Source organism: Amia ocellicauda, chromosome 1 (assembly GCF_036373705.1).
Source record: "Amia ocellicauda isolate fAmiCal2 chromosome 1, fAmiCal2.hap1, whole genome shotgun sequence".
Lineage (NCBI taxonomy): Eukaryota > Metazoa > Chordata > Actinopteri > Amiiformes > Amiidae > Amia > Amia ocellicauda.
Genome location: NC_089850.1, coordinates 12,180,859 through 12,303,255, shown reverse-complemented (window position 1 = coordinate 12,303,255; position 122,397 = coordinate 12,180,859). Strand labels below are relative to the sequence as shown.

The following is a 122,397-nucleotide window of genomic DNA, read 5'->3' as shown; positions in this document are numbered from 1 at the left end:
CCAACCTGCTATTTGTAACATAAAGATGTCGTCTAAAACCTCATCATGGTCGAATAACTATATAAAAAACACGGTTTCTATATAAAACTGTTCTGGATGAGAATTAGCCGCAAATGAAGCTATTCCTCCACTTCACGAGCTTAAATTCATTATTTGCGCAGCTGTATGAAGTTCTGAAGTTGTCTTCTATTATTTAAAATGAATCTCAAATATAACTGATATCGTTAATATACAAAATAATGGTTAACTTTATGGACACGTTTTGCGCAGCTGTTTAGTAATTTCTGAAAAATCATTCTGGACAATTCATGTACTACTTTATAATGACATATTCTGCCAATAAATTAATTAATAATAATAATAATAATAATAATTATTATTATTATTATTATTATTATTATTATTATTATTATTATATAAAATGTATCATGTATTAACGTTTTGTGTATTTAAAATTATCAATTAAAAAGGGTTACATAAATCGGGCTTTAAAAAATCACATTGTGACCAACTAAAAAAACTTGCAGAAAATGTTTATCATGTTTAAATCACACACACGAGCTTTCTTTAAAAAATATAATTTTGCATATTGTCTCATTGTTTCTCTCATTTTGTAACATTTTAGATATTAAGCTATTACATATGAATAGAACTATTTCATATAAATGATGATGGTGATTATTATTCGATTAATTCTTGTTTAGAGGAACCGTTTGATTGAATAAATCAGTATGTTAGACAGCATACATTGAATCAGAAGGAATTTGCCTCAAGCATCCCTTAGATGTAAGTCAACCATTTCAACATTAGTCAGGACCAAATCAAAACTTTGACCCATAACGTCATTTATTTTATTGCTGGTAAATAGTCAGAAGTTTGTGAAACAGATTGTTAAGTGGGTTTGGTACTTTGTTCTCAACATGTTACATAACTATGTCGATGCACTACTTCTCAAACAGTCATATATATTTTGTATAAATTACCAACTTAAGGCCCTGAAAAATCAAGACCCGGCAATCGCAGAATACAAGTCAGGTTATGAAAAGCTGCTACCCAGTGCCATGTTTAACACGAGCTGTCATCAGGTGTGTCCAGGTTTTATTTTGGGTCGGGGTCAAATTAGTCAAGAACTTAATATTACATTAAAGTCATGGATGAACATAGGATAGTGTTTAACAATTAGATGAGTTTGACGATGATGATGATGATGATGATGATGATGATGATGATGATGATGATAATAATAATAATAATGTACACACATGCACAGTGTATATATGTTGTCTATACATTCTGAAAGATTAAACTCTGAGGACATAAGTGACTACAGATCTGTAACGATTTTGGTATCAATTATATATTGCATTGACACGTAGTTGTTGGTTTTAGTACGAAATTGTTTTGTTTTGTGTTTTATTGCTATTGGTGTTTTTTTTTTTTTTTACATAAATGTGGGTTATATCGTAATCAATTGTTGCTAGTTGTTTAAACCAATCAAGCATTATTATAATAATGGTTAATTGGTTTCTTAAAAATACCATGTAACACTGTATTTGCTGTAAATCGTGTTTTTTTCCCCATACTGGTTTCCTGTGTTCACTCTTGATAAAATGGTTCATCCACAACTTCCTTTAAAATCTCAGCCTGTTATAATAAGAAACATAATCCAAATAGTATGTTCAAAAAAGAAAAGAAAAGAAGACAAATATACAATGCAATTCTCAAAATGTATTCAAGCAGCAGTGCAGGTATAGGCGCTCAGGTAAACCAAAGTAATGAATTTGATACAGAGATGAAGTCATATTAAAATTGGGTGTGAACTTTCAGCCTTTACAGCGTTAAAGGCCGAAATGGCAGGCGATGGTTTTTGTATGTTTTTGTTGTATTAATTGTGTGTGTGTGTGTGTGTGTGTGTGTCATATAGATTTAACTTTTTTTACTTCGACTTGAAAAGACACGCTCGACGTTTAAAATTAACATAGCGTATAAATTGGGATTTCATATTTGATAGCTGCCTTATTCATTACACGCAATTGCAGATTTTTGTAAACAATGTTAAACACTCGAATTGTTTATGGGAACTGGCATGGATATTATTATTATTATTATTATTATTATTATTATTATTATTATAATCATCATAATAATACATGGTGAAGCTAGAAAATGTAGCAAAAACACACACACAGAACCCGATTACTACCCAAATAAGTCCACATTCGACATCAATGTATTTACAGCAAAGCAAGTGAAAAGAGAAGAGAAGCAGACGATGTTCAGAAAAAAACTTCCAAATAACACTTTAATATAGATTCTGTCTTTGTTGTCAACTACAAGAATACACATGTACAAGCCATAAATAAGGAAATACACAAACGATAAATTATTCGTTTGAAGCTCTTCAATCTCCCAGATTGCATTTAAAATCCCATTCTCGCAATATCTTGCTGCCTTACTTTACATCATTTTTGGTCCGTATTAAAAGCTACTGTGGGAGTATGAAAACAACAAACCGATTTTTTCACATAATGAACACCCCTTTACAAAAAAAAAAAAAAAAAAAAAATACTAAACAAACTTGACACCTAGTGGGAAACATCAAAAAATATCTTGGAATGCATGTTCACAAACTATTATTTTACAAATGTACAAATGGCTGGAAAAGGTCCATCGGGTTGCAGAAACTTTAGGTAGAGTTCATGATAGGTCTAGAATACACACCTTGGTAGTAAGACGTGTCACTGGAGATTGGCGAGGACTCTAAGCCCGCTTTGCTGCTCATGGAGCCCATGGATAAAGCTCCTGCCATGGGAGACCCATATCCCGAATAGTGCATCACCTGCTCATAAGTCTTTAGGTCCATTTTGTGGTGCTGCTGCTCCGAAGACATGAGGTTATTGATAGAGAAAGGGTGGTTGAAAGAGTAGTGGTGCTCCGGCTTCAGGTGCGCGTCGTGTGCCAGGACAGAGTGATGCTGCGACATTAGATGCTGTGCCTGAGAGGTTGGGGAGGTCGGGTGTGCGGGGCTCAAAGCCTGGCCGGACTTCATCTCTGACCTCTTCTGCTCGTTTGAGGAGGATGTGTGGGAATGCGGGGACTCGTTGCCGTTGCAGCTTTCCGAGCTACTGTTAGATCCACCCTCAGAGGTCTTCCTGCCGGACTCCTTGCCCATCTTCTTGTCGCACTTGAAGCGCTTTTGCCGGCGCAGGTAGCAGCCGTTCTCGAACATGTTGCCCGAGTCCGGGTGCAGGGTCCAGAAGGAGCCCTTGCCCGGCTTATCCGGCGATCTGGGCACTTTGAGAAAGCAGTCGTTGAAGGACAGGGAGTGGCGGATCGAGTTCTGCCAGCGCTGTTGGTTCTGCCGGTAAAAGGGGAACAGGTCCATGATCCACTGGTAGATCTCGCTGAGGGTCAGCATCTTGTTGGGCGACTGCTGGATAGCCATGGTGATCAGGGAGATGTAGGAGTAAGGGGGCTTGGCGTGCGTGTAGCTCCGTCGGTACGTCTTCGGGTCTCTGGATCTGTTGATGTTGGACTGTCCGTACATGGGGCTCATTGCATTCATGTTGGTGTACGAGGATAAGGCGTTCATGGAGGGCGGCTGGGCGGTCATGGGGCTCATGCTCGGGCTCAGCGCCGCGCTCATGCCGGCCATCCCGGCGCCCATGCCGTTCATGGCCCCTGCACCCGGGGACATCCCGGTCATGGAGGGGCTCATGCCAGTGTTCACATAGGACATGTTCATAGAGCTCGCTGTCATGTTGGCTGTGGTGCTCATGCCTGACATGCTCATGTATGTGTTCATGGTGTTCATCCCAAGTCCCGCGTTCATGTTGCCAACAGAGGTGTAACACTAAAAGAAAAAAAGAAAAGAAAAGGTAAAGTTTCACGTGTAGCACTTTGAGGTTCCATTTATTTCAATGTGTTAAAATGATCATTTATGCATTTATGATTTTCTACATTATTGTTTACCCGGAAATATATTGTATTGCATGTTGCAATGTTACAGATTATATTTTAGATTACTAAAGCTGTTTCTCAAAATGCGAAGTATTCGAGTCATAAATACATGTAAAACAAAAACAAACACAATTGCAAAACTTCAATGTAATGATTTAATGATTATACCAAATCAAGAATACACTAAGTATCCAAGAGCGAAATTAAATTAATCTGGCTATAATGCCTATACGGGTAAGTAAATGAAAAGGCATGGAAATACAGAGTAACAGTAAAATTAAATGAATTGCATTTTAGGCGACCTCTGACGGAACCAAACCAGTATTTATTCAGTATTTCAGGAGCCTATTTAACACACATCATCGATACATTTCTGTTTCACCATAAAGTAAGCAATCCTTTGAAAATTAAATTATCCGTGACTTAAGTGCAAGCAAATGAAGTCCAAATCCGAGAAAAAGTTTCCGTTTGCATGCATGCCAACCCCAACTTTGTTAGGATAGAGCAGCTCAGAGATCGGGGAGGATTTGGAGGCGCCTCAAGTCAATATTTGATCACAAAGTTAATATTATCTCAGGGCTAATATTGAGTTGTATAAAATGGGAACGGCTTTAGACGAAAAATATATATATATATATAAGCTACCCACCTCGGGCTCTGCGTAATAGGTGCTCCAGTCTGCATGCTCGTGTCCTTCCATTTTAACTGCGCCCAACATCGTGGAGGCAGCGCACACGGTTGGTCAGCAGCTTCTCTGGAGAAGATGGAAAAAAGTGCCCTAAAACCAGATTGCGGACCACGGGTTGCCCAGGACGTTGGTCTGCTTGCTAGGCAGGGACTGATGCATGTGTGGATTTCAGACAGTAGTGTCTCCAAAGCTGCTGATGATGCCAGGAGTTGCAATGACGTTGGCGCCTGGTTGGAAAGGCTGTGATATAGCTCTGTGCGCCAGGCGCGCCTCCAATCCCTTCTTCTTCGCTGCCCTATTTGAATAATCAGCTCACACCTAGGCGTGAGGCTCCCCGTCTTGGCCCCCCATTGTACACCTGCGCTCACTAAAAAAGAACAAACCCATTTGAAAAGATTCATTATAACCTAATCTGATGGTTTTCCAGTAGAAAAAGGGAGAGGGAATTTAAACTGTTGTTATAAGAATGCTTTTTATCATGCACTTTCTTTTCATTCCTTTTTCTTTCTCTCCCCCCCTCCCCTCCCTCCAGCAGACGCAATAGGGAATGCACAACGCTGCTTTTCCGGGATTCTTCATATCTATTGCTAGGAGTGTGGGCTAAATTCAGTTTTTATGTGGCCACTTTTTATATTAGCTTCCTCTTTGAATAAGATTAGGAGTCATTCACTTCTAAATTTCTTTAATTGGGTGTTTGGCTTGATTGAAAAATGGTGGTAGTCGAAACAAAGTAGCTAAATATGTGTAATAAAGAAAATATGGTTTCATACAAACCTATGCTTTCAGTTACAATTTTGTTAAGACTACTACTTATATTGTTAATACTCATAACAATAATACTATAACAAACAATTAACTAATCATACTTTCATATTAATTCAACACAGAAAATAATTAATATTTTACACAGTAAAGCCTACATACATCTTTGTGTTGTCTGCCTGTTTTTCTTGTGCTATTGTAATCAATAAAGGAACGCTTTCGCTGAATGTGTATTTGTATGTTCATGTAGTGTATTAATTTGGTTCATTTAGGCCTTGGGGCAACTAGAAAGCTGCAGTCGACAAAAGTGTGTCCCAAGGTCTGTTTTGGGTCTCTGACTAATATCAACAGCATTTCGCAATAAAGCAAACATTTCAAAATGTATGCAACACAAGTGACCCTGTTAAATCAAGAGATCAATGGTAGAGCATTTTTAATAAAAGTGACCGTCACAAAACAAGGAAATGAATAAAGAACAACACACAGCGTTTAATAACGCAGGATTTCCAATATAATGTTAAAGCTATTAGAAAACAAGTGAATGGCTTTATTATGTGTTTTAGTTTCACTTTAATGGCAAACTGTTAAGTGGAAAATGTGCATTTTGTTTGCTTTCCTATGTTGTGCATGTCGGTGCAGCGCGGTGTCACAGCGCGACAGCATTTTATTGATTCTGGAGGAGCCGCGTGCTGTTTGATATATTAAACAAAGTAAAGTTTATTTAATGTGTTTGATCATCAGAGATTTAACGGATCTCTTCAGCGATGGCTGATAAAACAAGCCTCTGAAAACACTGCCATTCTTCCAAGTGAAATTAATCGTACTATTTCACTGCTAATATATTTACCTATTACAGAGACAGCAATTCTGCATGAGAAGCGCTGTTTAAGCAATGGCAGCCTACTGAAACATGCCTGGAGAAATACCATCGCATGTGTGCGCAGTCACATATATAGCCTCCTCTTAACATTACGATTTCATGGAAACATATGTAGCTATCTATAACATTTAAGTATCTCAACTATATGAGATGCAACCATACAATATATCACCGAATCGTCCGCCAATTCAATCATGTATAATAATAATAATAATAATAATAATAATAATAATAATAATAATAATAATAAATACGAAGAACAAGTGCAATGACTCATATGATGTTTGCATTCAATGGGATAGCATCCTAGTATTCTTTTTTTTATACAGTAAATGGTTTCCAGTCTATACATTTGTCAGAAGTCCAGTATGATACAGCTTATAGTTAATAATAATGAGCGTTCAAAGTCAGTACTTTATTCTTCTAAGGCTACTACTGTTACTATATATTATCACTACATTAACTCTTATATATATATAAGAGTCTGGTATAAACAAATACCAAATAAAAATCGCAAATGTACACAATTGAGGTATGTTTTCTTTATCAGAGGGGACTATATACACACACATTTTCTCTCCCTCTCTCTCTCTCTCTCTCTCTCTCTCTCTCTCTCACACACACACACACACACACACATATATATATATATATATATATATATATATATATATATATATATATATATATATATATATATATGCCATCGTGTACTGGTTGTAATTTGGTTGTAAGTTTTGGATTTGCCCTAGGCCTAAGTTTGAGAGCGCCCTCTTTTGGATATAATCAGAAGGAGCCTTAATAGACTATTCAGTAAAAAGTACTCAGTTTGGCAATACATACACAAATTCACTCGTTTTTCTGTTTTAATATAATTAATTAAATTAAGGATCATCGTGTATAATTCAGCAGCAGGTCGACTGTGTTAGCCTTGGAAAACTGTGACATAAGAGTTCACTTTTAAAGAGGCCTTGAACACTCAATAAAAATGCATTTTTATGTGTGATACAATGTCCTGAGTGGAAATGGAAATACGGATAAATACTGAGTAAAGGGAGGTTATTTTACAGTATTGGAACGGCTTAATAGTATTTTATTTCTGCAGTGATACATTCACAAACAAACACAATATATAGCCTGTATAGGTCAGTAAAATCAGTCAACAACTAGTCAAATAGGTGACATTAAAGCAGTGGCAAACACAGGACTGGCAGAATTCATAGGCTATTAAACTAATGAAGTGTACCAATAAGGGGTTTAGGAGAAACAAACTTTGTTAGAGCAAAATGGTGTTTTTCTTTCTTTTGACAGGCAAGGTTGCATTCTGTCACTTTTTTCTACAGTTATTTGATTACAAAAATAGAAATGTATTGAAGGCACAAATAACATTGAATAATTATTTCTGAAAAGGTTTATTCATAAACATTCACTTAAGTGCAAGGCTTGATTTTTACCTCATACTATAGGAATATGTCTGATATATTGTTTATTTTTTACAAAGTGTTTGACAGCAATGTGGATACAGTGGTTTTTTAAATGCTGTAAAAAACATTACTGATATAGATACATATAATAACATATTGATTGCTTACTAACTGTTAATAACAGTACTTTTATTTATTGCTTTGCTTTCAATGTATTGATATCTAATATGGATTTATTTAAGTAGTAAACACAGTTACTGTGTTTTCACTATGTTTTCTACATTCAAAAAGGATTTTTATTATAATTTTGATGATGATGATGATTATTATTATTATTATTATTATTATTATTATTATATTAATTTGTGAAGAGTGTCATAGTCGTAGAATATAACTTATATTCTACCAAGAGGAACATTCTCATTACATATCAATTGTTGAATGCATAACAAAACCAAATTAATTAATTGAAATAGGCCTATGAGGTAATTTCCAGTAACCAATCTTATTCTTACTTATTTTGTAAAAAAAAAAATCTGAGGTTACAGCCTGTATCTTTCTACTGATTTACAGTGGATTTACAGTCTGATTTACAGTGGACATGTATGGGGTGCAGTTGACAGCACCCATTTCAAAACCTCCAGGTTTGTGATACAAAGAGAACAGATACAGCCTGGATGGTTTGCTGATCTTCTATATCTGCTGCTAATTGCAAGTAAAAAACAGCAATCAGCTACATTAAAAAGCAAAATAAGAAAACCTAAACTAGCACCACAGTGCATGGTACTGCTAATATATATATATATATATATATGTGTGTGTGTGTGTGTGTGTGTGTGTGTGTGTGTATATATGTATATATATGTATATATCTGTGTGTGTTTGTATTTTTCCAGAATGGGAATGGAACAATGAGAGACTAAATAACATATTTGCTAAAGGGAACTGAATTGTTTCCCCAGGTTCTTATGGCCACAAAAAGGAGAGGGTTACAACTGTGTCTATTTACCGCTAAACATGTCTGCATTTCCATAATTCTGTAAGCCTGCTTTAGTTCTTCAAGGGTTGGATACCTCAGTATGACTGAAGTCAACTTGAATGCAGCAAAGTATCAAGACATACTCCTCCCTGAAACTATACCTTGTAGTCAAAGGTCCATTGGTTCTGATCTATTTTTCCGAACAATAGAAATTGCCAAGTGACAGGCAAGTCACCCACAGTTTTTTTTAAAGAGGATGCTTTTGTGTTTGACCATATGGAATATTGTATGTTTTTCCATTACACTTTTGACAAGACCATTATATTGCCAGCTTCTATTTTGTTTGTATTTTTAAGTCAGTTGTATGAAACAAGAAACATTGTAAGCTTAAGCAAAATGATATTGCAAATTATATTCTTGTTATTTCAGTATGATGTGAACCCTAAAAGGATGAACAAATACATTGTACTATGTACTATACCTATCAAACGGTTCTTTATAAGACCACTCAGTGTGCCCAGTGTCCTGAACAGATCGTCCTTTCTATCGGGTATGTTTAACTCTAGGTCATTCACCTACCCTCAGGTTTCAGAGATTTGTTTTCCAAGAGTTTTAAACCAGCTCTATATATTGATTTTGAGTAAATATCCCAAAGCTATATTCCATGTTTATGTTCTATGTTCATTAATTATGATCTCTGCTTTTAAACCATTTTTATTCATGACATCATATTATGTAGAATGTAATTTTTTGATTCCCTGATGTTGAATTGTGTGCTTCACAATGCCGATACTTATTAGGGTGTTCAATTTACCATACCTACTGCCCTGCACAATGGACAGCATGCCAGAATGTTTTATTAGTACAACCTGACACGCCATTATCAAATAAACTGTGCAATTTAAGCACATATCAGATTATAATTGGATGGTGACCAGACTAATTGTAATGCTACTAAGATACAGAAAATATCCTCAAAATGTGGAGATGTGAATAATTCAATTATAATATATGGTCAACAAAGGTTTATGAAATCATGTAAAAATTTGAAGAGTTTACTGACCAATTTTGATTGGCTTGCAAAGTGATTTCCAGCATTTCATGACAGAGATAAGGAATAAATCAAGATATTTTTCCGAGTTTTAACTCATTGATCTTAGATTTGCGGCGCTATTGCAAATCTGCTTTGACAAGGGTAAGAAAGACTTTCTTAACATACTTAATAATATTGAGAAGTCTTTGTATGGTTCTTGAAAAATCTTTACTCTTCACTGCCTTTATTGAATGTACTTATTTGGGTTGGGTATTTACAGTTTGGTATCATTCAAAAGCTCATTTGTTGTGAATGTGCTGGATTGAAAGGAAATTTTGACAAATTCTAACAATCTCTACACTGTCAATGCTAAATTGTCAGTTAAGTAATACTTAAAATACAGAACTATTAACTGGATTTTAACTGAATTAGCACATCCATAACTTAGATTGATTTTGATTCCATAAGACTTTTTAACATGCATGTGGTTTCATACTAATTATCCCCCAATAAAGTAACTGCAAGTTTAAAATCCGTACAATCTGAACTGTATATAACTTCCCGAATTTAAGAAGATCTCTCAATGACCTTTTGCACTCCTCTACCTTGAGTACATACGGTATGTTGTCAACAAATAAAAGTGCATGCCTTCTACCACTGAGGTGACATTCTCTGTGACCTCAGGCATTGAAGGCTCATTGTTGACTTCTGACACCTCTGAGTCCACCAGATTCTTCTCACAAACCAAACCATAATTTACCAAGAGAATGGAAATCATGAGTCATTATCAATCATTATGCAAGGAATGCATATCAAATGGCATTGATAGCTTATGCCCCAATAGCTACCCTAGTACAAACTATTCCAGTTAGTTTTTTTCCTTTTGATAGTCCTTTACCGGCCAGGGCTAATGTATTTATTCTGTAGGTTCCTCCTCTAACCAATCTCAGTTATTTTTCTTCAACTTGGATTTAAAATTGCCATTATGCCGAATTATTCACACCAAAACCACCTTCTGAAATCCTTCTTTAAGGCTGAAAATGAACATCCAAGGGACAGCTTAAAGATTGGAACAAGATTTGATGCAGAACATTTTATAAATTGTCCACAGAGTTTAAGATTAATTTGCTGCTCTCCTGTATAAAGACATAGGCCTATTATGGTTGGTACCAATATCAAGCAAGTACCAAGTATCAAGTACCACAAAGGCACAGCTGTAAATGCAATGATCCATACTATATAACATAATATATATCTTAACAGCTTTTATCTAGGATCTCTCCTGGAAAATGAATGTCCTCCAAACTGTTTTATTTACCTTCTCTACAATGCCACAGTAGAGAATACCTTCCCTTGTGTTATGATAAAATATCATCAATACCTTTTTTACACAGTTGTCTTTTCTTACTAAAACCTGCATGCTTCAAACAGTTATATAAGTTATATAATGCAAAACAAGTAAAAACAATCACTTCATATAGTCTCCAGATGAATGTCTAGTGTGAGCCAGGTATGCTTTTAACAATTATTCGATTTTCTTGGAAAGGATGTACAACCACTTGACTAGGGTAATATAAAGCACATGCCATCTATGGGAAGAAATTGCATGTTATGTTTTATATTTTGAAGGGAAGCTAAAGCACATTTATTCTGCCACATCAAACCTGTGTAGAATAGTATAGCATACTAATGTCACTCACACTCTGGGTCATTGTTTTGTCCTACTTTTACATTTGAAAGAGTGAACTTATAAGTTCCCAAGGCTTTTTGGTTTATGGTGAAGGTAGTGTGGAGGTGAAGACGTAATCAGATTACATAAATATAAGTGTGACAGTGTAATTATTCTTAATGGGTAGGCGGATCTGATCGACACAAACTGATTGTAAATGAGACCAGCATTGCAGTGTTACGTCCCAGGTTATTCACAGCTGTAAGTGGCTTCTTCATAGGGATTTCTGTTTTCCTTTCCTTTTCCTTTATTACAAAGTGTAACAGAAGAAAACCAAAACAATTCAGAATAACAAAATGCAGTAGGACCAAAGAATTCCTTCTAACGTGCCAAGTTTATTTACCGCAATGTGCCACAATTACATTGATTTTCTTTGAGATTTTTACACAGTGGTTTAGAAAATCTTCAAGAATCACATTTCTTTCTTTTTTTCCTTCAAAAGAGACGCCAGGGCAATAGGTTAAGCTCGTAATTCGTCAAAGTAATATTAATAGTAAGACCCTCCTTTCTTCTGAAATCTATGGAAAATGTTTGCTGCCAACTGCCTGTGGTGACAGTAAACATTCCTTAGCTGGGCTGAAGTTTGGACTTGCCATTATCTACCACAGCTGTGACAACTCCTGTTGGGTGCAGGTTTGCGGCCTGCGACAGTGTGTTTACCTGGAAATGAATCTGAAAAGTGCTGTGACTGGGAAGGCACACAATACAGTTAAATAAAACTATGCAGCCATTGCAAAGCAAAACAAGAGTACCGTTATTACACTGGAACACCGGCCTGGGCACAAACACTGCTTAAATGGTTAAGAATTTCAACAAATACGTATCTTTGATATTTAAAGATTTTGCTGGCGTGAAAGGCCATGTCTTCCATGTTTTATGTGCTCTAAACAAACATGACTGTATCCAAGGGCTCAAGGTTTGTACCGCAATACCTTATGTCCTTCTCATGCAAAAACGCTTTTAGCTAATTAACTTAAAATATGACAAAAGAAGGTAAAATGACTACAAAGGACTGTGGAAAGGGCAAACAGCATTTTAATGCAAAAATAAGACGCAAATTTACCCAGAAGCTGAACTCAAACCATTTAAATGAATGGGATTCGGGACTATTCAACTGAAAAACTGAAAAATGTTTTTTCACACCCCAGTACAAGACCCTCTGTTGTAGCCTATATTGTGTCAGATTAAAAAAATATATATATGCTTTTTTAAACAGTCTTATAGTTGGGAGTAATTACACATTAAACCACATCACGTTTTTTGCAATTACTATGGCAGGGACTGTTTAACACTATGCATTGCCAAATTTAATAATAATGGTGTTGCTCCAGCCTTATGGACGTTTACTATTGGATTACTGCTTTTAAAATTAGCTGGGAGCGTTCATTAGGATTCCACTTTGTTCTGTATAAAACAGCTCCTCACTGTATCCTACAGACTTCCTCAGTAAATCTCTCCAGTCTTTAGTAATACTATAGGACTGTGAAGAATTAGCTAACTCCAGCTGACAAGATTTCTGGGTGTTCTTTTGTGTGTGTGTGTGCTTTTTGGTATATATAACTTTTAAATGTCTGGAAGTGCACCATGACATTGCTGTCTTTCTTTGTTATCTGAATTGAAATTCTCATCTCAATATGATTATTTCACCACTGAGTACTTAGGTGACACTATGCACCGTGTCAGTGTGTCTTTATTGTGGTACAGATGCCTCTTGCAGATGGCATGAATCTGTCATCGAGAACAGACATTTAAATGCAGACTCTTTCAAAATCTGTGTATTATTCACCATTCCAAGTATGAAGTATTTTATACATATATATATATATATATATATATATATATATATATATATATATATATATATGTATATCAAATTAAATGCAAAGCTGTTTTTAGGTACACCCTCTGTGAAATAACTACAACTTCAACCATCTCGTAGTAAACTAATATTGTAACCACTATCTACCCTGCTAACATAAATATTGATGAGATGACGGGGCGATGGTTTCTTGTCATTTATAATCTGGTTTATAATTAGAGTTTTGTTTAAACACTGTACATAATTAATACAACTGATACATTGTCAACAGGCTGAAGGGTTATTTAGCACAATATAAATAAATCAATGAATATTTAAGTTTAAGTTAATAAAACAACCCTTTCTCCAACATAACTGTTAGAAAAATAACAAATTGCTTTCTTGATTCAATTAACTTGAGGCTTTGTTGATGGTTGTTGCTGGTGTTGGTTTTAAGTTGTGTTTTTTTTAGACCTCAAATTCTTCCTTTAATTGTTAATCATGTGAACCAACCCTGTAGATTAGACTGTATCATATTTTAACTGGGTGGTTTATTTTTCACTAGTTGTAGAACGTTTTCAAAGCCATGATATACAATTGTTCGCCTTGTGATTTACTTAAAATACAATTACCTACCAGTTTAAATTCAGGGAAATGGAGCTTAACTCATAATTTGGAAATATCGGAAACAAATTTTATAAAATAGTCACTTGTCAAATGATATTCACAGCAGATAGTGTAATTCATGTTACCGAATTACTTTTTAAATATTTATATGATTCCAAAGTTCTCAAACATTTTGAGGAAACCATTTAAAGCTACTAAGTTAATACCATTTTAGCTCTTTCACGTGTATATCAGTATATGTGCAGACAAGTGTGCTCATATGAAACAACAGCAGTATGATGTGTTCACTCAAGGCAGAATTTAGATCCTCGTTTATTTTGATTATTAGCATTAACCCCTATTATCGGGTTAATTGCCTGATGAAAAGTATTAAACACAAGCCAGTAGAAACTCCCCAGACCAGCTTCACCACAATTATTTTGTATTATTTTTTTTAATTATCTAAACTTGGCCTCAATTTCTGCCAGCATGGGGAAATGGATGTCTAAATTCTACATCTGTCAAGGGCTCAGTGCCATTTCCTTTTCTATTAGGATGAGATCTTCAGCAATCTTATTTGTATTCAACTCTGATAGGAAATTTCACGTTTGAACCGCCTGTGGGATTATCCCTGACACTGCAACTGGTGTCCACAGTGAACTTCAGCTGCAGGGCCAATGCTTTCATTTTGTCAGCTGACAGACCTTGATATCTTCTCACATTGTTTTGAAGGAGAAATTGTGTTTTGTTGAGATGCGAACAAGCCCAAAGAAAGAGAGAAGTCAGAGAGGGGACTTTCATAACTCTTGAGCATCCATTTCCTTCCTGTGTCATCCTGAAGTCAATCCATATGCAGATTTCCAATTTGTAGTGTTTACTGAAAAGCAGTGTGGGGCCCAGGCCAAATTAGTGAGCTCAACATTAGCTACACATCACGTGGGGATCAGTGACAAAGCTCCCTGCCAGCACGACAACATAAGTGTCCAATCTGTGTTTACTTATCCAAGATCACCCTCTGCAGAGTCTTGGGGAGCCTATAAATTTTGCCCTTACAGACCCTGACAGCTAACAGGCTAACTGCTATGTAGCCGAATGACACGGCCACTCAACAGATTAACACCTCATCAGCACCCTGGGGTTTCAGACAAACATAGCCTTCCCTCACATAAAACACAATGGGCTGCTGGTGATAAACAGGCACTCTGCAGGGGAGCCCCAGAAACTTCCTGGCTTATTCTCCAATGCAGCTGCCTGGTCTTCCTCAGGCCACCCTAACCCCAATTGGCAAGATGTGTGTATTTCAGGTGAGCAAATATTGCCACTTGTTTTAGAGTTCAATGACTTCTTTCTAGGGAGTTGTGTATTCCACAATTTGCAGGAAGTGCATGTGGCCCGCTCAGTAATCCAACCGGGCATTGTGATTTCGCGAAGGCACAGCTGGAATCTAGCCAATTACACAGAAGTATTTTCCTTTAATTTGTAAACTTGAAAGCTAGTGTCAGCTTTCTTTCTTCTTTTTCTTTAGTAAAACCCATTGTCAGGTCTTCACACTTAAACTGAGGCTAAAACAGGTTTAGTTGAAAAGGAGAGCTCTATTAGATGTTTTGTTTTATTAGAGACTTTGTCAAATTACATATAGTATCCTAAAAAGCATATATTTATGAAATAAATCCTAAGATATATGTTGAACCAAGAGCTAATTTGAAGGTTTAACTGAAAAGGACAATATGCACAATTTAAAACCTTATTAACAAAGAAATCCTCACACAGAAAAACATCACCTGAATAATACAGACACTCAAGCCAAAGATCAGTGATTTAAATCAATGTGATTGTATTTTATCCCAGGGTGAATGCACAAACCTCAAAACAGATGTCATAAGTTGTTTACAGCAGCATAGCTGTCAATAATGCAAATGGCAAAGAAGCGTAGCTCAATTCTCTCCATAATCTTGACAGACTTCTTTATTTACCTTATGAGTTAAAAATAAATAAAACACTAGTCAAGTTTTTAATAAGTAATTTCCTGTTTACAGACTCTATCATGGATTAGTAAACAGGCTAAGGATGTCAAGGCAGATGTTGTCAATCACTTGTCAGTTGGGTTCACTATTGTGCTCAAAGAAACATGGACTTTTCTACACAATTATTCACAATAGGTTTCTAATGCGAAGATGACCACTACAAGACAAAATAAATAATGTGTGCAATAAACATTACTTGTTCTGGCCGATTCAAGTTTTCAGAGCAAAATTTTCAAGCATTTGTGTCATGGGAGACATTTTGAAATGTTCAGGCATAATAATATCAGACAAACATTTTATTTTTTCATCTAAATACAGTGTTAATTCTACTAAAGACCCATAACTCTCTGGTCATAGTCTGAAGTGTGAGATGCCACAATTTGTACAATTTGATGAAGAGCACTTAATTATGACATATGCATGATTCTGATTTTACATTCTCCTTGTAACTTTGACCTCAGCTTTGCTCTGGATCAGTTTGCCACAGTGCCAGTCCTCAAAGAGTGCAGTCTTGTAGGTATTATGAATCACCAGCAGATTTAGGCTTGGGAAAGCAATCCACATTGATTCAATTAACTTTACCTAATAAAGAGTGAAAACTAAGCGGTTCATCAGATCTTGGGAATGGGAACGCGGGAACACTGTTCTGGATAACCATCCAACTGACACATCTTTCTAATCTGCATGCTAAGGAGACCACCTGTGTGCCATGCAACGGTTTGACTGAACCAGTGCCACTGCTCTATAGAAACACAACACACATCCAAAGCCCTGTGGATGTTCCCATGTGAAAAGGACCCTGCCCAACAATGCAAACTGACTCACGTTTCAGGCTTCTCCGACTGAATCTTGTTTACCTCGGGAGTTTCTGAGACAGCTTTTTACCTAAGACACCTTTCATTTGGAAAGTGCAAAGTCAGTCATTCGTCACAATGGGACCACCTCTGGAGGTGCAACAAAAATGCCTTTCAGTCCCCTTAGCTGGACTGCAAACACAGGCGGGAGTTGGTTCTGCACACGATCACCGTCGCTCACTGTGTGAAAACGGAAAAAGGGATTTAATTGTTTATTTTTTCATTATAAAATATTATTAATAAGAGTTTATGATAATAGGCACTACATATATGCTATTATTATATAATATAAACAAATGATTATTTAGGAAAAATAAAACAAACCATTTTTTTGACAAGCCAACTGACTGGCATACTGCAGGAGATGTGGGCTTTATAGATATCCAAAAACAATTTTCATGCAGACGAACAAATGTTTTCATACACTTCTCTGAGGAGTGGTACTTTATATATGATGTGTGTCTAGTTATATTAACTTTGGATGCTTAATATCACTAATGCATGCCTGAATTGTGGGTAGGTCACATATAAAATGGGACTATGAATAACATGCCATCTGACATGATACTATTAAACACAGAACATTTATATGTGTGCCTTCGTGTCCAAGCCATCATGTCCAGATGGGTAAGCTGGGTGTTCCCACTTGTGTTGTGAAAATGTGCCTGGAGTAATTAAACCGGTAAGTACAAATGGAGCATAATTAGTCACAACACAACTCAGGATTTGTGAAGTGTATGTGTAAGTGCGTTGAGCGATTATTTTGTTTATAGCGACACCTGGTGTTTAATCTCGCCACTACTGTGCAGTTTATGTCCTTCGGTAGTAAGTAAAATAAACGCAATTGAGAAAAACAATTCTCCTGAGAATTTGACACTGAGAGTAAACTGCAGTTTCAGGTGCTTTGTGCTTCAATTTGATTCTTAAATTTGACAGCTTCATATTAATGTATTTTCATTTTCAAAGTTCACGGCTACATTTATTAATATGGTGTCAATGCAACGTGAACAATATTTTTTAAATTTTCAAAACGGTAAGTAAAAATGTTGAGTGGGTTTGGCGATGAAATTATTAATTAAGTTGATTTACCCATTGCATTTTTTGTGCACCTTAACCGTTCGCGTTTCGAGCCTGCCGTCCTAAATGGACTTCCTAGCGATCCGTAGTCTGAAAGAGAAACACAAGGAAAGGACAAAGAGGAAAGGTGGGTTTTAAGACCTCTAATAATCAAAACTGTGTGTGTGTTTTTAACTCAGATATTCAGAGGAAGATGCTTTAATCGAATATTAAGGTGTCTCTGTTTAGTGGACAGTTGGATGGAGTTTAGTGGAATGACACTCAACGTTTGCCTTATTGTACAACACGCATGGAGACAAGCAGCATCTGCCAACTGCACGGCACTTTATAAACAGTTAGCTATAGATTCTGTGTTTGCATATTTGTATCTATTGTTTATTTACAGGAGATTTATTAGCATTATTTCTCATTTCAGAAAGGCGCCCAAAACGATGGAACCCTTTGCTCGAAAAATCTTTAAGGGGGTTTTACTGTTTGAAGTCGCCGGTGTGGTCGGGGCTTACGCGCTCTTCCAAAAGATGAACAGCAGTCAAGGCAGGGGAACATGTCTGCTGTGATTCATTGCTATTATTCCTCAAGGAGACTGTGGTCTGGCAATCACAGCTCATTGCCAATGAAATGTATATTCTCACTAGGCAGTAACATTTCACTCACCAGGCTGCTACTTTAGGTTTTGTTCGGATTTTATTTCTTTCAATCCCAGTTGCAATAGTTTACTATGGCGAAAAAGGATTTGTGTGCCGAGTGTACAGTCACCTCGTTTGTGGTTGTCTTCATGAACTGGACATGATTAATCTTTAAGTGATTGCAAATTAAACGCACTGTAGACTTGATTTAAGCTGTGCAGGTAAAACAGTGTGATTTTCTTATTCTGCAGATTTCAGAAATACAATGAACAAGAGGTTTCCATCCATTTTGGAAGGTGAGATTGAAAACCTGTATTTTTTACTTTACTTGTATGTATCCTCGATATGACCTTATAAAGCTGTATTTGCATAGGATCAATCTGTCACATTTGGAGTGACTAACAAAAGCAAATGTATAATTTATATATTATATACAGTGCCTTGCAAAAGTATTCAGACCCCTGACCAATTCTCTCGTATTACTGAATTACAAATGGTTTATTGAAATTGAATCTGTTTGATATTTTATTTTAAAACAACTCAATTGGTGGCATTGGTTTTATTTGTAAGACAAATTGAAATATGTAACTTGCATAAGTATTCACCCCTATGCTGTGGAAGCTCCCAGTTTACATAGATGAAAGAAATTGCCCTAAGGAGGACACGATTACCTTTTCCATTGGCCTCCACCTGTGAACCATTAAAGTTGCTGACACATTTTCTGGGTAACAACCCCACTGTTGAAGGATCATTGTTCAGGCTGTGAATCTGAAGGGAAATTAAGACCAAAGAGCATTCTGCAGAAGTGAGAGATAAAGTAATACATATGCATAGATTGGGAAAAAGGTATGCAATAATATCCCAGTGAGCACAACTGGATCAATAATCAGGAAGTGGAAGCTGCATCTCGCCACCCGGGCACTGCCGAGAAAAAGACCGTCCCTCAGCACTCAAACAAGGAGACTTATGAGAGAAGCCACAGAAGCCAACAATCACTTTGAAGGAGCTACCGAGTTTGGTGGCTGGGAGTGGAGTAATGGCACACCAGTCAACCTTATCAAGAGCTCTGCATAACACTGGCCTGTATGGGGGTTGGCAAGAAAGAAGGCGTTAATCAAAAAGTACCATCTTTCAGCAGTTTGCCAGAGCATGAGAGTGACCCAGCTGTGGTGTGGGAAAAGGTTTTGTGGTCAGATTCGACCAAGATAAGAGCTTTTTGGGCAAAACTCAAAGGGCTACGTGTGGTATAAACCTAACACTGCCCATGCCTCAAAACACACATCCCTACAGTGAAGTATGGTGGTGCAGTATCATGCTGTGGGGATGCTTCTCATCAGCAGGGCCTGGGCATCTTGTTCAAATTAAAAGAAGAATGGATGGAGTGAAATACAGGGAGCTTTGGAGGAAATTCACCTTTCAGTAGGACAATGATCCCAAGCACAAGGCCAAAGCAACAGTGGAGTGTCTCAAGAATAAAAAGGGAATGTTCTACAGTGGCCGTCTAAGTTCTGATCTCAGTCCCATTGAGAATCTGTGGTACTACTTGAACATTGCGGTACACAAGCATTGTCCAACCAACCTGAACAACTTGGTGCAAATCTGCCAAGAAGAATGGGTCGAAATGACCCCGACACTGTGTGCAAAGCTGGTACATGCCTACCCCAAAAGACTGCCATGTCTACCAAATATTAATATGTGGGGTTTGAATTCTTATGCAAGATTTTTTTTCTTATAAATATTTCCCAACATAAAACCAGTCTCACCTTACAATAATTGATTTTGAGTTTCAGTGTTTTAAAATATCAATTACATTTCAATGTACCATTTGTAATTCAGTAACATGAGAGAATTGGTCAGGGGTCTGAATACTTTTGCAAGGCATTGTATAATCTGCACGCCTCCCAGGATCGCAGAAAACTTGACAGATTGTAAACTGATATTGTTGGATCATTTCTGCAGAAAATAGGACCATTTGGAATATCATGCTAATCTTTCCGTTTGTGAAACATAAGGGCCTTTAAAAAAAACGTATTAATTTTTAATACTCTTTCTAAACTAACACAAACAGGCTACATTTAAATAGTTTGGAAACTTTCAATTACATTTCTTAATATAATATTTAGTCATAGCACTGATTACATTTTACCATCAGGGATTTGATTTTAGCACAAAACTGCAGCTGCTGTGGAATCGTACATTGCTTCTCTTAAGGTGTATTACATCATACAAAGCTGAATTAATTCATAATGGGAATAAGGAAAGATGCTACCATAGAATTTAAACACACCAATGAACAAAATTAGACAAACTTAATACTGTCAAGACCACTCTATTGTTTTAACTTGGACAACTGCCACAGTTTGTTTGAATGCACTTAGTAAATCCCTGCTGGTAGGTAAACTGCTTTTACATTATATAGCAGCATAATGTGAAACCACATAACAGTTGCAGTGGAACTGTAGCTTAGACAATACATTGTTTTAAAACAATTCTCAATTAAAGGTATGACCTGAAAGTAAATCTCTACTTCTGCAACACTCCACTAAACTGGGAATCAAACCCAGAATTTACTTGGTTCGAGGACGTTAAAGATAAAAATCGAAAGGTTTCGTTGCTTGTGACAGTTCACTTGTATTGTTAATCCTTGCAGTTTATTACAAATCCAATGAATGGTCAGGGATTTATGGAATTCGAGAAAAGGACAGAGAGGCCTGGTCAAGTAAAGATGTGTAGAGGTGAGTATGACATACAAAATAAAAAGTAAAAACAGCAGCATTGTCCATGAAATTCACTGTTGACAGGAAATAAGTTATCTCTTGATTTTCTTTTTGCCTCCTTTTGGTTTGCCCAGCCGTTTCTTATTCTTGAAAATCGCCTTCTTCTTCCTGAGAGTTTTGACGTCTCGGCCTCGGATCCATTCGTCTCGGGCCGCCTCCCACTTGAGCTGCTTGATTCCTGGAGAGGGGGAATGAACGGACCACGGTGAGCTCCACAGTCACTGTAGCGCAGAAGACTGAACTGGCCTCTGGCTGATATCGCCCAGGGGTAGCATGGTGTTAATATCGACTGAAGGATTTTACAAACTTTAAACTGGAAGCCTTTTTAAGATTATAAATGAGCAGCTCTCTAGATCACAGTTTTCTTTAATGTTTTCAGACTAAGATGTTAGTTATACCTGTTCCCCCCATGATATAAACAGTTTGTAAAGTTAATATACAATAAATATTCCTATTGACATCTCTTGGGTATATTCATTACTTAAAACAATCTAGTTGCAGAGTAGGATTTCTTGCAGACATTGAAGCAGTTCTATAGTAGACATGCTCTCTCTCTACACAAACACTTATCACAACTCACCTGCTTTATCTTTGTTTGCCATTGCATTGATGCCAATATTGTCAAACTTCGATCCTGCATTTTCATCCAGCAGATATCCAAACTGTTAAACAGAACAAACAATTCATCCAGTGAAGAGGTTATGCTAAATTATACTGCAGTTCTACTGTACATCTCGTCATAGAGTAGCCCTTTGTTTTCACCACTGAATAGGTCTGGACTGTGAATATGTTGAAACTGCCAGACATTGTGACCGCTTTTACAACACATCCCTCAGTAAAGCTATAGATGGGAAATGGGGTTATCTAGAGTATGGATCTGAAAATAAAATCAATATCTTTAACAAAAAAGCTGGGTAAACATTACATTCCCCTAATGAATTGTGTGGACTTCCAATGCAACTCAGCTGTCCTTGATAATCCACTAAGGAACTGCCAATGTGTGGATGACAAGGCCTGCCTAAACCTTTAGATCAATAACTTTTTGTATTATTATTTTGATACAATACTTGCATAAACTAGTTTTATATTACATATTGAATTGCAAAACCATTTTCTTACCTCTTCTGCTGCAGCAAACATCTTTCCATCCTTTAACCCTTTCTTCTTTTTGGGTCCCAATTTTGACCCTAAAGGATGTGGATTCATTTGAAATTAAAAGTGACTCCTAACTTCATTCACTGAGCACAGTTCCATGCTGAAATGATAACTCCTGAATAACTATTTGAAGTGGGGTACATAATAAACTAAGAATGAATGTTCTGGTGAGAGTCCACGTCTTACCTAAAGACCCCGAGAAGTCAAGCTCTTCCGATTGCTTCCTCTTGCCTTTCTTGGGAACGGCACGAATCTGTGGAGATTCCGCAAATTCGTCTCCCGAATCTTAAAGAAAGAGAAGGGGGAAAAAATAAAAATAAAATACCAGAAGGTTAAAAGCAGCATTTAAAGGGTGAAGGTTTATGGAGTCCAAGGTGGATTTAAAACTAGCAATGGTGTTTGGGGTTTTTCATTTGTTATTTTCAAAATGCATTTAAACCACATCATTCACTATTTACAAGCAAAATAATAATGGAGAAAACAAGGAGACAGTAAACCTACCCTCAAGAATATTAATCTCATCATTTTCTTGGACTGAAAGACAGAAATCAATGTTAAATGCCAGTAACATTTTGCAGTATATAGTGCTTCCAACCAAGTTTTAAATGAATTAATGAGCATAAATGCCATGAGTTTAATTTAAAAAAGTAAGCTAATTTCCAAAGACTTAGGTCTTATAATACAAATGTATAACTAAAACTCACAGAAAACAATATACAAGTAAATGAAGGATTTTCAAAATCATGGTGGCATCAGTGGAAAGCACCAGAGAATAAATCCTTTGTTCATCAATGTGAGAAGAGGAAAAACTTGCAAGTGCTGACAGGCCAGACTGAAATGCAGTTCTTTCGGCCGCTAAACACAAGCTTGGCGATCGTCAGGTTGATTTTCCACACCTGCACTGTCGTCATCGTTGTCTTCTCCCAAGTCCATGAACGCTCCACCTTCTTCCTCCAGCTCATCCCCAAAGTCTTCCTCGTCCATACTGCCCAGAGACACCTCCTCGTCATCCAAATCGCCCTCCTCCATGTCCGAGTCGGAGTCCGAGTCCTCTGCGCCCTTCTTCCCCTTAGTCTTGCTCTTCACATTGCTGACAGTGAAGACAGCATTAACAGAGATGTCCTTATCATCTTCCTACATGCGTCTACCTTGAATCTTACAGAAACAACTAGCCAGTGACAGAAACCAAGCTCGGCCACTACTGTGGCATCTGCAGGCACTTCATGAATGCTAGCTGACATCTCCATAGTGAGAGACTCTGTGGTTATAACTTGCATTTTGCTTTCCGTAACTAGACAATTTGTGACACACTACAGGCATGTTAATTCAATGCATGGTAATGTTTGCACTTCTATAAAGCTTTTTCACAGCCCCACTTCCTGCTCTCTAAAAACAAATTTTCATTGCTCAACAGCTATGTTTTTTAGTTTTCCCACTAATGCCCAGAAAATCCTTTTATAATTTTTTCACTCAATTTCCTATATCTTTGTTTTGGGAACGGTGAGCTGAGCTTTACACACCAGTGCAGCCCAGACTTTTTTTTGTTTGTAATAAATGCATCAGTCCAAAAAGAAGGAAAGAACAATCAGGAGTTGTCCAAATCTGGATACTCCATGTTCCATTCAGAATTGAATACCAACAGTCTTGATGTAAAAGATACAAATATAAAGCTTACCCAGCAAAATCCAGACACTCTTCCTCAGATTTCGAGAAGAAGTTATCTCCTTCAAATGCATCTATGGTACACAAACACACATCAATTATCCCCGTGCAAAAATGCCAAACAACCACCTCATACCCCAAAGGTAAAGATTAGGTCTGGCTTGCCTACGTTAGATGGATTGAGTCAACTTTTTATTTATACTTTAAAAAACACATTATATATATATATATATATATATATACACACATATATATATATACACATATATATATATATACATATATACATATACACATATATATACACATATACATATATATATACACATATATATACATACATATATATATATATACACATATATATACATATATACACATATACATATATACATATATATATATATATATATATATACATATATACATATATATATACATATATATATATATATATATATGACATGAGCATGTAGAGGTTGGGTTGGGGTCCAATTCAGGTCAAATTTAATGGCCGGCGTCTCACAAATTACAGGTCACTCAGGGCCAGGATTAACAGTGTAATCATTTCTCCCCAAAATACATCAAAATCAGAAGAGGATGAACATTTTGGCATTTGCTTTCATATGTGATTAAGTCATTGTTCCACACTGCCACACTCACCAAGGGCATTCTCAAACTCCTCGTCATCCACGTCCTCAACGCTTTCGTCATCTCCGCCCCCACGGGTCCTGCGCTGTTTCTCCGACTCCCGTTTCTTGAAAAACCTGTGTGGTGAAGGACAGCGTGTGAACCCCGGCCCCAAGACACAAGCGTCTGGCCATCTGGGTTTTATAGAGACGTTGTACTCACCGATGGAAAAACACTTCATCCACTGGAATCTGACTCTCGTCTTTTTCAAGAAACTCCCGACAGTTCACTAGGAGACGATGATTGATTAAATTAAATAAATAAATACAAATAATCTAACCCCTAAAGACTGTCCAAATAACTGCAAGAAATTGAAATAACTCACCAGGCAAACTGCGGACATTATCCATGGACAGTTTCTGTTTGGGCTGCATGACCACACTGTCCGTGTTCTCTGGAAGCAAAACAAACATTATAGCCTCTATTTCCCAATACAATTACACATACAGAAGTGAAAAATGGTTTCACGTTATATTTATGAAGGATGATCAACAATCTTTCCTCAAACACTTTCCACCCTGAGGAAAAGGCAACTCAAATACTATATTGGCAGACCCAGCAAAGACAGCCTACTTAGGATTTAGGGACGTAAGGATTTGTGATGAATATTAAAGTCAGAAGAATTTTAGATTGCATGAAACATGTAATAAAATCATAAGACACTTGCTGCCTGTGCGGTACACATCGAAGTATTGTCTGATGCCCGATTAAACAATGACGGTGTATTCAGTGGAAGTACAGCCTACATAGACTAGGATCCCTTTACTAAAAGAATAACCCAGCCCACTGAGATCACCTTTTCCCTTGTGCTGCTTTGGGTTTCTGAAGACAAAGCGATCCAAGAACCGGATGAGGGTGAAGTCCTGGAGTGGATCGCCAGTGTACTGGATAAAATCACCCTACAGAAATAAACACAAATGAGACTGTTACAAGACAAGGCACAGATTTGCCCAAAAGATGAGTTCTCAATTTATATTATTTTTTCACATTTCCAGCTTGGATAAAATTAATCTGGATTTAAAAGCACAAAATAGCTGCATTTCTTTTTTTACTTTCGGTATTTTGGGCTTTTCAAAGGTAAAGGGTACAAGAGGTTACGAGTTGTATCTCACCTGCAGGATGGTTCTGGCAAAAAAGGCCACAGAAGGGTGGAAATGCGATGCAAGCTGGGAAACAGAAGCACAATACTTTGGTATAATGACATCACAATCTCTGATAAATGTGATTCTACTGCAGACAGATTTTAAATACAATTGCTATCCAAAATATTTACACCCTTCAATTGAAACAATGTTATCCGGTGACTTTTTTGTAGTTTAAGAAGTATTGTTTCAAGACAGAAAACAGGAGACACTTCTTCACACAGAGAGGCGTCACAATCTGAACAAACTCCCCAGCGATGTGGCTGAAGCCAACAATTTGTGAACATTTAAAAATAGACTGGATAGGATCCTTGGATCACTTAGTTATTAATGGACACCAAACGAGCACGATGGGTCGAATGGCCTCCTCTCGATTGTAAACTTTCTTATGTTCTTTTAACTGTACCTATCAATGAAATCATATTAGACTTGGTGGATCACTGATTAATTGAAATTGAAACTATTCCAGTTCATTAAACCGAGTGAAGGACTATTGAGTGTCATTAAAACATTTTTATGTAACAATCCCTCCCATTATTCTTACCATTGAAAGTTCCCAAAGACTGGTGTTGTCAGCCCGACAGAATGCAGGATTTCTGTGCATGGGATCATAGCTTCCCATGTTCTTTCCACCTGTTTAAGAAGAATATTCATCTTTAGTCCTGCATTATTTTTCTTCTCGTGCCGGGGACGTCACTACTATCAGTATTTCTTACAGTACGTGACTAAAGGCCTAAAGCAGTACATTAGGCGAGTGTGAAGGAACATGGGTAGAGCATATTTCTACTTGAACAATATTCTCATATTTATTTATTGGGATAGGAAGAGAAATGGACCCAATTCACCTTCCAGGTTCTGCTGGTGGACCCAAGATGCAGCTGGCTTGGACTGTGCAGCCTTCTCTGCTTTCTTGGTCTGTTTCTGGCCTTGCTCTTCCTCCTTGGATAGTTTCTGGCCTTGATCTTCCTCATCTGCATCCACAAACCTTTCCTCTTCGTCATCGTCGTCTAGGTCTGCAAAAGTCTCTTCTTCACCTTCCTGCACACCAAAGACAAACCACAAGGTGAACGTGCTGACATCCTTCACGTATGTATTTATTGTGAAAGACCTCCTGTGTGGCATCTCTGCAGTGTCTAGTATCTTGATCCAACAGATACCTCCGTTTGCTTAATTCCACTTTTTAATATGTTTAACAAATAATCTGTTTACATTGACTATTTTCTCTCCCAGAATTAGTAGAATTAAAGAGCTTCATATGGAGCTTGAAATATCTAACTACGCAAGAACTATTCTGAGGGTCAAATTAAATAGTAACTTTAATTAAAGGTTGAAAGAGGTTAGACACCCCAGTTGGGATAAAAAAACAACAGCACACACACGGGGGTACTACAGGGAGAGGAGTGTTAACCCCTTGGGATTGAACAGAGAGAGTGACGGTTCCAGGACATTACCCCATTCTCCTGCAGCAGGACTCGAAGGCCTGGTTTGGCCTTCATGACCTCCGACACGAGGAACAGGGCTCCGCAGATGAAGGTGGGGTTCTGCTCACTACTGGCCTGCAGCAGCCTCTTCACAAAGGCCTTGACCCTCCGGAGCACGATGTCTGCCTTCAGGGACTTGTACAGCAGGTTCAGGAACATGGACTGCTTCGAGCATTGCGACAGGCCAGGATCCAGGAGCTTCCTGTAAAACACACACACACCAGCACGCTAGATCATCTTCAAACCCACAGCAGCTGACAAAGGAAGAATTTAAATAGTTTAACAAGTTTTCCCTTTCCAAAATTAAATTGAAGGTACAAACCGAATTTAAGAACAATTCACTGAAAGAATCAGTCAGACCATCCTTAAAAAAAAAAACGAATCCCTACAAGGATACTTTTAAACGTGAGGGTGATATGGTCTGCCGGCAGGTTGTTGTAGACACAGAAGGTGGCTCAACAGTTCTTTAAAGGTATCCAAGAGTTATCTGCCAGGGAGTTGGAGTTTATATAAAGCAAAATCTTACTTATAGAGCGCAACATAGTAGCGGTCAGAGACAGTCTGCTGGGAATCCATCACTTGAAACAGAAGCATCAAGGCCTGGACTGCCGTGTTAAACTTCACCAGATGCACCACTTTGAAGAGAGTGTCCATCTGCTCCTTTATCTTCTCGTCGCCCGCATTGGCGTAGGGGTAGGCCCGGTTGACGCCGGACAGCAGGGCACTGAGCATCTTACTCTCAACGTCCTTCTTCTTGACACAGGCCCGGAAGAAGGAGAAGTAGATGGTGATGAGCTTGCTGGCCAGGTCGCTCTCATCGTGGCTCAGCAAGACCTGGTTGAGGAAGCAGACGGAGTAATACTGTGCCTTGGGGCTGATGTTGGGCCTGAACATGAGCCTCTCCACCTCGCTGCACACAACCGTCTTCATGTTGGGGTGCTGGTGGAGCAGCGTCTCCAAGAGGTAGGAGGCCTTGGCTGCCATTTTGTACTGGGGATCACCCAGTTTGTTGACCACCTGCATGAGCAAGGCCTTCTCCTGCTCAGGCCTGCAACACAGGAGCTCGTGTGCCGTGGTCAAGGCCCGGGATTTGGTAGTCACCACTGTGTCGTGGGCCAGAGCTTCCAGGGCCACCACGAACTCAGCCACCTGGTGCCTGAGGTTGTGCTCAAAGTACCAGAGGATCAGGCGGCGGTCCCTGGCATCACGGTTGCCACTGGAGAGCTCCTCGATCCTGTCAAAGGGGTGCTGGGAAAACGTCTTCAGCTTGCGGTTCTCCGGGAGCAGGTCAGAGATCAGGAGCTCCCGGAAAGTGTCCAAAGCCATCAAGCTCTGTCTCCGACTGCCCTTCTTCTTGATGTGGCCCACCAGGGTCTCCAAGAACGGCAGAGTGTGCACGGGCGCGTCCTGGATCAGCAGGGTCATGGCCGCCATCCGATCGGCCAGTGTGCCTGTGGACACCACGGTCTTCATCCAGGCAGAGTTGGCTCCTTTCTGGATGTTCTTCTTGCTCCTGTACAAGTCAGTCTCCGCTTCGTACAGCTTCTGAGCCAGAGCTCGGTACTTGGAGACCAGCGTGTCATCCTGCAGTTGGGAAGTGTGTTCCTTAGTGTACTCCAGGTCAAACCACTTGCCGCCCGGCTTGATCAGCAGCAGCTCCCGCGGCTGGAACTCAAACACGTTGGCCTTCTGCTTGGCCTTCTTCCCTGTGCCCTCAGCGCTGGGGGCGTCTTTAAACTGGTTTGTTTTTTTCTTACCATCACTCCCCTGCTCCTTTAATTTCTTATCTGCTTTTGCTTCCTTTGATTTTACACTGGGTTCCTTCTTCTCGGGCGGCGTGGGCTCGTCCTTCTCTATGAGGAAGTGCTCTGCGTAGGAGCGGATCCCAAGTTTGTTGATAAAGGCCTGCAGCTCTCCTTCCTTCAGGTCATCAATAGCACCTTTCTTGCCACCATCTATGAGCTCTGCAGATTCCTCCACAGCTGCAAGCATAACATAGTCCGCCTATGGAGAGAAGAAAGAAAAATAAAATGTATTTGTTTAAATAAAAATCAGTAAAATGTATAAAACAGAATGGAGAGGGTTTACAAATTAACTTCATTAGCACCATGCTTCTAAGCAATATCCTTATTATTCACAAAATATAACTGGAGGTTGCTTCAATGAATCTTCACATCTATTGCTTTAATCACATTCTAGTGGGGATGTCATGATTGGCATGACTTTTGATTGACAATATTGTATTTATGCGTCAATTTTCCTGCTTTGGACCTTGATGTTTAGCTGTGCTCCTCTATTTAATTGATACTGAATACGTCATGACAGTACCTCTACTGCCTTACAAACATGTAAACTACGTTGCTATCCAACATAAAAATAAACTAAACAAATCACAACAGACAATCAGATTGGAAAGTTAAATTACAGTATAATTGTACTTTATTTTGCAAACTTCTAAGGAATTCAATACAAGTCTGCTATAATGCAAATTATCATTTATTTATATAGTATGGTGATTTGCATCAAGATGTGAGGGATACATAGCTCATAGCCTTTGGAAACAGTGCTAGTAATCGCGGCATAAAACATCCTTAGGCTATAGCAATTAGTGGACAAATTCACCAGAGAAAGTTAATTCCATTTCATACGAATTCAAAGCGACACAGTGTAGTCCACTGTTTATTCTTATTGCGTGCACCTTAACACTGAAGCGAAGCAAATCAAATTAAACATCATAAACGTTACGCAGAGAATAAATTAAACCGTAATAACAGCAATACAGCCGGGCACTACACTGAAATACAGCGCCACGCAGATGCAGAGCCGGACAGCCTCACCCGAGTCCCTCCCAAGCGCAAAACATCATCCAGAGAAAACTCATCGTCTGCGGATGAAGGTTCGTCTTGTGCCTCCGGTTCTCCATCAGCCTTGTCTCCTTCATTTTGATTTTCTTCCTCCAGATCGACTTTAAACTTGTCCAACTTATGCTGCCGTTTGCGAGCCATGCTGCTTCCAGCATGGGGACCTGCGGCGCAACACGTCAGGACACGGAAGAGAGATACAACAATACAAGTAATTATGTGACACAGAAAAAGAAACCCCAAACGATTATAATATTATACAACTAATACAATCATACATAAATATACTGTATCAGATAAGTAAAATGGTATATAAAACCGAATTATGATTTTGGTTAATTTCGTTTTGATTACAATAATAATATTAACTTAGCAGCAAGGACCTGGAGGTCATCAGTCAAAGTTGAAAGGTGAAAGTACGTAGAGTTCATAGATTGTAACCCGCAATAATCCTTACTACTGTTGAGTCAGCTACCCAGGAGAAGAGTAGATGACATGTCACAGTGTCTTACAATCTACAAAAGCCTAAATACAAATATGGTGCCAGCATCGCACAGGCCTCACTTTGCCGGAAACGGACGAGAGAGTCCGAGAACGACCGAAGCCATGTTTTTAATGTGTGTTTGTCACACAAACCAGGGCTGTTAGTACACAGACTGTGTTTAGCAGTATACGATATTATAACATGTTGTGAATAATAATGTAGCATTTGTTTTGATTATACATTTTTTCCCTCCACGTCATGCTGCGGAAAACCATGAAAGTATTCATTCAGTCGCTGAAGTTACGCAGGACTTGCAAATATCTCAGTGCAACTACGAGTTTAGGTAAGAGCAGATAAGTCGATTGGCAATTCATGTCGTAACTTCTACTGTATAGCATACTTTTGAGCATGTTATTCATTGTCTGAGCATTGTTTGCAGTGTGCGTGTTTAATTGATTACAAATGTTGGTAGCTCTTGGTTATAGTTAGTTGGTTAGTGTTGGACGTACTGTGGTGCAGCTGAAGTCGAGGTTAGTCCAGATCCCCCTTTATTTGATAGAATAGGGGGCGTACACGTACAAATGGCATCACACATTTCCACAGGACCCTACAGACGTTGTCTATTACAACAGTGCACAGTTCCCGTCCTCTAGTGTTATGATGAATCCTGCATCCCCTAGCAATCACATTGATTTCGCACTTGCGCAGACCGCTCTAGATTGAGCAGGTATACCGGCATATTTGGCACCCTATGTCTTCTCAAGGGTGGGATGCCAAGTATTTCAATCTAGAGCGGTCTGCAGCTTGTAACTACATTTCAGTTTAGAGCTGGGATACACAGGTGATCTGACTATCTTACCCTAGTAATCAATTCGATTGCACAGCCGAGATCAACCTCTTTCTAAAGACTGGAATTGCTTACACGTTGTATATTGTAAAGAACTGCACTGATATTAGTTTTGTTGTACTGAACAAAAAATAAACAGATGTTACAGTTCATGTAAGGAAATCAGTCAATTGAAATTCATTAATTAGTGTCTAATTTGTGGATTTCACATGAATACAGATGTAAATCTCTTAAGAAACAAACAAAAGTAGGGGTGTGGATCAGAAAATCAGCCAATATCTGGTATGACCACCATTTTCCTCATGCAGTTTGACACATCTCCATAGCATTGATCAGGATCCAGAGCATCCCAAACATGCTCAATGGGTGACATGTCTGCCAAATTCTCTAAAGCGACATTGGAGGCGGCTTATGGTAGAGAAATAAACATTCAAGTCTCTGGCAACAGCTCTGGTGGCCATTCCTGCAGCCAGCATGGCAATCACACGCTCCCTCAAAACTGGAGACATCGTGGCATTGTGTTGTGTGACAATACTTCACATTTTAGAGTGGCCTTTTATTGTCCCCAGCACAGGGGGAACCTGTGTAATGATAGTGCTGTTTAATCAGCCTCTTGAAATGCCACACCTGTCAGGTGGATGGATTGTCGTGGAGAGAAAAAGCTTTTTGTGGGTATGAAAACTTTCTCTGACCTTTTTCGTCAGCCCATGAAACACGAGACCAACACCTTACATTGTGCCTTTATATTTTTGTTCAGTGTATGTTTTGCTTCCAGCAGGAACATGGAACTTCCCACAGACAAGACTTCACTCAACCCCAGCGCAGCAGAGACCCCCGACGGGCATTTCAATGCTGAAGCACCTGACATCCAAAATCAAATCAACTGGTCCTATTTCAGTGGCAGAGTACATGAGAGAGGTTCTGACCAATCCAGTTTTGGTACGGAAGAGCCAAATGTACCCTTAGTTATTACAAAAAGTATTTTAATTTATTGTTATTAATAGTAATATGTTATATTTACAAATTGATACCATCTTTCGTACAAAGAGCCAACAATTTTGGAAACCATTTTTAGTGGTGTTACCTAAAAAACTTTGGTCTAGGTGATTTGTACTTCTTTTAAAATACCTCATGATAAAATATGATACTCTGGACAATGATTTTTTTCTGTGGGTCCTCTTAAATGTAACATATTTGTAATAGATTGTATGTTGAGCATTTTTGTGGTGATGTAGTTATATATTTTGGGTGGTTTATTTATTTGTTATTGTATTTTTTGTAGTTATTTTCAGACTGTTTTCTCTTCTTTCCCAGGGTTATTATGTCCATAATGACATGCTAGGGGCGGAAGGAGACTTTATAACATCACCTGAAATCAGTCAGATATTTGGAGAGGTAGGATACAAAGCCTGTGTCCCCAAACAAACCTCCAGTCCAGTGCATTAAAAGCTGCACAAAGATTGAAATGTTTCCAGGATATTCAGAAAGCAGTTTTATTCCTGCTCACTTCATGTGCTCACCTATACAGTCCTTTTCTTTATAAAAGTGTCTTGCTTTCCCACTAATGGTACTCTGTTGATGCCAGCGAGATTGACAGTTTTGTTTTGTGTCCTGCAGTTGCTGGGAATATGGTGTGTGAGTGAGTGGATGGCTGCAGGAAAACCAAAAAACCTCCAGGTGGTAGAACTTGGTCCTGGAAGAGGTTCTCTGGCCAGCGATATCCTACGAGTGAGTGTGGTGGGCAGGGCGCTCTCGTGTGATTGTATTTTGGTTTTCTAAATCTGGTTAAGTCATTATTGTTATTCCACATTTACAGGAGACTATAACCATGTGGATTGACCTCTCCCAAATGGAGATAGTGGTAGCAGTGGAGGAGACAGATGTATTTGCTCGTAAACTGAATTGAAACTGAAGAGATACGAGCTTTTGTTTTTGGTTACAGATTGTAGATCAATTCAGTTCTGGTTTCCATGCCACCTGAGCTCTTAATTAGTTAATTGAAGTAATTATTCACTTAACTGAACCACTTTAACCCATTTTCTAGGTCTAATACAGGGCATGATTTAAAGTGCCCTAGAAAACCTGGTGAATTGTGGCCCCAGGGACTGGATTTGAAGAACACTAAACCTAAATACATTGCAGTTCCTCATTACACCAGTAGAGGGTGGTGTTTCCTTTATTTTGTGTGTAGCACAACGAGCTGTTTCTTAACGTTTTCAACAACACATTTGTTTTTTTAAGTACAAACCAGTAGTCTTCCGTATGTATGGTGATATTCAGGTCACTTCTTAATTCTTAGTTCTGATGGTATCTCTGTAGATACTCCCAACATAATAAGGTTTGATACAGTTTAGTGCGATTGTGGTTCAAAGACAAAAAAGTAAAAAAAAAAAAAAAAAAAACTTCCAGTGGACTCTCCAGTCACAGCGATCCTCCCTGACATTTTGTTTTGTTCTGAATTGATGTAATGCAAGATGAGTCTTCGCCAATGAATTAGTAATTTCTCAAGCAAGCCCCTTGAATAGAAATTGGGTTTTTACGTCTCATTGAAAGGTCAGAGCAGTGGTTAGGTAACTTGTTCAAGATAACCCACTGTGAGTCAGTGCTAAAGCCCGGAGAACATTCATTCTCTTTACCCACCGGACTGTCAAACCCAGGGGTTCCCAAAGTGCGGTCTGGGGTCCAAATGCGGACCCCCTTAAGACAGCCTTCAACCATCCCTTTTCTGAAGCTTTTTTATATTTTTACAAATTACACATGTAATTGGGGGGAAAATAATACAACAAAGTTAATAAATGTTCCCTGGCAGAAATGTATAGGAAATCAAATCGGTGGTTCATTTTCTACTGCGGCCCCCCCCATCCCATGCAACCTCAGGAAATTGGCCCTCCATCACCAGACATTAGGAACCCCTGATCTAACCTATAAACATGCTGGGGGAGAGAGAGAGAGAGAGAGAGAAAGTGAAAGTGAATGAATCCCAACCTGTTTATCATTTTTGTCATTTTGGGTACATTTCCTATTTCCTGTGCGTCAGGTGTTCAGTCAGCTGAGCTCAGTGCTGGCTGGCTCTTCTGTGACTGTCCACCTGGTCGAGGTGAGCCCCCGTCTCAGCGAGGTCCAGGCCCAGACCCTGACCGGAGACCAGCACCAGACCGCCGGCACCGAGAACGAGCCGGTGTACCGCAGAGGGACCACCAGCACGGGGCTGCCCGTCTTCTGGTACCGGGGCCTAGAGGATGTTCCCAAAGGTGCGGTCGTGCTGCGCCGCGCTTTACTCCTCACTTTACAAGAGTGTGACTCCAGGACGATTTCACAGAAGTGTACTAACTCTTTTGATACGCTTGTTGAGATGTGCCCTTTCTCCCCGAAACAGGCTTCAGCCTCTTCCTTGCTCACGAGTTCTTTGACGCCCTGCCCATCCACAAATTTCAGGTACTGGGGTTCTTGTGCTTTTCTGGGGGCTTTTGGGGCTTTTTTCTTTCAGACTCTGTTGAGTGTGGCTGGACAGAGCTGACGGATGATAATCCTTTGTCAAAGAATGAACACATGGATTTAATCGTATTCATGACTAACATTTAGTACAATTAGGGGTGTGATCTGTAGGTGTGATTTCTGGTCAATGAAATTACCGAATGGTGTTTTTGTGTTGACAGAGAACAGAGCAGGGGTGGCGAGAAATCATGGTGGATATCGATCCTCAGGTGGATGAGAAACTGCGGTTCGTTTTAGCCCCGACTCCCACCCTGGCCTCCTCCACGCTCCTGCAGGTAACACTGTGCATGTGTGTGCGAAAGACACGCGTTCTTATTCTGTGTTGCACAAAAGATGACATAAGGAATTATTTGATTTAGGATGGATATCAAGAAGTATTGGCTTCAAAAAAGATACCATTGATCAATTAATAGTTTAATAAGCAATATTTGACAAACAAAATTGAATAATAAACAGCGCTGGATCAAATGAAGTGTGCCAATGCTGTTGTCTACATAGTCCTGATAGCAATTTTTTTTTCCACCCATCTGTTTTTCATTACGCACATTTATACAGTATATACACGACAGACCGGTTTGATCTGTTCTTGTTTTTGAGATGCTTAGAAGAAACTTTTAATGGACTGCCAAGCCTTACATCATGGGGAACATTTGAGAACGGTTATAAATCTTGGCGAGAGACCACAACCTAAGCCAGTCGCTCTTGAGTTTCATCTGATCTTTTGTGTAGTTGGTACTGTAGCTTTTAAAAAGGGCACTTTATTATTTAAAAGGTCTGTAAAATCGTATTTGAAGACCTGCCAGCAGCTTTGGCTGTGGGGATTGCTCTACACACAGATAGCAATTTTATACCTATAAAATCATTTTCTCAGACACTGGGCACAGATGCGTCGTGATCAGCGAGTGCCACAGCCAGCGTGCCATAGAGTGCCCGACTGTGGAGAGGTGGCACTTGGCTGCGATGACGTGTGGGTGCATCTATAAATGTAATGAATAGCCTGAGGGTTACCAGTCTGTCATAGTTATGATTTTACAGTTTAAATGTGGGAGCTTTGCAAAGTTCTCCTGATATAAGTGATGTGAAAGAAAGAATAAACTGAAAAAGTTATATCTGATGGTACCAGCTCTGAAATCTCTGCCCACCTGACTCTGATCAGTCCAGACCTGCAGGCGAGAATCTTACAGAAAGAACGAATAACAATATATAAGTATTAGCTTAGCAAATGCCCATTTCAAAAGAAGATATGGGTTATGTTATCATACACTTATTTTCCTTCATATTCCTTATAAGATTGCATAGTAAGTTTCTCTTCCTCCACATGAGGAGATAAAACTAACAAGTGGAGGACAAGTCAATATTTTGCTTAATAGAATTCACACAATTGAGAGAGAGAAACTGGTGCAATCAGTGCTGCTGCCGTCCGCATACACGAGACTTGTAACATGGCCGGAGGCAGGACTTCAGTCCCGGTTGTGGAGAACCCCCATCTCTACTGGTTTTCTGTGCCAGCCGAGCTCCCACTTAATTAAATCCTTACCTCATCTATCTCCCATCATTTAACATCTGATATTAATTAGGTCAAATTAAGCAATTATAGTATACATTTGCAATGAAGTAATTCCGAGCACGCTTGGAACAAAAGCCTGTCATCACAGGGGTGTATCAGGACCGGGGTTTTCAACCACCGCTGCGGTTAAATCAGAAATAAGATTAAGGCTGGGCTGTAATTCTCTTGCTGGAACTTAACTCTGTCTGGAACTTGGCAGGACAGCTGGGCTTCTTTGCCCGTATTGGTTGCCTATTTGAAGCTGTACTAAAAGTCATACCTGTGATTGTGATGAACAGATGACTGCAGGCTACTGGTGAAGTAAAAGTTGGCTCTGAAGATTGTGCGTCTGGGTGTGGGCTGTTTATTGAACCATAAGGACAACCACGTTCATATGCATTGCTCTCCCCCTGTCAGGTGGATGAACAGAGGGCGCATGTGGAAGTCTGTCCCGAGGCGGGCGTTCTTATTCAGAGGCTGACCGATCGGATTGCACGGGACGGAGGTGCGTCCCTGATAGCTGACTATGGCCATGATGGGACCAAGACGGACACCTTCAGAGTGAGTCAGCATGCTCAGGGGCCGGGGCTCCAGCCACTACGCATGCATCTTCAATTTCAGTTCACATGGACGGGCAGTCTGAGGGAAACTGCCGAGTAAGTCTTAATGGTGTTTCTAAATGGCGTGGCGACCACAATCAGCCGATTTGCTACCCAGACTTAGATGAGGAAGGCATCTAAATTGGGCGCTTAAACCATCAAGATAGGAAAATAACTAACAACTTGGTAAAATAAGTAATCTGTAACAGATATCTGTTTCAGTCATTTTTTAAATGGTGAGTATGACATTATAGAAGGAGTAGGCAGTCGGTCTGGCATTTGTAGGTGTTTTTAAATGATAAAAGTCAGGTGACTAAGTGTTTTGTCACTCGTTTAGCGGTTCAGGTTTTTGCTGAAATGTTACATTACTACTCACCGTTTCACAAATTGTTATGAAGTGACTGATTAAAAACATACGGCCGACCCTGCTTTCACATTAGTATTATTTTTTCTATAGCCCAGTTTCTGCCATATCCAAAGGGTGACCCGCACTGCATTTACATATCTGCCGATGTGGTAATTGTGGTATTGGTAGGGTTTCCGTGGTCACAATCTCCATGAGGTCCTGGCGGCTCCAGGCACTGCAGATCTGACGGCTGACGTGGATTTCGGTTACCTGAGGAGGATAGCGGGAGAGCAGGTGGCTTCTTTTGGTCCCGTCACACAGCAGCAGTTTTTGAAGAACATGGGCATCGATGTGAGGCTGCAGGTGGGTATTCTTATGAGAGACTGAAAGCACCGCGGTGAGGGGCTGTACCTTTGAGATCCCATCTGTGTCGTGTGAAGGCGTTGGAAACGGTACCGTGGGGTGACTGTCGCGCCGCACCGTGCCGTTCCTTCAGACTCGGTCGTCTCTTTCCCAGGTGCTCCTGAGGAACTGTGCTGACGCCCCAACAAGGGAGCAGCTGCTGCGTGGATACGATGTGGTGATGAACCCGGAGAAAATGGGAGAAAGGTTCAAGTTTTTTGCCTTAGTCCCTCACAGTAGACTAGCTGTGCCGTCACAGGGCACCATAGCCAAGAAGAAAGGCCCGGCGCCCCCACCTGTAGCCGGCTTCAGCCAGCTGGCACTCTGAACAGCACGACTGGACTCCCAGTTCAACACCAGACCAGGGAGATGCGCCGCTCTCTCCACCGGACTGTGGCACAGGACAAGTGCTTCAAAACCGGCTTCTGAGTGAACTTAATCTAAATAAAAAGTACATCATATTTATCATTTTGAATCTCTGGTTTTCAGAAAAGAAATCCTCAGCAGGGATTGTGGGTTTCTGTGAATCTGTAATGGATTCAACAGATTTGGCCTGAAAATAGTTCTCCTGCCACGTGGTACCTTCACATCTTGAAATGATTTTAGACGAATGCATAGAAAACACCTTTTGTCCATTCTAAACCATTCAAGAAGTAATTTAAACATGAATTACAATTCCCTAATGATATATTTATAAAAACATCAAAGGAAACTAAAATACAAAAAGCCACATCAAAGGTCTACAATTTTTTGCATTATTATTCTCTCCTAGTTGCTCCAATAAAGCTATTTCATCTCAGCCCAAAGCTGATGGGCTTACAAAGACCCTGGAACATGGAATATCCTTCTGGAAAAAGTGTCTGTAATGTTTTATCTTCACTAAGTTACTTATAATATATTAATAGCTTTAGGCTGAAAATTAACTAAATATGATGGTATAATTTAAGGCATATGTTTCCAGAACTACCAACTTTGTTTAATGTCCAATTCTCCCAGATTGCAGACTGTTCATTCCGGGTTAATTATTCTGCTGTTGGTAAATATAAATGTTAGGTTATTCCATACAGCTGCTGAATAAGTTGGCAACAAACCAATGTGTTTGACACGTGATGACTATAATACAGGATTTAGGACTCCCAGAATCCCAAGAGATGTGGTGCCCGCTACTTTTTCATGAATTTGTCCTGGGGCAAGATCGAAACGTGGCTGTGGTTCACAAGAAAACTTTCAGACAGTCACACCAGCAATTATATCAGCAGCGTTGGCAGTCGGCCAAAGCAACTGTGCCAACTTTCCTACTTCACTTTTTTTTGTAAACCTGCTCGTAAATGCTTACCTTGCTTTTTCTCCATCTGTGCACCCATTTGCTTTTGTATTTAATCGGGCTTTAGCTGTATTAGTGCTTGAGCGTTCCCCATTGCACACGGGGCAGATCTGAAATGCAGAACCGAAACTCTGCGGGGGGGGTGGGGGGGATTAATATCGCGCAGAAGGAACTCGTCGGGTTCAGCCAGCCACGCTTGAATTATTGAAGAAGGGAAAGAAACCAAACAAAAGAAAACACCAGCAGCGGGAACCTGACTTCCTCACTTGCTGCAGAGGCTTCTAGTTTACACAAGGGTCACGACATGAACTGTGTGCGCTGATTCAGTGTGAGGTGTCCTGCTGCCGTGCAACGCAAGTGTCTGTCGGGGCGAATGTAGTCTGCGCTTTGATGCAAAAGGTGTGAGCAACATGGCTATGATGTTCAGTCATCGGACGTTCCAAACACACCGCTGTCTTTGCGTACAGAAGACCAGCGCAGACAGGTATCAGAGTGGGAGTTTTAAAATGAACGTCCTATTTTACAGAAGGGGGGGGTATCTACTCAGACCAGCTCTATTGCAAGCTGTCTTTTACTTGAAGCACGTGTGGCGTTTCTCACCCGGACTCACTGTATTATACAGAACAAAACGTCTCCAAATCCTCCACCTCTCTTGTCAACAGTATAGAACCACAATGGAATCCTAAGGGAATGTTAAAATGCTGAGTTTTATTCATCTGTAATTACTAAAATATACAAAACACTTTGAAGACACCTGCCAAGCCAGTGGCAACACAAGATTAAATGATTCTCAGGATAAAAAGTCACCGTGTCTCATTACCTTTTTTCCAGAAAAGCCAGGCTGAAGTTGTGCATAATTTCAGAGACCCTACACACAGAACTGAGCTACATGTCCATTCAGCAGCTTCGCCGAGCAGCCCTTTACATTGCAAAAATAACTTAAGTGAAAAAAGCACTTTGTGTGACACTGAACAGAAAATATAACTTTTTTTCTTTCACATGCACTGAAAGAGGCCTGCGACATCATTTGGTTTTAACCGGTTTGTTTTGTATGAAATGAGAATTTAAGCTCTGCCTTTGTACTGCTAACACCACTGATTATAAGCCCCTGTATACATTGTCCCACATTGCACAGGACATTAAAATGAATTGGTTAGTTTTAATTATCCACACCTCATTTATCCCCTGCCGGAGAGAAGTGCACCAACTGGCAACAGGACTGGTATGTTTGTGCTAAAATGAAGTTGTGCTGCCGGTGATGTGTAATTTTTGAGCAAACTATTTTATTCCAAAATGAAAACTTATTATTTAGAAGAGGGCGTGTGACTTTCAGAACTTAGCTCTGTTCAAAGTAGAACGATTACAGTCATTGATCAGAATAAGTCTAGGAGGATGTCTATGTTCTAATAACAGACACCTGTGACTCATAGCATAGCAAGATCAGGCTCAATGGACGGGTGATCTCCTTATCTACAGCTGCAATTCAGGAAACAATGTTATTAGATATTGATTCTAAAGCAAAACACACAACCTGCCCGAACCGTTCATGAAAAATTTAGCCTTTTGGTTTTCTCTGGGCTGAATCAGTCTTTAACACATTCTGGATAGCATTATTTAAAAAGCATAGTTAAAGGAACAATGTTAATGGACTTCAGCATTAGTTAACGGGGGTGAATGCTTTAGATCAGGGAGAGCCACACTCCTGCACGTTTTCCTGCTCTCTCTCAATCACAAATCACTGGATACCTTGAACACATTACAACTGTCTCAATTAAGCCGTTAACAATCTAGGACCCCTGCTTTATATAAATAGTAAGAAACAGTGTTTTAATTAAAAGTGGGAAAGTATTGTTTTCCTCCCCCTGGCATTGTTAAAAGTGGATCAAGGCGTTGGCATAACTGACAGGCCTGTACTTTGCTATTTATATGCCCATGCTTAAAGGTAAAACAAACCAAAAACACAAGTAAACATTTAGGCCATAAAGTCAACTAATCAGCCAAATGTTATATCTTTAATGAAGTATAGAAAGAAAAAAATTCAAAGGCCACATATCAGTTTCCTAAAATTGCACTTCTGAAGGAAAGGGAAAGTGAGAGCTGGCTGCACATTTGAACATTGAGAACAGAGCGACATACAACAGACTAGTGGGCTGAGAGGCACAGACTGAGTCACTGCACTGCGGGGTACTTTCCAGTATTCCAGTGCACAAACGTGCCATACCTTTGCCGTACTTAAGTGACAGTATTGGATACAGAAATTAAACCAGAACACGAGATATAAAACTGCAAAGCACGTTTCCACAGAGCACACAGTTTTGTAATACGTTTTGTCGTAAGCGAAGAGCAAGTCTGTGTGCTTTTGTTCGGCAAAAAAAATAAAATGCTGCATTTCATCGCCTACTGCATCGTCCTTAATTTCATCTTGATTGAATATCATACATTGTAGCATCTTGGTGTAGATCTGTCCTCCTCCGTTTAAGACCTTGTGTTTTACAGTCGGTTAATGTGGTCTTTATGCCGTAGCTTATTTGAAAAATGATCCCAACGGCACTGCTGAGATGTGCGTCGTCCTCATCAATACCAGCGTCACAGCAGCTCTTGTTTTTCAGGAGCAGGAATGTCAGTGGTACAGTATAATCAGAGACATGAGGTTAAACAACAGGAATGTAAGGAAAGAGGAATGAACACAAGTCTTTAAAAAGTTCAGTCACTAGTGATGCAATAATAATAATAATAATAATAATAATAATAATAATAATAAAAAATAATAAAAAATAAACAATTTCTCAACCTCTAAATAACAATTTTCATGATGGGTCCAACAATGCAGCTTTTGCAACTCCCAGAATGAATGGCTTAAACATGCCATAGACATTTCTCATAACATCGGGAAATCTAATTCCCTCCATTGAATATGAATAATTTTCATGAGACATGCAATACTCAGTTATCTTCTCCCGCTTGCAGTCAGAAAGCAGTGCCTATTGTGCTATTTGCAGTCAACATATTTCAAGCAATGTTAAGAATGAACTTCCATAATAAATAAAGCATGGCGTGAAGCCTCGACACTAAAAGACCAGCGATCCCTTTTGTGTTGTTTGCTGTTGATTCTGATGCCTTTGGTGGGACTGAGTACAGGGGGACTGTAATGACTTCGTATTGATGTAGCAGCTGTTCAGAATAGATTTCATTTTCCTTAAGGGTCAATCAATGACAAGAACAAAACGTTGACCTCTAGTGCAAAAATGTTCTAACCCCAAATCAATGCACAACATATTCAAGACGAGCATAATGTGATGAGTTCCAGTTTAATACCTTCAAATGAAACCATCTGAAGTTTTTTCTCTAAAATAGCACTCTTAACTTGAGCTTAACTCTTGGAATCTGGTTATGAAGATTCTTTTAGAGATCTTTTCAGATTCTATAAAAAAAAAAAGGAAAGTAGGAATAACCTAGCGCTCTTTCTCTTCCGTTTGGTCCACGCTGCAGCCCTTTTCTGGTTTGTGTTTGCATGGGAGGTTTATTCTGAGAGTCCTTTTCTAATGTAAAACCAAGATCAACAGACCTGCAATTTTATGGCTTATAAGAAGGCAAGGTTAAAAAAAAAATAAAAAAAAAAAGCTATAAAAAGAGATTCTCATCATAAATCAGGAATATTTCAAACTATAAAAACCTGAAGTCCACGTCACCTCTAGGCTTCACATACACCTCGGTTAAACACCACAAAACGCACCTTCAAGGCACAGTCTGCCATTTCACACAGCGGACCTCTACAGTCCACACCCCCACACATCTCCCATGTTCCGTCTCCCCGGACTGCTCCACCAGAGTCCGACGACGAGCCGTGCCAGATCATCTCGGGTCTCGTGAACAGTTCCCAGGTCTCTTAACTGGCAGGCAGTCTGCCTCTACAAGTCCTCCATCCAGGCCATGGCGCCGCTACGGATCCTCCTCCATGTCGTCCAGGTTGGGCGCCATGATGAAATGTTTTGGATAAGCCAGGTTGTGCGCGTCGGCGTACTCCTCCCAGCGCGCGTCGTCACTCTCGTGGGTGATGTAGCGCTCCCCGATCCGCGTCTCGAACTCCCTGAGGTCCAGCCACGTCTGGTAGTCCTGGGAGAGTCCGAGAGCTTTATTAGCAGTCGTTACAGAAATGCATGGTGTAATTTAAACAATAGTGAAGTGAACGGAGCTGTCTCTCGCTCCAACAATACACAGTTTCCACAGATCTGATTTCTTGTGGATTTTGTCAGATTCCCCACTGCTGGGTGTGACCGGAGCCATTTTGTATAGGGGCCTACTATGGTGACATCACTTCCTGTGTCAGGGGAGCAGTCTTCTGCTGTAGTGGGCTGGTTGCTTGTATTGGGGCTGTTGGGTGGGTGCTCAAAATAAGTACAGATCAAACCCACCATCTAAGTACATAAGCCAAGTTGGAAAGGGCTAATTCCCTAATTGGATTTGACTGGTAGAGCTTGGAAGACGCATCTGAAATACAGTGCCAATGGCATGGCATCAAAGTTTCAGATTTATACTTTGTAACCTTCCAGTTACATGAAGAGATCAATCATAAAACATACCTAGAATTCAAAGACTTAAGTAACTACTAGCGATATATTCCAGAAACCACTTTGGCGAGAGTGTTCTGGTACAGTATTACTGAATTTTAATATCAAATCAGTCAATCAGCAAATTAAGCTGATCTCATTCCTCAGGAAGAATCCGAAGAATCCTCCTGGAGATTCTGATCACATAATCCAATTTCCCTTATTTATTTCATGAAGGTTGTTTTCTAATTACTTTTTCCTTAACAGTCAGATTAAAATGACCTTTACATCATTAACTGAGTGCTTATACATCGGCCAAGGCTGTATTGGTTGTAATCAGCTTTGCAGTTGCAGTACAATCACTAGAGCTCTTTTACCTGGAGCCACGGGTGGCTGAGAGACTTGTCCACACTGTACCGCTTTCTCATTTTCACTTGAAGGAGATTGTTGATTAGATCAGTGGCTGTGGAAGAGAATGAATTACCATCCTTATTGAATAAAACACAGAGCTGAATTCAAATTGTTGGAAATAGAAAAGACAGACAAACACAGACAAGTGCATGTCTCATTACAGAGCAATTGTCTTTTCTCTTGCATGAATCTTGCAACAAATTAGACCAGGGGTTCCCAACTCTGGTTCTGGAGTAACACCTACCCTGCTGGTTTTTGTTCCAACTGAGCTCTCAATTTCTTAATTGAACCTTAATTTAAGTAATTGAGAGCCCAATTGTAACAATTACATATTGTGGAATGTGTGTGTTTTTTAAAGAACATACCATTTACTGTGCTATGTTCCTAAATGCAACCTAAATGATTTATTAACCATGTAGCTGGTCAATGATCTGATGTCAGTTATTTGAATTCACAGCTCTTTAGATGTTCAAAACAGAAAGAGGTTTTGTGACAGTTTGTTGTTTTCTTGTCCTGCTCTTAGTGTCAGAGCAAAGCTGATTTAATCAAGCTGGGACAGTGCAGGACACTCACAACTAACACAACACAGCAGCTGTCTGAAGACTAAAGTAGTCCAGTGGTCTGACTGCAAACAAGACAAGAGGGACAAAAAAAACTTGTGTGGGTTTGTTAAGATTTTAATCATCAATGAATCTAGAACGGAGTGATTCACCCAAACCACACTCCATAAGAAGGTCAAGCACCAAAACCACACAACACCAGCAAAACAAGTGTGGCCACCATCGTGAAAAACACAGTTGTGTCACCAGACACGTAGGTGGGTGAAAGTGTAACTCAACAGAAGCCTGAGTTTGGGGCTCAGGACAAGTGTGGCCGATTTGCTGCAAGTTAACAACATCATGAAACATCATGTACATCAGATAAACACACCGCTAGCATAAAACAAACAATTCACATGCTCTACAAGGCTAGAGATATGGGCTGCAAATAACATCTTATGCTTCACAGAGACAACACAACCACTTATGAAAATGTTTTTCTTACGTTTTCACATTTTCATAAACCCATAACTTGACACACATAAGTGTAGGAGTAAAAAAAAGAGGCAGAGTACCTTTACCTTCGCCAGATATCTCTCTCCAGGGGTTGGGCGGATACATGAAGGCTGCGTTCTGAATCTGGTCATTGATGTCTTCGTCCTCGTTGAAGGGGAACGTGCCGCTGAGGCTCACGTAGATGATGACTCCCACGGACCACATGTCTAAGGAGCGGTTGTACCCTTTACTCCTCAGGACCTCAGGGGCCAGGTAGGCCGGGGTCCCCACCACAGAGCGCCGGAACGATTTCTCCCCAATGATGCGGGCGAAGCCGAAGTCACACAGCTTCACCTGGAGGAATGGAACACACGGCTCATTCTCTCGTACCTCGTTCCCACTCATTTCATTGCCATACTGTGTCACACGGCCCTCAAATGGCAATGCTTGGCGTGAGTAATGAAAGCGTGCCAGGCTATAAGTGCAATTCTGCGTAATGACAATATGGTAATAACTGTAAACGCAGAAGTGTAAGATGGCATTTTTAAATTCAATGTTGTTTATTTTAGTGATTGTGGTCAACTTTATTATACATAAAACAATTACAGAAGAAATAAATTTAAAAAATTTGTCTGCTACAGAAGATTTACATCACTCAGAAGGCGAAAGAAATAGAAAGGTAGCCTTATTTTTATCTTTGGCTAGATACTTTCAGATGGATTTTTACATTTCGTAATCCTCCCACAGAGCTTGTTTAAGTTTTTTTTTGTCTAAAGGACTGGTAAATATGTTAGCATCAAATAGCTGCGTACAGAAAATCCAATTACCTTTTATAACGAGGGCAAACATTTAAGTGACAATGCCTGAGTAGGATCATTCACAAGGTCCATAAACAAATGTATATATGTAAAAAAAAGAATAATAAAAGTGAAACATTTTACGATTATTGCTCCTTAAAGCTGAATGATTTGTGAGGATTTTACCTTGGAGACAATGGCGTAGATTTAGGTAGGCACGGTGGGGACATGTCCCTATCAATATTAAGGGAGCGTGTGTTTTTAAATCACTGAGACCCAAAAGGGTATGAGGATTTGTGAGGAAAAGGTAATTCTCCAGGTTTAAAAACTAAAACATAAAACAGTCACTCTTAGATGGTGTATATTCTGCCTATTTAAAACACAAGAATGAATATAATCAGTTTAATATTTACTTTGTTAGTTAACACATGCGTGCTTGATATTTTTTGTATGGTGTGTTAAAAGCGAACACGAACAGTGTATCATGTGTATTAGATTGAATGGACAGTGTGACTATTCAGGAGGCTGATTAAACGCACTATATTATATAGGCTAGGCCTTTTTTGTTTATAAGTGAATTTAAAAAGTGGGAGTTGGGGCAGATATTAAAATACATTTCAGTGGGAGGTACATCCTTGGTGGCTCGCTATTGTTTCACAGCTAAATCATGATGTGTGAGTGTGTGTGTGCGAGCATATTTTGAAATATGGAGAGAATTCACTGTCAAAATTCCAGAGCGCAAAAGCACAATACTCACTGCACGCTCGAGACACACTTGCAATTATTTTTGAGAGAGATACTCTTTTCTCATTGACATCAAAAAACAAAGTGTAGATCGGGCATCCTACATCATCGGTAATATTGATTGTCATTCTCATCAAACATGCCCCCCAGCAGGGCGACAGTTTGCATACATACTTATGGGAATGGGAAAGTTAATTCTCCTGACTAGTGTTAATGAAAGTGCTTTTTTAGGCAAACTGCACAATCTAGGTTCTTCCATAGAGGAGGGGTGACACAACCATAGATTGAGAGACATTCAAAGACAAACATTGCACTTTTTACCTTGTTGCTCTATGAATTGAATGATTTGTTATTGTTACTGTGCTACTTATATCCTTCAAGGTAATATTCTGCTACTTCAGTAACTTAACTTTACTCTTAAGTTGTATCTGTTCTCTGGTTGTCAGATTATGAAACTTTTCAGATGCTTTCGGCAGCCCTTGGACGTTTTACCCATAAAAACTAGAACGTTTCTAATTATTGTTGTTTTAATTGAACTTTTCCAACAATATAAAGCTCTTCAAAGTTGAAGTTGGAGTCTGTCCTTATGACAGAAATACAATGATCTACAGTCAGAGTTTAGAATCAAAATGATCTATGAAGTGGGGTGTTCCATATAATATTTATTTTATGTATGTTAAGTAGTGATTTTTTAATTTTCTTGGATTACAAGTAGTATATTCAGAGCATAACATGCTTAGAAATGCTTAAATCCCCCTCTGAAATGTCACAAGAAACAAGCATTTAAAGGATGTTTAAAAAAAAAAAAAACTTCCCGGGGGGGAGGCTGCCCCCACACCCCCCTTACCAACCATGACTCCACCCAACAAAAATATTGTGTCCCCACCACTGTTCAAACCACACCTACAGTGAGGGAAAAAAGTATTTGATCCCCTGCTGATTTTGTACGTTTGCCCACTGACAAAGAAATGATCAGTCTATAATTTTAATGGTAGGTGTATTTTAACAGTGAGAGACAGAATAATACAAAAATCCAGAAAAATGCATTTCAAAAAAGTTATAAATTGATTTGCATGTTAATGAGGGAAATAAGTATTTGATCCCCTATCAATCAGCAAGATTTCTGGCTCCCAGGTGTAACCTGGCTCCCTCTCTTAAAGGGAGTGCTCCTAATCTCAGCTCGTTACCTGTATAAAAGACACCTGTCCACAGAAGCAATCAATCAATCAGATTCCAAACTCTCCACCATGGCCAAGACCAAAGAGCTGTCCAAGGATGTCAGGGACAAGATTGTAGACCTACACAAGGCTGGAATGGGCTACAAGACCATCGCCAAGCAGCTTGGTGAGGAGGTGAGGAATCAGCCCAGAACTACACGGGAGGATCTTGTTAATGATCTCAAGGCAGCTGGGACCATAGTCGCAAAGAAAACAATTGGTAACACACTACGCCGTGAAGGACTGAAATCCTGCAGCGCCCACAAGGTCCCCCTGCTCAAGAAAGCACATGTACAGGCCCGTCTGAAGTTTGCCAACATCTGAATGGTTCAGAGGAGAACTGGGTGAAAGTGTTGTGGTCAGATGAGACCAAAATCGATCTCTTTGGCATCAACTCGCCGTGTTTGGAGGAGGAGGAATGACCCCAAGAACACCATCCCCACCGTCAAACATGGAGGTGGAAACATTATGCTTTGGGGGTGTTTTTCTGCTAAGGGGACAGGACAACTGCACCGCATCAAAGGGACGATGGACGGGACCATGTACCGTCAAATCTTGGGTGAGAACCTCCTTCCCTCAGCCAGGGCATTGAAAATGGGTCGTGGATGGGTATTCCAGCATGACAATGACCCAAAACACACAGCCAAGGCAACAAAGGAGTGGCTCAAGAAGAAGCACATTAAGGTCCTGGAGTGGCCTAGCCAGTCTCCAGACCTTAATCCCATAGAAAATCTGTGGAGGGAGCTGAAGGTTCGAGTTGCCAAACGTCAGCCTCGAAACCTTAATGACTTGGAGAGGATCTGCAAAGAGTAGTGGGACAAAATCCCTCCTGAGATGTGTGCAAACCTGGTGGCCAACTACAAGAAACGTCTGACCTCTGTGATTGCCAACAAGGGTTTTGCCACCAAGTACTAAGTCGAAGGGGTCAAATACTTATTTCCCTCATTAACATGCAAATCAATGTATAACTTTTTTGAAATGCGTTTTTCTGGATTTTTTTGTTGTTATTCTGTCTCTCACTGTTAAAATACACCTACCATTAAAATTATAGACTGATCATTTCTTTGTCAGTGGGCAAACGTACAAAATCAGCAAAAATCATACTTTTTTCCCCTCACTGTATGCCCTTGCTTGGAGATAACTATAGACCAAATTACCCTACTGACTTAAAAAATAATCACAAAACCTTGACTTGATCGCTTCTCTTTTTACCTGAGGAAATGGCTCTGCTGATGCTAGGAGAACGTTCTCAGGCTTCAGGTCACAGTGTACTATGTTCTTGAAATGCAAATGTCTTAAAGCCACCAGAATCTGTAAAATATCAGAATAAAGCAAATGTCAGACACTACAAAGGGTAAACGGTGTGGATTGTGTAACGATACTTTTACACATATTTATTTCATGCTTGAGATGTTGCAATTTGTTACTATTTTGGATCCAGTTGTATTCTTTTACATCTGCTTCCTGTTTTGCATAATTTGGAGAATTTAGGTTGAATGCCAGTCAGGGATATTCAATAAGGTGTCAGCATTTTCTAAAGATTATAATCTCAAAAATGGGTGACTGTCCCTTTGGGTGTTGTTCTTTTACTCTTAGTTTTGCTGTAATAGTTTAGATTCACACAGTCTAGGAGTCTCTCACAGACCTTGTTATTCCGCGACTCTAAATATTGTTCTAACCTGACAAAACCAGCTGGTAAATGTTAACGTAATGGCCCATTTACAGGTCTTGCTCTATAAAATATTATGTACAACGCGGCACCAAAATATCTAACCTCGCCCCCATGAAGGAAACTCACCTGCGTAACAAGAAACTTAGTGATGCGTTCCGGCAGCCGGCTCTTCTCGCTGGACAGAATCATCTCCAGCATGTCGCCATGCAGCTTCTCCATGACAACAAAAACCCTCTCGGGAGTTTCAAACATGCACTCCAAGTTCACTATCCCGGGATGGTGCAGGTTCTGCCAAGGACAGAGGACAGCACTGTTCAGTATTCAATCGGCATTAAAAGTAGACTTTCCTGTAGAGTAGACTGCTACCGTGCTTACAAAATTTCCCTTTTTACATTTGACATGACAGGGAATTCATGCCTGGAGGTTGGTGGCCATTTCACCCTAGACTGACACATATCATTATTCCATCACTCTGTCTTGTTTATTGAGTCTAAGGACAAAACGGCAAGAAAACTGACAAGAAAACAACAATTTTTTATTCTAAACAACTTTTTTTAATGTAGATATTATTTCACCAGAGGAATGCTACTCCAAAATGGTGACATTTACAACAGTTAGCCAGTGAGCTCGAGGAATAATCTTATTTCCCTTACCTGTAAAATGGCAACTTCGTTTCTCAGCTGACTCTCTTGCTTGGTGGGAAACCTCATTTTGTCAATGACTTTAATGGCCACATCTCTTCCTGTTTTCCTGTGTTTGCCTTCAAATAATAATACAAGAAATGTTTTACTAGTTAATCAGAAGTTAAGATGATAAGAATATTGGGTCTCCCTGGGAGTTGTCAACATACATGTACGCAATCATTACTTCCCAGACAAATGTCTCCTTAAATCAATATAACGCTTAAGATGTTCTCCAGCTTTCTTTTATTTAAGCTGTAGAATTAAATTATGTTCCCAGTACATTTAAGAGTTCATCTTACCAAAATGGCAGTTACACAGACTCAATGGTAATGAATGGACAAACAGATTCCATAAGCAATAGTCTACTGAAGGAGCTCCTTGCATTTCAGCACAGGGGCCACAAGGGAGAAGAATTGTTGAGAAGAGTAATATCTTACCGCCATAAACGATTCCAAACTGTCCTGATCCCAATACCTCGTCAGCAAAAATCTGGTATACCGAGCTTATATCCTACAACAAGAGAATGTGTTAGTTCTTAAGGTTTATAACATTTTCTCTTCATAAATTCATTACCAGAACTGGTAACTGAAACACTACCAACACAAGGAAGAAAGTCCTATCAGTTCACATTCCTTTAAAAGAGACATTAAATGTATTATTACCTAGTAAGAATCTATATAGATTAAAAAAAGTCTGAGATTGTATTTGCTGTCATTAGCGATTATTGATATACATTTATAATGCTGTTCATTTTAAAGATTTTTGGATAACGTTCCACAACAATTTGAACCATTCTAGGCCTCTGCACCCGAGTTTCAGTATTTTCACTCTTATACAGTGCATATTCCCCTAAACCTCGGAATACCGCTTCGGTCTCTCAATTTAGTTTTCCACTGTTGAATTATTCCGATTATATAATTGATGGTGGAAGGGGTAGGTATACTAAACCATAAAGCACACAAATCTAAAAAGGAAACCAATGTCGGTAATGCAGTGTTTGAGGATTGCATAACAGTTACAGTAAAAAAGCCACACTTACCACATTTTCCTGAATCTGACAGTTGGAAACAGATATGCTGATGGACAGCTCTTCTGGTGGTGAAAGTAAAACACGTAAGTCATATTGTGTAAGTTATGCAATCATACCGAAATGACATTATATCATACTGATATTGTCACAGGGATAGTAACAATCTTTCTTCTCTCATTCAGTAACAAAACAATCTCCCATGATCCCAATGGCAAGTTGGATTATAATGTCTGGTGTGGTCTTTACACCATTTCCTGATTCATCCCTTTGATCATTGTGTGTACAATTGTTTACACAACTTCTATCACTAAATGCTAACAATATAAGAGGCTAATGTGAAATACTGCAAAATACTGGTACTGCATTTGACTTAGGCACTCAACAGCTACCAATAGAAAGACATTTAAAAATATAGATTTTTAGAAGTTTTTATATAAGTTTTCAAAGCTTGATCCATACCCGGCACCCCTGTTTCAAGGCCTTTCAAATGTAAAATAGCTGATTTCATCCGTTTCATTTTACTAGATGCTGTGGCTCATTTACGGAGAGGGTGGGGGGGGGGCAAATTGCATCCAGAAGGCTTGTGGCGTGATGACTCGCATCACTGTTGATTTTCGGTGTTTTAATGGATTTATTTTTACAAATCCAAACCTCACATGTTCTATATGTTGAACCACAATTTGCTGTTTATTTAATAAAACTATTTCGGAAAACTTCAATCTGCTGCCCTTAAAATTCAAAAGCTGTGCCTAGTGTTCAAAGGAGAGGTTGCAAACTCATGGGCACACACGTACAACTCACAATCCTGCATTTTATAGGAGAATTTCATTTTCCAGCTGCACATCTCTATTATACACTTATCGCTGAAGTAAAGCAGTGTCGACAAATCATGCTCGGCAGAATCTTTATCGTTGTCTTCACACTTAAACAGATGCCTCTTCAGGGTCTTTATCAAGATTGTCATGGCAAACGGAAACAAAGCTCCCCTCTAAGCCATATTACTGTGCAGTTTATGCTAAGCAAGATGCAGGAGTTTTCTGTGCTTTAAAAAAGTGAATATAAAAATATGTATTACAATTTCCACATACACTAGTAAGCACTACAACTAACTTGTTAATACACACACTAGCTATCAGAATGCTTACTTGGAGTTTCATTCATTTCTTCCTACCCCTAATCAATACCAATTAAGACAGAATACATGAATGTAACATATAAAAGAATCAGACCATTCTTTAGAAAAAGCTAAAGCTTGAATTCACGAAGCTTCATTCCAGCTAAATCATCTTCCACATAATTTGTCCTTTCAGTATTATCACATTCTAATTCATCATCATAATTTCCAATTCCTGCTTTTACTTCCAGAGAAGAAACATTAAAAGAATGTCCCTATCATTTTTGGTATTCTTTTGCTTGTTAAAAGGTTGGCACTCCCTGAATGACAGCAGTACATGAAACTGCAATACGCCGAGGGAACCCACACAATTGTTTGTCCTCAGTTGGCCTTTGCGTTGCCTGATGACAGCAGTCTGTACTTACTGTGGTCTTTGCCTTGTCCTCCTACAGTGCACACACTGGCCTGAGGTGTTACTGGCATAAGGGCCTGTCGGATCGCTTTCTCCCAGCTCTGAGCCACCTCAAAGCCCACTCCGGAGGCAGCTAGCACTGGGTTCTGGTAGTTCCCTCCGTTGTTTTCCCCCACATAGTACACCATGGTGTCCGTGATGATCTCGAAGCAATGAGGGTTGCTGCCCTGGGCCAGGATGGTAAAATCACGAGCTGGGTCCACTTGGAGGATTTCGGAGAGGGGGATTTCCTAGAGAGAATCGAAAGGATCAATCCCAAGTCCACCGTGAGCCCCCCGGACAGCACATTTCTGCAGGACCTCCGATTGTGAAGAGTCAAGTGGTAGCAGAGAAAATAAATTAATACATCAATAAATAACTCAAATCTTTCCAAGTGCTTCAGAGAAAACGAAGTGCTGTTTTGAAGGGGGTACAACTTTTCAGCTGTCTTCCCCCAGCTGCGCAGTCAATCAAGGAGGAAACACAAAACCTTCACCCAATAGATGTTTAATCAGTGTTTCTGACTTCCTCGTGCACTTCTGCTGCGTACATTAAGTGAAGTGCGTGTGGTTTCTAGAATCAGCCATGTGACAGAACGTGCCAGTGATTGAAGAGTTCTGTAATTATAAGGCACGGCTGAGATCTAGCTACCAAGCACAGGAGACAGCAAGCAAGTGAGACAGAGTGGCTTTTGCTCAAGTAAGCTGCCAGCCAGTCGCTATATACAACCAAGAGGTTTGCGAGCAAAACTGAGGGGGAAGCCCCTGACCTTAAACTAAGACGTGGTAAAACCCCGTAAGGAGCTGTGGCTACACACACACACACACACAAAAAAACTCTGCCAAACTCTGTTTTCGAAGTGCCCGGCCGTGAAAACATTACTGCCTGGAAACACCACTCGCATTTAAAATCAATACATGAATAAATAAAAATATGAAGCTACACAAAAATATATACATAAGAAATACTAATTATATGTGTGACTACTTAACTGAAAGTAATTTAACTGTGTTGACCTGTGGGTGTCCGAGTCCTTGTAGTGACACTGCAGACACTTCCCACAGCAAGTTAAATGAAAAACATGGAAGCAGGGAAGGACAGGGGAAAGAGGGAGGATTGAGATACTAGCATTTCATGTGTCATGTTTTTAAATATGCAACTAAATCTGAAATTAACACAACAGCATTCTTATCATCTCACCTGAAGCAACATGATGAATGATCGAGGTGATTAAAATGTTTCTAAAGGTGCTACAGCTTACATTTAAAAAAATGCTCCTGCAGCCACAATTACTGTGGCTGGGGAAAATACCAATAAACGACTGCATACATTCAAGGGTCTTCATAAGAAGGTAAAAGTTCAATAACAGATGTGTAAATTAATAGTAAATAAAACCAGACTAGGACTAGAGCACGGACTCTTAAAAACAACTATCAATATCGTGCGAGTTTTCTGCTGCAGTAAGGTGAAGAAACGATAATTGAAAATACAGTGTCAGCAGCATTTATCATTTCTCAAGCTTTTTTCTTAAAGCTGACAGTATTGTGAGAACATGTGCTTCCATCACTATGGCAAAGCATTGACAGCATTGAAGTAAAACTGATCTGTTTTTTAAACTATTTCTCTCAATGTTTAGACAAATATTCACATTGTTTCTAAAACATGGCACAGCTAAACAGCTAAAACATGGCACATGTTTCTTTAATGATACATATTCAAATAAATCCTAATTAAACTGTGTCACTTTCATGTGATATTGACAGAGCAGATGACACTGTGTAAATTCACACATGCAGTGTTATTTAATGTTCTTGGTTCACTGAACTTGGTAACTTTTTCACTACAGCAAAAATTGAGTACCCTAACCACACAAACACCGTGCAAACTAGCGTTAGAAACAATGGTGGTGAGTATGATTATTAAATAATGGGGTGTGCAGGACACTCAGACAGTATATAATATGGTGAGTGCTGGGTAAATGAAGACATTGTTTAGTAAATACACATTTTCTATTTAAAACTTCCAAACCACAGAACTTGCTTATGAATGAAGCCGAGCCAAAAGTGAAGAAAGAAAGAAAGAAACATAGAAAGACAAATTGATTGATATAAACACCAGACTGCTCATGTATAATACACTATTTCCAGGAAACACTAATAAAGTGTTCCATTACAACTCACACACATTTCCATGAACTGTAAATGGAACTGTAAGTCGCCATGGATAAGGACATCTGCCAATAAATACATGAATAATAATAATAATAATAATAATAATAATAATAATAATATTTTTTTTGTATTATTATTTATTGGCAGACGACCTTATCCAGGGCAACTTACAAAACATAAGAGCAATACCAAGTACCAAAATACAGTGCAGTTCAAAGCATGAAGCTATTATATTCAAATTTATATTATGCAGCCTAACAAATCTGATTAATTGTGAATATCAGTGTGTCTGGTTTGCTGCAATATCACTCTGGGCACTGTGAATATTTATAAAACATTCATAAAAGTGTGCAACACCCTTATTAAGAAAACATGTAAAAACTGCAGACATAAGGGGGAGAGGCAGTTGACAATATTAACACACAACTATCCTTTAATTTAACTTCCCTCCCTTTATTTTTACCAAGTCAAACGCCAAGCTGATCATAAAAGTTCTTGTAAAAAATGGCCAAAAATATATGGTGATGTCTCAATCAAAACTGAAAAAAATACCACAAGAGAAATAGGGTTTCTTTTCTGTTTTCTTCCCCACTGCTATGTAAATTATGGGTGTTAAGTAAGAACGCATAGAAACAAAGGTTCCTGCTTCTAAAGTGTCTTCTGTCATTAATTACACTTTCACGAGACAAGTGAGAAAATCGCTTTATCACGCCTGATCAGACGCACGCAAAAGCATTACCTTAAAAATGCCCCACGATGAAAAAGAACAGCAGCTTAGTAAAGATTGCTTAGTAGTACCATTTATATTTTGTATTAAAAGAGAAATGCTGTACTTGCTAAAAAAAAAACGAAAACATTTCAACGTATTTTGGGACATTTTGACAACAAAAGGTGAAAATTCTTACACACTGTCTTAAAGTTCCCACACATTCTATTATTAGCAGGCAAACTTCCATATTTCACTTCTCAGAAATGTTCCCGCCAATCACTTTGCATTTATCATAGTGCCCCTTCAAAATTAAAATCAATAAGAACTATTATAGTCATAAGAACGGTTATAGTCGTGTATACATGCTCTTGTTTCACAGTTGCCGTTACTCACTGTATCTAAAAGATCTGCAAGAGTTAAGATTCTAAAGTTCAAATGCACTTTGACAAGATCATCAGTTATGGGGCAGAAAAAACACAAATCTGCAGATACATGAAGATAACGCACCTGGGAGTGACACAACTCAGCCCTTTACAGATAAATGTAAGAAGGGGCTACAGGAAATTGCTGTGCCTTCAAAAATCACCTAAAATACTTGTGTGTGTGACACTTGTGTCTACTCTTCTAAAGAAAATTATTAATATTTGGGTACACAGGATGTGTCATTGTAGATTAACGTCATTCAGGCATTCAGGGATGCAGGATGGGATGTTTGTAAATGTTTAGTGTACAATATTCAAGATAATTAAAAATAAAAACAGCTTAATACCTTGGTGTTTTCTTGAACATAAATAACTGACAGTGACAGACAGACTACAGATAGATGGATGGATGGATGGATAGATAGATAAAGATAATTAACCTCTTCTGGTACATTGAACTCTCTGAACACCTCTGAAATAGTTTCACATGGTTGCTCCCTCAACATTTCAAGTATTTATTAGTTAATTATTATATTCTTAGTTCTGTATTAAGTAGACAACCATCTCTTATAATCTGTCATGTGCTTGATATATTAAATTAGCTTGGATATGGTTCTACTTGGTCATATTTGTTAAAATCATACATGATTTCCTGACTATTACTTTCCATTCATATGTTAAAAAATGCATGACATTTTTTTTTATTAAACATCTTGGTAAGAAAGGAACGGATTTTAAGCAGTGCTACATGAAACAATTATTTGTCTACTTGGGTGGTGTTGTCTGGGAGGGATATGAAATGATATTGACTTTGGTGAGTGGCCTGCCGTTGGGCAGCTGCCGGAGAATGTCCTGATTATTCAGCGAAGTGTGAAGAAATACGGGAAACCGATTCATCTGGCTTCAAGGCAGAGGAAAACTTACCATGACCACACTGTCATGGTTAAGCTGGATCACTCTCGGCAAGGATCTCCCTCATTTCTTACCACAGTGCTGATTAATCAAGACAAACACTTGCAGCTGTTCTTCAAAGGCAAAGTGTGAATGTCTGCCATCGGTGTCGTTCTGTATGTCTCCCGAAAAACCCCAGCTGTACAATCGAATATTTTTTTTGTGCAGTGCTAGTTTTAAGGCCTGAGAAAGCTACAAGAAACCCACTGAGTCTGTGGTGTGTGTGCCCACAGATACCCTTTACTTACAAGCTTTTCCACCACACAATGGGACCATTGCTAAGTGGGTTCAGACAACAGCATCTCCGGACTTTGATACCACGGTTCTTCAGAAACATCGCTGATGATTGTCATTGGCTTTAGATCTTCCACACACATTGCCACCCACCAATGCAATGTGCTTTTACAGAGTAACTGTCTGTCTGAGCAGAGAGCACCCATTCTTGACTTCAGTTATTGAATGACTCAGAGGAGAAAGCCGAGGTGAGTGCATTTTCAGCCGCCTCTACACGAGAAGTATTATTTTCATAACCACATAATGAGTGAGTACTGGTCTTGTGACGATACTCTTCAAAGCCCATGGGCTATTGAAGAAGTCTTTAGTTCGTTCAAAGAAGAAAGAAATGAATCAGTGATTCTCATGAATTTTCAAACATTCAGGCATATACATCTCGAGAATGAGCTCGGCAATGTTTTGGATCATTTTCTCAATACCTGTAAATGGAGAGAATTATAAATACACAACTGACCTTCACAAACGGATAGTTTTGAAAGAAAGAAAAAAAAAGGTCTTGGTATATTCTTCAACAATAATACACAAACAGGCAGTGACAGAGACAATAGATAGATAGATAGATAGATAGATAGATAGATAGATAGATAGATAGATAGATAGATAGATAGATAGATTTTGATCCCACTGGAAATGGCATAAAACCTTATAAACCTAATCATGAAACCAAAAACAAAACAAAATAGAGGGGGATTTCTTCACTTATAATACTGTGTGAACAATTCATGCCCCTTGTTATTTTTATAGTTCTACACTTTGGCTTTATCTCTTTTGCTGCAATGCTGACACACTGTGGGGGCTGAACTAAGGTGACCTTTAAACCTAACTGTGAAAAGCCCTTGAGCAAGTGAATTATGAAAAGTGTCCTAACAGAAAATAAATTCACTGACAAAGAATGCAACATGTAGGCCGTGAATAACGAAAGTATCCTATTAGAAATGTTTTACCAAGTATAATGCATGTTGAGAAATACTTATGAATTCTTTATTTCTGTATTTATTTTTACTTGTATTACTCCGATTTTGTATGAACGAGGTCAACCTTTAAAATACTATTATTCCCTCCTCAGCAGTACTTAATACCATATCCAGGGCTCATTGAATCGAATATGTGCTATAATTAGGGCCCTTCGTTTACTGTGACTATTTTTTTCAATTGTAATTCAACTGCTGTGCCCTAGATGTCTCTGCAGCTGCCTAATGTATAGTAATTCAATTCACAATTACAACATCAATAAATTGCACTTTGACTAATTCGAGCCTTGTGCCCTATGCCTGCCGGGATCGGCTACAGCTTCCCTGCGACCCTCACCAGGATAAGCAGTTTCGAAAATGGATGGTTGGTTGGATGGATGGATGGATGGATGGATGGATGGATGGATGGATGGATGGATGGATGGATGGATGACTAATTCGAAAAATAAAAATGATAATTGAATAAACTGATGCGATAAAATAAACGTTTCATTGAATATATACAAACAATATACAGCTGGTATTATGTACACTGATGGGTACATTTTTTTAAAAACATTTATCACCAAAAAAATACAGCAAACGAAAGGCTTAGATTAAAAACCTCCTTTCGTAAAAACATACGAGGACAAATTTATGAACACCTACAAGATGTTATTTTCATAATTTCGACAAAGGAAATACTTATAATCCTAAACTATGTGCATTTCTGAACAGACATGAAGGTTACATTTCACCATATGAGAGAATGCCTTTAATGAAGGGACCATGCGGACCATTAATCATATGATTGCGGCCTGTTTAAAACTTTCCATTTCACTCGTGGTGATCAAGAAAGAATACAGAACATTTAAATACGATAGAAGTTAGTACAGAAAATGCATTTGCACAGATACATGATAGTACCAGATAATATAAATGTATGAGCCAGGAACTACAGGACCAACAACGAGAAACAAACATTAACATCACTAAAACATGCTGTGTGCTCCGAGTCTGACCGTATTAGGCACTTCTGTTCTGGTACAGTAGAAGTACAAACACTTCTAATCTGAATTAACAGGGTAGTCCAAAAGTTTATTAAGTTTGTCTTGAAAATAAAAATGGGATGTGAAACGGAAAGAAAACACCGCAGTCAGTGAAAAAGTAAAGTTGCAGCATCCAAAAAGAGCATCGAGTTGTAAGATTGGGAAGAGTATGTTCTGCACAGATGAAAATGGTAAGCTTTGCTAATTTTACCTGCAAGTTTGCAAGACTTACAACATAAAACTAGGAAACACTTTGAAACTAAGCATGCAGAGTTCACACAGAGTCCCACTGAGACAGTGTAAAAACAACCTTACAAATAAGAATCAAAAGTCGTCACTCTGTTGCCCTGACCGAGTCTCAGTTTCATTTCGTATTTAAGCATTGTTTCATATTACCCAGCTTCTTATTACAAAAATAAATGAATACATCAATAAATAAGTAAATAAATCCATTTAGTAGTCCCACTGAGTAAGTCCATTTTGCTTCGTCTTACAATGCCTTGAGTGTGTACTGTATATAAAATTTAATTGTAATTACACATCATTCTTAATTGTATGGCTACAGACAGAACAATAATCTCAGCCAGTGTTTTGCACCTGAGGTTGAGTATTGTATTATTTTAGCTATATAATTGGCCCATTTTAACACATGGTTAAATCAATATTTTGGATATGCGGCCTGAGATAGTAGTTGAGTTGTGCACCTTTGCTTTAAAGGGATTGTTGCCGTTGTGAATTACAGGATCTTGTTTTGTTGATCCTGTCTTATATAATAATGAGATTGTACTTTCTGGCTGCTAGATACTACCGCTTATGGTATTCTGGAGTCCATGATGTTAGATGTAATTAATCACTTATCCAAATCACAACACTTAACAGAATATGCCTGCATCATTTCTTTACTATTAAACCAATATAGCCTGTAATACAGTCAGGAGCTAGGAAATAGTGTCCCTCCCTGTATCAAAAGCCCCTAAATGGAAGAAAGAAATAATGAAACTTGTGATTACTATTGCAATATATCACCCTCTAGTTCAATACAAATACAATGTACAGATACCGAGGTCAGAAAAACAGCTGTCAGGGGTTATTTTCTTTGGGACTGTACCTTAAAACATTCAAGCCAAGAAATAAATGTGCTCTCCTACCTTGTAATACTTGGCTCCAGTGTCATTCTGAAAAAGCGTAAGGCACTTGCTGTCCAGTCTCCAGTAATGTCTCTTTCTCTGGAAGAGGCAGAAACATTTACTTTATTAAAGATGCAGGAAGAAACTGAATGTTTATTCTTATTTGGTTTATATTAGTATTAACATATAACCTTTAGTGGGGGATACATGCATAAAGAACGCACATAGGTACCTTAATATAACTCCTCACACATTCATTTTTAATATATTCCTAAGGGTTAGACTCTAAAGTGTGTCCCCGGACCACCAGTGAGCTGTGCCAGTCTTCTAGGTGGTCCGCATGTTGATACAAATGTAAGTTGATTCCAGAAGTAGTTACACATTTTATACATCTCGTTTCGGACATTAAATCATATTTTACTTCTGCTATTTAATTGAAAAACTACCCAGATTAAATAAAAGCAACATTTTCTGTTGAATGATTTGTTAACAATATTTCTGGGTAAAAGTGTCTGATCTGAGAAAAGTATGTACTACTTATTTTTCGAATGACTTTCATTTCAGTTGCCATAGTTAATTTCAGTATCTATACACAGGCTTTCCAAAAAAGAGGAATAAAGAGGAGAAAACTTAAATATGATTTGAATATTTGTTGTACTGTTTATTTTTCATCCTGTCCATAGTGAAAGCCAGTTCATGTTAGAACACAGGAACACGCACTGTGCCTCATTCATTTACCAAACTTACATTCTCACAGCAAAGTCTTTGCATGTTTTTCCCTCAGCAACCGATAATGTCACTATCTAATAACAACTTCCAGTTCTGACTGTACAATTCAATCTAATTCGATACAAAATATCTTGATTGAAGTCAACCTAGTAGTCATAAGAGCACTACTTAAATGGGTAACATTGCCCCCTTCAGGCAACAGGTGGTAATCACCAAAAAAGGAAAAGAGGTTTATGTCAGCAACTGTTTTCTGAGCAGCATGACTTATTTTGTTGGCTTGATTTTGCCACCAATTTATTACATAGATAGTCAATAATAATTCTCTGCTTTGGCCTTTGCTTGAGCACAAGGATAAAACAAAAATAAAAAATATGCCATTGGTTCTGCATTGTATCACTGTGTGAAGAGGGCTAAAGGGAAGTAACAAGAATCTGCGGTTCTCACCAGGTTGTCTCTGCTGGTGTAGTGTACCATCCAGCCCTCCCGCACCATGGTGCTGCTCTTCCGCTTTGTGTGCTTGATGGACTGCACCACTCGCATCAGAGGGATGTTGCTGCTTGTGGAAGGACTGCAATGAAGGAGACAGGCATGATACAGACCCTCTCTCAGGACGGACACACGCAGCACGTCCACAAAGACTGAAAATTGAGACGATCTGAACGTTTCTGGCAACAGTGACCAGCGAAATATACTAACATTTTCAAACTTATATTCTATCAAACATGTTCATAATATAAAAGCAAGATAGGTTTGCTTTCATGATACCTGATGGTTTTGATTGCTTCCTCATCCTTCTCTCCGTCCAGGTCTGGGGAGTCCATGAAGAAGATCTTATCCTCGGGGGTAGAAGGCTCCTCCGAGTCATCCAGGCCTCGACTGCCGTCACTGTGGATGTCACTGCTGTCCACCTCCATGGTGATGTCCGAGTCGGGCCCAGGACTGGCGGGTTCTGCACAGGGGAGACACAACAATTGGATGGGGCTGCTTTTACTACCTGGGAGGAGGGACTCCACTAGTAGACACAAAGAACCGCTCTGATTTGGGTCCGGGTGTAACGGGGCCTCTCACCATTCAATTCCCTCAAGCTCACATTTTTGCGGCTCTGGGGTTTTGAAGTGGTCAGAAAGATCAAGGGCGAGTGTCTTTGGACGACTGGATGGGATTTGACCAAGCTGTGATTAGAAGGTGTCAGTTTAGTGTAGAGGGGGAGTACAAACAATACAGCATGTGAAGGGCATTTGCAAAAGCATTTGGACCCAAGTCTGTGGGGGGGTCCGAGTGGCTTCGTTCAAGGCCAGGGGTCAAAACACAGAATTCAAATTAAAGACAACTTTCTTCCACAAATGGTATTGGAGGTCCACGTGTTCTAAGAAGCACTGTGTTCAAGCACAGTTCAATTCGATGTATGTATGAAATGTAAAGCCTAAAGTCTCTGTTTTATTTCCAGACAAAGTATATTGTAGTGTATGAACTGCCTCTAAGATGAAAGAAAGCCTCTGGATATTTAGTTTTAATGGATACTTTCAGCTGTGCGAATACATTGAGCCTTAATTCAATCTGTTGATTATAGCAGCCTCATTGTTTAAAATGATTTCTGTATGTTAGTCAAGGGGTCAGATGTTGGGATGCTATAGGGGTGAAAATGTTGGGAGGATGCACCATAATTAACTGCACTATGTCACAAACACATGTAGTTAAATATAAATGCCTGTACATTGTGTTTTACATAGTTGTAGTAAGTCATTCCTCACGACTCTCAATAATACCTCGCTTTGTAAAGTCAAGTACAGACTTTGTTACTGCAGGGCTCAAAACACTATATAACGGCCATCATAAACATTTAAAAGAAGAGGGAATCACACATGTACTTGCCTCCATTAAAAACAACTTCTCCAAGACAGTCTCGGGGAACTTTGGAGGCACACCGCTTGTGACAATTGAACTTACAGTCTGAAAGGAAACATATCAAAGGCATTTGTGGTTATATACAGAAAAAAAATCTGCAAAATGTTTATATACGTAAGACATCATTCAGATTAAGCAAAAATATCCAGTGACAGAAAACTCTCGATTATGGGTGATTCACTGAAATGAGGAACACAATCATTTTAACCAACAGTGTTATAACCGTGAAGAGAGACGTGAACTTTTGCTTCTATGTTCAAAATCTAAATAGAATATGGAGATTAATTAGGAATTATAAACATTGGGATATATTTTATTACCAACTGGTTACATTTACTTTTCAATATTTATTCGCTTTGTAAAAACAAATGTAATGCACTCAGAGATAAATTAGATTTAAAGCATAACACTTTATATGTTCTTTTTACATAAATGTCTCCATCTCTTTTTTGGCAGTTTTGAGGGCGAGCAAAGTGAGACAACATTTGCACTAGAAACCTCTGTTCATGGTTTTAAATACACTCCTCCCTGATGATATCACCAAGTTTTGAACAGGCATTGTCAATTATACACCTGTGAAAAACTCTAGGTGGGAAAACTGTAGATATATAGAGAGACCATACTACTAAATACAGTACACTACAACTACTAATAAGTCCTACCTTTACACTGCATGCCCTGACGGAACAGGCCCTTGAGCAGACGCTTGCAGTACTGACAGATGGTGGGGCGTGTGTAGGAGTGGACCACAAAGGTGTGAGGCACCTTCACCCGACCCAGAACCATCTTCTCCATCCAGATGGGACGCCCGCTCCAGGAGGGAATCCGTTTGCCAGCCTCTTGGTGAGAGCGCTGCTGTAGAGGGACAATTTATGGGGAAAAAAAGGTTGCTCAGCTAATCAGAAGTAAAAGCTTCCAAGTCTTTCCCAGTGGCCTGAAAAACCGTCTGGACTGTGGCTCTCTGGGAGCATAACTTCAAAAAGAAACTTCCACTTTGTTGTTGCCATTGAAAACATCTGGATTTGAAAAGCGTGGGATTTGTCAATCACTATTTCAATTACAATTGTCTGTATGACGGAGATAAACTTTTAAGGTTTGATAACAAACGGCATGTTTGGATAATATTAATAATTTCCACTTCTGCAAATTATTTTCAGGAAATTATTTAAACTTCATCAAAATTGACCATACTCCAGAATTTCATCCATATCTACGCAAAACATAAAAGCTGACGGAGTTGAAAGAGTAAACCTCCTCGATATTTGGATGAACCTTCTTGGGAGAATGACCATTGTAAAATACCAGAAATGTCTGCAGTCAAAACATCTATTCATTGTCTTTTTTTCGTATTACAGTTTACAGTTGTTGTTTAGAGTGATCAAACAGAATGAAAATACTTGGCTGAAAGTACAGGGTGGAGGGATTTCAATTCCTCTTGACAGAGGACTGGAAACATGAGGAGGCAGAGAATTGGCTCAGTCTTAGCAAAGTTCACTAATTATATTTCCAGTGACCTTTGGTTAGATGAGAACACAGAGGAGCACACAATGTCTGAAATGTTTGTAAACACGGCTTACATAAAGCAGGTTACATGAGAACGGGGGGAGCAACTTGCACGGTGTTATTGTAAAACTATTAGTCTAGTATTTCAGGTGGCACTCAAATGAGACTCAGCAAAATAAACAATATTATCTATGATACATATGGTGTCTGAGTAACACTTATCACATTGCCATTGTTTTGCTTGCTCTTGAGTGATATGTGAATCATGACTGTGGAGGCCATCGTAAGGGTAAAGGAACAGTTAAAAGGCCGTGGTGCCACAAAAAGTGTTACCCATGTGATCTCCTCACCTCTTCTGTGGACACGGTGGCATGCTCGATCGGCGCAGGCCTGGGGACTGATAGCCCCGGCCCAGGCAAAGAGACATTGGACAGACGCCTCTTCCTCACGCCACTGCAGTTGTTTGGTATTTTAAATGCACAGCGCTTGTGATAGTTCAGACCACATCCTGCGAAAACACAAAAGCACATTCAGAGAATCTGTCATAATATCAGAACCTCCACCCTGACTGTCTGCATTATTATGTACAGGTTAAATCCCCTCTCAACCCACTAGATGGCTCCAAATATTCATCCTTTGTGAACAAAATACAATTTACCAGAGCACAACACAACAAACATACATATGTTGGTTAAAACAAATTGAAATGTATATGAACCACAGGTCTTTGTTTACTGCACTGTGAGGAGAAAGTGTATCTCAGAGAGTTTTACAACACTGCTAAAACTAATCTCCAAAAAATGTAGTTTTATTTTGATCCGATTATAAAAATGAATGGTCAGTATTAATAAACTATAACCTGTTGGAAAGGTGTAATAGTTTGGTATACCTTTGTGCATTGAAAAATAAGTAACTTTTTCGGCCACTTTTCCTGCTTATTAAAGAATTAAAGATGTACCGTACATGTTTTAATTAGGAAAGTGTTAGTTGTCCTAGAATGAATACACCTTTGAATTGGATAATTATTTTGATGTAATTTACTATTTATGACTGTCCGTTTGACACAGCCAAAGCGCATATATATTTAATTGTTGCTCTGCTCCTTGATCAAGCATCCGTTGAGCACTCTCTCTACGCATTTGGCTACAATACAAGGAGGCCAATTCAAAGACTGAAATCTCAGCTTCAAAGAAAGCATTTCAAAGAAGGCAGGAAAACGCACTCAATTGAGACATCCTGCAGATGATTAGTACGTGCCTTAATTTTCTCCTCGAAACAGGATTTACAGAAATTAGTGTTTAACTTTCTTTTATGTTTGGATAAACATTTAACGCCTATTTTCTGCTTTGATTCTGTACTGGAGCTTGAAAAACAAAACAAGTCAACAGAGGCGATGAGAATCTTACCTTCACATTTCAGGCCTTGTCGGACGAGGCCCCAGAGCATCTCCCCGCAGTAATCACAGAAGGTAGGGGCTTTGTACGAATGCACGTAGAGAGCATGTGGCCGGATCTGGAAATCTTCTACCGTAGCTAGGGCTGAAATTCAAACAGAACTTAAAAAATACTCAAACAAAATCATATAAAAATAATATAAGGAGAGGATGAAGAGAAGAGAAATGCAAACTGAAGAAAATTAAATCATAAAAGAAAAGAAGGCAAAACAAAAGGGAAATTAGTAAGAATATAAAATCAACAAGAGGTATTTCAACATTTCATCAACATTTGGTGTTTCGTGTGGAGGTGGAAAGGAGACTTGTCTGGGGTTTGACATGGAAATAAAGAAACATTCCCTAAGAAAACTCTCTACCCAAGAGACAGGCTTCCCTCTGTGTAGCAAAATGCAGAGAGGCCACAAAATCAGAACACTTAAAAAAAAAAAAAAAAAAAGTACAATTCTTGCTTAGAGGCTTAAAATATATTTTTAGGTCACAAACATTTCAAATTCCTTATTAAGTGACAAAGTAATATAATATTTGCGGTATATTGACCTTACTTTGGAATCATTAGCTTCTTTAAACACACAAACTTCTGGAAAAGCTTTAAACTGGAACATTCTATGAATTGATAACTTCAAGTACTTAAAATTAATGTTGTGTTATTACCTGACTATAGTCAATGTATAACTATATATTAAGATAGTTGTTATTAAGTGCTCTATTAATTACAAAGTGACTGACTGGTTAATAGTTAGAAGATTCTTTGGCAATTCTGCTATAATACATTGGCAATTGTAGCTGTGGTGATAATTGTATTGTAAGCTCCACTCCAATGCAGTAACACTTTTAAATGAGACGAGGGCGCCACTGCACTTCACTGCTTACACGTGTTGTTTTTCAGTCTCAGACAGACATGAGGAAAGGGCCTAACCAATCTTTCTAAATCAGAGAAACAGTCTTTGCAGAGTATTAAACTCACATGCTTTTTGTTCTTTGCTGCAGTAAATAACTGAACTACGAATGGAAATGTATGCAAAGAGACAATACACATAATTGTGTGTTATGTTGCAAGCCTCAAAGGGCTACAAACAGGCTGTCAGAATGTTAATCTCAGGGCCTTGATATCCTTGTTTTCTGATTTTTCAATTCAGTGTTTTCATGTCCAAATAAGCAGCTCATTAATTTGAAACATTCTCATTTACATTTGGTATCTCTCCATGTTCACAATCCAAAACATCCTGTAAAGCCTTCAACAGCAATGTGCAACACCTCACACGCTCTCAAGGAGCAACCGAATGGGAATGGGATCATAGGTATTGTAGATACACCGGCGTGTTATGTACAACACGTGGCTCGGTGTCTTGTGCGGAACTTGAAATAAAAATGGCCTCCGACATAGACAATCAAAGTATAGATTTAGCATGTTCTTCAATAACAAATACTAATGTCCATGGATTTCCATTTGCATCTTAGTATATCTTCTATATGAGCAGCTTATTAACTGGAATTTCAGCTGCTGACATGATGACACAAGGAAGTAGCCGCTGTGTTATGAAAGATCAATGTTGATCAATTAGTTAATTGCCAGTGAATGGAATACATCAGAACTTAATTTCATGTATCTTGGCAGATGGGATAAAACTTTACACTCCACGAAACAAATTATACAACACAAATACAGGTACACTAACTATTTTTTATTATACATGATTATCTATAATCTAAGTAAGCCAGTACTCCCTGTAGATCAGTGGCAATTGAGTAGACTATCCTGGTTAAATAATATAAATAAATAAATACATTATTATTAAATTCTGCTATAAGCCAGTCCAGCACTGAATTTTTCTATATGAATTCTTCTTCTGTCCAAGTTAATCTTTACCATCTTACAATATATCTGTTCAGCCACAGTGCCTTTACCTCAGGGCATATAACATTCATTTCATTTTTACTGTCCTTTTTTTCCAACTTTATTACATTTTCTGTTTTTTTCACTGTCTCTCTGATCATTTTCACAAATGGCAAAAATTACAGATTCCTAATACTGTATATACTGGGAATCTTAATTTCACAACTCAGTGCAAACCTTTTTTGACCATTATCTACACTTCATTGATGATGGACAGTAGGTAGCTTTGGTAACACACTGTTGACTAGGCATTGTCCTCAAGAGACACAGAGCCTTCTGGTTTACATTCCACTGGAGCTATCGGTTACTTAATTGAGTTAATTATTTACTTAAGTGGTTAAAAAAACTATTGTTTTCCAGGTCTGTCACCATTGATGATTTAAAGCTACCCACAGCATTAGTCTGTAGGGCTGTGGACTGCAGTAAACAATGTGTTTTGGATGACCAAGTGGGGAGAAAATATTTGTTGTCCAGTTCAAGGCAGTCTTTGCAAAACTGGTGACATTAATTTAATTAGGGAAAGAAATGTACTTAGGTCTTGTTACTCTTACATACCTGGAAAAACTATTTATCCAAAGAAAAACTGAGCAACAGACTTTTTCAAAGCAACCATTTTAACAAAGAAACTTGTTTCATGTTTCTGGAACATTCTGACTATTGGCAATCTGGCAGTATATCTGGAATTAACAACCTCAGCTCAAACTGACACACTAAAATACTCTCTGGCAGACTCTATCATAAGTCTTCAATTAAGGTACAGTGTCTAAGCTGCCATGAATTAAAAAAAAGTACTTATTCTACCAAAGAAAACACAATCTAAGGTCTCAAACAATGAGGCACACTTTCTCCGTTGTTTGGGAATAATCAGAACTGAAGTCTCTCTCTTCAAATGGATATATGTGCTGAATATAATAGATATTTTACAGAAAAGTTACTCTGCGTACTGCACTAGACTAGGAAAGCTACATTTTATACCATATTTACATTTGCAAGTTCAAACAGTTTAATCTATATTTTATTATACTGTCATTATCAAGCTTTATTGTAACTTAAGTAAAAAAAAAAATATATATATATATATATATATATATAAACTTGTCCAGTCCATTTTAAAAAGTACTGAATGTATTGTTTAACTGTACAAATCATTTTTATCTTAACAATAAGAAATTTTTATGAATATATGTTTAAAATGTGTAAAGGTTCAGACTTTTCCTGCCATAACACTATTCCAATTTCAAGATTTTCCACTGCCAATCTGAATGCATTGACAATAATGTGATATCTCCTCTGCACACAGAGAAAATTAAACTGGCAGATAACTCTCCCAACTCAGAGAAGCAGAAAAAGATACACTGTATTCTTAAAAAGCTTTGGTGTCAGCTGCAATATGAACACAAAAGAAAACAGTGAGCGAAGTCACTGAATGCTTCGTGTATTCTTTGGATGACCAAAATAAAACCACACAGGGTCAGCCAACACCAATTCTCGTTTATTTAAGAAGCAGTTGTAGCATATATAAATTGCCACCTATATAATGTTGTCTGCAACAATTGTGCTGTGTCAGTAGTTTCGTTCATTCTTGATTTACTCTGATGAATGGTTACCACACACTGGCCTCCACAGTCAGGGACTTCGAGCACAATGCCACAGGAGACAGGCGCATACCATGGGAAGACAAATCTGGGTCCTCCGCCGAGAATCCACCCTTCAACATTGAGGCCGCCACGGCACGTAAATGATTGGTTATGCATTTACGCTGCACTCATCCGCTTCAGTGTTAAGGCATTCCAGCCCATTGCAGACATTATACTGTCCTGGAAGCGCTGATTTATGACTCGCTGATGGGGAACTTTGAGTGAAAGACAATGTGAACATATACCACCTGCCAACAATAATGTGGATACCTCAGACTAGGCTGGAGACAAATCAGCTAGTAGACCATGGATGGTGAATTATGTTTACAGGCCTGCAGGAACATGTGATTTACACTCTCTCGGAGTTCCAGATGTATTAGGAGTCAAGGCGACACATTGCTCTCCCTCCGAATCCATTGTTTCTTGGAACATCTTTTCCAGATACAAGCTCTCCCATAAATATACATATATTTACTATCCCTTGAAGTAAAAGCATGACTACCATCCATTTGATCTCATTTCCAGATGGACTATCTATTCATCCAGCAGTTAGGAATAATTGAAAGTGGGAAGTTAAAAGAATTAAAAAACGTGAAACATTTTTTTATCTACGGCCATATTTGAAAAAATATTTTACTATTTGAGTGTATAAATTGTTTATAAAAAAAAAAAAAACTTCTAGTGTGCAGTAAGCAATATGAGAATTCTATATAATTTATTTTCTAAAACAGGTTATTTGGAAAGGCTAATAAATAGCATAAAATAAAAATCTCGAACAATTTTAAAGCAGCGCAAGGAACAACAAATAAAAGAAACATGAACTGACAAACCACTGATTAACACGCTAAGATTAAATATTTCATTGAGCTGCAATTTTTGACATGATCATGTTTTTCATCTCAAGTTCTTATTAGTACGTTTATATTGTTTCATGTATAACTTTATTCATCAGTGTTACAGCACCAATTAAATACTGAGTGACAAGCAGGAACCTTTGAAAACTGACTGATACTTATTTTGAATAAGGATCTTAAAAAAGAAAATCCTGTTTGAAGTGCAGTATCCAAAAAACAAAAACTGGGGGAAAAAATCTAAAACCTCTTTAAAACTAGCACATTTTAACATAACACAATCTTAACTAAAGATGCAGTGCTGTCTTAGATTAAAGGGCTCCTTGAGGTATTTTGAATGAGATAAACTGAAGTCCTTTAACAAGCACCAAAAGATCACATGTAACGTTTCTATATGTACGACTGAGTTTGTTACAGTTTTTTTTCTTTTTAATACTTGTAAGCACATAAAATGATCAAGGATTCCATGGCTTTCATAAAGCAGAAAAGAAAAGGCAGAGATTAGAAAAGGGACTGTAGCCCACTGTTTCCACAACCCAAATGAAATAAAATGATTACATCAAATATCGCATGACAAAATTAATTAATTCATGTGAAATAAACTTGTGTTCACATTAAACTGCTTTTAATGTTTTATATTTTCATATATCTGCCTATTTCAACACTTCATTATGTGCAAATCTGTTCAAATGAGGTCTCCTGACAAACATGGGCCCCAAAACAATCAACTCACAGGCACTTCAGTGAAAGCTATGCTCGCTGAAAAACTGCAGCGATCCATTACATTGTGTCAGAACAAACGTTTTACATCTCAAACAACTGGATAGATGTGGCCTTTCTCAAACATCCCTGAGGGTGAGGATCAGTTATGTAACAACCAACAGATGAAAGTCAGCCAGCAGTGGCCTATGCAACTCCAAGCTTATGCTGACTGTGTTGGACCATACTGTGCAATCACTTAAAAATAAAAATCATGGTTTTGCGCAGACATCCCAGAAAGTGCTCTAAAAAAATCTCAAAAAAGTCGCCTCAGGATACTAACTCTCTCGTTTCTCATCTGCTTTTCCCTGCTGAGGGTCTAACTAACTAACAAAATGCTGTGAAATCCTGAGATTGACAGAAGAAGTCAAAAAGTTTGTGACTTAAGAAAGCAGTGCTGTGACACAAGACTCCTTATCCATCTGCCTGAAAAACACACACAGGCTTGCACAGCGCACAAACAAAAAGCAACAGCAAGAAAGAAATGTTTTTTATTCACACCAGTTGCAAAAGAGCACAAACACACACAGCGGATATATCTTGCATTATTCCGCTCGTTTGAAGATCTCTGCACCAAAAACAGATACAGTGACAGGGGTAAGGAAGTGGGCTGACCTGGTATGGTCTTTGCGTTCAGGAAGTTATTCGTCTCAAACGTAAAAGACAGAAAAAAATAAATAAAAACATTCAGCCTCTAACCGTTTGGGTGCTGGTTGAGAGTCAAACACCTGTCGCTTTCGAGAGGCAACCACAGCAGACACTCGCGGAAATGACATAATACGCGCCAATGGATAATGTGCGATCTTGTTATTCCAGTGAAAAACAATCACATACTTTTACATGAGATAAACACATATGTAAGTCAATTTATTGTTTATCGATAGTCTTGGAAACCTTGAATGTCACTTGCCAAAAAGCAAAGCATTTGCCAAATAAATTAGGAAATAAATCATAAAAATTGTGCTTCCACTCTGGCTACAGGACAACTGTCTCACATCAAGAAGACTGACATACTTCAGAAGTCATAAACCCATTTCACAATGTAACAAAACTGGCATTCGAAAATGTTAATTTCATGCCGTCTTCCAGTCCTAACAGATATGATTAAGGTTTTCTGTCTTGTTGAAAATGCAGTTCCTTATCTCAAGTACCAACTGTAACATTCTAGTGACAGAAAAAAAGCAATTAATGTAACCCTAAAGAACGTTAGATATAATATTCAAAATAAAACGGTTCAATGTAGAGTATTTCAAACTTGCTCCATTTCCATAACTAAATAACTGCTCTTGTGCAAGCAAAGCAACATGGGGCAAGTAAACAAAAAAGGAAACTTCTGATTGATTTTGTTGAAGAAAAAATGGCTATAAAAAGTCTATAAATATCTGATCAGTTTGTAACCTTCTTTAATATGAGGTCTCTGATCAATTTGGTCAATGTGATTGTTGTATCTTCTGAAATTAAGGAACAATGAGGAGAACTGCCACAGAGAGAACTGTTTGTGAGAAACATAAGTAGAACCACCCAAAAGTAAATGTCACTCACAGTGTTTTCTCAAAGCGGAGTTTTCAAAATGTTGAGAAATAGTGACAGACTAGGCATAACTTCTCTCCTCAAAAAGGGAAGGCAATAAAGCAATAAAGAAACAATCCAATATACTGCCTGTATATGTAAATAAAAATATGAAACTTTTTAAATGTGGTGCAAGTACAAACAATTTAGAAAAACACTAAGGCAGATTTTTGTATTCAGTTTTGGACTGTGAAAGCAAGCCTCTTAATTTTATAGTCAGAATTCTTCTCAGACCATATATGGAATGCAGAAGGTGTTACAGCAGACATGCAATTTGTTCTAAAAATGACTTTCCTATAATCTGAAATGTATACTTAATGACCTTAAAAAATGCCTGATACATTAAATTCAAATCTTCCTTGAGGAGTTGCCCTGGTATCATTTTCAGACTATATTTTAAACGTCGGACAGCTCTGCATAGAAGTACACCCTTTCATGACCCAAGCGCACCTTTAGTCTGTAGGGAAGATACAATTTGCACACAATTTTTGTGCTACAAAGTTGACCTACATGCATTGTTTCGCAGACAGAAAGTTGCTCTGTGTTTCTCTCAAATCTAAGGACTTACTCTTTGATCAAATAGATCACCAATCATGTTAACAATTAGGGCTGCAACACAGATTACCTGTCTACTACTTGTTGCCAATAGAAAGAGTGGACTAGTTTCAGCTAGTTGATAGACAACTTATTTTAATAAATATTTCTATTAAACTTCAGCTGCTGATTTTCATCTATTCTTTTCATGTAACACTCAGTGTATTACCACCTTTAACTTTAATGTGTGAGACACACAGACAAGCTCCAGAGAATTTAGTATTTGTGATTATCACCATCCTTTCACCTAATTTTCAGATTTTAAACACAGATTTTGGCACTTGTTTGACTTTGTACACAAGGTGAGACGAATTCTAAACATTTAGGGTGTGGAGTACAGATCTGTTTAAAATATGAGACCATCTTGGAGCAAGTTTCTGGAAGGTACTTTGTTGTCTACATTCAAATGTGCCAAGGTTAAGCATTTTGACGTTCCGTTTGAACATTATGTACCGCTCATATACAAATAAGTTCGTCTTGTCAGCTTTCAGTGTCAACACATCATATTTATAAGGGTTGAGAATATAAGGTAACTAATCTAATGCTTTCCTTATTAGAATCAGGATTCATTTTTCATATGAGCAGTGAATAACAGCAAATACAAGGAAATAAACACAAGTTGCACAACTATTGCTGATTCTGCAAGTCACCTACCCTTTCATATAACCAATTTATTCAGCCCTAGTAACTATGAAAATAAAATAAAAATTGATATGTTTGTTTTTAATCTTGAAAAACAGAAAACACCAAAGAAATCTGCAGTTTCTAGATGTGCATTAAGAATAGGTCTCATGACTACAGCCCAGCCCACAAGTGCCAACCGAGAGGCCTTCAAGAACAAGTAAGTAATATAGAAAAGGAAAGTATTTCTATCACCTTAGCATGAAATTAGACACCAAGGATAGCAAATGTTAGCAGGCAAGTAGCACATTTGAACAGGCTAGTTTACAGTCAATCAACCCTGTGCACAACCTCATGCTGGAAGCCTGGATTACATAGATTCGGCGCTACTTTGAATGATATACAGGCATATCCATAGGATCCCCTCAGGATCACAGAATAATATCTATATGAAGAAAACAAAGTACACACAGCTCCTTCCCTGGCCAATTAAAGCCGCATTGATCACCCAGTGGAACCAACATTGACAAACAAGATTCGGCAGCTTTAGAAAGAAGGATGTAAATGGATATGGTCTTACCACAAAGCAAGTGTGGGAAAAGTTATTTGGCTGGGTGCATGGAACGTCCTGTTTCAGAGCTAGAACTGCAGCACAGGCCTGGAACTGTGTCAGAGGGATTTAATTCACTTGCAGACCAAGCTTTCCGTGCACCAGTTAAAAGTCCTATTTGAACGAACTTCACCCACTGCCTGAGTCCAGATTCGAAATGCATCACCACAATAGATCTCAGATAGGAAAGAGTTCATATGCACAACTCCAGAGCACCCCAGAGCTCCGTCAATGCCAATCAATTACTTTTTAAGCAGCGTCCCGAATCCTGTAAAAACAACATCCTTCTAGCGGTGAAAGAAAAAGTGAAAGTTTAGAACTGACTGCTTGCCAACAGAAGGTGCTAAGCTTATGCACAGATTAGTATAATCACCTGACGTGAACCAATTGGTTAATTACACCAAATGGTTCATTAACAACAGCATGTGTCAAGATTATGATCAAAAAGCCATTGGGAACCGTGCGGAGATTAGGAAGCCTCCATCAAGCTGGAACAGAAAGCAGTACCCACTCTACGCCAGATCAACAAAACTCACTAGCTTTGCCAACTGTGTGAACGGAACTTGAGTAGCATCATAATCAAAATTAAATGTGGGCAAAACAATTAGTACCCTATTGGAACAGGAAGTTCATTGCAAGGTGGCACAGTGTCGGGCAGCGAAACCTTTAAAAGTGGTAAGAAATTAAATGCATCTGTTTTCGTTCATCTCCGAATGAGCTTGGCCATGTTAATGCACAAGACAGTAGAGGAATACAGGAAGGTGAATTGCAGAGCAGACTCTTTAAATGAAAAATACAAAGAAGCTTTCGTGTCAAAGCGCAGGTACAGCGGGTGACCTCTGAAGAGCAGGGACTATGGCTGTGCGCGCTCCTCTCTGTTACTAATCCCCAGCCAAGATAAGCAACTTTAACTTCCTGGACTGTGAGGAGGTTTAGGGCGCAAAAACAAAGGAAACTCGGCTCAATGCTGTCCTCTGTTGCACCGGAGAGGACCTGTCCGGCCACTGCTGTACTCACCAGAGAGAACCACTTCGATCAGATCTCCCTCGTGGATATCCTCCACTGACGTCAGCCGCTGCAGGATGTTTTCCGAGTTCAGGTCATGGCGAAAGAGTAAGATTTTGTCGTACATGCCAAAGAAGCCGCACTCTGGGAACTGAAAGAAAGAACGTAAGAAATGAGCATTCAATCAATGTGTGATTGAATCTGGTTTTAGCATGAAAAGTCACAACTATAGTTCAAGACCACGATCTTATCTGAATTCTGCAGAACCTACTAATATTACATGTTAAATTAAAGAAACCTAGCTTGGTTACTGTAGACAGTTTAGTTCCAACAAGGAAAAATACAGTAAAAGATCATTTGTTCAAACTTTAACAGACTAATCTTACATTCACTATTCAAGACAAAATAAGTACTGTTTTTATTAACAATATACAATACAATATAATTAATTTCTTCAATAAAACGTTTAAATAATGCTTTGTTAAATCAACATTAGCAACATGTGCGCTCTGTTACTGAGAGGCATTGTTTATACGATACAGATGGTTTCAGCAGACACTAAAAAAGCTCAGTACTGTATTGTTTTACCATAAGCAGTTTCCTCAACTTCCAACATTCGGATCAAACACAATCTAACCCAACTGAAGCCGTGCAGACAACAGCAAGAAACTCTTAATTTGGAAAAACACATGCTTCAGTAAAACACCAGCCCACTGCATGGCTGGTCAAAACAACAGCTTGGTTAGAAGAGATCAGCACGGTTTCACTGCTTTACACTTTGCACATCAATACCAAAGAAGGATCGAGGGCTATATATACAAAACCATAATTTAGGATTGCCATCTCCACAGAGACTACAGTAGACTGGTTTTAATTTCGCAAATAGAAAGGTTCACAGCATTTCAGTGACAGTGATCTGCACATTCCCCAGCACACGATGCTACCCTGAAACCAAATCTCGGCAGATGGAGCGCCAAGCAAGGTGCCCAGAAGTCACCAGAACAGCCCAACATTATAGATGCGAGCAGAATGTTCTCAGAGCAGTTTCACAACCAACACAGGTCATGACATCTTAGCACAAGTCACCAGCAGGGATTTGATGGTTTCCTTCATTTTCATGTAACATAGCTGGCAAACAAAGAGGTACAGAAGGACACTTAAGGCCTTGGGTAGAAAAAAAAAAAAAAAAAAAACACACTTCTACAATTTGGCTGTGATGCGGTCTACCATTCCATAGACTGTAATAACAGCAAACCCCCATAGGCTGTTATGCTGTCTACTGTTACATACTAGAAGGTACTATATAATTTCTTGGCTTATAATTTGTGTTTTCTGGTGGCATTACAGTACTTATTACAGTCATTTTACTTAGTACTACTACATGAGATCAGTTACTTGTTACTACCCTGAATAATTACTGGAAAAGTAATACAGTTATAAGCATTGTTTCAATTTTTAAAGGGAATTGATTTATCATTCCTTCCCAACATTCAAAGCCATCCTGATGCCACACACCCATCCTATGCAATGAACTTCATAAATAAACCTCCACAACAAAACAAATTAAAATGTATTAGTCGTTATGCAGGATGATAATAAAAAGGAATAATAACTTACAATTGTGTTATTTTGTTATAATTCTTCTTTTGATAATTGTAAGAATACATACAACTTGACGGTCATTTAATGAAAATAGAAAGTATTAAAGAACATCATAAAACAGGTGAGGGAAAAGGACCCTGTACTGTACAATTTGACTATACTCAATCAACAGTGCATCATTTAATATTGCAAACATTCACCTCTTGAATCACATTTTATAGTGTTTCATTTCAAGCAGTCTCATTACGAAGAAGTGGTATTAATTAAAAACATCAGCACATTGTTTATGAAATGTGAGCCCATGCAGGAAATAAATAAATAAATAAATAAATAAAATAAATGCTGACAGAGCATCTGAATAATTATTTCCTTTGTGCTGAGATTACCAAAGCTAAAAAACATGCAGCGCACAACAGGCTGAAGACAACTGGATGTGTGTGGAATGATAATTAGAATTGAATATTATCTGCAGCGAGAGGGCTACACAACATCTGTTTTATTGAACATCATTACAGTGACTCACTCTGTTAACTCTTTACTGAGGTTCACATCAACAGGAAAATTTGTGTTGGAAGGAGCCCCAAAACATCTAGGCCTATATTCAGCCAAAACTTTCACTACAAGTTCATAAAATACACAGGAAACGTGTCACTTTCTTTGAACTTCAGGTTCATTCTGTTTTTGTTTGTTTGCTTGTGTTTTTGTTTTGTTTTTTGGTATACTTTTACCAGTTCAAATATACTACAACACATATTTGTTTTCATACACAACACATGCACTATTTAAATAATTTTCAAGGCATGGAAAAGTATGGCTGGGATTAAATCAACACTTTGAGACCCCTGCTAATGGAAAACTACAACCCTGTACTCAGTTGTGTCTTTATTTTTGTAAGATGCTTCTTGTTCTACTCCAATGCAGTACAGGTCTGTAATTTGCTATTGGCAGGGGGGTCAAATATTGTATTTAATCCAGCCCTAATCTTTCCATATCCTGATTACAAGCCATTTGTCTGGTTCTGTACTTACAGAATAATTATCCTACATATGATTTTTGTAAAGTATGGGCATTCCTATTCATATTTGAAATGTCATTTTTAAATAAATGTGGTCCTTTGTTGAAAGTTCATATTTTCAGACTAGGTTACAACTTAAACGTGAAAGATAAATATTGTCTGTTGGAATCGTCTCTTGGGCCACTGGAAGCATGCACAAATTAAGAATCCTCTGCTTTAACCTCCTAATTTCAAGGACTAATAATATCTGATGTGCAACAATTAAAACAGAATCCCAAACCTATGATTTCACTGGGAAGGTTGCAACCTGTACGTTCTGAGCTGCTCTCCTCAAAAAATAACAGCATATGGTTGCAAACGTTGTTAGTTTTGCAACTAAATAAAAGGATACAATTGCACTTTCAAAAGCCACTTGAAATTATACAGACTGCTTGCTAATCAGTCTTAAATGTAAGTAATTGCCATAGCAGCAAATGCTGGAGAAAAGACGGTAAACATCCTGCTAGCGAAGTTGAGAGCGAAAGAAAAAAACAAAAAACAGCCTATAGTGCGGTCAGGATGTGACCAGTGCTGATACTGACTCATTTCCTATTACGAAGGAACTTCAGGGCTTCCCCAACACAGCACTCCAAGATGGTAACAAACATTCACTGACCCTCGCTGGGTCATTTCACACATGAACGGTGCTTCAACAGCTGTCCAAACCCCGGCTGTTCAACCAGCAGCTATGGGAGGAGCAAAATCACGTTCTGTACCTAGAGATGATCTCGAGATCTCAAACATTAAAATGTTGAAAACAAAATAAACCACACAAGCAGCTGGTTAGCAGGAATGAAACAAAACAGTAGTAGTCAGAAGTATTCACACCCTTACATACATTTTCTGAGATGCTTGACCACTGATTAAGCTTAGAGAAAAGGTCAAGGGAACCTGGCTGAGTTCAGACAGCGTGTGTGTAAACGTTGGGCTGCAGCTCCACAGAGATCAGTGGTGTAGCAGAGCAGTCAAATGTTTACATACCCCTTGCCTTCACATGAATAGCTGGAATAATGAGTTTGCTCTGGGCTGAATGAGTGTTCAACTGATTCTGAAAAGATTTTGAAATGTAATTTAATTATCAATATTTCTTAAGCTCGATTAATTACACTGTTTCATATGAAGGGTGAAAATATACATTTCCTTCACTCAAGCACAAACACACAAATCACACACTGGCAGGCCAAAAATAAAAGGTGGATGTGGAATGTAATATCAGTTATTTTGTACAAGGGTTGGGTATGTTCTTCTATGCACTTCTGTGATCAGTACCAATGTGCAGTATTTTTCTTGGCCCGATACCTGTGGAGGATATCTGCTGGAGTTTGAAACTATACCATATAAGGTACTACTGCCAAACACAGAGGCAACAAGCATCGAAGTCAAGTGCTCTGAAAGAACAAGGACGTTCTGTTTGTTTGCGTTATATTTAATCACCTGTAATTTATAGGGACCTCCCCTCATTATGGTAATGTGCAAGAATTTGGTGCAAAAAGGCCCTGTGGAAAGTTATTGTTGCCATATCCTGAATGGTATTAATGTTTATTTGCAACTGATGCTGAAAAAAAAAAACATTAGCTGTGCATTAGCAGCTTAGTTGATAATGTTATAAAGCGTGTATTTAAAAGAATCCTGTAAATGTTATTTTAACCAAGTCCTTTGAGGAATTTCATGTAGTTTGTAGAGTGTCACAATCAACAGATACAGAAATATATTGCCATCTGTTGACCAAAAGTATAGTCTGAGGTTTAACTGAATACTCCTATTACGTGGGTACAATCCATTTCAGCTCACTAATTATGTATGTGTGTATGTATTGTGACACCATGGGGGGGTGACCACAGTGCTTGGCTCTTTATGTACACGGCACAAAAGCAGAGATGTGGTGCAAGGAAGTGAATTGATTATTTACAGGTGCTGTTGGTGAACACAATAACTCACCCTTGGACTGGCTACCTACTTACAACTCACCCCTCCTCCCCACTCACAAACGACAACTAAAAGATCACCTACCAAATTCACCCTGGGAGAGAATGAGATTTTCAGGAAGCCGTTCAGTGGAGTCAATCAGGAAACCAAGAAGTGTCAGTTAGTGCCCCAAGCCCAGGCTAGTTTTGTTCTGGCATTTTGACCCTGCATAAAGGCAGTTTTCGTCTTCTTTCATCTTTAAACACACATCCTGAGATACTATGTCCAGGCTTCCAAAGATACATGCCATCTCAAAATAATATGCAATTCAATCAGATTTATCCCTTTTTATATGTTACCCATAAAGGACACATTTCAATACAATGACTTACCAGATGAGGAAGACTAAAGATACTAAAGGAACTATTCCAATGTGTCATGACATCACAAACTGCAAAAAGAGCACAATCAGTGTATTGTAATTTTGTTATGATAAATATTGGCAATTACAAGCCTTTGATCCAGAAAATGGGGATTTGTATGAGAAATACATATGGCCTGTGAGAGTCAGGAGGCTGGGCTGCAGGGTGTGATGAAATTTAAAGCGCTCCAGCTGAGGTATGCGCATTGGCATGTTTAATTCATCGTTCAAAACTGGACTTTGCATGGTCAAAAAGTACAGGATCACAAGAGGACCTAAATCCCTTAAGACAGCGGATACATTAGTAATCATATTTAAAGTTTTTGAAAAGTGGTGTTAAAATCTGCTTAAGTGCAACAAGCAATTGTAGGTTGTGAACCGTATAACAAACATCATACATTTTGTACGACTAATAAATAAGTATGCCGCCATTTAGAACTTGTATGTAACATGAATGGCCTATCAATATAGCCAAGCTCAGGTGAGGATGAAGCCTCTGTTGCATTAAAAATCAGTTCCTTTCAATTTGACAGAGATGTACATTAATTTTAATGAATGCTTTATAGTTTTGACAATAGAAATGTTCAAGAATCCTTTTAAGTAACTATTATAATGCAGCTCATATGATACAGTGAAAAGGGGTCTTTTACATCCATCTAGAAGAGGAAATTATCATTTCAGATTGCCAGGAAAAATGCAGCATTTTTTTGTGGAGCACAGCAAAACTTTACTTCATCTTAACCTTTCTTCATTATCCTCACTGTTTTCCAAGACCTTTGAAAAATCGCCAAACTAAAACTCTTTTCGTGATTTATTACGTGAATATTAAAAGGTGACCGTTAAAACCTGACAAAATGGGAAAAAGGAATCAATTTCAGTGTCAACATAACATCCATCCTGTTGAGTTTGATCAAAGAAACGCTAGTGTAAGTGTTTGATGTGTTTGTCGCCGTTTGCCAACTCGTAGAGCTGGAAAGCCCATCATGCACAGCTGTTTTCCCAGAGGCCCTGTGTACAATACGTAGCAAACAATATGAGCAATAACACCAGGACAAACTATGCCCTCGGGCACAAAAACTGGCAATGTAAAAGTGGATTTTAATTGCCGTTTCTGCTAATGATTGCACCTGCACTTTCACAATACCTCTCCTGTATGGAAATGCCATGTCTGTGGCCTGACACCGGGCAAGGGCAGAGCAGTGAGAAAAGCTCAGCAAACATCTGCAAGTGAGAGGAAGAACACAAAGCACGGTTCAAATTTATACTGTACTGGAAGTTAGCAAAACACAGAGCATAAACCGTGTTGTTGTAGTATTTTGTGGTGCTGTCCTAATCCTCACACAGGATGTAAAATGGCTTGAGCGTTGTTTGGACAGCATCAAATATACTAGACTGCAGCCTACTTACTAACAGAGAATTCGTATGATGAAGTGCTGAAAAATGGGTGTAGTGGGATTCTTGTTTGGAAGGGAGAGGTCAAGGATCGCCCACACATAGGTGCAGTCCCGCTGTGTCACTATAACAGCATTCATATGTTGCCAGTCCAACGGGTAGCTCCAAAAATAAGCAGGTGCACTTTCAAAACCGGGATGTCGATTTACTAACGCCAAATTCCTGTGCTGGAGGAAAGGGTGGCTGGAGTCTCAGTTTTATCAAAAGCCCTAACAAAGTAGTCTTTTAAGACAGACACTTTGAAGTCCCTCCAAATTCTAATTCTGACACAACATTTGAGCAATTATCTTTTCACCTCATTTGGATTTCCTAAACTGTTTAAGATTTTTTGAGTGCCTAGGCAATATTCGTTTTGCTTTTCTCTTTCCATAACCAAAAGACCACAAAGCAGAGAGTAAGAAAATGCCCTCACGGATGTAAACATCATTAAGCCCCTTTATGAAAGCTTCCTTTATCCCTAATGTAAAAGAAATATGAAAGGCTCAGTCTGTTTTGAGCTTGTATAACTTTATCAAAACAGCTTGGCTATATCTCTAATCTCTGCAGCTCGCATGCCATTATCCATAGCAGATGAATAACCATATCTTTACCGGGTAAGTAATGCATTCTGGCCCAGTAGGCATGGCTGCTGCACTGGGAACATTCAAGGCACTACACGCTGCAGGGGGAAACACAGCAACAATAACTGCACTGTTAGTGGTGTCCTTAACTTCATGTTAGTTAGATAAGCAAAAAAACATGTTGAGAACATCAAGTTTGAAGAAAGAGATAACATTCCAGACAAGCAAAAAGGCTCTCAGTTATTGTGCTCCTTAAGAAGAGTGTTATTCAAAGCAGGAAAACGCAGAACAATACTTGCTAATCTTTCAGTAGCTTCCAGCAGAACCAGCTCTCTGGGTTTTGACTATCAGAACAGAAGGAGCATCTCTCACCAAAAAGTCAACGCTTTTTTAATGTGTCTGGTAACATGCAAACCATTTGTTGTCTCTAACAGCTTATGATGTAACTCTCATTTCTGTTCTTTGGCATTGTTTCTGATTGTTTAAAAAAAAAAAAATGAAAACAAGAAGTAATTTAAAATACAAAAGAAAAGGGGAAGAAAAAGGAGAAAAACAAAGAAAGGCACAAAACAAAAGAGGAAAAGTAACAGCTGTGGACAGATTGTGGCTAAAAATTAAATCATTCGAACAGTGAAGAGACTCTGAAAGCAACATGAAAAGCAACAGCCAATGTATTTGCAGATTCGTCCGCAGTGCTGTGCATTTTTCTCCCGCCTGTCTGAGAATGTGAGCGACACCCTGGCGGGGTGGACAGAGCAGGGTGGAGTGGCCTGTTTCCATTAAAATGTTGTATATCGTCAGAGCACAAAGGCCTGACGGAGCAAAATTCACCCAGTAGGAAAGAAATGAAATACAGTGACCCAAAACACCAATGATTTGTTCCAAATAAAGGAATGTACTGTAAATATAGGTATGCAGGCCCTGTTTAATGTGCACAAGTCACAACCCTCCTCTAAAGCAGGATACAGCTCAGACGTGACCAAAAAGATTTACATCTATAACGGGACACTTCCAGCATAGGCAATTGGACCCCAGCGCCTAATCTGTGAAACTTTCTTCTCTTTTCTTAGATTGTTTTGTGTTGTTTTTATTGATTCACTTCCCATAAGGTCTTTGTGTTTGAACTGCAGTACAACTGCTCTGCAGTGAACTCCCAAAATAAAACATTTTTATAATTGTTTTGTTGGATTAAATAACAACAACAACAATCTAAATCAGCATTCAGCCTAGAAATAAGCACATCTGAAATCAAAGTGGCTGTAAAAGTAATTGGCTTGATTAGTTGTTGAACAGTTGGACAGTTGCAGTCTAATACCTCATTTCCACTGGAAGGAGTAAGGTTAAAAGCCGTTGCACAATGGATCTGATACGCCATTATATCGCACACAAACTATACCTCACTATAAAGACACAAAGTAGAATGCATGGTTCAGTATTAAACTATTTATTGACATCTTTGTAATTAACTTAGGTCACTTTTGTGTTATCTGTGCTTAACCAGACTTTCTAGAATTCTAGCTAAATCAAAAGGTACAATTCATACCCAACTCCATTGATTGACATATATTGCCATTCTCGATGTCTGTGTAGTCTTTATTTGCTTTGTTGCAGTTATTTCATTATTCAATTATCATCATTCAGTTATTATTTATTACAATTCATCATGGTTAGACACACAGAATATAAGTTTTTCCATCAATCCACATCTTCCTGTTGCTTTTTATTAATGTAATTTTTAACGCACGTAATCACACGAATCAAACTCAATACCAAAATTGATGCATCACCGTCATACAACAATTACAGACAGTGTGCAAGCTGAGATAGGGATGTGCACACATAAATAAAACTAAAATAATTTGAAATTAAATTAGTAAGTAAGTCATAATAGTATTTTGTTAGATAACAGATTAACACTGATGGGGTCATGCAATAGATGTCTGATTAATTGCTCCCCACACAAGCAAAATATGTGTAGTGTACTGCACTTTACCACTTAACTAAAATGGAATAAAATCATTCAATACAGTTCTTCCACATCATATTTCAACTGGATACAGTAACTGATAGTATTAACAAGACTGTAATCCCAGCAGTTGATTAGAATGACCATTTCTACTCTAAAGAGTTACACGAAAGTAGTAATGAATCATAATTTGGCATACAACCAAACTGGCATTATCTTTTTTAAGATTATCATTATTTACTGTCTGAGCAGCAAGTTTTCTGTGGCAGTGTGGTTTATTCTCAGTATAAAATCAACATGTTAATTCCACGTGTATAAGAACCAAAATGTGGCTAGAATCAGCATTTTGCTTTTCTCTCATTGTTTGGGGCATTAAACTGCAATACCCATTACTCGCTGCATCAAATCAACTTACAAGTTAAGATGTTTCTTGACAGAAAAATAAAACATTTCTACCAAGAAACCCACTATATACATTTTCCTGACAATCTATACATCTATGTGAGTACTTGTGAGTGTGAAAACCATTTGGATGCCATCAAATTTGGAAATGTATCACTTCTGTTACATTTAAATATTGATTATATAATTCTAATTGTGCTGATACCCACACTTCTTCCCTTTCAAATGCATCTCTTCATACTTCAAGTGTAATTCAAGCATGAAAATCCTTTATTGTCACAGACAAAGCATAATTTTTATGTGCATCTGCAGTAATGCGACCCACACTTTGTTCCTGTAAATCACAGGTTAATAGCACATGAAACAGGAAAAGACTTGAGACCTTCGATGAAAAGCATTTGACGAGTACTTGCAGTAACTGGAGAATGATGTACAACCACTATAGACTATGAAGGTAATGCGATAGGAAAGTGGCACCATGTCTTTCAGTTAAACTGTTTGCCTTACAGGATAAACATTTGGCAAAAAGGTTGAAACTGGTGCTATTTTGTCTCTGTGTGCAGGGTAGACTGAGAAAGATATGGCGAAAAACGTATTCTGGTGTTTTCTACTCATGTCCCACATCTACAATGCATTTTTTTTTTGTAGATAATAAAAGTAAAACTTCAGTAGAAAAACCTTGGCAGGACATCGAAGAGAATTAAAATAGGATCACAGAGAGAGTACAAAAAGAAATGCGACAGAATTAAAGTACCCAATCCTTGAAGAAAACATGGCACCAGAGTTTCAGGCTCCGTAGGAAAAAGAATTACAAAGAAAAAAGGAAGAGGAAAAAACCACCATCTCACTATTAAAGATTTATATTATTTGACTTACGTAATGCCATCTGGAAGATGTCCTTTCTTAATAGGACGTCATTCAGAGACTAACCCCTGTGTATATCGCTATTATATTACATAAATAAAATACAGACATATCCACTTTCCCTCAAGGAGATATAACCTGAAAGAATCACCTTCTACTGGCGCACAATATATATTTCCATTCAGCATGTTTATAATTCCACTGTCTGCCACATTTTACACAGAGGCCTGTTATTATTGCATTTGGTTTAACTACTTTGTTTCACCAAAACACTGCCCCTATTGGGAATTGACTGCAATGTACAGTAACTTCAGAGACACTGAGGGAGCTTTTCTTTTTTCCAGGATATCCAAATATGCTAAGAGTTTATTTGCCATGCTAAAGGATATCACAGCAGTAAATGTAAATGATACCGGTATTAAAGCGGCTATATCTTTCTAATGGACAAATTACTGCATTTTAGATTATCTTTATCTTGATTATGGGGAAACAGCATTCCATTCCAGCTCAACGTTCACCATTAATCACTTGACACAAAAACTGTGCAACATGATCCACACATACCAAAGACATAATACAAATCCGTCTCCAGGGATTCGTTTGTCAAGTTGGAACAGCAGAAAGGGGCTTTGTGATCCTAATCTTTGCTTAAACTGAATAAGCTGTCATTGATCTGGTAAATCCTGTTAGTCATATAAAAAAACGATCCTTCAGAAGTGAAGTTATACTTAAAGTTCATCAGAGTCCAAAGGATAATTAAAACACGTGGAAATCCTTTGCATTGTAGGCTGGTACACTTTCATTAAATGCAATGGATCTCAGGTACACAGTCCTGCAGGGTAGTTAAATCAGGCCTCAATTCTTAAAATCCTTTTTAAATCAACTATTAAATTTTAAATCAAATGATCTCAATGAGTGGTTATCCATCCAATTATTTTCACAGGCGCCAAGGAAACAAAGGGGGCGCTGTTGCAGGGCAAGTGAAGGAAACCCCGGTGGGCTTTAAGGCGTAGTCTGCTAATGACAGAACCCAGACTCCAGTTATTGATCTGTGATTAACACGGCCTGACCTGCACACTAAGCAATGCCCTGTGCCAACAGACCCAAAGGGGAACCCCAGGGAGCAGTCATTTTTACATGTTAATTCTGCATCAGTGCAAACTGAGCAAAGGGCATGGCGTGAATGGATGCCTTTCTGGTTTAAAATTCATTTTTGAACAGTGTTTATTATACAACTCATGGACATCTCCACACAATCCAATTATTCTAACAGGGTTGGCATTATCACAACAGCCGCTTTCCAGAGAGCATTAAAGTATGGAAACATTGGTTTAATTTACATTTATAATTGCCTGCACCGTATGGAAAAATAAACCATTATGAAAATAAGAAAAGTACATAATATGGAAAGGCAGCAAATCAATTTAATCTATTTGGGATGTTGACATGTGACGAATGGATAGAAGAAACTTTCCCAACAAGGAAGGATCATACATAACATGTAGTATCTTTTCCATCTGTTGTAATATACGCTTAATACATGGTTCCAGCTTCACAGCATTTTCTACAGTCTTCCCAGGCAAAATGAAGACAATATGAAAATAAACTAATAGCAGAAAAAGGAGTAAGCCCTACATTTTTAAAAGAGATTAAGGAGCTAATAACATCAGAATTGACAAAGGTTACAGACAACTCCCACAGAAGGTATTCAAAAACAATATAGGAAGAAAGTAACATGTATTGATGGGACCTTTGCTTTGTCTTAAATATAACATTGGGTAAACACATTATATGCCATTTCTATAATGCACAGCTATCATGCACACTGTTTTTGAATAGCGTTTTATTTCCCCTTCATTATGAGCATGTCCTTTGGCAGTCAGTTTTCAATAACAGTTACAGCTTTGGTAATCATATCTTTATCACCTCATAGGTGATGCTTGCACGTTGTAGATGGTGCACATGATTTTGCAAATGCAAAAACAGTGACACATCTGTGGAATCCTATAATTACATTTAGGCAGGCTGATTAAGCAATATGCATAATATGCTCATTATAAAAGAGGATTCCACTATCTGCATTAACATCTGGATACATTAAATTAGAACTTGCAATGCACACATGTACAAAGACACAAAACTATACAAAGATCCTTATTATGATGAAAAAAAAAAAATACAATATGTTGAACAAATTGCCTATGAGCACGCTGGAGTCTACAAGGAGAGATCACATGGTCTACCGCTACTTTAAATTTACAGTTTCTAATGTAGTTAAAAAAAAAAAACAGATTCGTAATCATTATAAAGAACGCAATGACACACTGTCCAGAATGTTTGATATCCAACTTATCCATTCAGTCATGCATGCTATGACACACACTGAAGTAACAAGAATTGCCTGGACTACAGGATACACAAACATAAACAGCCAGGCTATATTTGATGATACCTCAACAACCTGTCACTTGATTGAAGTGCTCAATAAAGCACTACAGGAAGCAGAACTGTGCAGCGTGAGATTGCCATCACAACCTGGCGAATGTTGTCAGATGCAGCGCTCGGTGTTTACAGAGCTGAAGATTTCGGGCAACCTCTGCAGGGTGACAGACTAGTGATGTAGGCCACACATGTAGTGCCACACACCTTAGAGGAAGTCAAGTTTCCACAAAGCACAGATGTGAAGGATATTTTCAAGTCTTCAGTGATTTACCCTAATTTCCCTAGATCATTTTCCTTTCCTTGTGCTGCACATTTAGCTGGCTTGTCATATTGCTTTCTTATGTTTGACTATATTGTAGTGTGGTCATACACTCACCTAAAGGATTATTAGGAACACCTGTTCAATTTCTCATTAATGCAATTATCTAACCAACCAATCACATGGCAGTTGCTTCAATGCATTTAGGGGTGTGGTCCTGGTCAAGACAATCTCCTGAACTCCAAACTGAATGTCTGAATGGGAAAGAAAGGTGATTTAAGCAACTTTGAGCGTGGCATGGTTGTTGGTGCCAGACGGGCCGGTCTGAGTATTTCACAATCTGCTCAGTTACTGGGATTTTCACGCACAACCATTTCTAGGGTTTACAAAGAATGGTGTGAAAAGGGAAAAACATCCAGTATGCGGCAGTCCTGTGGGCGAAAATGCCTTGTTCATGCTAGAGGTCAGAGGAGAATGGGCCGATTGATTCAAGCTGATAGAAGAGCAACTTTGACTGAAAAATAACCACTCGTTACAACCGAGGTATGCAGCAAAGCATTTGTGAAGCCACAACACGTACAACCTTGAAGCGGATGGGCTACAACAGCAGAAGACCCCACCGGGTACCACTCATCTCCACTACAAATAGGAAAAAGAGGCTACAATTTGCACAAGCTCACCAAAATTGGACAGTTGAAGACTGGAAAAATGTTGCCTGGTCTGATGAGTCTCGATTTCTGTTGAGACATTCAGATGGTAGAGTCAGAATTTGGCGTAAACAGAATGAGAACATGGATCCATCATGCCTTGTTACCACTGTGCAGGCTGGTGGTGGTGGTGTAATGGTGTGGGGGATGTTTTCTTGGCACACTTTAGGCCCCTGAGTGCCAATTGGGCATCGTTTAAATGCCACGGCCTACCTGAGCATTGTTTCTGACCATGTGCATCCCTTTATGACCACCATGTACCCATCCTCTGATGGCTACTTCCAGCAGGATAATGCACCATGTCACAAAGGTCGAATCATTTCAAATTGGTTTCTTGAACATGACAATGAGTTCACTGTACTAAACTGGCCCCCACAGTCACCAGATCTCAACCCAATAGAGCATCTTTGAGATGTGGTGGAACGGGAGCTTCGTGCCCTGGATGTGCATCCCACAAATCTCCATCAACTGCAAGATGCTATCCTATCAATATGGGCCAACATTTCTAAAGAATGCTTTCAGCACCTTGTTGAATCAATGCCACATAGAATTAAGGCAGTTCTGAAGGCGAAAGGGGGTCAACACAGTATTGGTATGGTGTTCCTAATAATCCTTTATGTGAGTGTATAAGCTCACGCTGACCTCACTTTAATTGACTATACTCTACAACTTATCATCATGACTTTACACCTCACATCTCACAGGAGGAACTGAACATCAGGGGCTTTCCAATCATAACGCCATCTTTCTAATGCACTGAACCCAAGAACATGGCACATATTCCTTCATGACGTAGGCCTGCATACACCGGTCAATCACATGCTTCATGATGTTGGATTTTGCTCGTTCTTTCGAGGATTCCCCTGATAAAACCTAAGATTCATAATGATCCGATGACTGAAGCAGTAACAGGATTGGCTCCCTCTGCAAACCAATCATTTTGACCTCTTTGTGTGATACATTGTCAAAGACCTCTGCAGGGTGGTTGAAGCTAAAATGTACCTTGAAATTACATAATCCAAACCTTATGTACAATGTTGGAAGTGGATGAAAAAGGTTATTATACAGTGTGAGCAAGAGCAATCTTATATATACAGAAATGTAGATACCAAGAGCTTGAAAATAATGTAATGTGATGCTGTATATTGAAATTTCCACTTCTCATTTCGGTGACGTATCATTTTGAAGAAATTAAAAAAACATTTTGTTCATCTTTTGCAAAAGTCTCTTTAACAGTATAATTTATTTGATCCTGTTCTTTTAAGATCAAGCACTATATTTCTATCGATGTCATAATTACAAAGTCCGTCATAGTAAGTAAGTAAGTAAGATACCCACATCAGTGTGTGGGCTTGTTTGGAAATATCTAAATAGGATTTGTATTGCAGTGTGCATTCATTAGGTGTGTATTTATAACAACAGAGTGGGTGTGGTGATATTTAATGTGTGGTCTGTTCGAATTGTGAAAGGTCAAGTACAGTAATCACATAGGCCTACAGTTTGAGGACCTACGTCTTGATTGCAGGTATAGTTATCTCTGCACCAGTAATGTTCAAGAATGCTTCTAATGTATGCCAAACTAAAGTCATGCAATCTTAGGATCTCCTCAGCCTATCAATGGTTTTACTGAAACACATGTGCCATTCTCCAGTTCTCTGTGTGCAAGAAATGGGCTTTATTTCTACGATGCATTACATATTAAAGCTATTTGCTCCCATTTGCAGCAAAGAGCCAAGCTAAACACAGTGCAGCTGAAACAGAATAATTCAAGGAGCCAAAAGAAGAACACATCTGTACAAGCACGGCCATTCATATGGTTCACATTTCACACAGGCTGCTAGTGTATTGGCGAACCTGGTTATATCCTACAAAGCAGTCATCTGGAGTGTGCCGAACTACATTATTTGAAAGCTTTCATTGTACTGTACTATACAAATCATATATTGCGGCTTAATAAAGTAGATTTCATTTTTAATCTGTCATAGTACAGAGCATGACTAACCTAGGTTGATGTAATATGTTTCCAGGTAAGTATTTCAAAGACACAGTGATCAAAAAGCCTAGAGAACAATTAATCTGTCTTTTGTTTCATATCTAAACCTGACAGCGTACTAATAAAGTCTGTGATGTATTGATGTATGTACCAGCAAGCCAGCAATGCACTCTTCACAAAGGCTTTTGAAATGAGAATTGGACAACTGAGCACAAAAACCATGGAACTCTTCGGCTTTGAGAGCTCACAACATGACATCATTCATGATCTATTTACAGTCAGCCAAAGAATATATTTTGGAGATACTCTTCCAGAAGCAAAAGGATCACTCTTACCCTTCTAACAGCCCAAAAGTCTGAAAGAAGACAGATCTGTTTAAAGAAGGTCTTAATTTTGTGTGCAACTGGAATAAGGAGTTCCTGTTTTAAATGCATCTGTTGAGGAAAAACAAAACGGCATCTAGCACCAGGTTAGAAATCTGCACTATCCCATCTTAAGAATTCATTTTTGAATCTTTTTTGCTGTTTACAACTTGGCACATAGTGAATTTCACCCCCAGCTGAAACACAAAAAGGCTGTTAAAGCCCCTCTGATAGTCATATCAGACACTCCATTAACAGAGTGCATATATCCATTCATAAAGTGTTTCCCGACTCTCCTTCCCATTAACTGCTCTGAATAGAATCGGTTGTTTTCCTCTATACTCAGGTTGTGTATTAACCATAGGTTTTGGGGTGGATTTGACTCTGTACTTTCTCCAGGAGCCAAACTCTCTGGAAACACAGGCCTTACTAAGGCAGACATTGCAAAATGCTAATTTGTCTTTAATAGGCTGTGTAAACTGAAGTCACTCTCGATAAGGACAAAATAGGTTGTCAAACTAAGACAAAAATGGAACCAGAGTGACCAATTAAAAGCAGCATTCATCAGAGACCTACAGCGTATAGTAGAGTATTAAAGTACATATAATCTGACTATGCTGAGTTAATGTAACATGCACACCGGCCCAAATTCATTTTTAAAAGCACATCAATTATTCATTATTGGATTTGCCCGACAATCAGCAGTAAAACACCCCAGCAACTACTGCCGCACTTAGTGTCACTGTGGTAACCAACAACCACTCTATTTACCTCTGAACACACAAGCAGTCCGAACAGAGCTCATGAAATGAATCTGTTTTTCTGAACTGGCAACTCGAGAGATTGTTAAATCGTTAATAGTCATAAGTGTAGACTCAGAGGTAACAAAATGGAGGACGAACACATTTTCTTACTAAATGCATACAGTACAGGTATAGTAAGTTTAGTTTTGTTTTGTTCTAGTTCCTCCAAAAACAAACATACACTGGCTCAAGCTTAGAAAACAACTTCTCCACAATTAATATCATTCAATGTTTTCCCACTACTCCTGAAATACAATGTCTTGGACAGCTTCACCCTCTGTGGGGCGTAACTACAATAGGAAAGTTTGCAGTTCATGAGAGGTTACAGCCCAGTCCAGAGCGCTCGTCTTGGTTACGCTACAGAGCGGCCTCCTTGCAAACAAGCACCCGAGAACCACATACTTTTAAAATGACAGAGAGCTCTGCTTTTCTTTCCTTGTCTCGTGAGTAAACCGGAGGAGGGAAGAGGACTGAGTCATATCGCGAAAGGAGACGACTGCATGCAGCATGCTTCCCTCACTCACTACAGGATATCATGGCGGGGAGAAGATCACATGAATTACCACCACTGCCATGGCAAGCTGGATGTCCCTCAGTTAAGCAGTAACACATTCTGGCTCTCTTCTCATGGGGAAAGTCACCTAAACTGCCTTATTGACAGAACAATATATGAAAAATACTTTTTATTTTAGTGTGATGAATAGTGGAGCTTACATTGAAAATATGTAACATAATACATGGCATTATTGTCATTATTATGGTTATGATTATTCAGTGTAATATCACAAACTGAAGCATACATATGGACTTTTTCCATTATCTTCATCATTGTTTTCATTTAGAATGCCGTCAGATATATCTCCAACTGTGAAAACAATTAAAATACAGTTGGGAGAGCTTTGTACAGCTTAACGTCTGATCTGCGTTATGGATCCTATATTTCAATACATTACAAATGAGCCAGTGCTAGCCAAGTGTTATTCAAAAATGATATCATACATCATCATGATACAAATAAACGTCTGTTTTGCTTTAAAATATCACAACTACATCATACGTCGATCTCCCTGTACTATATCTTAGCCAAACTAAGTTTCAGTCCTAAAAATTGAAATAAAACTGCTTTGTAAATTTGATAATATACTTGATGGAGAAAATATACTTGATCTCTCAGTTTCTGACAGCCTGGATAATTTAAAAAAGGCAGCACAAATTACATATTACTTGTGTTACCCATCATCTGTTGCAAACTGCAAAATATGCTGTTGGGCAAAACAATGACTTAACCACCAAAGCATGGTGGGGCAACGCCACGTGATTGTTTTTAATCTAAATTTGATTGGGTTATACAAAACCACCGCACTTAGAAGAAAACCACATTACTCAAATTAACACAAAGTAATCCTCAAATGCAGTTACAATTAATTGTGTGCTTTACAAAGAAAATGATTGCTGTTTCTCATGCTCTTGCGCCATTAAGTTGTCAGTTAAGTTGAACCTCTGACAAGAAAACACAGATTTTTAATTACGATTTCAACCTCCATATACACTGGGGCCTTCACTTCAAAAGCTATTAGGGACAGATTTAAAGCCTGTGTCTCAGCGACATATAGACCGGCTCTGCATGAAATCAGTCATCAGTCTGCAGCACTCAGGTTAATGAGCACAGGAAATAACTTTGCCAACTATAGATTAACGCGTGGGGCATGTCCTGAACGCTCAATGGTTTGCATGACAAGACATACATGAATGAATGAGAAGGATGCAGGGTTTTGTACAGCTGGTTCGGATTCCAGGGAGTAATTCCACACCACTTCCTCCCCTGGTGTCCTTGTTTAAAAGACACAGTGTAGACTGAAAATCTTTCTGACTGGATTTACACTGAATTCAGGCGATATTGCTTTACATTACAGCTGGGAAGATGGTTTAAAAAACAGCAACTGCTTTCAAAAGCGGTGAAGTAAAACCGTCAGCATAAATAAATAAAAATACAAATCATGCCACCTAATGAGCAGCATTTTAGCATCATTAAAAGTATTAATAATTAGCCAAGCAACACGGTAACGTGACGCTGGGGCATTAGTGACTACAGTTAACTGCGGTAGAAAGAAGCAAACATCCTGTTTTTCCAAGCTTTCTGATAATGTCAAGCCTGAGAAAGGGGCTTACCAAAATTGTATTTGTTGTTTTGATGTTGTATTAACTATTGTGGGTATATATATAATTTTAAGTCACTGAAATCATTGAATTTAAAGATTTTGACTTTCCAACAAAGTAAAATGAAAGTCAGGCTTTAATCAGAGCAGTAATTAGTGTTCAGTTTAGACAACCTAATGAACTTCCTTGCTACCTGGTTATCAGCTTTGCAAATCGCTGCCACGGTTTTGTCTGACAGGAAAAACAAACAGAGCAGTGAAAACACCTTAAAAAATGGCTAGTGTTGTATCTGTTTATAAAAACGCCAGCCGTTACCATCAATACTATGGTTCTGAATTTGAAAGAAAAGAGACAGGGCTACATATGGTTTTCATTGTGTGAAACCTGCAGCTATTAACATAATGGTAGGAAATCACTTCTTTTTGGGGGCACTAACAGTAACTCTATTGTCGTGCCTCGATTACATCTGCAAATACAGACCTCTTCAAAGGCAGATAATTGTCATTAGGAGGGAGCTGGTGCGGGATTAACCTAATTGATGAAGGCAGATAGCAACCTCCCCTCTTAACAAAATACTGCGTCCCAGGGTACCCAGGGGTTACAGCAATTCATTACTGGCCAGCAAAAAATAAAAGATTGAATGCATCTACTGGCGGCAAAACCAGCATATTTCACAGTTGGCAATAGCAAGCCAAGTCAAATCAGTGTGGAACTTTACGGTTGTACAGGAGGTGATAAATCGTTCAAGATTATCAAGATCGAACCGATGACACTGCCCAATAAACACATCCAGCACATCGAACAACACAGGACATGTCATAGGAGTATCTCATCCTTGATCAGTGACAGTAACACTAAAGGAAAATCCAGATTCAGATCAGAGACACTGCGTAAAGATAAGAGATCATAAACATCAACTATTTAATGTGCCGAGCTCATGGCAGTCTCAGGGGGCGTTACATCCCGTTACTCATCTTTTCATCCTTGAATTATAATAAGCACAGCATCCTTTTGAATAGCTTTACAGTGCGGATTTAAATTTATAACCCACAAGAAGTGGTTTTCTCAGAATCCTATCACTTCACCGTACAATGATTTGCATTCACACAAGTGTGGTTCAGTCACTACTACCTACACTACTAGTTCTATGGCGGTCTTTTTGGTTTCTCACTCAAAAGGTAGGGGGAAAACATCTATTTTCAGAAACAAAATGGAGACCTTGCCCAAAATATGCCCTTAACACAGCTGGCCAAATACAGGACTGACATTTCTGACATTTTTACATTCAAGCTGAAGACACTAAAAGGTAATCTGAATGCTTTTACATGAGACTGATGGCAAAAGCAAAAGGATTTTACTGGTGAACATTTCAAAAATTAGCTTTTCAACCGCAATGACTGAACAAAAAAAAACTGTACTGCACCTTTGATCACACCAAAGTTAGTCCAGGGTGCCATTTTCCAAAGACTGGATAAAGACCAGAAAGGCTATTTTTAACAATCTCTTTTTTCATCAATAACTAAGTATGTCCTGATAAGACATTCTGGTACCTTTTCTTCTTTCTTCATCTCTCTTAGGGTAGTTAAGCTTAGATAAACGCACCTATTGATAGAATTAGTCACAGATTAGGTCTTTTTTACATTTAAAAAATTACAAATAGCTACGAATTACAAATCACAATAGCTACGGTAGCCGGTTTAATATAATCACTTAAAACCAGTGGAGCAGTTCAGCCACCATTAATGGGGATTTAGATAATCTTGGTTTGCCAGGATAATCCCGTGGCAAGCAAACGCATCTCTCAAATCCAGTGGAGAGTGATGGTTTATGAACAGGCTGGCAAGAGAAAGGTCAGACTTAATGGCCGACTATATCCTTGGCACTCCAACCCTGGGAGCAACCAAAGCATTTGTTTTATAATTAAGAGAGGAATGCCGTCCATCCATGGATTTATTCATACACGCATAAAAAACCGAGGCAACACAGGACACAGAACAATAGAAGCAAGGGAATCCTAAAATGTCAGACAAAAATGCGTTATATGACCCAATTTATTATTTTAATTTTGTCTTAAATACATTCACATTAATGAGTATTAAGTTTAGAGATGCTCTCAACCTAAACATCAAAAGAGATTTAATTAGTGAATGCTTTGTTCTGGATTAGTAGTAAAACATTAAAATTATTTCCATCTCTTTTTTAAATAATTGCATTCTGCGTGTGCTGCACTCACTGAATGTTGTAGAGGTTATTGCCGGGGCATTACCGTTTTTATTAAAATAGTTGTCTCTATGCATGCGTTTTATTACTTAAGTCATGTATTTAAGAAAACAAAGATTGCATATATGAGACATTTAAAGGATTTGAATGAGGGCAATTGTTCAGTTCTATAATGGATTCATCCTAATTTCAGGAGACCATGGTGTACAAAATAAAATTTAAATTATGCATTATGAAGACAGCTGATGGAAAACAAAATAACTACTACATCTTGGTCCAGTACATGCATCCACAAATACAAGAGTTGTATCGTCCACAAATTAGACAAACATTACATAAACAGGGCATTAGAAATGATGGTTATTAGTAGTGTACAAAATGACAAATACCTTCAAAATTGAAATTTGTGGTGTGTGTGTGTGGTGAGTACCAGTTCTTTTGGAAATGGTTTGCAAACTGAACTGGCAAAAATCAAAACAAAACATTTACCTTGTGCAAACACAGGCCATCAGCCAAACAAAAACAATAAAAACAAAAATTAACACAACAGTACCAGTGACTTTAAAAGGTGTTTTAAAGGAGTTAACTGGCGCTGCAGGAAGTTATTGCTTTGTAAGTATTGCAGGTGACGCCTTCTTGAACATGTGTGTCCTGAATGAAAAACTGTAGAGATCAAACAAGAAGCAATTCCTGAGAACAGGAATGTATCCCTGTCACAAGGAAAACCAAATCAGTCGTATTAATATACCTCACAAAGAACACTCAGTTTCTTCTTTGATTCACAAAGCCATGTGCTATTTTACGGTGGCCATCTTGAAGGCGAGACTCACAAAGAACTGCAAAATCTGCACCAAGTCCCTCTCTGATCAGCTTAAAGCATGTGATATTCATGGAATGAGTCCAAATATATACATTGAATGAATACCATCTTAGTTTCCTAATTTCTCAATTCACAGATTGTTTCACTGTTACAGACTGTAGAGCAGGACCTGACAAGTTCTGTAATTGTATTACAAGAAAAAAAATCATATGGGAAGAATTTGGCTATTTTTACATTTGACTTTAAAAAATCTTGAAGCAGCAATTCATTTTAAACCTGCTGATTACTGGCATCACTCTCTCCTTTGACTTTAATTTGGGGTCAATTGTTATGGAGGAAATATAAAAACATAATGTGTTATTGTGGTTATGAGTAAAAAATGTTTTTCATTTTGGTATGGACATTTTTCTTTCGCAAACTGGTGTTCTGTTACGCTAAAGGAATGCAATCAATACAAATGACGAACAATTCTACATACAATTTTTAATGAATTAGTCTTCAGCGAGACACTTTATAGTTTCAAGGCAATTTTTTTAGATACAAGTAGAGGGGAAATGTAGTCACCTCTTATACACTCACCTAAAGGATTATTAGGAACACCATACTAATACTGTGTTTGACCCCCTTTCGCCTTCAGAACTGACTTAATTCTACGTGGCATTGATTCAACAAGGTGCTGAAAGCATTCTTTAGAAATGTTGGCCCATATTGATAGGATAGCATCTTGCAGTTGATGGAGATTTGTGGGATGCACATCCAGGGCGCGAAGCTCCCGTTCCACCACATCCCAAAGATGCTCTATTGGGTTGAGATCTGGTGACTGTGGGGGCCAGTTTAGTACAGTGAACTCATTGTCATGTTCAAGAAACCAATTTGAAATGATTCGACCTTTGTGACATGGTGCATTATCCTGCTGGAAGTAGCCATCAGAGGATGGGTACATGGTGGTCATAAAGGGATGGACATGGTCAGAAACAATGCTCAGGTAGGCCGTGGCATTTGAACGATGCCCAATTGGCACTAAGGGGCCTAAAGTGTGCCAAGAAAACATCCCCCACACCATTACACCACCACCACCAGCCTGCACAGTGGTAACAAGGCATGATGGATCCATGTTCTCATTCTGTTTACGCCAAATTCTGACTCTACCATCTGAATGTCTCAACAGAAATCGAGACTCATCAGACCAGGCAACATTTTTCCAGTCTTCAACTGTCCAATTTTGGTGAGCTTGTGCAAATTGTAGCCTCTTTTTCCTATTTGTAGTGGAGATGAGTGGTACCCGGTGGGGTCTTCTGCTGTTGTAGCCCATCCGCCTCAAGGTTGTACGTGTTGTGGCTTCACAAATGCTTTGCTGCATACCTCGGTTGTAACGAGTGCTTATTTCAGTCAAAGTTGCTCTTCTATCAGCTTGAATCAGTCAGCCCATTCTCCTCTGACCTCTAGCATCAACAAGGCATTTTCGCCCACAGGACTGCCGCATACTGGATGTTTTTCCCTTTTCACACCATTCTTTGTAAACCCTAGAAATGGTTGTGCGTGAAAATCCCAGTAACTGAGCAGATTGTGAAATACTCAGACCGGCCCGTCTGGCACCAACAACCATGCCACGCTCAAAATTGCTTAAATCACCTTTCTTTCCCATTCAGACATTCAGTTTGGAGTTCAGGAGATTGTCTTGACCAGGACCACACCCCTAAATGCATTGAAGCAACTGCCATGTGATTGGTTGGTTAGATAATTGCATTAATGAGAAATTGAACAGGTGTTCCTAATAATCCTTTAGGTGAGTGTATACATATATAACATTACATTGCGCTTTTCCTTACATTTTCTTCCCAGGTGGATTCTGTGGGGATAAGCAACATCGTCACTCAAGAATGCTAAGCTATCAAGACAAAGTTTTGTTGTTATTGTTGTGCTTCTGTAAAGGATTTTTTTTTTTTTTACACTAGGAAATTAAAATGCAGGTTTTTAAAGTCCCACTTTAATGAAATGAGTTTTTATAGCACAGAATATACAGGTAAGACTTCCAATTTTGAGATGTCATCAGAATATAGCCTACACAGTGGATGCACACTGAATCATTTAAAAAATAATCACTGTCCGGGATTCAACATTTTATTTATTTTACACCGTACATCTTTCATGGCTGTTGTTGCACTTGTGGGAGTGCAAGATGCGCACACTTCCAGCTGCACTTTTTCTCTTAGGCTTGTAAGTACAGTACCTGCTTCACGGCCTCAGTCACCATAGCAACATTTAACATGTTGACAATTATCCTCTAAGTGAACCTGCAGGAAAATGATAAAGCTCAAGCTGTTACTAAGCAGTATGCAGCTTTTTCCTTCAGAGCAATAAATCCCTCACAGTCTTTTTGACTAATATTAAAATATGAGCATGTCATTAAAGCTATTAACATTCAAATAAAACTATGTGCTAGGTTTGGAGCAGTAAATTAAAGAACATTTTAATGGAAAAAGGAGAAAGATATATGTTCTTACTACATAAGGAGGACTCAAGCGTAATGTAGCGACAGTGTATGCAGCACACGCACACCAGAACACAGCAGCATGTTCAGCAGTGTGTAACCATCTGAATGTACTAGCCTAACTCTTTGCAGTCACAACTTGATTTTAAACTGTGAAAATGCAGAGATAAAACATTATCTGGTGTTATATTGTAAATCGGGAAGCATGGCTTTAAACAATACAAATATGTACTACAGTGAGGGGAAAAAAGTATTTGATCCCTTTGCTGATTTTGTACGTTTGCCCACTGACAAAGAAATGATCAGTCTATAATTTTAATGGTAGGTGTATTTTAACAGTGAGAGACAGAATAACAACAAAAAAATCCAGAAAAACGCATTTCAAAAAAGTTATACATTGATTTGCATGTTAATGAGGGAAATAAGTATTTGACCCCTTCGACTTAGTAAACCCTTGTTGGCAATCACAGAGGTCAGAGGTCAGTCGTTTCTTGTAGTTGGCCACCAGGTTTGCACACATCTCAGGAGGGATTTTGTCCCACTCCTCTTTGCAGATCCTCTCCAAGTCATTAAGGTTTCGAGGCCGACGTTTGGCAACTCGAACCTTCAGCTCCCTCCACAGATTTTCTGGAGACTGGCTAGGCCACTCCAGGACCTTAATGTGCTTCTTCTTGAGCCACTCCTTTGTTGCCTTGGCTGTGTGTTTTGGGTCATTGTCATGCTGGAATACCCATCCACGACCCATTTTCAATGCCCTGGCTGAGGGAAGGAGGTTCTCACCCAAGAGTTGACGGTATATGGCCCTGTCCATCGTCCCTTTGATGCGGTGCAGTTGTCCTGTCCCCTTAGCAGAAAAACACCCCCAAAGCATAATGTTTCCACCTCCATGTTTGACGGTGAGGATGGTGTTCTTGGGGTCATTCCTCCTCCTCCAAACACGTCGAGTTGAGTTGATGCCAAAGAGATCGATTTTGGTCTCATCTGACCACAACACTTTCACCCAGCTCTCCTCTGAACCATTCAGATGTTCATTGGCAAACTTCAGACGGGCGTGTACATGTGCTTTCTTGAGCAGGGGGACCTTGCGGGCGCTGCAGAATTTCATTCCTTCACGGCGTAGTGTGTTACCAATTTTTTTCTTGGTGACTATGGTCCCAGCTGCCTTGAGATCATTAACAAGATCCTCCCGTGTAGTTCTGGGCTGATTCCTCACCGTTCTCATGATCATTGAAACTCCACGAGGTGAGATCTTGCATGGAGCCCCAGACCGAGGGAGACTGACAGTTATTTTGTGTTTCTTCCATTTGCGAATAATCGCACCAACTGCTGTCACCTTCTCACCAAGCTGCTTGGCGATGGTCTTGTAGCCCATTCCAGCCTTGTGTAGGTCTACAATCTTGTCCCTGACATCCTTGGACAGCTCTTTGGTCTTGGCCATGGTGGAGAGTTTGGAATCGGATTGATTGATTGCTTCTGTGGACAGGTGTCTTTTATACAGGTAACGAGCTGAGATTAGGAGCTCTCCCTTTAAGAGAGTGCTCCTAATCTCAGCTCGTTACCTGTATAAAAGACACCTGGGAGCCAGAAATCTTGCTGATTGATAGGGGATCAAATACTTATTTATTTCCCTCATTAACATGCAAATCAATGCATAACTTTTTTGAAATGCGTTTTTCTGGATTTTTTTGTTATTCTGTCTCTCACTGTTAAAATACACCTACCATTAAAATTATAGACTGATAATTTCTTTGTCAGTGGGCAAACGTACAAAATCAGCAGGGGATCAAATACTTTTCTCCTTCACTGTATGTAAAATTACACAAAAAGTTAATTAACAAATTACATTGTAAAAATGTCTCTACACTTTACAAGACTCAGACTTTCATACTCTACATGGTAGCAGCTTTGCAAATTTAATTGACATAACATTATGACACAGGATGTGTTATTCAAAGCAGATAAGTGCTCAAGAAAGCAGATGAGTAAAGTTAATTAAAGAAACAGCTGGGTAACTTACTTTCCGTGAATATATTGTATTCAAGGATGAGAGAAAAAGTATTCATATTCACACACTGTACACCAGTGTGTAAGACATTCAAATGTACAGTATTTCCAGCTGTATTAAATGTGTTGCAATGAGATAGAATATCCTAGGGACGTAGTGTAAGGTAAAATGTTCATAAAACTGCCTTTTGAGGAAACGTTTACAGTTTTTCCAATGCATTCGCCAAAAAACTGCAAATTTCCTTCCTCTGCTAGCTTAATCATCTCTTCTGACAGAAAGTGAGCTGTTGACTTTTGAATGCCCTCCATTTATAGGGCCAAGATACACTCCAAACTCTGAATCTTGTATTTAAAAAAAAAAAAAAAAAAAAAAAAAAGGTTTGGGGAAACAAGAAAGCGAATCATTAGTGCCCCTCACTTAGGTGGAAAACATCAGAGGACACTGACAACCACTTCACATGTATCTTTATAGGTAATTAAGTTATATATTGGAAAGAAGTGGTATCTTAGAAGTAGGTGGTGGAATTATAACTTGACATTCTACCCATAGAATTAAGCAGTCACAGTGTTCTTGTAGGTAGATTTAAATTGATGCACGTTTCACACTTGGGCCTAGAAGTGAGCTTTGACCCACTACAGAACCTTGGTGGCTCAGAACAGGAAGTGTTAAAGTGCTGAACAATCTGTCACTCTAATGTTTGCTCAGACACTTCACACCCGAATCGCAACCACAAGACCACTGAAATGTATAGCAACCACAGCATACTTCATATGGTAGCTATTACACCTGACATCTGTTCAAACAGGTTAGATGGTTCCCTGGTGATGCCTGATCTAGAGCAGAGTTATGTTACCTTGGCAATTCTATCCCGTTCTTTTTTAAAACTAATCCATAACTGTGCAAGTGATCTTGAGCACCAATGTCAATTAAGCGATTAAATCGTTGGTCTGATGGAGGCCCTGCAGCAGAAGGGAACAGAATGCAAGTTCATGCCAAACCGATGGCTGGTCTGGTTTGCTCAACAATGCCTAGGTTTGCCCTGTGTAAAAGCTAAAGCCTCTTCTAAGTACTTAGTTCTGATTAGGTAGTGTATGACTATGTGCTATCCACATTCGGCAGTACCACACATACTTGGTACAGAACATACTTTATAACTAAAAGCAGATATAGGAAGTGGAGAACAGGTTTGAGTCTCAGAAGCCAATCAGCAGTGAGGATTTTTAAGCAATACAATTTGTGTCATACAATTGAACATAAATTGCTTCCTAGCATTATATATATATATATATATATATATATATATATATATATACACTTCCAGCAGGATAATGCACCATGTCACAAAGGTCGAATCATTTCAAATTGGTTTCTTGAACATGACAGTGAGTTCACTGTACTAAACTGGCCCCCACAGTCACCAGATCTCAACCCAATAGAGCATCTTTGGGATGTGGTGGAACGGGAGCTTCGTGCCCTGGATGTGCATCCCACAAATCTCCATCAACTGCAAGATGCTATCCTATCAATATGGGCCAACATTTCTAAAGAATGCTTTCAGCACCTTGTTGAATCAATGCCACGTAGAATTAAGGCAGTTCTGAAGGCGAAAGGGGGTCAAACACAGTATTAGTATGGTGTTCCTAATAATCCTTTAGGTGAGTGTACACCATTACACCACCACCACCAGCCTGCACAGTGGTAACAAGGCATGATGGATCCATGTTCTCATTCTGTTTACACCAAATTCTGACTCTACCATCTGAATGTCTCAACAGAAATCGAGACTCATCAGACCAGGCAACATTTTTCCAGTCTTCAACTGTCCAATTTTGGTGAGCTTGTGCAAATTGTAGCCTCTTTTTCCTATTTGTAGTGGAGATGAGTGGTACCCGGTGGGGTCTTCTGCTGTTGTAGCCCATCCGCCTCAAGGTTGTACGTGTTGTGGCTTCACAAATGCTTTGCTGCATACCTCGGTTGTAACGAGTGGTTATTTCAGTCAAAGTTGCTCTTCTATCAGCTTGAATCAGTCGGCCCATTCTCCTCTGACCTCTAGCATCAACAAGGCATTTTCGCCCACAGGACTGCCGCATACTGGATGTTTTTCCCTTTTCACACCATTCTTTGTAAACCCTAGAAATGGTTGTGCGTGAAAATCCCAGTAACTGAGCAGATTGTGAAATACTCAGACCGGCCCGTCTGGCACCAACAACCATGCCACGCTCAAAATTGCTTAAATCACCTTTCTTTCCCATTCAGACATTCCGTTTGGAGTTCAGGAGATTGTCTTGACCAGGACCACACCCCTAAATGCATTGAAGCAACTGCCATGTGATTGGTTGGTTACAAGAGTATGTAAACTTACAATAAATAAAGACACCTTAATATTTTGATAAACTAACTTTTATATATATTATATGTGTGTTAGGTATGTAGAATGTACCAAACGAAGTGAAATATGCTTTAAAATGCAAGTCAAGCAGTTACAAACACTGCATTATTCATTACAAAATAAACCACCATTAGAATACAATTACCAGTTTAGTCCAAGTAATCATTACAGTTTCTTAGCATGTTTACCTACTTTTAAATGTTAATATACTAATGTATACAGACAGGAACAGACAGAAATTTGTATAATATAGTTGGATATGGCATAAATCAAAGGTCATTCTTGTGACCAACATTTATTGGCTGAAATAAGACATTTAGACTGAAAGAGAATGTGTGGTTTTATGGCATATTCTCAGTTTGAAAGCCTGTCAAAAGCATTAGATGGTTAGTCTGTTTTTCCCTGTCAAAATGATGTGCCATTGGACAGAGCAACTCCTAACAATTCATAACATGCAGAGGCAATTTACGGCTGTGCCAATCAGATTGGAATGATCCTTTTTAAACATAGACAGGGGTCAAGCAGCATGTCTCCCTCAAAATCTTTAACTAATGTGGAATGCTGTGGGAAGCTACACTAAATTCCCAAGTCACCCTGCGGCTTTGGAAATTATAAACAAGGCAAGGTTTTACCTATGAATCCAGTCTTTGGCCTTTAAAGGAAAAGGAGTACAGCCATGACAGCTTACTTTCACAATTACAGTTTGTTACAAATCAGTTTTGCCCTTTCAGCAAGTCAAAACAATGGACAGTGGGTAGAGGATGGGAAGTGTACTATGCAGATAGGAACTGAAAATTGATTTTAGTGTGATTTTTTTTTAAATTAGAGTAGTCAATACAGCCATGGGAAAACACTTAGCACAAATGAAACCGATACAACCATTGGCTTGGCCTACAGCCAAGCAGAAGCCTGAGATTTTTCTGCCAAGGGTGTGTAAGTACTAGGGAAACCTGGTCAGGTCCACTATTTGGGGATTGTTCATTTTAATGGAAGAAATCTGCATGTATTACAAGGGATACTGCATTACCAGTTAATAATTCAATTGAAATTAAATCTGTTATTGTGTTATCTCCCTTTGGCCTTGGAAACTTTGATTAATTCCAAAGCCTTTCAAGAGGTTAAGGCACTTTGACTACTTTCACAGAAGCTCCTCCTCCTCCATGGTGCACAGGTTCCACATGTCAGCCCCTCCCTTCAGATCAAACCACAAATGCTCCAGTCAGAATTGAGCTCTCAAGATTGGGATGGCCAATTGAGATTGAGACTTTATTATCCTTGATCCATTTATTCATAGGCTTGTGCATTAGCTGTGGTCTATTATTCTGATGGAAAGTCAATTACCACCCAAGCTTGAGCTTGACAGGATAATACAGTATTTTCTTGGCAAAGATATCCTGGTGTACTTGAGAATCAGTCCATTCTAAGACATAGACAAGAGGATGCGAAACAACCCGAAAGCAAAATAGATCCACCTCCACACAAACAGGATGACATTTATCTTGAAATCTGTGTCATCTTTTATGAGCCATTGACTAGCATGGCTATACAAATGATTTATCAGCCATCATACTCCCACATCTCATGTTTGGATACCAGTGCACTAGGTAAGTTATTATTACAATGACTTCTTGTTTCTAATAATTGACATGTTTTTTTCACTGCACACTGCAAACTTTGGGCAGTGGCTCAAAAGCAGCCCTTCTACTCCCATTGCAGTCCTACTGGCCAGCACATTCACTCTCCTCTTCATCATCTGAGGTTTCCTGCCAAAATAATCCTGCCAATGGGCTTGGAATACTGACTGCATTTTTGTTGTTCGTGGCAGTATTTGCCAGGCAATTATTTCAGACAGTAAAATGGATTTTATAAAAAAAAACATTGTTACGGTGTAATTGCTTTAGTGCCTTGGATTGTATGATTTTTACATTAAAAGGGACAGTTTAAAGGTTTTACATAACTTGAGCAAATGTAAGTCATGAGATTTAACATTCAAGTAGGCAAAGTGATCCATCAGGCAACACACACACAATCTTCCAGAAGGGTCTGTGGCATACTTCTCAAATCTGTCCAGGGATGTAAACAGACTAATAATGTGGTGGTCAGAGGTAAATAAAAAAAAAAAAAGGTATTTCATTACTCCTAGTGCCTCTATATATAACCTGGTGTATGTAGTACTGATGTTCTGATGTTCATTCTGTCTCTATATTAGTCCTGTATTTGATGTTTTTAACCTTACTTCTATCTCTTAACTAAGAATATACTTGAGTGTGATCACAATTTTTGCAAAGTAGTAGTGGCATAGCACACCATGTTAAACAGGAAGTCACCTGATCACTATTTGTGATGTGCATTTATGTTCTAATGGTAAAAAGTTTGCAAAGGCAGAAGCGTAGCTGGTAAAAACACTGAAACTGTTGTTTCCCTTTCCAACCACACTCATACCTGCTTATTTTGAAGAAGTTGATCTTCTTTCTTTAAGTATATAAATCCTCTGTTTGTAGAACCATGAAGTGTTTGTGAAAGGAGAATAATAACCATTAATCACCATTGTAGAGATGCAGTCTGCATGTACGTATGGAAATGTGCCCCCAAACTGGGTTTACAAGGTGACTGGTTTTACAAGTTGAGTCTGGTTTTACAAGGTGACCATACAAATTGGATCTGACAAGACTGTCCTCTTTATATTCAACTGAAAAAATATGTCTAGAGTGTAAAATCCAACCAGTAAAGATTTGGTAGCCTGCAAACTCTAGTTTCCCCCATTAGATTTCTACCACTTCTACCAAAGCTTTTATCCATTCAGCAGGTCTTGGGATATTATGCAACTGAACATTCATCTGGGATTCAAACACTAAAAGCTTAACACATTCTGCTGGAATGTGATTATGATTCTCCTTTGCCTAGTAAAGAAACTGCATGCCAGCAGTATCTGACTGTTACCCAGAAAATAAGTTTTATTTCTTCAGGCACTTTGAAAACCTAGAAACCATAACAGCCACCATTGTATAAGCGATTTAATTTGCATTTAATCTATATAAAATAAACAGTGAGTATGTGCAGAAAATAGTATATACAAAATGAGCACATCTATCAATATGAATGTTTTATTATCAATTCAAAAAAGGACTTCAATTTAAGGGATATCAGTACATAGAATGTCAGATAATTAATTTCTTCTAATACACTGGCCAAGGACCTATACGTGTGTCCATGTTTTGTTGTTGCTCTTCACTAATGAAAAAGATAATTCTTCCAAGTCTGTTACATGCAAATTAAATAAAAGCTATTTACTTAATATTTACTGGAAGCTATTCAAACAAAGGTAGATGTGTTAAGAATTACAAAAATCTATTTAAAGAGAATACAGATCGCATGTGTTGAGTTTCTGATGAATACAATTATTTCAAATCTCGATATCAAAACAACCAGAGTAAACTGACGTCTTTAACTAGATGTCATAATGGTGGAAGTTGCAGCTCAAGAGTCTTTATAGAAATTATGTCACACAATACCTAGGATGGGCATTAAACCATGGAGATTGGTCTGTTTAAAGAGGAAACAGTATTTGAGTATAAAAACTGATAAACCCTCCAAGATTATATATAGTGCTTACAATGTTTTGGATTATTTTGTGAGGCAGTGGAGATAAAGGAAACAAAATATTTTTCCATTTTTCAACATCACGTAACATTCTCAGAGTGGCTACTGAAGAGTGCAGGCTTTATTTTCCCTAATGATAATGACCCTAAACACACAGCCAGTCTAAATCGAAATGAGGAAAGACAGAATATAGCCAAAGTTCACACATTTTCATTTAAATCTAGTTTACTCTGATTCTCAGCTTCATAGATAAATACATTATATATAATAGCAGCATATAGGTATATTGTTACAGTTGTTTCAATACCCATGAAAGATTGAGACAGCTACATCCGTAAAGTTACTTGCTGTCTTCTCTGATGTTCAATGTACCTAAAGATATCCCTCTTAGCTTGTCGGAAAAACATGATGATCTATAGATCAGGTTCAAGGTCTTATGGCTTCCCTCCCAATTTGTTTATTTTCTCACAATGTGGAGCTTGATTTTCACGATGCTAAACGGTGCATATGTCTCATCCTACAGCATTGTTTGATCACATCGAACTTAAACAATTCAACTAACCTTAACAGACATGAAAGGTCTGGGACTGCTGCATATTTCTGAAAATCATCAACACTGGAGTTCCAAAATTTGAAGGAACAAATTATAATAAAACAATGGCTCAATATTGGAAAACAAACGAGGAAAGTGAGGTGTAAGTAAAATGTAAAATAAAAACAAGTATACAACTTTCTTTAATGTGTCAGCTTTGTTTAAAAATGAATATCCTTTTACAATGAACGCTAACTGGTAAAACCCACAAGCCTGCCTTACATCTCAGGAAATGACAGGATGACGGCAATGCTCAATGCAAACACTATCACACTCCACTATGATATTACCACATAAAATATATCGGACAAATATATTTCCTGTCCGGTTCCTGTCAATTCAAGCGCTTTCTTTGCTGCTGCACAGAGAAATTCAAGAATGACTGAAGTGGGTTTAAATCCCTAAACTGTTTAAGCCAAGTCCCTTTCAAATCCAGTGCTACTTGCGGATTTCACTTCAATTTTCAAGTGTGTGAAGATGGGCTCTTTAGTGAGCAAGAAGAGAAAAGCCATATTTTCTAGCAATATGAAATCCAGATGTTCGTGCTTCAAAGCAACACTCCAACAAAGCTTTTAAGCCTATTAGTGTAGGACAATGACCTCTGTCTTCAACAATCCCAGTTCAAGTACCATCAGGGCAGTTGGTTTGAAGGCATTAGTAAATCATACACATTGGTGTTGTGATAGATTATTATATATACACAAGACCTTATTCTTATCAAATGTTTCCACAATTTCCCAAATCATGTAACTAAAAATATTTCAGCTTTCATCTTCCACATAACCACACTTAACCTTCACAACATAAAGGAAATCACATCCAATATTATTGCTACCTTTTCACCTCCTTCTTACTACAGGACAATTCCCTATAAACCCATCCAAAACTATGAGAACCATGTAAATGTAGGGCAAATATCCAGCGGAGCAAGATTACAGCATAATACCAATGACCTTTGACCCTGAAAATAATATCCTGTTTGATTCAAGTCGACTTTCATTAGCCACTTTATCCTCCAACCGATTTCCACAGTGCAGCGCACACACACACAACACACAAAGACAGCGTCAAACCCAAGAAATTAAATCACATTTCTTACGTAAACATTGTGGCCTTGACTTTAAATGAATGAATGTCACAATGTACCACCCATTAATTTTAAGATGGGTGAAACATTTATGAATTCTACATGCTAATTCATAGTACAAATACAAAGGCCTTTTCCAGCACAAGTCCTACTGCTTCCCCTTGGAATTCTTGCAAGTACGCCAAGGTATTACAAGATCCCTGCATATATCAATAGCAATCCGATTTTCTGCTTCACGAACCAGAACCCGAGATAACTAGTTAGCGAACATCAGCAGACCACATGAAGTAAAGTAGCATTACACTGGGCTGCAAGAATGTGAACTTGACCTAAACTGCACTGAAAGAGACGTAAACAGGCAAGGATCTTTAAATTATTAATTCTATCCCTCCAGCTACTTTGACATTTGACTTGCATTTTGTTGAAATAGTGCTGTGTGTTTATTTATCAGTGAACCTGTATAGTCTCAGCAGCAGCTCAGCAAAATTCATTTCTGTGGCCATTTCACTACACAGTACTGCAGTACCACAATTTTTTAAACTGTAATTTGACTTAGTGTTAGCCGTTCAATTCGTTTTTATGCGCTGCTTGCTGCTGCTTTTTCTAAATAAAAACAACAATTATGTGATACACAGGCACACACAGGGTAAACTGAATGGTTTGTGTCTTGGCTTTGAAGCTCTAGTCCCAGGGACATTAACTCTAAGCGTGAAAGGGGGAAAAGAAAAACATCTGACTTCACTATAGCTTTTATGGACTAAAATTATAGGCTTAATGGCTGTATTTTAACAAAATATGGAATACTGCTATGTATGTCAGTTTGTCTATTTGTCCCATGACACTTTTATAAACCGTTTGTGTGCTTTGGCACATCTTTTAAAGATCCTTTACTTAAAATGACCCTATACTGTGAGCAGTGCTACTACTGAGAGACGCAGTCTAGCTTTAAACATCAGTTAAGCTGTGGAACTCACAATCAAATTATGCAGACCAAATACTCGTAATATATTTTTAAATATTTGAATTTAAAAACAAATGCAGCAATGCTGTAAAGGTACGGTCTCTTTACTTTTTTTATTAGGTTACTATGCCTTTCACAATATTTACATTACCTACAACCGCTAACTAAGCACTAAGAGTTGTTTCTAGGGCATCCACTATAAGTCAGCACGTACTTTGGTTCTTGTGATTGTGTCCTGGCTTCTCTCGGTCAGGATAATCCATTACACATTAGATGATGAGTTCTTAATACCGTACTTCCTACATAAAGTTAGTTCAGTTTCACACAGTTTCCTCTGCCTTAAGGCCACTTTCATATGGCCAAACAAAATTTGGGCTAATGGAATTATTTTTTTATTAAAATCAGTCACATTCCATCATGGCTTTGTTAATTTGTTTTCACTTTTCTGTTTATTACTGAATGGCCAGAATGTTTTAAGAACATAATAAAAACAGACAGACATCCTTACAGTTTAGACATTTCATATAAACAGAAGGATCTGCCATGTCAGAAAGCCCACGGATGGAAATGCTTTGCTGAAGCATCCTTTCTTAACTCATTTTGTTTCACTGGGCATTTTTACAGTGTTTTCCCAACTGAATCAGAGTTTATTACTTTTTAATACCCTGTCTCAAGTATATTTCAATTACTAATTAAAATGAGGGGTACACACTTTAAATTAGTGATTTAAATCTACTTGATTTACATCCGCCAGCTACATTCACAATTAATAAACTGTGAGGCACACACAATTAGATTATAACATTATGTAAATTTTCTAACACAGAAATGAGTGGCAGGATTGAGCAATATTTTAAGTGTAACTATAAATGTGGTTTAATCTGCCATTTGTTTATTATTTAAAGGCTTTTAAAACATACTTACAAAATTACATAATTATACATACTGTGTAATTTCCTTGAGAAACAATTTAAAATAGGTAATAAAGGGAAACAATTATCAGACAGTTAAATCAGATAACTCTGTGTAAATAAAATATTATTTTTAATTAGGACTATTTTTTCCTCATAACCATTAGGGGAAACATATCCTCTTCATAAAAAATATAGTAAGGAGACAGTGACAAAACATGTGATGTTTGTTTCTGTATCTTAATAGACTAAAGATACAAAGACAGAGTATGATTCAAAATATCCTCTATTTTGAGCAAAGATTATAAAGATATGATCTGATCCCTCATCTTAAAATACATAAAATGAAAAAGACAATCTGATATGTCTGGATTTTAGAAAGCATAACGTATGTAACCGCAATTGAGAAAATAAAAAAAAAACACTTTTCAGCAATGTCACTTCACATTTTCATTCTGTAAAAACTGGGCATATGGAGTCAAGAAAAGGAGGGGGATTTCCCTTGACCTCCATGTGCCCAGGGGCTCTCCCACTGCTGTCAAAACCGAAACCCTCACTCCTCTTCACGTCGCCCAGCTCCGAACAACTGTGAACATTGTTTGAAGTGGAACGCCCAAGACATGGGTGCAACCAGGGTGTGTGGTTCAAAGTGACTACAATCCACACATCTCTGCTTTGCACAAAAAGCCTCTAAGTGTGATTGACACATAGGTTAGATGCTGCCTGATTATTGGATTGGAGTTTAAATATACCAATTGAGATTATCAATAAAGCTTCTGTTGTAATGTTACATATTAGTAAAATGTAAATGTATTAGTGTATAGTAAAATTGGGTGTTTCAAATACAATAAAATAACTGTACTGATCCAGTAATATTCTTCTTGTTATAAACAAGAAATGTTGTAAAATTGCATTTGTAAACATATGTAACGCTACCGATCTGGAGAAAATAGACTAATTCCTGGTGTCATCCATTTGTTCCCACGAATTCAAGCCATGGACAGGAAATAAACATCTGAACGACACGTTCCATCTTCCACAGTACAACAGCCTATTTCTGAAAAAGCAGTAGGTGGCAGCATTATGAACAAGCGCAATACGAATTGGAAACCCAAATACGCACCAAGCCTACATATATAATGACATGAGCAATAATTTTGGAGGCAAGTAAACCCTGCTTTACGACACACAAGCAAAATGGAAGAAAACGGACATGATTGCGATACAGGCTACAAATAGAAAATTGCTGTCAACCAAGTAGATATACTTGACACTTAGTCTGACAGACAGCTATAACTTTATCTGCAGCTCTGAACACAAACCTATCATTTTCTCATTTCAGGGATCCTTTAAAAAACGAATGATTATCATTAGCTACTGGTCTTACAACTCATACAACAAATCCTGAAACATACTATTTGACTGCCTGTATTTTATCTATTTTAATGAAAGAGACACACAGTGGAGAGTTGGAAGGTTTGCATGCACCTATTTGAATTGTTAAATATGCCTCTTTAAATAGTATACATTTAAAGTATCCAATTAAACTGCTTAGCACTGCACAGGGACTGCAAAGAGAGAACACAAATTAAGAAGTGCAATGCGAAAAACGTGAATCTAATTAAAGTAAACAAAGTGAAAAATGTGCAGTGGGCTGAGACTGTTACATGTAGTAGAACATGACAAATAATAGGCTAATAGTAATAAATTATATCTTTCCGTTCAGTATGTGGCTTTTCAGCATAATCAGACCTGATCATACATAGTTTAGGGGTTCATTTTGATTTAAGGCCATTTACTTCTCTTTAAAAAATATAATATATACGTTTGGGTTTTAAAAAAATTGTGTACTAAACACAAGTCTGGTTGCCAGGGATACCCCCAGTTGTATTTATTGCTCCTGCTTGTACCCTGCAAAATCAACGTTTTTAATAACCATTAAACATTAACAAAACATATCCCCAAGCACTTATGATGTACAATCCTGTGGTATACCTAGAGAAAGCATTATGTACGAACGTTATCACATGAATAGTTGGAGAACTTGCTAATTTCAATTCTCTTAGTCTGCCAGGTCCAAAAATATCTATAACACATATTCCTTATGAATAGAATTCAAAGAAGATTAATTCCATCATTTGTTTTTTTGTTTGTTTTTTCTCGCTTGAGGAACACAGCATTTTGAATGATGCTTTCACCGGGACATCTGACTACTGTACATTCAAAATACTGTATTTTCTACTATCAATATTACTCTGTTGGTGAGACTCTGACATAAATAAAATGCATGAGTTGGACTCTTAACGTTTTACCTGCTATTCCTGTTTACTGAATAAGCCCCCTTATCAGCTTTTGAGCCAGCAAAGAAAGACTTAAATCGGAAGAGTGGGGACAGCAGAGAGTAATAGACTAAATGCAAAGGCAGTGTCAAAGTCTCTGGCAATAAGGCTTACATAATAAATATTTTTTATTATGCTGATTTTGTCTGGGAGACTCAGGCCCTGTATTTTCAGTGCAGAGCTGTTTTTAATCTAAGAACAATGTTTTAACACAAAGAAATGTTACTAGAAACTATAAATCTGACATTACTTTCATACCAGGAGTAAGTCGACTTCTGTACACCTTAAAGAATGTACAATGTAAATGGATACTTTTTTCATTTTGGTGTCACACAATATAACATATAGGCTGCATTGTACCCTCATTGGAAAAGCTTGTTTATGTTTTAAAACTTCAAACATATTACAGGCTGCTAGTGTTTAATAGACACTTCTCAACAAGCACCCTAAAATTGTCCATCTTTATGCATTAAACAGGGCTGTGAAAATTGATTCATTGTTTCTAAGCTCCACAAAATCCACAGCTACAGATGGAAAACCTGAAATCTCTTGCGCGTGTATACTTTTGAATCATCCAAACTAGTATAACCTATGATTAGGGTCTCTATTGGAAAAGCTTATGCTCCAGCATTCTTCTTTGACCTTTTCCATATAAATTTTTACTACAAATACATGTTTAAAAGTGAGCCGTGCTGAGGCTTAATTAATTAGTAAATCCAGGGTAAACTACTGAATGACTCCTTCACAACAGACAATTTGCCTGTAACATTACAAGCAAATACCTCTTGTAATTGTATCACTTGAAAGCAATGGTTAGAAAGCAAATTAAATAAACTAAAGACTGACTGAAAACAAACACGCTTGGTTGAAACCAAAACAACACTTTGAACTGCCTGCAAATCACAAACTTACACCTTATTAAGTTTTATAAGTAGAAGAAAGTGGTTTTTGACAAACAATCAAAGCTAAACCTTGATAGGGTACAGGTTTATACTTTACTATTCACATGTACACCAAGGTTTTCATTTGGTCTAGCTACCAGTTTTATAAATATGTCACATCAATTAGCTTTTACCTTTTTTTTTTTTTACATAACACATACAATGTATACCAACCTTTAAGTACAATAATAACAATCTAAATTCAGTAAGAACATAAAGAGCATGCAGACTGATTTGATCTAATATTTTTCACTACCTCTGAAAAGTTGTCATATAAGTGAAGTTTTATTTTTGTTAAGTAAATTTTGCTAACCTATAGAACCACTCATTCTTATTGGATAGAAAAGGTGAAAGAAAAATATCCTAATTGACTAGATTCTCCAATTACAGAACTTAATTAAATTGCAGAGCACGTACAACAAAACAAAAAAAACACATCCCATGTAAATACATGCAGAACGCTATCCTTAGAAATGCAACATTCCTAGAAACATGCGTCTGTGTGCACAGCGAAAGCAGGCAAAACTGTAACATGACATCATTAATTTCCTTATTTTCCTGTCCAGCGAGCAAACAGGACTTGTAAACTACTGACCCAAACGGCAAGAAAACAGCTTTCGCACAGGCACACAATGATATAAGCAATGCAGAGGTTGTGTGAGGTTATGCTGGCATGCTTCATCTCCTACTCTGGGTACAGCTCTCGTTGTTTTGTAGGATTTAGTTTAGACATTAAAGGTCTCAGCTTTAAAGACAAATAAAAATGAAGTTAACAGAAAAGTAAAAAACCACAACTTTGGCTTTCCAAACTACTGATGTCTAAGTTTTCTCTATCTTTCTGCACAAATGTCCTAAGTCTTCCATCACAGCAATGCACAATTCTGGTGTAATTAAAAATATATATATACTAGCAATTCATCACACATCCACCATTCACAGATTACTCCGCCAATTCATATTTTAAAAGTAATAAAACACTCCATATCAAAGCTCTACAAATATCCATATATAAAAGAGTCAGGTGGGTAGGCCTATATGTTTTCAGATATAGCCTGCACACTTAATATTTATTCTGAAAACAATCCAGCAAACTTAGCTTGAAGAAGTGGCATACATTTAAATTGCATACAGATATGACGGTGAGACACTGTGCTGTATTTGAAAGGACAGAACAGTAAATGAAAGTCTAAAGCATAAGCACACCTATCTTTCTGTACGTTGGGAACTTTTTTCAAAATTAATTAATACCGTAAAACAGGATGTCAGCACAGTATGTCACTGAAGCCTCAACAGAGTAGACAGAATAAAGGCAGTCGAACCTCTTTACCATTCTGTTGACTTTGCGTGTGTGTGATTTATTTTAACTGGTTAGTACACAGAATATGTGTATACTCCTAGGGGGCATGTGTGTTGTAAGATTTATCAAATGTATATTTGTAAATGTATATATATGTAAAATTAATATAATAATTGTGTTAAATGCTAGAAATCAACTCAATAACTTGTCGTTTTTACAACAAAGGGAAGATGATTTGGCTGTTTTAACAGAGTGTTCCCTTTATTGGCAAACAGTTAGTTACATGTTTTTGACTGTAGTGACCAAGCATGGCATCATCAACAAAGGCTCCAACAGTGATGGTAATATTCTGGCACTTTCCATAAGTATCCACTTTGTTATGCAAGCTGTTCTTTAAACTGTGTGAAAAAACAGCTCTGTCACTTACTACTAATCACAGGACAATTTAAATGACAAATTCAGTAAGAAACATGCATTCAATAAACAAAGGCCTTCAGTACAACAGTGTCACTTTAGTAATATTTAGAGCAATCGTGCCTTTTGTCCATGATTGCAGTGCTGGGTTTTCAAACCCAACTTCAATTAGGCAAATGGAAATGTAATCTAATCTGTTGCACCCCAAAAAAAAAAAAACACTGTTGTGGTTTTGAAGCTACCAATGTATGAGATAAGCTGCTGACTGATGCTGAGCATTTAATGTAAAGGTTGACCAGAAATGCAGACAGTTCATAGTAAATAAGAAAACTATTATATGGATATTAAAAAAAAGAACTTTGGTCTTTCAGCAACACCACCAAATGAACATCAACAACACATACTACTACTAATAATAATAATAATCATCATCATCATAATAATTACCTTCTGGTCCACAATAGAACAGACTAGATCCTTGACCGCAGACAGGGAGAGCTCATGCGCCTCGATGGTGACAGTTTCCCGGGTCAGGCCGATCTGCAGCAGGAAAGACACCCCGTGGAAAGAGCCCCGGGAGTTGGTGGGACTCGGGGCGCTCAGGCTCCCATTAGACAAGCGGCTATAGAGAGCTGCTGGCGGGCTGGGGGACGGGGAAGGGGTCGGCGGGGAAACTGGATATTGAGAAAGGGGGTATGGTTTTTGTAAGGATGGAAGAGATGAGCTGCTGCAGGCAGACATTGGATTTTCGTTTTTGAGATGATTACTGTGTTAAAAAAATAAATACATATATATATATATATAGGCTATATATATATATACATACATGCATACATATATATATATAGCCTATATATTATTGTTGAAGTAATAATGAATACAGAGACTTTAGAAGCTCTGGATTTGTTCAATAGCTGGGCTGTAGATCCATGCTTGCGGGCTCCTCTGTGGGATTAATGCAGATGCTCTAAGGGTGCGATCAAAATCCAGATACAATGACCTGCAGTTAATCAGCAGCGTCGCTTTCGCGCATAGAAACGCATATTCAGATGTTGGTGTGAATCCCAATTTGCGGCGACCATTCAAAGTTTCAAAGGGCTAGAGCTTCTTGGCCGATTCCTCATAAAGTCCAATTTGAAAGTAGTTTTCCTTTCAGCAGCAGCCTGTTGATTCCGACTTCATCCTCGCTTTTTCGTTTCTTCGGCAAGTTTTAAAGCACACTTACAAGCAAAACAATCCTAGTCGATGAGGCGTCCTCTTCACAAACGGTGTATTGCTTTGGAAAACACGCTTTTGTGTTTGAACCAGACGGGAGGGCTGCTCCTACACCACGGCCATCCCTCCCGGCGCATCTGCAGCCGCTGTCGCCAGACGTCCCGCAGCAGCGCCCGGAAATCTAGCGACACACAGACACACAGACACACAGCACAGGACAGGACAGGGCATGCGTTACACTGTGTTTCAGCAATATGAACGAACAATGGGCTTCAAATAGTTTGATGCACCGACACGAAGACAGAATACGGCATCTGCGTCAGACTGTCAACTCGTGTTGTGCATAAAACGGGGGGGAAGCCAAACGCACAGATGCAATAGCAGTTTGTTCCATTCAATCTCCATTTTTGAACGAAAGTAATACTTCTGCAAAAGCGACAAAGGTGGAGATACTGTCGAGCTGATTTCTTGTCATTAAAAAGGAGGGAGGACACACTGAAGTTGTAAAATGCTACAATAATTGAAGGATTCCCATGGGCACATTCAAAGGGTTTTCTAACAGGGCGAGTTTGTTTTCCCCTTTTCAAAAAACGTGGTAAATTGGGCATGGCGGAAAATAAAACCCTTACGACTCAGTCAGTTTGCTCTTCTGTATTGTACAGTTCTAGTTTTGCGTGCATGGATGTCGATTTATACTTTACAATGTAAAAGTATAGATAAAATGCATGTGGGTGACCATGGAAAAAGCACTAGTAGTTACACCTATTAAACCCGGGGCTATAACGCAGGAACATTGTTTTATTGAAATGATGGGAATATCAAACTGATATTTATAAAAAGTAAAAAGCTTTGTATGATCAGAAGAAATTTGCACGTGAATTATGTTTTCTGAACCGCTGCATAAAACAAGACACCCTGTGAGTTAATCCCATACGTGTTCTAAGGATTTTGCATTCAATTATTTTCGATCAATTAAGTCAATAATCTTGGTTAAAGCAAAAGCTACTATATTTAATACTTAAATGATCAAGTATTTAAGCAGCTGCCACTTTGTTTGGAGCCTTAGTAAATGCTCCTCATGGTTGTTTCTTGACTTTAGTCATCTTTTTAGAAAATAAAATACGATCACCTAACAATCTTGTTCTCATGGTGCACTACTCAGAAATGATGTTTGCATAGCAGACATGTGTTGAATTTTAAATCACAACTAAAGAAAACACACATTTGAATCTTGCTTTAAAACGAACAATTTGCTATTACCAAACTGGTGCAATAAAGTGCCCAACTTTAAAATGCTAATTCAACCGCTTTTCTTTTCATTGAAATAACATCATTTTCAAACAACATGTGTGTACTGTGTATTAGTATGTGTAATATTACGTACGAAATACTTGTTTTAACATCAACGTTAGCAACACGCACGGAGTGAAACCAGTAAATAATACATACTATTAGTAACTGTAACACGTTGATGCCCAGTTATGGACAACGGACAAAGTTACAATGAATTGCACATCTGGAAACCCGGCGCTAACACATCTGGACCCTCCCACTTCCAACTGGAGAGCTGACAGATCAAGCCTCGTACGTTCCACAAATATGCCAATAAATAATGAATATCAATCTACAACTTGAAATGCCACAGTTTTACTCTTTAAATACTTTAGCAGACCACCAGGAAGTAGAAGACAAACCACTTTCTGGACGGTTTCACGGAAGCATGCCTTTCAAAATACGCTACCTCTCTCCAAAGGGCGGTTTTGTTTCCTCGGCAGGAGCGCAGACTCCCGATTCCAGCGATGCTGCGAAATCGGAATTAGCACAACTCATTCACAGCGTCTGTGCCCCAATCCCACACAACGTCCCCGCGAACACGGGTGGCCGCTCGGCAATGAAAGAACCGGGAACAAATCAGCGGAGAGGTTCAGGTCCAACTTCACCTTTCTTTCAAAACTTTCTTTTTTCCTCTCAAGCAGTTGGCTAGTTCATGCGCATCTTATTATCCCTCCAGCTGTGACTTTCTCCCCCTGCCTTTCGGAGCCGACCCGCAGAGGACTCTGGGAGGTGTAGTTCTACCACCTGCCCTGCAAACCACGTATTACAGCCGGCTGACGCCAACAGACACCATCTCCCAGCGTGCATCGCGCGTCGGGATTGTTGCGGCGCTGCGTGGGTACGCATGCGCACTGTGGCAAACGTTTCCGTTAGTTGTTGCTAAGCTCTTATAATAATGGCTGTAGTATCTGCGACCTCTAATGGTGTAGAGGAAACTGCAGCAGAAACGACAGCGGCGAAAAAGGGATGGCTATCGAAGAGGACGCAATTTACCTATCGCTGGAAGCCTGCGTGGTTTGTTCTGAAGGAGACCCAGCTCCTGTATGGGGATAATGAAAAGGTAAGGTGCTTTGCAATGGCCGGGGTAAAAGCTGCTGCTCCGGCTGGTGTGTAACTGAGTAGAGACGGAGTAAAGACGGAGTAAAGACGGAGGAAGGAGACGGAGATGCTGGCGTTTCCACGGCAACAGCGCGGGCTCTGTGAGATGCCGCGCGCTGTGTCGTGCAGTGCGGCTGCGCCGGAGTGAGGCCTCCGGGCTCGTAAAGCAAGGACCCAGCACTGCATCCAGTTATGTAACGCTAATCTGTAGTGCTCTGCCATCAACCCCCAGCCACTTCCCCCACACTGCGCCGAGTGTGCCCGCGGAGACGTGGCTGGCCTCGCACAGCAGCGGCTTGCGTTTCAATACCGTCACATGAGAGGCGACGCGGAGCTGTTCCCTTTGCTTAGGACAGGCACACCGAGAATAAAGTTAAAGCAAAGACGACGCGTGTGCATTCAATAAATGATCAGCACGTATAAAATGGCATGGAGTGGCAAAGGCCAAAGAGGGTCAGGTTACAAGTTATGTTGTGATTGTGGACGTCAGGGCTTATAATATGTGCTCCAAGCTTACACTCGGGGTCATGAGTAATGTTGAAATTATACTAATGGTTCACCCCTGCAGCCCTGAAAATGTATAACCCAGCGAGGATGGTTGGTTACCTTCAAAAACACTTAGGCTAAGTATGCTATAACTAAATCAAAGTGTTGCATTTGATCTGGAACGTCCCCTGTCCTTCAGAGAGATATTATATGAAGTCTTCATCTTAACTAATTGTAGTATGCAATTGTAGTGATTATTCAGTTTGAATCGCATGCATTCTAGCTCTGGGCTTATTAAAGGTTTACTGTAGTATACCCTGGTGAAACTCCAGTAATGCATGTGACAGCAAAGTAACATAGGCTTAATGCTAAAGCTAGTGGAGATGCAGGACACCATGATGCAAACCATGCAAGACAATGGCGAGTTAAAAACATGCATAGCAAAATAAACTGCAAATGGACAAATTACTGTTGTAAACATGCTGAGGTCCAACACATACATGTATTATGTACTGAAACAAAACCAAGGCCTGTCCTATTGGAGAATATGGGTCGGGGTCTAAACTGTGGACCGTTCACAGCTCACAGCACTTACAATTTAACTTTCCACTCAGGAAGACCATAAGAAAATCAACCTCGTCGGGGCGAGTATTAAGCCAGTGGAGGACAGTGGTTCGCAGTTCAGCTGGACAGTCACTCCAAAGGAGAGCAAGAGGATCTACTTCCTAAGAGCCAGCAGTGCAGAAGAGCAGGAGGAATGGATGCAGGCCATCTGTACGGCCCTCATGAGCAGCTCCAGTGGACACGCCTCACACACCTGTATCATACAGTAGCACAGAGAGACACCCACTCCACAGACACGGAGCACTTTCAGATCGATAGTGGACTGGTCCCTCCCTCACGGACTGATCTCACACTTTAATATATAGATTTGTTGTTAAACTGCACGATATCTTCCAATTTCGTTTTTTTCAATCAAAAGTCTTCAGAAACATTTGTACTGAAACTTAAAATGTTTATATAGTTGAAAATCAACTTTTTGTATGAAAACAAATCTCAGGGTAACATACAATAGTGCTGATTTGTGCTTTTATTTGTAATACTTTTGTATACTTTTTAAAGATTAAACATCCATTTAAAAATGTGAAAACACCCAAAGTAATCACTCTGGGACTGTAATTCTCTGAAATCTGGAATGAACCAAGACATTTTTGAATGCTTTTTGAGAAACTCCACCACCCTGTAAACACCCCAACTGTCTGGATGGCATTTAGGACATTTACACAGAACCGTTTCATGCCTATAAATGGCCGATAATTGTACTGTAACACATTTAAAAAGTTAACACGAGTACTAAAATAAGCTTAATGGCAAGTACAAATGCACAGTAGCCACTGTTAAAGCAGCTGTAGAAATCCCCAATCCCAAAACATAACACTCATATGCATGACATCTTTATCCATTTATACTATGTTTTTAACTACTATTATCAA

General features: G+C 38.6%; 6 protein-coding genes across 11 annotated transcripts in view; 3 read left to right on the top strand and 3 right to left on the bottom strand.

The window, feature by feature from the left end:
* Window positions 1-21,677, top strand: part of LOC136767666 (protein CEBPZOS) — a 398,863-nt gene extending 377,186 nt beyond the window's left edge. The window contains exons 2-5 of the mRNA XM_066721636.1: window positions 17,925-17,941; window positions 18,230-18,348; window positions 18,692-18,736; window positions 21,091-21,677. Coding sequence (XP_066577733.1) covers window positions 18,246-18,348; window positions 18,692-18,736; window positions 21,091-21,173 — 231 coding nt within the window. The 5' untranslated portion in view covers window positions 17,925-17,941; window positions 18,230-18,245 and the 3' untranslated portion in view covers window positions 21,174-21,677. The remainder of the gene's footprint in view (window positions 1-17,924; window positions 17,942-18,229; window positions 18,349-18,691; window positions 18,737-21,090) is intronic.
* foxa2 (forkhead box A2) lies at window positions 2,276-4,917 on the bottom strand. Its single transcript, XM_066719889.1, has 2 exons — window positions 4,610-4,917; window positions 2,276-3,853 (listed from the first exon to the last, which is right to left on the bottom strand). Exons 1-2 carry the CDS (start codon window positions 4,676-4,678, stop codon window positions 2,687-2,689), a joined length of 1,236 nt encoding a protein of 411 aa, XP_066575986.1. The 5' UTR covers window positions 4,679-4,917; the 3' UTR covers window positions 2,276-2,686.
* On the bottom strand, window positions 21,047-31,285 carry cebpz (CCAAT enhancer binding protein zeta). The gene is made up of 18 exons (XM_066720888.1): window positions 31,202-31,285; window positions 30,185-30,372; window positions 27,874-29,351; window positions 27,318-27,549; window positions 26,712-26,904; window positions 26,411-26,499; window positions 25,837-25,890; window positions 25,521-25,623; window positions 25,050-25,118; window positions 24,887-24,953; window positions 24,698-24,801; window positions 24,048-24,108; window positions 23,269-23,462; window positions 22,874-22,906; window positions 22,559-22,657; window positions 22,337-22,404; window positions 21,798-21,879; window positions 21,047-21,395 (listed from the first exon to the last, which is right to left on the bottom strand). Exons 2-18 carry the CDS (start codon window positions 30,350-30,352, stop codon window positions 21,250-21,252), a joined length of 3,240 nt encoding a protein of 1,079 aa, XP_066576985.1. The 5' UTR covers window positions 30,353-30,372; window positions 31,202-31,285; the 3' UTR covers window positions 21,047-21,249.
* On the top strand, window positions 30,684-38,388 carry ndufaf7 (NADH:ubiquinone oxidoreductase complex assembly factor 7). Of its 3 annotated transcripts, none has more exons than XM_066721354.1 (10): window positions 30,685-31,035; window positions 32,315-32,478; window positions 32,854-32,934; window positions 33,157-33,267; window positions 34,577-34,790; window positions 34,916-34,974; window positions 35,196-35,309; window positions 36,998-37,141; window positions 37,715-37,888; window positions 38,043-38,388. In XM_066721354.1, the coding sequence occupies exons 1-10, from the start codon at window positions 30,951-30,953 to the stop codon at window positions 38,253-38,255; spliced, it is 1,359 nt and encodes a 452-aa protein (XP_066577451.1). In that variant the 5' UTR covers window positions 30,685-30,950; the 3' UTR covers window positions 38,256-38,388. The 3 variants fall into 3 exon arrangements, with proteins under 3 accessions (XP_066577618.1, XP_066577451.1, XP_066577537.1); XM_066721440.1 differs by lacking the exon at window positions 30,685-31,035 and adding an exon at window positions 32,127-32,211; XM_066721521.1 differs by lacking the exon at window positions 32,854-32,934 and having other exon boundaries at window positions 30,684-31,035.
* A 1,551-nt stretch (window positions 38,389-39,939) lies between these two features.
* prkd3 (protein kinase D3) lies at window positions 39,940-120,013 on the bottom strand. 4 transcript variants are annotated; one of them, XM_066720988.1, is made up of 19 exons: window positions 119,727-120,013; window positions 117,218-118,166; window positions 75,767-75,905; window positions 66,168-66,299; window positions 65,112-65,269; window positions 63,921-64,113; window positions 63,226-63,303; window positions 62,119-62,302; window positions 61,798-61,921; window positions 60,646-60,723; window positions 52,926-53,202; window positions 51,396-51,448; window positions 50,794-50,866; window positions 50,327-50,433; window positions 49,800-49,961; window positions 49,214-49,312; window positions 45,324-45,597; window positions 44,176-44,261; window positions 39,940-43,364 (listed from the first exon to the last, which is right to left on the bottom strand). In XM_066720988.1, the coding sequence occupies exons 2-19, from the start codon at window positions 117,509-117,511 to the stop codon at window positions 43,191-43,193; spliced, it is 2,685 nt and encodes an 894-aa protein (XP_066577085.1). In that variant the 5' UTR covers window positions 117,512-118,166; window positions 119,727-120,013; the 3' UTR covers window positions 39,940-43,190. The 4 variants fall into 4 exon arrangements, with proteins under 4 accessions (XP_066577085.1, XP_066577104.1, XP_066577095.1 ...); XM_066721007.1 differs by having other exon boundaries at window positions 45,330-45,597; XM_066720998.1 differs by having other exon boundaries at window positions 51,396-51,445.
* A 134-nt stretch (window positions 120,014-120,147) lies between these two features.
* LOC136766352 (PH domain-containing protein DDB_G0274775) lies at window positions 120,148-122,062 on the top strand. Its single transcript, XM_066719802.1, has 2 exons — window positions 120,148-120,380; window positions 121,519-122,062. Exons 1-2 carry the CDS (start codon window positions 120,216-120,218, stop codon window positions 121,735-121,737), a joined length of 384 nt encoding a protein of 127 aa, XP_066575899.1. The 5' UTR covers window positions 120,148-120,215; the 3' UTR covers window positions 121,738-122,062.
* The last annotated feature ends 335 nt before the right edge of the window (window positions 122,063-122,397 follow it).

Coding starts and splice junctions, on each gene's coding strand:
- cebpz (XM_066720888.1), bottom strand. CDS start 30,352: ATGGCTCGCAAACGGCAGCATAAGTTGGACAAGTTTAAAGTCGATCTG. Junction 26,905..27,317: donor TCCTGCTGCAGGAGAATGGG/GTAATGTCCTGG, acceptor TTTGGTGTGCAG/GAAGGTGAAGAAGAGACTTT. Junction 25,891..26,410: donor GTCTTTGGGAACTTTCAATG/GTAAGAATAATG, acceptor TCTGTTTCCCAG/CTTGCATCGCATTTCCACCC.
- ndufaf7 (XM_066721354.1), top strand. CDS start 30,951: ATGCTGCGGAAAACCATGAAAGTATTCATTCAGTCGCTGAAGTTACGC. Junction 33,268..34,576: donor TGGCCAGCGATATCCTACGA/GTGAGTGTGGTG, acceptor CCTGTGCGTCAG/GTGTTCAGTCAGCTGAGCTC. Junction 37,142..37,714: donor CCAAGACGGACACCTTCAGA/GTGAGTCAGCAT, acceptor TGGTATTGGTAG/GGTTTCCGTGGTCACAATCT.
- prkd3 (XM_066720988.1), bottom strand. CDS start 117,511: ATGTCTGCCTGCAGCAGCTCATCTCTTCCATCCTTACAAAAACCATAC. Junction 75,906..117,217: donor GTTCTATTGTGGACCAGAAG/GTAATTATTATG, acceptor TCTTTCTTTCAG/TTCCCAGAGTGCGGCTTCTT. Junction 65,270..66,167: donor ACAAGGCCTGAAATGTGAAG/GTAAGATTCTCA, acceptor GTGTTTTCGCAG/GATGTGGTCTGAACTATCAC.
- foxa2 (XM_066719889.1), bottom strand. CDS start 4,678: ATGTTGGGCGCAGTTAAAATGGAAGGACACGAGCATGCAGACTGGAGC. Junction 3,854..4,609: donor CCTATTACGCAGAGCCCGAG/GTGGGTAGCTTA, acceptor TTTTTCTTTTAG/TGTTACACCTCTGTTGGCAA.
- LOC136766352 (XM_066719802.1), top strand. CDS start 120,216: ATGGCTGTAGTATCTGCGACCTCTAATGGTGTAGAGGAAACTGCAGCA. Junction 120,381..121,518: donor TGTATGGGGATAATGAAAAG/GTAAGGTGCTTT, acceptor CTTTCCACTCAG/GAAGACCATAAGAAAATCAA.